The following is a 112,614-nucleotide window of genomic DNA, read 5'->3' as shown; positions in this document are numbered from 1 at the left end:
TCCCAACCTTATTGTTAATAATTAAGTGTAAGTTTGTTATCATTGAAACATCAATTAATTAATTATAATTAATTAATTTGAGATTAAAGGCCAAAAATCTAACATTTTTGTCATGCGCTTTGTACTAAGCCTCGTATTTATTTATTTATCTAATGATTTATAATATTCATAAGATCCAATGTCTTATCTTGATAAGAGTATTAAATGCGACTCACTTTATAATTATTACAAATAATTTAAACTAATAAACTACAAATATTCAATCTCTCTTTATAAATCCGTTAATTAAGAAGATCATTATTTTACAACATGATCATATGCGTTTTAATCTAGAATGAATTACGAACACAAACTTATTAAATTCAAAGTTCTCGAAATTCAGGTTAAACTCAAAACTCCAAACATATTACTCCAAGCATAAACTTATTATGACTCCAAGGACTAAACAACTGACTTCATAACTCAACTCAGCCATAAAAACTACATAGAACACACAAACTACATAGAAAATTAGCCATAAAAAGCTTTCAAAGAAGGATTGTATCAGATTGTAATAGTTTATTACATGAGATCTGCAGAATCCATAGTAAATGTTCGAGTGAGTAAGCTTAATGAAGAAAAATCTTAAGGTTTTCAATGTCTAGACATTAGGACATGCGCTGCTGTTCATTCTTCATACAATTCTGATAGCTTTCAAGAAAAAAGACAGCATTTCTCCACACAAGCTTGGTTCAATATTGAACCTCAACACAAATACAAATCTCTGAACCAAAAGTAGTATAAAAATGATTGAATACTTGGAGTGCAGGAGCATTAAAATCGAATGAAAAATATGTTAGAAATCGTTGATCTCCACAATTGTATGATATTGTCCACTTTGAGCGTAAGCTCTCATAGCTTTGCTTTGGGCTTTTCCCCAAAAGGCTTCATCATACTAATAAAGATGTATTCCTTGCTCCCTAAATTAGCCAATATGAGACTCCCTCCCAACAATCCTCCACTCAAACAAAGTATACCATAGAACCTCCCCTGAGGCCTATATAGCCCTCAAACAGCCTCCCCTTAATTGAGGCTCGACTCCTTTGAAGCCCTCGAACAAAGTACACCCTTTGTTCGACACTTTAGTCACTTTTGACTACACCTTCGAGGCTCACAATTCTTTGTTCAACATTTGAGGATTCTATTGATATGACTAAGTTTAGGGCATGACTCTGATACCATGTTAGGAATCACGAATCTCCACAATGATACGATATTGTCCACTTTGAGTGTAAGCTCTAATAGCTTTACTTTGGGCTTTCCCCAAAAGGCCTATAGAGATGTATTCCTTACTTATAAACCCATGAGCATTCCCTAAATTAGCCCTAGTAGGACTCCCTTCCCCGGAATCCTCAACAAAAGTAGGTAAAAAGTACATAATAAGGAAGCAATTGCAGATCAGAGAGAAGTACATAAAGTGAAATTACCTTAACGTAGTCTGTCATGTTGGTTGGAAAAAAAATGAAAGCGGAGAAATCTCAAACCTCGGTCGGTCATTGACGTGAATCCCGTGTTCTTCGCTTCCAGATTTAGAATCTGACGAAATTGAAACAGCTTGACATGTCTATTCTAAAAATTGGCCTTTCTGATTTAGAAAATCTGAATTTGCTTTTCAAACATGAGCCCACCAAAGATGTACTCAACGAATCCATTTTATCCAATATGTTTTAAAACACAGATGAATCCAAGGAACATAACCTACAGGTCTTTCCATCCCTGCCTCCTACAGGGATATCAAGTAATCTAAAGCTACCGTTGACAAATCGTTGACAAGACTAACAATCTGTATGTACACCAATGACTAACATTTTCCTTTATAAATCCAGTGCATACGATATACAATTACCAGTCACATTGGGCGACTCCATCCTACGAGGAGTATCAGGGGCAGTTACCAGTTTCTGCAGCAAAATCCGAACATTCCCTTTGCAAGTATGCTAGCACGAACCACCGTGTGGGGCAGGGAGTGAGAGAAAGAAGGGCCAAATTAATTATCGTCAACTTTCTGCTTCTTCCAACGGTATGCAGCTTCGAGGATCTTGAGATTTGTAGTTTGAGTTTCTTCAGGGAACAAGTAATCTATGTATTCCTCGAAACTGCCAAAGAAAAGAATTTAACATGAGCAAACAAAAATATCTCAAAAGGAATTAACAAAAGGCCATCTCAAATGCATAGTAAATTTGCTATAGTAACACTACCGCACCGTGCACGGGCAGCAAATTTCTTTTAGATGGACGGATGAATAAAGAATGAGATGAAGCAATTTTAATCTTTTTCGTTTTTCCAACCGTTCAGTGTATTGCAGGAGATAACAGAAATGGTAAAAACAGTTCTACACCCTCAAATTTAAACAGTATAAAGAATCTAATTTGACAACAAGTCAACTGGATAACAATTGATCCATGACATAAATATTTAGTCACATACCCGGCCGGACCGTCCTCACTAGCAATTTGACGCCTCTTCTTAAGCTTCTTTGGAAGCTTGGATTGCACTAAGCTGACATCACCAAGTTCGCCGAAACTCGTCTCCATATTCAACCATTCCTCAAGGAGCATAGCTCTCTCCTCTTTTAACTCTGGCGCGGAATTTCTGTAGTAAGTAATAGCTTTTTCGAAGACCCCTGAAGCATGAAACTATGTTAGACTTCTATTATGATTGAGGGATGACATACCAAAACTAGTGATCTTGAAAAAATACGATAGAGAAGGGTTTCCTTACTTCTAGCCTGTTGAATACATTGTTGCTTCCGTGCACGAAGATATTCCTGCACTTTGTCTTCTGGTAATTCCGAAAGCTGGCTGTCATCCTCCATTGCTGATGCCTCATACTTGGCATAACTGATCCACACTTTCAAGTGTTTTGTTCTGTCTAGAAGTCTCTCATACAGCTCTCTCGTTCTTTCAAATTCATGCTCGGATATCTCAAAATCAATGTAGGCCTACATCGAACAATAAAATAAGACTCATTTCAACCTCTAACAATCAAGTCAATAAACAAGTACTTTTTGTTAGCAAGATGTAAAATAGAGGGAAAACATGCAGATAAGGAATAAATTTTTATCATATCCTTGTAATATTTTTAATCTAACTTAACAGCTCTTCACACATCAGGACACTGTTTCACAGGCATATACTCATTACATTTCTAGGATTATAGTGTTTAATATGTTCAAGTCCATATACCATAAGGTAATTCATGCGCCCATCCTGAAAGTTGAATTTGTTAAAATCCTTTTTTAAGTCTAGTTGGCAGGTAAAATAGGGTCCCTCATAATACAAACAGAAGAGAATTGCAAATTTTCAATTGCCCCAAGTTACTACACGATCGATCTGCACAAATTGATTCTATTTGCACATAACCTTGTGAAGAGAGAAATATTAGTAGAACCAACAAAACTAAGCTGAATAAACTATGCAAGAAAGATAAAGAGTCAAAACTGCTGAATGAAGAGGCAAAATAGATCCAAGAAGTCTGATATTCTAGACGAGTGAAAGCACTCGACAACCTAAAGGAATAATTGCTGAAGTACCTTCCACAATAACTCTGGCATATCCAGTGCAGGCTGTGCAATAGCGAGCTCAAATATAGACCTGGCACGCTCAGTTTCACACAGAGATCTCTCCAATTCTGCATACTTGCTCCATGCATAACAATTTTCAGGTGACCACACCAAATACTTCTCATATAGTTTACGGCATCTATCTATATTTCCCAGCTGCAGCTCTATCTCTATATACTTTTTGAATATCTGTTATAAAATAAAGTAATAAAATGAACCTTCCAACAAATGAGATAATATTTCAGAAAAATAAAAGAGAAAATAAATCTACACATTACCTTATCTTTAGGAGCCCTCCCAATTGCATTCCCTAGTATTTGTCGGGCACCATTAAGGTTCAACTGTCGTATTTCAAACTGTGCAGCCAATAGCCATATCTTTGCAAATGAAAACTTCGCATGAGGAATCAAATTTAGACACTCCCTGCCAAAATTAATACTGAATGAAATAACTTTTCTGTATATTGCACATTGAACTTTTTGACGAGTAACACAATGTACGTTCAAATGCTTAGAACATTGCAAGGAATAACATAAAGCAAAAGGAAACTTTATCGTTTTGAAAATGATAAGATTCAGCATATCTTGGAAAGGAATGTGAATTTTAGATCATAGACAGCAAAAGGAAACTTTATCGTTTTAAAAAATTTCCCGCCTTAATACAAGTCATCAAGAATTACCGTGAACATGGGTGGATTCGAACTGCTATTACAAGCAAAAGTTGAAAAATAACAGAGATTTTAAATTTATATTCCATATGCAGATATTACTAGTCAAAGACTTTAAAAGACAAACGCAATCATACAGGCTTAGATGAAATGAATAAAATTTAAAATCAATTACAAGTTATAGCAATTTATTATAATCAAATAGTTATAGCAATATATTACAGTTTCAGATATCCTACGGTACCAGAAAACAACTATAGATGATAACATCAACTTAGAGATTCTCTTTCCTTCATTCTCAACGAGTGTTCCACTTCGTAAATAAACATCATCTTAGAATTTTCATAAATTGACGCCACAAAAATTCGACATACCTATACACATCACGGGTACGCTCGACATCTGCAGCATCCAGTTCTTCATATAGTGCATAATTGATCCTAAATTGGATAGAAACAAACAGTTAGCAAATATTTGTAAAATATGTGTGCTCAAAACCAAATTGGAGAAGATAAACATAGAATGCCTTTCATGACGTCCTTACCATAAATAAATATAACGCTGCCAGTACCGTTTCTCTTCAGCTGGAGGAACATTGGATATTGCTCTTTCATACACTTCCCTGATCCTCTCCTTGTTCCCTGCAGTCTCCTCCAATCTTATATAATCAAACCAAGAATCATAATTTAGGGGGTTCTTCCTCACTTCCTCTTCATATTGAAACCTCCTCTTCCCCACTATAGCATCTTCTATTCCTTCCTTATCCCCGTATTGCTTCTCAAATGCCACAAACTTCCTGTAGAGATCCTCAGCCCTACCTTTGGGGATATGATCTAGGGAAAATTTATATATACATCGTGCCCGTTCCGTTTCCTTACACCTCTCCTCAAATTCACCAAAAGCAACAAACAGTTGCTCTGCCTCTTCATCATCAGCTAATTTCTCAACGGCTCTCTCATAAACATTTCTTGCTTTTCCAATTTCCCCATTTTTCATCTCGAATTTGGCAAATCGTATCCATGCCCCAACTTTGGGGTGGCACTGAACAAAGCGCTCAAATATGCCTCGGGCACGTTCAACCTCATTGTACCTCAACTCAAACTTGATGTATGAGAGCCAACCTTGCTGGTCCGGCATCCAGCCCATCCATCTCTCAAAAACCTGCCTTGCACCAGCAACATTACCCAACATTTCCTCCATATGAATGTACTTGTACCATAGTTGGTCCACTCTAGGCAAGAGGGTAACTGCTCGATCCCAGACATTCCTTGCATGATTGATAAATTTATTCTTCATCTCAACCTCTGCATACTTGAGCCAAAGGGTATGGTTTCGATAATCGACCTCAAGGGCACGCTCCCAAACCGAACGAGCCCGATTGAAGTCCTTCTGAGACTCTTCCCACTGAGCATACTTGATCCAAACACTAACGTTCCACCTGACACGGCGTATAAGGTCTTCAAACTCCTTCCGCTTGCGAAGACGATAATCAGCTAGTTCAGTCGGATCTGTAATTTTCTGCTTGGGTGGTCTAATTTCTGCCTCCTGCCGTTCCCGAGCCTCGCGAAGTATCTGCTCTGCAGTTATCTGAATTGGAGCAGGAGTCTTGTTCTTCACCCTAGTGGGTCGTGGCAACTTCACCTCTGCATCCTTTCGAGTGAGGTAGCCCAGGGTTGGATCCGCGTCTTTGGATGAAGACATTATGTCTCCTACAGAGAAGGTGCCTTCTTCCCTGCAAAAATACATAAATAAAGAAAAAAAGTTATAGCAACAACAACAGAAAAGTGGATCATCCAATTTTCAAATACAAAGAGAAAATCCAAGAAACAGAATCCAAATGTACGTTAAAATTTGTGGTCAATGATAGAGGGAGTGTGAAAATTTCCAAGCATACCATCTTGGCTATTCAAACGAAACACAAAACTGTTACCACTGCAATTACCCCTAAAAGGCTCAATCCTAAATTCTCAACGGCTTCTTTTTTAAAATATGGATACGAACAGGACTCGTTTCTATCCTATTTTGGTCCCAACTTTCATGATTACTTCAATTTAGTGCCTCAACCAATTGATTTATTTGTCTCTAAAACTTAATTGAGTGTAAGCAGGTATATCTTCCAACCAGGGGCTTCCAAATTGTCTTAATTTTCTACTCCATGTGTGAAGAGAATAAAGCAACAACACAAACAGAAATTAAAATAAAACAAAACCTTGGGGATCTGGAGAATGAGCAGCAGCGGCGCGATCTCACCAACGACACGGTTTAGAGGCTGAAGAAAAAAAAAAAAAACAGAAACCGTTGCTCGTGGGTCTAGGCTAGGCGCCCTTGCTCGTGGCCGTACTCGCCACTGCTCGTGGGTAACCAACACCGTGCCGCGATGCCTTGATTGCAGAACAGAACACACGCGTCTGAGGATGGGTGACGCCGGAGAAAAGCTGCTCGAGTCCACCGCTACTGCGCGTAGGTAGCAAGTCGCCCGAAGGCTTCGTGGGTCGCCACACGCTGGAGGTCGTAGCGGGGGTTTCGCGCCGACCGTCGACTGTAATGGGGGAGGGTAAACGGCGAAGGATGAAAGATTGAGATGTATACGAGGGTTTCCTTCGTCTTTAATTTCTTTTCATTTTAATTTTGGAAACTCTAAATTATGTAATGAATCAATTTTTATCAAATTATATCTTAAATTATATCTTAATCTTAATTAGAGATATCCAGTAATGATAAGTTTTCACTTTTTAATATAATATTTATAAAAAATTGTAAAAGAATCTTAATAAAATATTTCATATATATATATATATATATATATATATATATATATATATATATATATATATATATATATTTTTTTTTTTTTTGAAATCAAATTTTAATATTATTTCGTAGTTTATCTACAATAATTAAATATTATAATTAGAGTTTTAAAATTAACGAACTTATTTTATTTTAATATATTTATTAATATGTGTTGACAATATATTTATATTAAACTGGTGGTGGATAGAAAATGTTCCCTACTTATGTATTTTGAAAAAACGACGCAACAAAAGACTAATTTATATGAACCAAGAGACATCAATCATACAATATGCTCCAATTAAGATGTGAAGAAAATATTGTTGAAATTATCAAAAGATATTTCAATTCATGCCACGTTGAAGAAGAATGAAGTTTCATGTTATAAATTTTGGGTGGATTACAATTTAGATTTATTGTATTTCATTAATGTATTTTAAGACATTTAATTTATTTTAGGTTCCATTAAGTATGAATGTTAGAACTCTTTGAATGCCTATATAAAGTCATGTATGTTGTATTTGTAGGAAGATTTGAAAAATATAGTAAAAGAAGCATTTGTGCTCCTTTTTAGCCAATGGTTAAGTTTCTTTTCAAATCTATATAGTTTAGGTTGCATGTAGAATCATTCAAGCTTGACATGATCGATCTTGCTTGTGGAATGATTCGAATCTCAATCAAGTGTTCTTGCCTTAGATATTTGATCAACAAGAATCATTCAAGCTAGACATGATCGATCTTGCTTGTGGAGTGATTCGAATCTCTAACAATATTCTTGTCTTGAGACATTCGATCAACAAGGTATTCCGAATCTTATCCCCTTGTAGTGATTACCACATATCAAGAATTCCCTCTCCAGTCGTCTCCACAGGCCCCGCTACATCTCTACTAGCTTCAAATGGAGTGGGAATGACGGAGGAAGTAGGAAGAAATTTATCCTCATCACCTCAACCGGACAAATAAGTGAAAATTAAATTGAAGATATCAAATTTAATGAAATTAAAATTTGACCGTTGAAATTAGTGTTTGAGGTCAAGATCTTTCTTTTTCAAATTAGAATCCGAAAAATAAATAAGTTTGCTGATGAACACAAAAATAATTTAAAGCTTAAATTAATTCTAAAATAACTTAAATTTTGAAATAGGGCATTACAGACTCCCGCCTTAAAACAAAACTTCGTCCTTGAATGTCGTTGGTGATATGAACCAATAAATCTCAATCACGTAACGTGAACTTCCAAAAAATATTGAAAAAAAAATATATTCAAATTACCACAAAATAAATTTAAATTACCATGTCACATCAAAATTAGACTTTATTAGATGGTTATAAGTTTTGGGCGAACTATATAGTTATGGTGTTTTATTAATGTATTTTAAGACTTTTTATTTACTGTAGGTTACATGTATATAGCGACTAATTATGGTCGTAAAATATGAATATTACAACTCTTAAAATGTCTGGAAGAAGGTCAGAATTTTGTTTTTATAAAGTAGGGTACTTATGTCTTCTTTTAGAACACGTGCTAATTGTAATTCGATATAATTTAAATTGCATACTTAGAATCATTAAGCTTGACATGATCTATCTTGTTTGTGGAGTGACGTGAATCTCAAACGAGATAATCTGGATCTTATTTTTTCTTTATGATTACGTTGTTTTTACGTTTTTTATATTTTAAATCTAAATATTTTATTTCACAATAAATTGTTGAATTAAATTCCCGAAATCAATTTCATTTGAAAATTTTAGCATTTGCGATCTTAGCTTGATGCTTAAATAGCGTTTTTTTTATAGATTTTTTATAACGTTTTTTTTTTTTTTTAGGTTATGACATATGACTTTATTAAAAGTATATACATTTTTATAGCGTTTTTTTTAATAACTATAATAAAGTAGAAAAGTATAGTTTACATACGTCGTTATTATGAAAACATTTGACTGAGTTCTTTTAATTAAATTAAAAATACCACGTTATTTTTAACTTTTGAAACGCTATAAAATTTACAGCTTTAATATTTTAATAAAGTTATTTAATCATTCATAATTGCTATAATGATCGTTGACACTTTTCATAACATTTATTGTAACAACCTACCTTTCCCGCTCTTACATGCATATCTTAATAATAATTATTAAGTACGAAAAAAATTATTTAATTAAATAAAAAAACGTTGTTACGGGCTTAATGTTCACACATGCTCATTTTTTACGTCAACAAAATACATATAAACAACCACTCCGAGCAATACTAATCTGAACACTTCAAATTAAATATATTTTTCTCTCTTTATATTTAATATATATAAATATATTTTTTCCTTTATTTTTAATATATTAAATAAAAATGTGAACATTTCAAACCAAATTTCAATTAAATTGAATATTTTAATATTATTACGAGCAAACAAGAGACCTTATGGACTTACAAATTATGGTTGCACTTTTATATAGTACGAGACAAATTGTATCTATTGATATGATCATTATAAGCAAACGATCTTTCACGAGTTGTTTGTAATTATAGCTGGATCAAAAGTTTGTTTTACCCTTATAACTATATATTTCGTCCCTTTATGTATTACTGACTCTCTAATGAATAATTTGTTTATAGTCTAATCATAAACTAAGTTTCTCTCGGGTAAGTAAGACGGTGGGTCTCATTATTAAAGTCTAAAAAAAAACACTTAAGAAAACAACTCATCTACTTACCTTATATGGGAACGAGATAATTTCAACCAATGAAATTACATTCCCAACGGTCAAATCCCTAAAATGGTAGACATATTGAATTAGCTACAAAAACCATTCACAAGCCTTCACATACAATAGTACATAACTCACTCATGGTCAAAAATTGAGTCGCATATGATCATCATGTGAAATATTAATTTTCTTAATTAACAAAATTATAAAAGATATTATATATTTTGTGATATAGTCTTATACAAACTCATTATTTAAGATACCCCAACTGGCATATCTTCACGGGATGATTTGGATTAAATTATTTGTAACAATGAAATTAGTAGCGTTACTAGGATAAGACACCAAACCTTATCCATTTTGCTGTAGATTCGTTAGTACTATGTTTCATAAATACTAATAAACTTTACAAAATAACATTAAAAAATTTAAAAATAGATATTAGCAGTGTTACTAGGATAAGACACCCAACCTTATCCAGTTTGCTATACATCCGTTAGTAATATGTTTCATAAATACTAATAAACTTTAAAAAATAACATTAAAAAATTTGAAAATAATAATTACATCTGGACAATAATTTTTAAAAAATTTTAAATTTAATGATATTTTTAAAAAAATTATAAAAATTTTAATCCAAAGCTATTTTAAACTTTTTTTAAAGAATATTTTTGATATATATATATATATATATATATTATTTATTATTTTTATTAATTTAGGATAATTGTATCGTGTAAAAGACCTGAAAACACGATCCATGAAAACTGAATGTTTAGTTCGGTACAATTTTGGTCTTGATTTGGACACAGGCAACTCATGTAATGAAACTAAACCAAAGATCAAATAAATTGATGAAGGGGGAAACTACCTTTTCTTACTCCCATAATTCATCTCCCTACTTTGCTCCACCTTTTCTTCGCTGACGAATCGCCAGAATCTGAATCCGGCATACATCACAATGGCTCCGATTCTGTCGGAAAATGGCGTCGAAGGAGACGACGAGAGGGAGGAGGAGGAGGAGGAGGAGGAAGAAGAAGAGGAAGAAGAAGAAATGGCGGACGATGAGGAGGAGGAGCCGAGGCTCAAGTATCAGAGAATGGGAGGAAGCGTGCCATCTTTGCTGGCTAGTGATGCCGCCTCGTGCCTTGCTGTTGCGGAGAGGATGATCGCGCTTGGGACTCACGCCGGCACCGTTCATATTCTTGACTTTCTCGGGAATCAGGTTGGCTTCTTTTGTTTGAATCTGTGCTGAAATGTGTTTCTTCTTCTTCTTCTTCTTATTTTCTTTTTGGAAATTGGTTGTGCAATTGGCTCCAGTTCTTGTAAAATTTGAGATTATGATAGCTCTTTCGAAGTATTTGAATCTGCCTCAATTTCCCGCTATCGGATTAGTTGCTGATTTGCAGACCTGAGCTGCGGGTTTTCCATGTATCCTATTCCTATCTATATGCGTTGCTTCCCAAATAACGTTAATCAGACTGCACTTTGTGGTAGTGAACAAAATCTATCGATGGTCAAACTATGACATCTTGTGGTTTACTAGTTCCATGATTTTACTTTTCATTAGGTATTAGCGTGGAACGTTTTCATCGATAACCGTCGGTTTTTTTGCTACACATGCTAATCCTGTGATGTGTGTACTCGATTTTGTTTTTCCAGGTTAAGGAATTTCGTGCTCATACTGCCATAGTCAACGATCTCAGCTTTGATACAGAAGGTGAATATGTAGGCAGTTGTTCGGATGATGGTTCGGTTGTAATAAATAGTCTGTTCACTGATGAGAGAATGAGGTTTGAGTATCATCGCCCGACGAAGGCAATTGCATTGGACCCAGATTATGCAAAGAAAACTTCTAGGAGATTTGCAGCAGGTGGTCTAGCGGGCCATTTGTATCTTAATTCAAAGAAATGGCTAGGATATAAAGATCAGGTTCTTAACATTTTATTTGCCACACTAGTTGAGAAATATTCCTTGTATCAGACGACTAGTTTCTCATTGCTAAGTTCGCTTGCATTTGTAGGTCTTGCATTCTGGTGAGGGTCCAATACACGCAGTAAAATGGAGAACAAGCCTTATTGCTTGGGCAAATGATGCTGGCGTAAAGGTGTATGATGCTGCAAATGATCAGCGAATTACTTTCATTGAAAGACCAAGAGGAAGCCCACGTCCAGAACTTTTGCTCCCTCAGCTAGTTTGGCAGGTTAGTTAAAATTTCATGATGTTCTTGACATACTGTACTGTACCAAGAAAGTATCTGAATTGGATGCTACTGCAGCTGCTTGAGGACTCTAGTTGCTACTGACCCCAATTTGTTTTTTTGTAAGAAAAAAATTGTAGTTAAAAACCCAAAAAATATAAGAGGGAGATCGTGACATCCTTCAGAAAATAAAGAAAAAGATTTAGAAGAAAGCTCGCCCATTAGTTTACATACGTATCAATATATATGAACGAACGCATAAAATCTCAATGATTATGTCATTAAGGCTTGTAGGAAAAGAAAAAAGGCTCACATCTAGAAGCCAAAATAACTACACTATGTGCAATCTCCTCCTCATCTCCACACTTATTTTCAAAAGTTGTGTATTCCTCTCAAGCCATGTCTCAAACAGAAACAATAGCCACAGTGGTATGCTGAAGGGCCCTTTTGTAATTAAATTTTGGTCTTTTGAATTTCCAGTGTGAGCAGAGATTTTAATGTGTCTAAAGAACTTCTTGTTCTTGAACACTGATGGAACTTTTTCAAATATCAAGAAGAAGTTTGTTTCTTTTATACAAAAAAAAAAGAAAAAAAAAGAAAAAATCTTGGTACCAAATTTAAAGCTTAGTGTTAGTCAATTATTTGATCCATGAACTTTTCAAATATCAAGAACTTTTCATATAACTATTTATTTTTCTTTTCTTTAAAAAAGTTGCATTTAGTTCACTATGGCTAGAAAAATGATACGTTCTCTCCACTATTCATTTTCTAGGAATAAAATATGTAATTTTTGTTTTCTTTTCTTGAAATAAAATACCTCTGTTAGTGAGAATAAAAAGAAAAAATTATGTATTATTATTATTATTTTTTTACTGTGGCTACATTTTTTTTCTGGCTTTCTTTAGGAAACTTGGCTAGAAAGTAGGCAATTTTTTATTTTTATTTTTTTAAGATAAGGAGCCCTCTTTTGATAGGATTTTTTGATGCTATTATATATTTGACAATTGCTTGGTGTGAATCCACTCCTATTTTTCATGATCATAGTTTATATTCTCTTTTATCCAATTGGAGAGGCCTTTTGTAACTCCTTGGGAGAGTGGACTTTTTCCTCTTTCTTCTGTAATTTCATACCATCTATGAAATTGTTTCTTATTAAAAAAAAAAAAAAAAAAAAAAAAAAAAAAAAAAAAAAAAAAGAAGAAAGAAAGAAAGAAAGAAAGAAAAAGGAAAAAGAATACTTGGATGATTGTATTTTGATTGTGAACTAACCTACGTATTTAAAAAACAGGCCATTAAGCCTTTTTCTATAGAATCCAGATTAGTAACATTTTCAGTAACTATTTTTTCTTATTGTATTTTCTCTATGTTCATTTAGGATGATACTCAGTTGGTCATTGGCTGGGGAACATCTGTGAAGATTGCATCAATTCGAACAAGCCAGAATAAAACAGCCAATGGAACACAAAATAGTCGGCACGTTCCAATGTCTAGCATAAACCGGGTTGATGTAGTGGCGTCTTTTCAAACTAACTACTTAGTCACAGGAATTGCTCCATTTGGGGATGTCCTGGTTGTTCTGGCTTATATTCCCGAGGAAGAAGGTGAAAAAAGTTTTAGTATAACTGCTCCATCCCGGCAGGTATGTTCACAACATATATCCAGCCTTGCACGAGATTTTTTATGCGTGTTTTAATTTTCTTTTTGTACAGGTTCTTAGCGACTTTTACATGTTCAAATTAGTTCAAATTTTACGTGTACCACAAACTGAGAGCTTAGTAGATAAATTATATTATGCATGGATCAGAGCTTTTGTAATCAGAACCAATTCTATTTGATTAGTTCCTTGTCAGTTGCTTAGTGGCTTAGCTTGTCAAATATCATGAGAAATCATAGACCTTTTTCACTTTAAATGAATGATTATATTATTTTGTTGACACTTATCAGTTCCTGATTTAATTATTTAAGGTCGTGAATATGCTGTTTCTTCTGTCTAAGTGTGTATGCGAATGAATGGCATGTGTAATGGGAGTATAAACGGGTTTTGATTTTTTTTTAACAAGAAACGAAAATTTTCATTGATTAAATGAAAAAGAGACTGATAAGATACAAACTCCACAAACTCCCGAAAACAGTAAGTGACAATAAATAAAGTTACAACAAAAAGAAGAAAACATTCCGACTAGGACAAAACTTATAAAGAGAAATCTACAAACTTAGAAATAGAACACCAAGAAAAAGCCTTGATATGGGCCGAACCAAAATGATCTATCCAAGGGAGGAGCTTGATATGAAAGAACCTTTGATTTCTTTCTAACTATAACTCTGAAAATCTTGTAAAATAAAAGTATCAAAATATTTGGATAGAGAACACCTAGAAGAAAGCTTTCAGACTTGAACATTCAATGAGCTCAAGCCACTGAAGATGATTGATGTCAAAGATTCTAAAGATCCTTTCCAACCAAAAAAGATGTATTATTTATTGTTCTCAGAACACACCGTGGAATTGAAGAATTCAATCAATTACTACAAAAATTCTTAGCAAGTTGACCAAAAGACTTTGGGATCCAACAAACATGTTTTTGCCGAAGATCTAAGAAGGATATTTTTGTCAAGATCTTAGATTTTTTTATTAATCAAAGATATATCTTACTGACTTACTTCAAGGGAAAGAATTACTTGGTCGTAGGACAACAGAAACTCCTGGATAAAAAATTGTAAGTTGCAGAAGATCAACTTGTGGTTATTGTTCGTTAGTTGAAGGAAATTTAGTTACTTGACGTAGTAAAAAACAAATGTAGTAGCCCGTAGTGTTGAAACAAAGCTAGAGCCATAGCACATGAAATTTGTGAATGTATATGGATTAACAGGATTCTTGAAGAATTGAAATTTTCTCAAAAAGCTCCTATATTGTGATAACAAGGTCGTCATCGTCATTGCTCATAATTCACATCTACATGATAGGACAAAACATATTGACGTTGACAAGCATTTCATAAAAGAGAAAACTGATATGGGTGTAATATGTCTATCTTATCTTCCTACAACAGAACATACGATTGATATGCTAACTAAAGGTTTTCCAAAAAAATACTTCATAAACTTATCAACAAGTTGGCTATGAAAGATATCTACAAACAGCCTGAGGGGGAGTGTTGGATTTCAATGTTGATTGTCTATTATGTTTATATTCTTTATTTATATTTGTAACATTTATTTCCTTATTGGTTGACGATGTTTCTTCTATATAAGAGTACCTTGTATTCGTTTTAGATGTTTAAGGAGAAATACAATAATATTATTCTTCTCTAAATTCAACTGTTTCTTATGTAAAAGCATGGCAACCTGCTCTGTATTTTATGATTGTATGGCGCTTGCTCATTTTTCTTCATGAAGGTGCTCGTTACTCCCTTTGATGTGTTATTGCTATCTTACTCTTGTAAATCACTTTCAAGTAGGGAAATGCCCAAAGACCAGAAATTCGTGTCGTAACATGGAACAATGATGAATTATCTAATGATACCCTACCTGTACATGGTTTTGAGCATTACAAGGCAAAGGACTATTCCCTTGCACATGCTCCTTTCACAGGTTAATTTATATCTATGGAAGAATATTATTTTTTTAGCACAAGGTAAATTGCATTAAATGTTCAAATACTTCTTTATGTCAGTGTAGGCAGCAGCTATGCTGGTGGTCAGTGGGCTTCTGGTGTTGAACCTATGTACTATATTGTATCCCCAAAAGACATAGTTATTGGGAAACCCAGGTCGGTTTTTTAATCTGTGTTGTTTCATAACTCTAGACTTCTCATTTTATTGTTGTACCTGCTACTCTTAATTGGTAATCACTGGAGGAAGACCTCTAGTATTATCTATGGTAAGCTCGTGAGTGGATCTGTTTCTTTTGATGTTATTGTTTTTTTTTCTTCACATGCTCAATTTTTACACCTCACATTTTATTTTTATCATTCTTATGGAACTATTGTTTAGACATTTCCTTGTTGTAAGGTTATCTTTTTGTATGCCCTTGTATTTTTTATTTCTTCTTTATGAAAACGTGGTTTCTTATTGAATTGTTCAGACCTTTTGGGATGGAAAGCCATATTTCATTCAGAAGAATGAATGGAAGAACAAGAACAGTAGCATAATGAACATACAGCCACACCAAACACTGGGGTGACTTCAAAGAAATTATTTAATAATAAATTACAAAGAAATAAATGAAAGTTTCTCGGGTAGTAATACTGGCACAAGGAGTGGTATTGAATGTAGCCACAATTTGCACCTTATCCCAAGACCTTCCAACTTAAAAAATTCAATTTTATTGTTTACTTTTATAAATAACGGAGCTTTCATTGAGAATAAATAAACGAATACAAGAGCATATAAAAAAAAGAGCTCCTAAAAAAGGGGGGCAAACTACAAAAAGGGTCTCAAATCAAGAGAAATAAGACCTAACAAATAATTACAAAAGTGCTTAGTATAGAAGTCCATAAGAAAACATAGAATCTTACAAAAGACCAAACTTCACTCAGAGATCTCTCAAACCTTCGAAAAATTCTATTGTCCCTCTCGCCCCAAAGACCTCACAAAATAGTACACACCCTAGCTTGCATAAAAACTCTCTATTATTAGGGAAGGGAGGATGAAGAAATTCCTTGATCATCTCTCTTCAACTCTTATGTCTGGCTAACTCTAGACGAAACACTCAAAATCTGGGTTCTGGACTGCATATGCAAAATCACAACCTCAAAGGTATGATTATTCCTCGGTTGCCCTGTTGTAGATGCAACACAATGACCACATCAAGTTAGGCACCCTCCTCGGCACCTTGTCCAAGGTGTTAAACCTTTCGTGAAGGGCTTGCATTACAAAAAACTTAACCTTAGGAATTTTTATCTTTCACGACGAGGCATATTCATCTTCTACAACGAGGGATAGCCTGAATTGCTAAAGGGAGAAGGATTAACTAAACAAAGAAAACAAGACCTACACGAGAATCCTTCGGACGAACTAGGGTTCCGATAAACTCCCAACAATGTTCATCCTTTTTCCATTGGATGAAGCATGTTGGAGACCTAAAGAATGAGAGTACACAAACCGAGACAACACAGCTGCTACCAAATTGTTCCTATCGAGGATAAATGGAATAGACGAAGAAGAACAACCTACAGAGCAGAAAGATTTATCCTCCAACCATTTATCCTCAAAGGGTGTCCCTCTCATCCCTAACTAAATTATGAATAAACAAGGGAAGAAAAGAAATTCCTCAATGTTGCCTCTCCAATAGATTTTGAAGTGCCTTTAAATCCATTCGAGCTCCATTCTAAAGGGGATGACTTGGATTTGCTCGATAATCCAACCTCGTGATGAAACTGGCCTTGTTTCTGGCTCTACCAATCCATAATCCCCCAAAGTCCACTCACTTTGTAAGCACCTCCCAATTGACTGTGTACTCCCTTTTCCTTCCAAAACTTCCTCCCAAAGGAAATTTCTCATGAGCTTCTCTAGAGGTTTCTAGATTTTCTCATCACCACCAGAATTTTGGAAAGAGAAAAATAGTAGGTAGGAATCCCACTCAAGATGGGTGGATGAGAGTGAGTCTGCCTCCTTTTGAGAAGAAGCTCCTTTTCTAGGACGATAATCTCTTTTGAATCTTATTTACCATGGGGACCCAAAGCATTCTACTCTTTGGACGATGTCTTAAAGGAAGACCGAAGTAAGAAGGGAATGTTCCAACCTCACACCCAACCATAGAAACCAAATGCTTAGCTTACCAGGATCACAATTTAAAGCCAAGAGCTAGAATTTATCCTTGTTAATCTTTAGCCTAGAATTGACATCAAAGAAAGCTAGGAAGTTATTGCCAGAGCAAAAAAAAGATGGTATTATCTGCATACTTTTTGCAAATGGAAGACGAGACAGGAGCAAGTTATCGGTGCCAACATTGAAGCCTTCAAAGACATTATGCTCCATCCCATTGAGATGATTCTACTTAAAGACATCCACAACAAGTAAGAATAGAATAGCGTGAGATGGGCACCCTGTTTAAGACCTCTTGAGGCATGAAATCTACCTCTCGGTCTACCATCAACAAGGTTTGAGAATTTTATTGATCTAATACAACTCCAAATCCACGATTACCATTTATATTAAAACCATTCCTAGCAAGGATTCTATCCAGGAAGTTTCAATCCACATGGTCATACAATTTTTCGAAGGTCAATCTTGTAGAAAACCTAGAAAACCCCCTTTTTTTCGAGTTCTATAGTCATCAATAGTTTCATCAGCAACGGAGCTTGGTCTAAGATTGTCTACCTGCATTGTATATACCCCACGACTTACAGTGGTAAAAGAAGCACTTTCCTCATATTAGGTATGCACCCTTTCTTTTTTGCTTGGTAAGAAAATATATCATAGCAAATTAGGTAAAATGTAAATCCTCCTATTTTTCTCCAATCAAATATTCTGTGAATAGTGAAAGAACCAACTTGGTGTAAAACTCTTCTTTAGTCCATTCAAATACCATGATGGAAGTTAACCCTTTGCAAACATACCAAGGGGGGAAAGAGGTCACCCATCAATCAAAGAAAGACAAGATTGTTATAATGTATGGCTGTATGTAATGTTGTCCTTTATTGTAATTGTCCTTTTAGTTTAGGTCCTCCTATATACCTATATATACCTATATATACCTATATATATATATGTATGTATGTATGTAACTCTTTAATCTAAAATACAACTAAGTATTTTTTTTACTATTGAGCACATGGTATCAGAGCAACCTCTAGGGGTTTTAGAGTATGTTTTTTTTCTTTTGGCTGTTAGGATGTTAACCCTTTGCAACATACCAAGGAGGGAAAGAGGTCTCCCATCAATCTAGGTATTGTGCTTTTGTAAGAGGAAATTTAGTGCTATGGAAGAGTAAGAAGCAGAATGCAATTTTATGTTCAAGTGCTGAGTCATAATATAGAGCTATGACACGATTTGTGTGTGAAATAATGTGGATACATCAACTTTTAACTGAGATAGGCTTCAATATTATCGTGTCAGCTAAATTATGGTGTGTAATCAAACGACACTTCACGTTGCATCCAACCCAGCGTTTCATGAGTGACTAAACATGTTCAAGTGGATTGTTATTTCATTCTTGAGAAAAACAAGGGTTGAAGTCCACTGGAAAGACTGTAGAACAATTGAGAGATATCCTCAACAAACATTTGAACATCAAGAATAAACTATCTTTACAACAAGCTGGGCATGAAAGACATATTTGCTCCAACTTGAGGGGGAGTGATATAATTGATGTTATTATGTATAGTTGTCCTTCATTGCAATTGTACATTCCTTTAGTTTAGGTTTTTCTAGTATACCTATATATGACTCTAATCTAAGATACTATTAAGTAGTTTTCCAATGCTAAGCAGAAAGACAACCACAGTGGGAACATTTCTTTCCCATGTAGAATTCAAGCACGAATGAGAACACCAAGATTGAAGGGAAGTGTTGTCATTCCATCGATTCTCCCAAAAGCAAGTTTGATTACTATCTCCAAGTGAATATTTTATGAAATCAAGGAAACTTGGAGGACACACCGTACATGGTTTCTAGTTGTTGTCATTGAACATCACAATTGTGTCTCAACCCATGGCAGGGAACCTGTATTTTCTAACAAGAATTTGATGCAGGAGTATATGACGTTCTCAGGTAAAAGGCCATAATCATTTGGATTAAATTACAGGTTTCTTTCTAACGACTCCACTCCCAATCCACAACTCTCCCATCCCCAGACACGTATCTCCACTTTCATAAATTCAGTCCTCTCATATCAGGCCTCATCCACAATTTCTATAAGAAATACCTCAGCTTTTTTCTAAAATGTCTCTGCTGTGGACGAATGCAGTCAAAGCCTTACTCTTAGGATTGTGGATAGAAAGAAATTTACGGTATGGAACTTTGAAGAGAAGCATAGTTCTTGGGTTAATTGTTTTGAGTCAGCTCATCTCAAAGTCTCTCTTTGGTGTTCTCTCACAAATTCATCGGCAGTTTTTCTTTGCAGTATATTAATATAAATTAGAATGCTTTAATTCATTAGTTTTAATTTCTGTTCTTTACTTGCTCACCTCATTTGTAATTTGTATCCTTTGAGGATTAGTCTTTTTTCATTCATTCAATGATTTTTTTTTCAAAAAAGAAAAAGGACTGGGCCAAAATGAATAAAAAATGAAGAGGAATTTCTCTCAACACATAGGAAAATTCTATCTACTTCTGAGGTTCGCACATTTTCATCTTTAAGATAATGTGCATGTTTTCATGTCTTTATCTTTCTTAGGGATGCTGAAGATCACATCTCTTGGCTTCTTGAACACGGTTGGCATGAAAAAGCTTTGGAAGCAGTTGAATCTGGTCAAGGAAAAAGTGAGCTCCTTGACGAGGTACCTTCCTTTGGCCCATTCATTTCTCCTCCCTGCTTAACCCTTCCTTTACTTTAAATTGACGCTTGATACTTAGACGCATGATTCATGAATACATGTCATTAGTTTGTTTTCTTTAAAGAACTTCTGAGCTCTCCCTATCATATGAGGACTGCATCTGCATTTCAAATTTTGCATACTTGGCTTAGTTTCTATTGGATGCTTGCATCCTGTCTTGGTAACAAATGGATTAGGCCCCAATAATCCTCTACCCCATACCTTTAGATTGAGGCCTTTTGTATGGCAACTCCTCATACTAGGCTTAGGGACTCCCCCCCATCCCTAAGGCCCTTAGGTTGTCTATCTTCTTTGATGATTTTTATATTTATCCGTTTCTCACAAAAAAGAAAAAGATTGCTTGCCCCATGTAATTTCCCTGGTGTTCCAAGTTTTCTTGAAGCCTTCAAACGTCCCAATAGAATTATATTTTTTGTTAGTATCCTGGAATTCTTACCGAACAGTATTATATTTTTTTGTGATTTGTCTTGCACATTTTATCTAATTAATGAAATTTCTTTTGCACATGAAATAAGCTGTAAATATTCAGGTTGAATTGCTTGATTGCTCTGGGGATTCATAATCCCAGAGCAATTAGTATTTCAAGTCATTTTTGTATGAAGGTAATGGAGTGTAATACTATTTTATCAAAGAAAAATTCTGCTTCCTTCTTTAAAAGAAAATGAAGTATAATACATTTTTGTTGCTTATGTATTTAGGTGGGATCCAGATATCTGGATCACTTGATTGTGGAAAGAAAATATGCTGAAGCTGCCTCGCTGTGTCCCAAATTGTTGCGAGGCTCTGTTTCTGCTTGGGAGAGGTAATTAGTTGATTTCCTTGTATACTATCCTCCATGCACTAGCATAACTTCAGAAACCGGGTTTTCGCAGATGGGTTTTTCACTTTGCTCATTTGTGTCAACTTCCTGTATTGGCTCCATATATACCAACAGAAAACCCCAGATTGCGTGATACTGCTTATGAGGTTAGTCTGGAAGAAAATTTCTCTGATACTTTTTTTTTCTCTTTTAAGAGAGATTTATTTATTACCAACTTGAAAACTTGACATTTTTTTCCGTTGCAGATGGCTCTCGTTGCTCTTGCTTCAAGTCCATTGTTTCACAAGGATCTATTAACAACTATTAAGTCTTGGCCACCAGTGATTTATTCTGCCCTGCCCGTTATCGCAGCCATAGAACCTCAGTTCAATACTTCTTCAATGACTGATGCTCTTAAAGAAGTAAATATTTTTTTTTCTGTTATTTTTTAATTAACTCGAAGTGTGTTTTGTTGTAAGCTCATTTCTTTCCTGCATCAGGCATTAGCTGAGCTGTACGTCATAGATGGGCAGTATGAGAAAGCTTTTTTGCTGTATGCTGATGTAAGTTTTAGATTTGTGCTCTCTCCACTGTTAACTGGTTCTAGAACTCTTCTACTGTTTCCCTTTTTAATACATATTTAATTATTTTACCCTTATTTTCAGCTGCTGAAGCCAGATATATTTGACTTTATTGAGAAATACAATCTGCATGAGGCGATTCGTGAGAAGGTATGAGAATTCGAAATTAGGCGACCTTATAGTTCTCTTGTTTCTTTCTTCCAAGAGTAAAATTATGTTTGTGTGGTAATTGTGTTATAAAATGTCACTTTGGCAGTAACACATGTTGGATGGTAGAGTCTTCTAACCATCGTCAGTTGACCTAGTAGTGGTTGAGGTTAGTGAAAAAAGTAAGAGGTTAGGAGGAAATAGGTTCAAACCATGGATGCCACTTGTCTAGGATATATATCTTCTGAGCTTTGTTGACAACCAAATACACTCCTATAGTAGGACAATAATATACTAGGATTAGGCAATTGTCCATGAGATTAGTTGAGCTGTGCTTAACCTGGTAGAGACATTCACAAATATATAATAATAATTATATATAAAAAAAAAAAAAAACAAAGGAACTTCCGACTAAAAGTCGGATGGAATTGTTCTATGAACATTTTTTTTGATAATGTTGCATTTCTTTATCACTTTTGATCCCTCAATTAGATTCACCAATTTTTACATTAGATGCAAACGATGGAACTCTAAAGGCTGATATTATATGGTTTTTCAATTTCTTTTGTTTAAAAATTATGCATCTGTATTTTTTGGTTATAACTTTGTGTAAACATGCCTCCTATTTCAACAATTACAGTATGAGCTTATTTAATTGTAGGATTTTTTTTGTAACTTCCTTTGTATGTGGATTTCATCTCCTTTTTTGTAATATGAAATGGTCTCTTTACCGAAAAATTTGGAAACAATTTTACTTCAAGAGTTTGGCTATGGAGTCTTGTAATTCGTTTTAGACTTTAGTTTTTTTGTCCTTGGTAATTTGTTCGTACTCTTATGTAAAATGAAAAGTTCTATGTTTAGAGAGAACAATTTTACAGTCCGTCGAGTGGGCAAACTATTATGTTATTTTCATGTTTAAATGTATGACGACCTTTCTTCTTTTTCCCATCTTTTTGTAGGTTGTCCAACTCATGATGCTAGATTGCAAGCGTGCAGTTCCCTTGTTTATCCAATACAAGGAATTAATTCCTCCAAATGAAGTTGTTTCACAGCTTTTCAAAGCCGTTGATAAGTGTGATTTCAGATATTTCATGCACCTGTATCTGCATTCCTTATTTGAAGTAAATCCACATGCTGGAAAGGATTTCCATGACATTCAGGTACAAACTACTGAAGATTAGTTATCCTTTAGTGATTCGATTTTTGTGTTTTTACGCATACAGATGATAAATATCTTCGCCTTAATGTGCGATGTGACAAGATTGCATCATTGGAGTAAAGCGAGAGATATAAGTAAAATTAAATCTCGCAATAATTTGAAAAAAAAAACATACCGTATAATGTCAGACTTCAAACATGGATGTTTATGTGGTAAAAGTTCGCCTTATCAAGGGCTATGTAGTCCTCGATTGCCATTAAGACATTATAACCAGGAAAAGAGAATAAATAATCCAGTCAATATAAAAAAAAGACTACTGTGATATCATTATCATTATTATTCTTTTGACAAAGTATACTTTTCATTGGATGAAGAAAAGATTACACTGCTAAGGGAGACATATAACGAAAACATTCCCACCACTCTTAACAGCCAACCCAATCTTAATTAAAAAAGCTCCCAATTATATTGGTAAGATTAATAGAATAACAAAAATTGATTTGTCAAAGAACACCATAAAAGAAGCATAATTTTTAGAACAACCATCAATTGGCCTAATCAAACACTTCTTTCTTTTTAAAAAAGATTCTTTGGTTTCTTTCGAACCACAGCTTTGACTGCATTTCTTCAACTTCATTCACAAGTTGAGTTATATTCTCCTATTAACTTCTATCAAACACTCAAATCAAATTAAAAGTCTAGAAAAGTTTCTCCCAAGTCAAGTCGACAAGTGTTACACACCATTGTCCCGCTTTTCTCATGATGATATCTAGACCACTTCAGATTGAAAGGCCTTTAGTTTTGTTATTTTGAAGTTTGTTCTCTTTTGTATGCTCTTCTATATTCTCTTTGTTTTCTTATTCGTTCTATCTTGGGAGCTTGTATCCTTTAATAATTTCAATGAAAAATTATTTCTTGTTCCAAAAAAAAAAAAAAAAAAAAAAAAAAAAAAAAAAAAAGCTTACAACTGTAGGGACAATGAAAGAATAACCGAGATTAATCCTCATCTACCACCAACACAAGTCTATACGTGTTAAGCACCATTGTAGGGTATTTTTATCGAATTTTCGTCACTGTGTGTGTGTGTTTTGGATAAGAAACAGAGGTTAAATTAGCAAAAGCTAGTTATACAAAAATTGGATATGAGATATCTCCACGGACAACTTTAGCTACTATGTTAATTTTACCTAAGTGAGCTAACCAAATGAAACTTTTCTGGTCTTCCAGCTAGCCTTTAACCAAGATTTGTTGATTCTAATATGATGAAAGTTTTCTTTCACCAAGAACTTGACTGAAAACTTGCCTGAAGAATTCAATTAGATTCTTCCATCATTATTAGATTCAATGTAAGTGTAGATTTTTTTTTTTAAAAAAAAAGAAATAGAAGAAGATAGACCTTTTGGCTTCTCTCTGTTTTGAAGGGGGAAAAATATCAACAAAAAAATGAGAGGGGGCAATGAAAGGAAAAAAAAAAAAAATCGTGGTCTGATAACTGGACTAGATTTCCTCTGATTGAAGGGGAAATTGGCAAGAAAGAGAAATTTTGATTGGAGAGAAAAAATAGCCAGTAGCAATTTGATTTGAGAGATACCGAAAAAAAAAAATATTGAACAATCTTTTTGGTTTAGGTGACATGTACAGTCCCAGTTTCTGAGTGGGATGTGTAATGTAATGGTAGCTAGTTTATGTGGTGTCCTTGCAATGACTCTCTTCGCCATAGTTTCACAATGTTGATAAACGAAAGAAATATGCAATGGAAAGCACCATATTGAAGGCACATGACACCATTGCACAAGGCAAGAAGAAGGGTGTGCGCTTCACCTTGTCTTGCATCAAGAAGCACCTCGATAACATTGCTAGGTTTTTTCCCTTCAAATTATTCTTTATCTGCATAAATACTAAACCCAGTTGCTAAATGAAATTCACTGGTGGGTTTATCAAGAATGGTTAAGCTTGACCTGGAGTACGATAGTGAACAGAGATTTACGACTCATTTTGTTCATAGCCAAAATTAGTGGTTTCTATGTAGTTAGAGCTTTCTTGTTCCTATTTTAATAATTTGGTTCCTATTTACCCTCCAATAATTTTGTAGGTGGAGCTTTATGCTGACTATGATATAAAGATGCTGCTTCCATTTCTTCGTAGTAGTCAACATTATACACTTGAGAAGGTCAGAATCTGTTGCTGTTTATAATGGTTATTCTTTATGTGTTTATAACTTTGTGAACATAATCTCAGGCATACGATATTTGCGTTAAAAAAAATCTTTTGAGGGAGCAAGTCTTCATTCTTGGAAGAATGGGAAACGCAAAACAAGCCCTTGCTGTCATCATTGATAAATTAGGAGATATAGAAGAGGTACTTTCATTATTTTTCTGACTGCAGGCTGCTTTGCTTTCTGATAGACACTTCACATAGAAACTTTGTTTTAACCATGAACAGGCAGTAGAGTTTGTTAGCATGCAGCATGATGATGAACTTTGGGAAGAATTAATAAAGCTATGCCTTCACAAGGCGGAAATGGTATCGATGAATGCTCTTTGCTTGATGACTAATTTTCCGTGCACATTTATTTTAAATGATTTGTCCTCCATTATTGACAGGTTGGCATGTTGTTGGAGCACACAGTTGGCAATCTAGATCCTCTTTATATTGTGAACATGGTTCCCAATGGAATAGAGATACCTCGGTTAGTGTCAATTTCTGTTATCATTCGTTTTCAACATTTATCGTGTTTATATCAGTTGTCTATTGCATGTGGCATGTATCCCTGTAAAATATACTGTGCCTTCCGTTCACTTGTATAATTTTGTTTACTTAATTTTTAATGTTGTCCTACCTAGAATTACATTAGTGGTATTTTTCTAGGAGGTAGGGAGTGATGACCTAAGCCCACTGCTAGCAGATATTGTCCTCTTTAGGCTTTCTCTTATGGGCTTCCCCTCAAGGTTTTAAAACGCGTATGTTAGAGAGAAGTTTCAGAGATGCTTTGTTTCCTTCTCCAATGGGATCTCACAATCCACCAATCCACCCCCTTTGGGGGCCCAGCGTTCTCGTTGGTACACCCTTCGATGCCTGGCTTTGAAACCATTTGTAACGGCCCAAACCCACCATATTGTCCTTTTTGGGCTTTCCCTTTCGGGCTTTCCCTCAAGGTTTTTAAAACGCGTCTGGTAGGGAGAGGTTTCCACACCTTTTTAAAGAATGCTTCGTTCTCCTCCCCAACCAATGTGAGATCTCACGTTGGGGACTTATTTATTTATTTTTAAGTTCTGGTCTATCACAGTGCTTCTTAGACCTATTTGATAGGATTCTGTAGTTGCTCCACCTTTCTTATATTCTTAATTTTAGGAACTCTTTGTATTTCCTGATTTGGTCTTGGTCACATCTTTTTATACCCGAAATCCTCAACTATATTAAACCACTCCAAATATTTCAGTCCTTGGAATCATTGCTCATTGAGCTGCCCTCCCTTCCCCCCAGAATGTATATATACACATGCATATATATATATATATATATATATATATATATATATATATATATATATATATATATATTTATTACTTTTCTTTAATATTACTTCTTTTTTCCTATAATAAAGAATTTATTATGGATTCTTATTTGAGATGAAAGGTTGTGCATAAAAGATGATATGAACCAAGAGACATCAATCATACAATATGCTTCAATGAAGATGTGAAGAAAATATTGTTGAAATCATCAAAAGATATTTCAATTCATGCCACATTGAAGAAGAATGAAGTTTGATTGTTGTCTCTTGGTTCATATTGTAACCCACCCAAAATTTACAAGAATCAAACTTCATTCTTCTTCAATGTAGCATGAATTGAAACATCTTTTGATAATTTTGACAACCTTTTCTTCACATCTTCATTGAAGTATATTGTATGATTGATGTCTCTTGGTTCATATCAAAGGATCACACTCATAGATATTGGGTTTTTATCTGTTATTACTCAAAAAGTAATAAAAACTACCACTTAGGATTCAGTTCTCAACATTTGTATTAAATCAGCTAAAGATCTCATATGTTGTCTATCGATAGTGTCTATTGGTTTTGTATATCTTTATTGATAAAATTCCAGTGTATCCAGCTAATATTTTGAATCGTGTCTATGCTCTCCTTGTATATGATCTCTGTTTTAAGTTGGCAGAGCTGTTTATTAGTTGATTGTTGAGACACTATAACTGGTTTATTACCCTTGTTGGCCGATGTATTTTCGGAGATTTTCTCACAAAACTTTCAAGTGTTGGACGTGTAGCAACGAGTAATGAAAATAAGCATACAACTATAAGTCTTGTTATCAGATTGTAGGTTGTGCCTGAATTAAACAAATTAAACATATGTAGAATTAATTATAATTGTTCATTTGGATGTACATAGTGTCTGAAATCTTTCCTTTATTCTATTGCAGCCTTCGGGATCGGCTAGTTAAAATCATTACCGATTACCGAACGGAAACCAGCCTCAGACATGGATGCAATGATATTTTGAAGGTATTTTCATGCTAGACAAATTTAGTTGCTTCACTAGAACTGAACCTTGTGCTGGCAAATAGTAATGTGTGATTTTTGACAGGCTGACACTGTGAATCTATTGGTTAAGTACTACAAGGAGGCTAGACATGGAGTTTACTTGAGCAATGAAGAAGATGAAATACGTGGAAAAAGGAATGAAAATAAGGTTTCTCAGTCAATTCAGAAATCTTTGAGTGTTAGAATGATGGAGGTTAAGTCGAAAACTCGGGGAGGCGCTCGATGCTGCATATGTTTTAATCCTTTTTCAATACAAAACATATCTGTTATTGTGTTCTTTTGCTGTCATGCGTACCATGAGACTTGTCTCATAGAATCTACTTCCAATCTTGATGCTAAAAAAGGGACGGGAGAGACTCCGCATGATTCGGTATCTGACTTCGATTACGATAACGGAGAAATAGAGGACGATGATGAGGACGAGGCAGATATGGGCGGTCCTAGAATGCGTTGTATCTTATGTACTACTGCTTCTTCCAAGAGTTGATACCCTTTGTTTACTTTTCTTCCTCTTTGTTGGGCTTCTTTGAATGCGTTTTTTCGCATACAGCATGTACAGGCTATCATCTCTTGCTTGCTTGCATTGCTATATATATTTTTCTTTATCAAAGTTTGTATAATTAAGGTTGGAAGATTTTGTTTGATGGCTGGAGCGATTTTTATTCGATACAAAGGTCGAAGTTATGTTCGGGTTTGTAATGGAGTTGTATGAATATACTTAGTTGAGTTGGGTTACGTGATTTACGGGCTGAGGGTGATTGACATTTGTATATTTCCTTTCTCAATATGAGATCTGTAACTTCTTGTAATGTCAATAACACTTGAATCATATTTGTTATGACATCAAAATTTTCTATTTTTTTCTATTTTTTTGAACAACTTTGATTGAGATGGAAGGATATATAAGGACAATATTAAGTGGGAGAAATTCAATCTAATCCTATCTCAAAGAACCTTCTTACAAATTGCATTATTCCACAAAAATTCTACTATTTTCGATCCAGCATGGAGCCAGAATTTCGATCCAGTATGGAGCCAATGGTTCTAAAGATCGAAGGTGGCAAGATCTAGTCTCTTTTAACCCAATTAAGATTGGATGTACCCAAATTATCAATAGGCTCTCCAAGCATGTTGAAAATTTGGCCGAGAGTCGCTCCGACTAGAACACTTAGAGGAGCTATTGTGTTAACCACTTCCATTCCTCTCATTAGACCATATGTAGCACTCATAGCTATTGCTCTAACCCGATTATTTCCTAATAATTGCTGTATTTCACTAAGTCACATTAATTTCTTGAATGGCAGTATCTTGACCTTTAACTATCAAAGCATTCTAAATATTAGGCATTTTGCTCGGGGGAAAAGCTACATCTAGTATCGGACCAATAATTTGAGCAATACGTCCCAAATTGTTTTCTCAAGGGTAGAAAAAAGTAGTCAAGAAATTATTGATGGTTCCAAAAACTAGACTTAAAATGGATCTATAATTTTTTTTTGAAGTAATTTGGATATTGGAAGTTTGAGAACGGAAGTCTCGAACGTCAATGCCGATGTAGGCAACCAATCTTAGAATTTTCTTAAGAAGGTAGGAATCAGAATTTTCTTAAGAAGGTAGGAATCACTTGAAATTCAATATACCTTAAGTTATGTCTGATTTAAAGGAATATGGAAGAAATACGCAAAAAACTGTGAGTCAAGTACCTAAGTCGAACATTTTGTTCGGGAATTAGGTAACGTTAAAATTACCTACTAAATGAACTATTTTGATTTTTACATACCAATTTGTTGGTATTTGTAATCTCCTCACAAAACAAACTCTCAGTCCTTAGTAACCCACTAAAAGAAGTTAAAAGACCATGATTGGGAAGTTCTTTTCAAGAAGTTATGACCATAATTAACGAGCCATGATTGATCAGTTGTTCTTCAAATGTCTACTAACAAGAAATTATGACCATAGTTGACAAATAACTCTCGACTACTCTGCTCATCATAAGAAATTATGAAATTAAAATAATAAATAAAATGTTCAAAGAAATTATCAAAAGTACTATTTACGGTAACTACATGCTCCACTCTCACCTCATAAGTGTTGAGTTTTAAAACTCCAAACAGTCATTCCTCACTCGGGTTAGCATGTAACACATGAAATGAAGGTTGAACCGAATCTATCCAGATGAGCTCATTGTCACGCTCGACAAACCAACAGCTCCGGTGTCCGGCTTCAAGATTGAAAAAAAAAAAAAAAACAAAAGTTTCAGTTTAAAATATAACATTTTCCCGTTGTTTCATTTGATTTATGGAGGCCGAAGATTCAAATGACGAGAAAGCATGAGTTTAGGCTCCTCTATGAGGATCCTTAAAAACCAGGCCAAATTCACCGTTGCAAATGGCAGATTACAGAGTTCCATACATCAAATCAAACAATTATTGCGTCCCCATGGCTTCTTCTATCACGAATCTCTTCCCGTCATCTCTCAACTCTCGCACCCACGTTATGCCCACCAACTGTTCGACGAAATTCCCCTTAAAGATATCTCACAATACAACCATCTGCTCTTCGAGTACTCTCGCAACGATCATAATCGCGAAGCTTTGCATCTCTTTAAGGGCCTTCACTCGACGGGGTTAGCCGTCGATGGTTCAACTCTGTCCTGTGTTTTGAAGGTCTGCGGAGTCTTGTTTGATCAAGTTGTGGGAAGACAGGTGCACTCTCAATCTTTGAAATCTGGGTTTTTAGAGAATGTCAGCGTTGGGACTGCTCTTGTTGATATGTACATGAAAACGGATGATTTTGAAGGTGGGAGAGAAATCTTCGATGAAATGGGTAGCAAAAATGTTGTGTCATGGACTTCATTGCTGGCTGGATATGCACGCAATGGATTCAACGACTCAATCATTCATTTGATTAACCAAATGCAGATGGAGGGAGTAAAGCCAAACGACTTTACTTTTGCAACAATTCTTGGAGGTTTGGCTGATGAGAGTAAGATTGAGGTAGGAGTTCAAGTTCATGCCATGATAGTAAAAAATGGGTTTGAATTAAACACATCTGTATGCAATGCTTTGATATGTATGTATCTAAAATCTGAGATGGTTGGAGATGCTGAACTTGTTTTTGATAGTATGTTTGCTAGAGATTCAGTCACTTGGAATGTTATGATTGCTGGCTATACATCCATTGGGTATGATTTAGAAGGCTTTGAACTGTTTCATCGGATGAGGCTTGCAGGTGTTAAGCTCAGCCAAACTCTATTTTGCACAATTCTAAAGCTATGCTCTCGCCTGAGGGAGCTGAATTTCACCACACAGCTGCATTGTTTGGTGGTGAAAAATGGCTATGAATTTGATCAGAACGTCAGGACAGCACTCATGGTCACTTACAGCAAGTGCAGCAAAGTGGATGAAGCTTTCAAGTTGTTCTCCATGGCGGATGGAGCTCATAATGTTGTCACCTGGACGGCCATGATTGGTGGGTTTGTGCAGAACAACAACACCAAGGAAGCGGTTGATTTGTTTTGTCAAATGAACAGGGAAGGTGTAAGGCCAAACCATTTCACATACTCCACAGTCCTTTCAGGTAAGCCTTCTTCATTACTTTGCCAATTACATGCACAAATCATTAAATCTGATTATGAGAAAGTACCTTCAGTAGCTACTGCACTTTTAGATGCATATATTAACGAGGGATATGTCGTTGAGAGTGCTCGGGTATTCGATTCGATTACTGTAAAGGATATTGTTGCATGGTCTGCCATGTTATCTGGTTTAGCTCAAATAGGAGATTCTGAAAAGGCAATGGAATTATTCAATCAATTAGTGAAAGAGGGAGTGAAACCCAATGAGTACTCATTTTCTAGTGTCATCAATGCATGTTCTTCACCAACAGCAACAGCAGAACATGGGAAACAAGTTCATGCAACTTCAATCAAATCAGGAAAGAGCAATGCTTTATGTGTAAGCAGTGCATTGGTCACAATGTACTCAAAAAGAGGTAATATTGAGAGTGCAAATAAGGTGTTCATCAGACAAGAAGAGAAAGATACAGTTTCATGGAATTCCATGATCACTGGCTATGCTCAACATGGTGATGCCAAGAAAGCTCTTGAAGTGTTTCAAGTTATGCAAAACAAAGGATTATCAATGGATGATGTAACATTCATTGGAGTACTTACTGCTTGTACTCATGCAGGATTAGTGCAAGAAGGCGAAAAATACTTCGATATTATGATTAACGATTGTCATATCGATCCAACAATTGATCATTATTCGTGTATGGTCGATCTATACAGCCGATCTGGAATGTTCGAAAAAGCCATGAACATCATGAATGGAATGCCATTCCTGGCTAGTCCAACAATGTGGCGGACTGTGCTAGCGGCGTGTCGTATTCACCGTAATTTAGAGCTCGGAAAACTCGCTGCAGAGAAGCTCATTTCACTTCAACCGAATGACTCGGCAGCATACGTCCTGTTATCGAACATCCATGCCGTGGCTGGGAATTGGCAAGAGAGAGCCAAAGTGAGGAAACTAATGGATGAGAGGAAGGTTAAAAAGGAAGCTGGGTGCAGCTGGATTGAGGTAAAGAACAGGATTTACTCATTCTTGGCTGGGGATGTTTCACATCCATTTTCTGATATTGTTTATGCAAAGCTTGAAGAACTGAGTATTAAACTGAAAGATATGGGGTATCAGGCGGATACGAATTATGTTCTTCATGATGTGGAGGAAGAACACAAAGAAGCCATTCTGGGTCAACACAGTGAGAGATTGGCTATTGCTTACGGATTGATTGCTCTGCCGCCTGGATCTCCGATTCAGATTGTAAAGAATCTAAGGATTTGTGGGGATTGTCACAACGTAATTGAGTTAATATCGTTGATTGAAGAGAGGGCTCTGATTGTGAGAGATTCAAGCCGCTTCCACCATTTCAAAGGGGGAGTTTGCTCTTGTGGAGGTTATTGGTAACCCTCGTTCTAAACATACAATATGATTTAGTTTATATTGCCGCCATTTTTTTTTTTCCATATTTGTTTATTACTGTAATTCATTCTAGATTTTTAACTTGGTAATTTTTTTTTTTGGTAATTTTTACCTTAAAATTTTAATTATTAAATTACTACTTTTCGACTTTTCGTGTTATAATTAACTAATCTAATGGGTATAAAATTGAAATTTAAGCTTCTAAATTTCGAATTTTGAATTTAATAGATCCATAAATTTAAAAAATGTTAAAGATGTCAAAATTTATTAGACATTAAAAGAGTTTAAATGAATAAGAAATGAACTCTAAAGAAAAAAAAAAAAAAAAAAGAAAAAAGAGAGGTTAAAGTATGTAGAAAAAGATTATTTATGTAACACCCTATTTTCCTAATATAAATAGGGTTGTTGTGACAAATGCGTGCGCGCATTGTCTAAGCTTACCGCTTGTAGATATTGTATTTTTTGGGTTTCCTTTTAGGCTTCCCTTCAAGGTTTTACTCCTTGAAGGCCCAATGTCCTCGGTGGCACACCGTCCGATGTCTAGCTTGCATATCATTTATAATAACCTAAGCCCATGTTAGCAGATATTGTCATCTTTGAATTTTTCAGGCTTCCCCTAAAGATTGCACCCCTTGGGAACCCAAGGTCCTCGGTGGCACATCGCCCAATTTCTGGCTTTAATACTATTTGTAGGAGCCCAAGCCCACTGCTAGTAAATATTGTCCTCTTTAGGTTTTCTCTTTCGAGCTTCCCTCAAGGTTTTATCCCTCGGGAGCCCAACATCCTTGGTGGCACACCACCTGATGTCTGGCTCTAATACCATTTGTAACAGCCGAAACCCACCGCTAGCAGATATTGTTATGATGTTTGGCTTTGATACCATTTGTAATAGCCGAAGTCCACTGCTAGCCGATATTTCTCTTTGGACTTTTCCTTCCAGGCTTCCCCTCAAGGTTTTAAAACACGTGCATGACCCATTGGTCACGAGTCATCATACATCATACAATTCATCCAATCAAACCAACAGTAGAGCCATTTACATGGTTGTCTAAGCCGAAGTCACCAAATATTCCTAGAGCTGATTCGAATATGTTCCTCAGCATCCGATTCAACGTATGTGAACCCACAACATCAAATTAGAATAAACTAACGAGCTTAGCTTACCTAAAAGTATCAAACCATCCAAATTTTTAGCTCAAAATAATTTAAATTCAGCGAACACAGATCTTCTTGACCTTAAATACTCCCAATACATCATAAATAGCTCTAGGAGGGTCGAAAATGTAGGAAATGAGTTCAAACAATCTATAACCCAAGCCAGAAGAGCCACTTAACCCGAGCTAGAAGGGCTGCATTTTCTAGCTCGCATAGGTTGGATGGGCACTACGTGTCTCTTGGCCGTCCTACGACAACGGGTCTACCCGAGCCGAATGCAAATCCGACTTAACCCGCTGGCTTTTTCTTGACCCATTTTTTAAAATTGCATAATTTTTATGTGAATAAAATTGACATTATAGAGAGACTAAACATCTAATAATATGAGATTACATACACTTACAGAGGCTACAAATCAAATGTTGTATTCCACCAAATATCATTGCTACCATAAACAGCTCATGTATTTCATGTCTGCAGAATTAAACTTTAAGCCTTTGAGAAAAATGTTATTTGAATGAGATGTTAAGAACTATACAAACTTTAACCTTATAATCATATTTTCACATACATTATTCCTTCCTATAATGAACTCCACTGGGGCGATTCAAATGCTCTGATAGGCTCACTCGATCTTTTCCAGTATTTCCAACCGGGTTTTTCTCTTCCACCCTTTCATTGATGCAACGAGGTTAACCAAACCGATAACTTGGCTCTTACTATATTCCTGCAAAAACGGGAAAATTCTCTAAGCCACGAAAAAGGCATCAAGGATTTAAAGATCGATGTTTACAGAAATATGTCGTCACAATCGTGTCAGAAATGCAACACTATTTTCATTAACAATAAACATGTCATGCTATCAAAATATTTAGTTTTCAAAACTTCTGTATGTCGGGAATCACAAATCTCACGAATGGTATGATATCGTCCACTTTGAGCATAAGCTCTCGTGGATTTGCTTTGGGCTTCCCCGAAAGACCTCATACCAATGAAGATGTATTCCTTACTTATAAACCCATAATCATTCCCTTAATTAGCCAATGTGGGACTCCCTCCCAACAACCCTCCCCTCGAATAAAGTACACCATAGAGCCTCCACTAAGGCCTATGGAGCCCTCGAACAGTTTCCCCTTAATTGAGGCTTGATTCCTTTCTCTGGAGTCCTCGAACAAAGTACACCATTTATTCGACACTTGAGTCACTTTTAACTACAATTTCGAGACTCCCAATTTCTTTGTTTGACATGACTAAGTTAAGGGCATGACTCTGATACCATGTTAGGAATCACAGATCTCCACAATGATATGATATTGTCCACTTTGAGCAAAAGCTCTCATGGTTTTGTTTTCGGCTTCCCCAGAAGGCCTCATACTAACGAAGATATATTATTTACTTATAAACCCCACGATCATTCCCTTGATTAGCTAATGTGGGACTCCCTCCCAACAATCCTCAACACCGTATTCATATACAGATTCACATTAGCGATACATATGGATTAAGCTGCGAATCCAAAACTAACTCAATGGATAAAGTACCAATTACAATTACCATTCCAGAGGACAATGGTTCACGTTTGGGATGAGTGCTATGAACTAAACTCTTGATCGAGTTCAGTTCAAGGGAGGAAGTGTTGAGGTAGCAAATTGATCATTATGAACATGAGATAGTTAGCGTTGAGGTAGCAAATTTCTGTTAGTTAGTTTTCTGGTTATTAGTTGAGTTAGTTAGTTTTCTTGTTATTAGTTTCCATGTATTTTTCTATAAAAGGCTTGGACCCTATCAATAATAAATGATCATTCTTGCTACCTCAACACTCAGTGTAACCCTCTTCCACTAGACTCCATAAACCCTTGGCACGCAAGAGGTTTTCCATCAGTTCACTCCAATGGTTATAGTGACCATCAAACTGTGGAATCTTGGTGAGGGTTTTGTCGCTGCTCTTCTTTCTTGGATCACTTTCTTGGATTCTAACCGGCTTTCATACCAAATGTTAGCTTCAGAGACTTCGCAAATATACCAAAAATGATCATTTATTATTGATAGATCCAATGCTTTTATAGAAAAATACATGAAAACTAATAACAAGAAAACTAACTAACAAACTCAACTAATAACCAGAAAACTAACTAACAGAAATTTGCTACCTCAACGCTAACTACCTCATGTTCATAATGATCAATTTGCTACCTCAATACTTCAATCTCAACCCCGCAATTGTCGAACTTAACAAAAAAAATTAAGCTTCGTATTGATATTGATGTTGAACTAAAAAGCAACGATATTCCAATGGGCATCTTAAACTCTTTGCAAGCGATGAATATTCGAACTTTTCTCAGTTCAAGGTACGTATCTTACCGGGTGAGCTCGTGCCCAGTGTACATATTCGGTTTCTGGAAGATAGTACGCCTGTTCGATGATACGTCATTAGTATGTTAAATAACACACTTTAGATAAATAGTCAACCAAGTTTGCTCAAAATTTAAAGCTCAGGCTTACCTTAATGAAAGTCTCAACCATTTGTAACTTAGGCTTCACATTCTCAGAAACAAAATGTTGCAAGCCATTGATTAAAACCTGAAAATGAACAAAAATTACATTATTAAACAGCAAAACAGAGAAGAAGAGAAAGGAACCTATAAATAATGGCGTAAGCAAAGATGCAATCTGTAGCATAGCTCTTAGATACCTGAAGATCCAATGACATGAGCGCACGTCCTTCATTGGAACATCGCTTTACTCGTGATATACCTTCAATAAGTGTTTCTGCAACAATATCCAGACCATACTCCAAGAGGAGGTCTTGAACCTACCAATGTCAAACATATAAGGAGAGACTAATAATCAAGCTAAGGTTATACATCCCTTTAACCCAATCAGTACAGTAGAACGTCTTTCAATTAACCAGAGAACTTGAACTTCAATAAGAAAAATGATCTCATGGTTTACTACAGGGACAAAGAATCAAACCACAGAATCAATGAAATTCATGGGACGCCATGATTGTAAAAAAAGCCCGTGTCATCAAGCAGCCTGAGGCTCAAAAGGGTTTGGAACGAGCATGCAACCATGGAACCGATCCTTGTTTACCAACCACACATTGTCTAACCAAATCCAATTCTTTGCTTTTTCCCTTCATTCCTTTTAGGATCAGTCGCACTCTTACATAGGAACCCCTTTTTTACGTCCCCATGTCCCTTGATCTCACACTAAGCCAAGAAATTCAAAAACGATAAACTCGGAAACTCTTAGGGACTGTCGTATTTAATGTTTGTTCAATACCCTACCACTCAACAATCCAAGAGTGGAAAAAGGGTACTTTGAATTGATCTCATCCTTTAATAACTGACCAGATTCACCCCTTTGAATTAGCCGATCTTAACAAAAACATATTTTTTTTGGGGGCCAAAGCCCCATCGCAAGGTCTGAGACGACCCAGAAAGTCGGGTATAGACATGGTTTTGGTGAATGGTCATACACCTCCCGTATTGACCGTGGTAAAGACCAATCTAGGATGAAAGCATGTAAAAGGAGTTTTTGGACAAACAAGACCGAGACATCTGTCATGTGGCCATAGGCAACACACCTTGGACAAGCATGACCGTGACACATCGCATACCATTTTAATTTATTTTGCATTTAAATTTTACTGAAATTAAAGAAAACATATATACATAACTTCAGCAATTTAAAAGGAAGATATGTTTATCTTTTTAAATAATATTTTATAGAAATAAACAAATATAAAATTTAAATAATAAAGAATGAATATAGAATCGTGGGCTCAGATATATTGGGTGTTAAGAATATTCTTCCAAAGCATCTTAGTCAATGATCTATTACACTCGATCAAAGTTAAATACATTGCAGAGAACAAAAGGACCAACAAACCAGTAGCTATAAACATGATGAAAACAGCTATCAACAGAGAATTCATAACAAAAAACACAAAAATGAAAAAAAAAACTTAATCAATTCTGCCTAATTGAATACCTCCTTGCGAACTCCGCTATGAGCCAGCCTTGTTTTATAATGCTTGAATTCTCCCAATAACAAGTCGACGTACCTATTCATACAGTTTAATTAAACGCTGTATTAACAATAGTCACTAAGTTAATAAAACTTTAAGCTATGGGGCCTGAGCCTGTTCCAAAAGCACAGGCTCTCGTACCAAATCCAACGTATAAATCAGCCATCCTACAAGACTCGAAATGACAAGTGCTAAAATGTAAGGAACTAAATTGAAATTTTTAAACAAAACATATTCTTAAAAATATACTCCATTTTTGCACTAGGCGACCTATTTCACCTTTAAAGATCGTAAAACATGCGGATACAATGTGATTCGTCCATCATTTTAACAAAATCAGTTAATATTTAATAGGTTGAGATCGTTGAAATAAACTTAAAATGCCAAATGCAGTTAATTTGTTAGGAAAGTTAATTTGAAAAAGCGACCCAAAGCCTTTTTAGGGAATGATGGTAGGGGTTTATGAGCGTTTCTCTCACCCTATTATTAGTGTTAGAAAAGTTATAAATACCTAATCCTTTTCCTGTAAAGTCAGAGCAAAAAACAGAGAGCAAAGAAATACAGAGCAATAGAAAAGGGTTTTGATAAAATCAGTGTTCTTTGTCTGCTCGTCTCTTCTCTCTCGACATCTCCTTCATAAGTGTGTGTACAAATTAGTGAGTATTACTCTCATTTAAAGCTCTTTCACTTGATATAAAAGTAACAGGCCAACCTTAAACCATAGTTTGGGAAGTACATTTATATGAATGTCTATATATATATATGTATATATAAGATTAACATAGAAGACTAATGGCAAATAGATTGAGTATCTTTAGAGAACAAACCCATTATGCTCCAGTCCAAGCTCTTTTACTTCCCATTTTGCATTGGCTATCCGGTCAACATAACTGTAAAAGGAGCTTATCATCAAAAATCGTTGCAATGTTCGAAAATTGTAGGTACTGAATTCCATAAAATAATTTTACATTTTAGCCTGTGGAAAAGGAAGTAGCTGCTAATGACGTTGAACCATATAACGTTTAAAATATAATCAAGGCGAGCAAAAGTTTCAAATATGAGAAGGGAAATTACTACTATGTGTATACCTGTACGAACGACATTACGTCGTAATTTAATAATCTAGTTAGCTAGCTTTATCTTTTTCCTCTTAGACACAGGCTGCCTGCTTTGAATGACAAATAGGCAGGTCGTTAATTATTAGGCGGGTAGTTGTTAAGCTAGGTGACATATGATTGGAATGGTAATCTGCATAAGGCCTCGAGAGTTGCCCACTGCGAGTCACCATGGAGGAGCTTTTTTTGGAAATTGTTGGAACTTGGAGCAAAACTAGGCTGGATAAAGAAAATGCACCGAGTTCTTTGCCTAGTGTCACGGTCATGCTTGTCCAAGGCGTGTTGCCTATGGTTGCATGGCGGATATGTCCCAGTCTTGCTTGTCAAGGGCGTGTTGTCCATGGTTGCATGCCCGTTCCAAACCCCTTTTATATGCTTTCATCCTAGATAGGCCTTTACCATTTCACGTTGGGTCATTACAGGGTGTATGACCGTCCACCAAAACCATGTCTACACCCGCCAAGGCTAAAATGTCCCAAAATGTACTATAGGGGTATGACTAGTTGTCACATCTTCTTACCCTGAGTTGTATGCTATTTATGTCATGGTATTTCTTCATTTGCTTATAGTTATAACGTTGCTTTCTTCAATTCTTCAAATTGTTTTCAAATGTATTTCCTCCTTCACGTTTTCTAAACCTTCTCAGAACGTGACTCGAGGCTCGAACATATGCCAATGTTGTCCACGATGTCCGAATTTCTCACGGCTGACTTATTTGCTTGGTTAGAACAAGTGCGCACAATTGCTATCCCACTATCGCAAGAGTGCGATCGTGATACCTAGCATCACCAATGTGCTACAGATACTTCTATAGTAGGATACTGAAATGCTCGGCTTGGCAACCAGTTTGGATGATAACACAATGATGATCTCATTCTAGAACGCCCCCATCATACCCATAGCTGTCACAAACATTCCTTGTTGATTCTCCCTACAGCTAACAACGGTTTTCAACAGAAGTACTGTGCTATAAAACCTATCAGATGTTATTTTGGGGATGACACAGAAGTAGCATATATCAAAGGCCAATTGATTACGACTGTGGATGGCTTCGGGATACAACGCCTTGGCAACGAACAAGATTTATAACTTCGCCAGTAGATTGATTTCCTATCCATATTTTCTATCTAAAACGTTAAATGGTTTCAAATCACTTTGATTTTACCCATGTACTGCACCTTACTGCTACTACTTCAATACTATTAAGTGAACCACATGTTATACTAATGAGTAGAGAAATTCAACTAATTATAAAGGATTGAGCAGTGAACACTAATAAGTTTTTAGGCTTTGACTTCATTAAAAAGTTAACTTCCATTTTCTCAGTTTAAGCAAGATGTAATTGTAGAATAAAACCTGTTTTTGCAAATAATTGTGAAGTTCTTTCGAAGTTCTTTCGAATGTGCTACTTGTCACAATCGCACTTTTGATGGCAGCGGACTTGTGATTGTCTGACACTCACTTCCTAGCAACAAGTGAGTTAAGCCAATTCGTTCTTGCGTCGCCTACGGCCAATCGAAGTATGCTCGAGCCTGTGGCCCCGGTTCAAGAAGAAAGTTTTAGAACACGGGGGAAGAGAGAGATTTCGAAAGAGAGGTTTTGAAAGCAAGATTTGAGAAATTGAAATTGGTGTTATATATGCAAGCAAAAAGGCAACATCAACGGCTCACAGTATGTAACTATTGGTAGGGAAAAGTTGACAACTACTCATATCCCCCTATAGTACATTTTGAGGCATTTCATGTCTGGCAGGCCTAGACATGATTTTGCCGAAACGTCATACTCCCATAGAAATACAAAAGTAAAGCATTACAACATGGAAAAACATAAAGGGTTTGGCTTGGCATGGGCATGCGGCCATGGGCAACACGCCCTGGACGAGCATGACCGTGACATCCTCCCCCACCTAATGGAATTCACGAATCCTTTGTACAGGTCTTCCTACCTTCCTAACCCTGTCGGTCAGTATTGCCTCTACTTCTTTAATGTTTTTTGTTTTAAGATCGATGCTCCGTCTGGTAGTTGCATTTCGCTGATCGTCATTTGGATCGGGGTGATAGGACTTCAGGTTACTCACATGAATTACTGGGTGGATTTTCATCCATGTGGGTAATGCAACTTTGTAAGAAGTAGCCCCAATCTTTTTTAGAACTTCAACCGGCCCTTCATATTTTCGAACAAGTCTTTGGTCCTTTCGACTGCAGGATCTTATCTGTTCTGACCTCAACTTAATGAGGACTTGGTCTCCTACTCGAAACTGGAGGGGGCGACGCTTCTTGTCCGCCCACTTCTTCATGTGTTTGGAAGCTTTTTCCAAATACGCTCGGGCTATATTTGTTGTTTACTTCTATTCTTTGGTGAAGTTCTGAGCTTGAGGGTTCTTTCCTGCATAAGAGTGATCAATAATATTGGCAAGGACGGTTGTCGTCCACTTACAATTTCGAAGGGGCTCTTTCCGTACGAGCTCGTTTGACAATTGAAACAGAACTAAACGACATCCAGAAGTTGTACCCAGTTCTTCTGACGAGCGTCGACGAAGTGACATAAGTATTTCTCGAGCAAGCAGTTGAATCGTTTTGTCTGTCCATCAGTTTGGGGATGGTAGCTCAAGGAGATATTTAAATCGTTCCCAAGGAGGCGAATAGCTCAATCCAGAATGTGCCAATGAATCTACCATCCTTATCACGACAATGCTCGACGGAATGCCTCATAGCTTCATAATATGTGTGAAAAATAGTTGAGCTGTTAGTTCGGCCAAGCATATTTTAGGGGTGGGAATGAACGTTGCGTACTTCGAGAATTGGTCTATGATGACCAAGATGGCTTCATACTCACCGACTTTTGGGAGGTGTGTTATAAAGTCTAGAGACACACTTTCCCAAGACCTTGTTGGCACGGGTAGAGGTTCCAAGAGTCCCGAGAGATCTTGTTGGCACGGGTAGAGGTTCCAAGAGTCCTGAGAGACCTTGTTGGCACGGGTAGAGGTTCCAAGAGTCCTGAGACTTTGACTTTCTCGATTTTGTCTTGTTGGCAGATGAGGCACGTCTTGGTGTACTGCATTATGTCGTGACGCATATTTGACCAAAAATACCCCTTTTTGATTAAGGCATAAGTTCGTTGCCACCTACGGTGTCCGGTCCATAAAGTATTATGACATTCTTTGATGAACTTCTTCCTTAGTTCTCCTGTTCTTGGGACATATAATCTGTTTCCTTTTGTGTCTTCCCAGCTTTGGCTAGTTCAACGATGACTTTGGCCAGCGGGTCTTAGAGTAAATGTTCTTTTATGATGTCGCGCATCGATCTTACTTGAGTGAATATGGGCTAACATGCACAAAGCTGCATGGTCGCCCTTCCGACTCAGTGCGTTGGCTGCTCTTTCCTGTTTTGTGTTCAAATTTGAAGATGAATTCGACTAACGACTCTTGCCACCGAGCTTGTTTTGCCGTCAATTTCGGTTGATCAAAGAAGTGGCAAATGACATTGTTGTCCGTCTTCACCACGAAGTGCAATCCCAAGAGGTACTATCTCCAAACTCGTAGGCAATGTACAACAACTAGCATCTCTTTTTCGGAGACCGTATACCTCCTTTCTACATCATTGAGCTTTCGACTTTCATAAGCGATGGGGTGACCTTCTTGGATAAGGACACCGCCTAGGGAAAAGTCGGAAGCATCTGCTCTACTTCGAATGGCTTAGAAACATCCACCAGTCCGAGGACAAGACCCCTCGTCATGGTTGTCTTCAGATTTTTGAAGGCCATTTGACATTTAGTTGACCACGACCAAGGGTGGTCTTTCTTTAGAAGTTCTGTTAATGGGGCGGTTCGTCATGAAAACCCTTCTGTTAAAGATCATGTATTTGTTTAGATTGCTGTCAGTTAGTATCTAATTAAATCTCGTTAGGAGTTAGATTTAGTTTTTGATTTGATTTAGTTTTGATTTGATTTGATTTTGATTTGTTTACTGGTTTGTTACCAGATTTTCTCCCGATATTTTAGGTAGATTTTCTGAATATCTTTTGTATTCTCTGTATAAATATAGAGCATTCTTGCTCTCCAAAATTAAAAATCTTCTCATCAATTATTCAATCAATCCCTCTTTCACTAACAATTGGTATCAGAGCTATCTTCTTAAGGGATCTGTGAGATCAAAATGGGAGGAGAATCCAGTTTTTCCGCTGTTGCACCACCAGTTTTCGATGGAGACAATTATCAAATGTGGGCAGTTCGTATGGAGACTTATTTGGAGGCCTTGGATCTTTGGGAAGCAATAGAAGAGGATTACGAGGTTCCTCCGCTTCCAGCAAATCCTACTGTAGCACAAATCAAATTACATCAGGAAAAGAAGACAAGGAAATCAAAGGCGAAAGCTTGCCTATTTGCAGCTGTATCACAAATGATCTTCATGCGAATAATGTCCCTCAAAACAACAAAGGAAATCTGGGATTATCTCAAGGCCGAATATGAAGGAGAGAAGAGGATTCGTGGAATGAAAGCCCTAAATTTGATTAGGGATTTCGAGTTGCAGAAGATGAAGGAGTCAGAGTCGGTGAAAGAGTACTCTGACAGACTTCTCATAATTGCCAACAAGGTGAGATTGCTTGGTTCTGTTTTAAATGATTCAAGGATCGTTGAAAAGCTGCTAGTCACTATTCTAGAGAAGTTTGAAGCCACCATTACTACTCTGGAGAACACCAAAGACTTGTCAGAGATTTCTCTTACAGAGCTCTTGAATGCTTTACAAGCACAAGAGCAAAGGAGGTCTATGAGGCAAGAAGGGGTGATTGAAGGTGCCTTACGTGTTAAGCATCAAGACAGCAGCAGGTATAAAAACAATAAAAATTTCAAAAATCAATTGACGTATGGAGATTCATCTGCCAATTATCAGAAGACAAAAGGAGGAGGTTTCAAAAAATCCTATCCACCTTGCCGCCATTGTGAGAAGAAAGGTCATCCACCATACAAGTGTTGGAGAAGACCTGACGCCTTCTGCTCCAAATGCAATCAACTTGGACATGAAGCTGTGATCTGCAAAGCCAAAGATCTGGTGAAAGAAGTAGATGATCAAGAAGAAGAAGAAGAAGAAGATCAATTGTGTATGGTCACTTCTTCCTCAAGCAAAGAATCAAGCGAGAGCTGGTTGATTGACAGTGGGTGCACAAATCACATGACATATGACAAGGAGTCTTTTGAGGAATTAAGAGACACCGAAGAAGATAAGAGAGTGAGGATTGGCAATGGTGAACACTTGGAAGTCAAGGGTAAAGGCACAGTAGCTATAACAAGTTATGAAGGTACAAAATTTATTCCAGATGTTTTATTTGTGCCTAAAATTGATCAAAATATCTTAAGTATTGGTCAGTTACTTGATAAAGGCTATAAAGTGTTGTTTGAGAATAAGCAGTGCTTGATCAAAGATGCTAGTGGCAAAGACTTGTTCAATGTCAAAATGGAAGGAAAAAGCTTTGCTCTAAATCCGACGGCCTTTATATCCAGAGTTAGTGCCACTGAGATTTGGCATAAAAGACTTAGACACTTTCATCATCGAGGTTTGCTTCAGATTCAATCAAAGAAGCTGGTAGAAGAACTCACTGACATTGATGAGGACATGTCTCCTTGCCGTACTTGTAATTTTGGGAAGCAACATAGGCAACCCTTTCCTAAACAGGCATGGAGAGGCTCGAAAAAGCTGCAACTGGTTCATACTAAGCTTTGTAGTCCTCAGCGAACACCATCATTAAATGGTAATCTTTATTACATTGCTTTTATTAATGAACTAACAAGAATGTGTTGGATATTCTTGCTGAAGCAAAAGTCAGAAGTTCCGAGTGTATTTTGAAAATTCAAAACCAAAGTTGAGAATGAAGGTGCATGCTTGATTCAGACTATAAGATCAGATAATAGCAAGGAGTACACTTCAGAAACTTTTAACAGGTTTTGTGAAGAGGCTGGAATTGAACATCAATTGACAGCACCATACACTCATCAACAGAATGACCTCAGTGAAAGGAGGAATAGATTCATAATGGAGATGATGAGATGCATGCTTCATGAGAAGGATCTTCCAAAACGTTTTTGGGGAAAAGCAGCAAACACTGTTGTGTGCTTGCAAAATCGAATTTCAACAAAAGATGTGAAGGATCTGACACCATTTGAAGTTTGGTATGGTTACAAACGTTCTTTAAAGTTCCTTAGAGTATTTAGGTGTCTTTGCTTCACTCACATTCCACAGGTCAAGCGTGATAAGCTTGACAAAAAGTCAGAAGTTGGCATCTTTGTTGGGTATAGCACTATATCCAAAGCTTATAAAGTTTTTCAACCACACACTAGTCCTGTTATTGTGAGCCGAGATGTTCATTTTGCTGGAAATGAGCAATGGAATTGGGAAGAACTCGCGAAGGTGAATCAGATTTCTAATGCACCAAACAATTTCTTTGGTAGCATGTTAGAAGCGTCTGAAGATGAACGACTAGAAGAGTCTGAAGATGAACGACAAGATGCTTCGGTTGATGATGCACCTGTCAGAGGAGGAGCTTTCAGTGATCAAGAAAAACAAAACTTGGGAGTTGGTTGATCGACCTCTAAACAGAAAGATAATTAGAGTAAGATGGGTGTTCAGAAAAAAGCTTGGAGTTCACGGCATCTAAACAAGGAGGAGTGTTAAAGATCATGTATTTGTTTAGATTGCTGTCAGTTAGTATCTAATTAAATCTCGGTAGGAGTTAGATTTAGTTTTTGATTTGATTTAGTTTTGATTTGTTTACTGGTTTGTTACCAGATTTTCTCCCGATATTTTAGGTAGATTTTCTGAATATCTTTTGTATTCTCTTTATAAATATGGAGCATTCTTGCTCTCCAAAATTAAAAATCTTCTCATCAATTATTCAATCAATCTCTCTTTCACTAACACCTTCGACGAACCGCCTCTAATAGTTTGCCAATCCCAGGAAGGATCGTACATCGGATACTGAAGTTGGAGCTTTCCACTCTTGGATAGCTTTTATCTTGTCGCTATCTATACTAATCTGTCCACAATTAATGACATGTCCAAGGAAGTAGATGCATGTTTGTGTGAAGGCATTTTTTTCTTTCTTGACATATAACTGATTCTGCCGCAGCTTGTCGAACACTAGCTTTAGGTGCATCTTGTGCTCTTCTAGGGTTGTGTTGTATACGAGTATGTCGTCGAGGTATACTACGACGAATTGATCCAAGTATTCGTGGAAAACCTGGTTCATTAATGGCAAAACGTAGCTAAGGCGTTTGTTAGACCAAAGGGCATTACTAGGAATTCGAAAGCCCCGTATCTTGTTACACATGTCGTCCTGGGCTTATCCCCTACTACGACGAATTGATCCAAGTATTCGTGGAAAACCTGGTTCATTAATGGCAAAACGTAGCTAAGGCGTTTGTTAGACCAAAGGGCATTACTAGGAATTCGAAAGCCCCGTATCTTGTTACACATGTCGTCCTGGGCTTATCCCCTTCGGCGATACGTACTTGGTAGTACCCTGATCGTAAGTCCAGCTTCGTGAAGTATTTGGCCCCGTGAAGCTGGTCAAACAAGTTGGATATTCTCGGTAGTGGGTATTTGTTGCAACAATCACCTTGTTTAAGGCTTTATAGCCTATGCATAGACATAACGTCCCATCCTTCTTATTTTGAAATAGTACGGAGGCTCCGTAGGGTGCCTTTGCAGGGCGGATGAATCCTGCCGCCAACAAGTTTAGTTGTTTCCTCAATTCAGCTAGCTCAGGGGGAGCCATCCGATATGCATTCTTTGATGGGGGTTTAGCCCCAGGGAGGAGTTCAATTTCGTGATCGATGCCTCGCCGAAGTGGTAATGTTTATGGTAAGCTCTCTGGCATTATGTCGGCATAGCTAGCTAGAACATCCTTGATTTCTCTTGGAATAGTCTCATCAGTGGTCACGTCTTCCATTAGAGGTGTAGCCATAAATGTGGGTTTCTCTCGTGCGAGTCCTCTTTTCAATTGTATGGCAGAGATCATTCTAAGGTTACCTGGTTTCTTGATGCTTGCAGGTACTACTGTGGGGTGGTTGTGATTGGTAATCACCAAGCATTTCGTCAGTGGCATTGGGATGACTTTGTGTTTTAGGAGGAAGTCCATCCCAAGTACTATGTCGAAGTCGTCCATACGAACCACGACAAGGTCCATTTCTCTTGACCAGGCCCCTAATTTCAAGGGAACTCTTTTGGAGACTCCCACGATAGGCAAGGCCTTGGAGTTGATAGCTTTCATTTTTCCGGGGTCCTTTTCTATGATGAGTCCCAGGCCTTCAGGCTTCTTGGTTGACAATTAAGTTGTGGGTCGTGCCTGAGTCTATCAAGGTGCTCTTGCTTGGTCGCGAGTTTATCGTTGCGTCTATGAACATAAGCCCTTTCTCTATTATCTCTTTCGGGTCGACCTTCCGTTGAAGGGCTGACAAGAATTTGAGCGCACCCATCCGGGGGTTGTCTTGGTCTTCCTTCTTGTCTTGTGTAGTCTCGACTCCTGTGTCGTTGCTCTCTTGAATGGACACTTGGAGTACACTGAGAGAGGCTCGATGAGGACAGTTTGTGAGGGCCTTTACACAACAGGCACTGTAAAGGCGTAGTCGGGTAGTTCTTTTGAGGGTAGGGTCCTCGAGATGTCCCCGCTTGGTTATTCTGAGGAGGTCTATTTGTCCCTCCATTTGATCTGTCGTTACTTCCATTTGACCTACTGGGCCTTTATTTCGATGACCCTGCGGCTTATATGGTATCCCCCAGTGTTTAAGTTGTGTTATTTTTCTTTGGAAACTAGCTTCACTTCCAAAGTTTAGGAGTCTTTCAACGCTGGCGATTACGATGGCTAGGTCTTGAACCTTTTTCTCGTATATCTTTGTCTTGGCCCATGGTTGCAACCCATTTATGAAGATGAATATCTTGTCTTTCTCTGACATGTCTCTGATATCCAGCATTGAGAACTGCTTGACATATTCCCTTATGCCTCAAGTTGCTGTAGCTTTTCCATTGCTATGTATTCTACATTTTCGAAGAAGAATTGGGAGCCCTCAACTTTCACTTGAGGTCTACCCACGAGTCGATGGTGTATAATCCATTTTCAATGTCTTATACCTTCGAACGTCACCAAAGCTTTGTATTGTCTGTGAGATGCATTGTGGCTACTATAACTTTTATGTCTTCGGTACAGGCTCTTGTGGCTTTGAAGTATTGTTCGACATCAAAGATAAAGTTCTCAAACTCTTTGGTGTCTCGGTTCCCTTTGAAGGGTCTGGGATCTGGAAATTTCAGTTTGTTGGGTCCGGTATGAGTTTGCCCTGAAGTGACTCCACGACTTTCATGGTCACCCCAATTTGGGTGTTCATCTTGGCCATCTTTCCTTTGATGACATCGATCGTTGTTCTGAATTCGTCAGCTAATTCATTAAACAACTTCATCATGGTATTTTATAGCTCGTCGAACTCTTCGCCACGTCCCTACTTGTGCGCGACAGAGCTATCCGGGCTACCAGCAGGTCTTGAGCGGCTCGTAGGAGTAACTCTTTCTTCGAGCGAGTCCACTCGAAACATTAGTTCTTTGATTGACAACCCATCCAGGCGGTTGCCCATTGCGTCAATTTCTTCGACCTTTTCATTCAATTTTGTCACTCGTGCCTCCAAGAAGCGGACGGTGTCAGGGAATTCTTTGAGAAATAACATTTCCTCCTCTATCAAAGTAAGCCAATCGGCTTGTGATTTGGTGTCGACTTTGTCGTTGACATGGTTTCAATCTTTAATATGTCACGGAGAAAACAAGGTTCTGATACCATTTGTCACAATCGCACTTTTGATGGCAGCGGACTTGCGATTGTGCGACACTCACTTCCCAACAACAAGTGAGTTAAGCCAATTCGTTCTTGCGTCGCCTACGACCAAGCGAGATATGCTCGAGCTTCTGGCCCCGATTCAAGAATAAAGTTTTAGAAAATGGTGACAGAGAGAGATTTCGAAAGAGAGGTTTTGAAAGCAAGATTTGAGAAATTGAAATTAGTGTTATATATGCAAGCAAAAAGGCAACAACATTTCACAGTATATAACTATGGGGAGGGAGAAGTTGACAACTAGTCAAATCCCCCTATAATACATTTTGAGGCATTTCATGTCTAGCAGACCTAAACATGATTTTGTCGAAACGTCACTCCCTTATAAATACAAAAGTAGAGCATTACAACATGGAAAAGCATAAAAGGTTTGACTTGGCATGGGCATGCGACCATGAGCAACATGCCCTAGACGAGCATGATCGTAACACTACTGGTACACATCATATTTTGTTCTAGATTCAAGTATGCTTACATTCCTTTTCCTTCTAGGGTTGGCCAGCATTAACAAGATATCAAATTGATTTTCAATATTGGAAAGTAAGATCAGCAGACATTTTGTCAGAATGATTCTCACTCAGCTTGTATTTAATGTTGATTGTGTGCACCCACATATCTTTGATTCACATAACATGCGCAATGTCACGGTCATGCTCGTCCAAGACGTGTTGCCCATGGCCGCATGCCCATGACAAGCCAAACCATTTATGTCCTTTCATGTTCTAGTGTTTTACTTATGTATTTCTAGGAAGTATGACGTTTCGGAAAAATCATGTCTAGGCCTGCCAGACATAAAATGCCTCAAAATGTACTATGGGGGGATATGACTAGTTGTCAACTTCTCCTTACCAATAGTTATATACTATGAGCCGTTGTTGTTACTCTCTTGCTTGCATATATAACGTTTCTTTCAAAATCTCTCTTTCGAAAATCTCTCTCTGCCCTCGTTTTCTAAAACCTTCTTCTTAAACCGAGGCTAGAGGCTCGAGCATACGTCGCTTGGCTGTAGGCGACATAAGAACGAATTAGCTTAGCTCACTTGTTGTTGGAAAGTGAGTGCCGCACAATCGCAAGTCCGCTGCCATCAAGAGTGCGATTGTGACAAGGGGTATCAGAGCTTTGTTAGCTCCGTGATATAGCAAAAATCGAAACAATGTCGACGACAAAGTCGACAACCAAATCACAAGCCGACCGGCTTACTTTAATAGAGGAGCAAATGCTGTTCCTCAAAGAAGTCCCTGACACCATCCGCTTCCTAGAAGCACGAGGTACGAAATTGAATGGAAAAGTCGTAGAAATTGACGCAATGGGCAACCACCTGGATGAGTTGCCAATCATAGAACTAATGTTTCGAGTGGCCTCGCTCGAAGAAAGAGTTGCTCCTACAAGCAGCTCAAGACCTGCTGGTAGCCCTGATAGCTCTGTCGCGCACAAGGAGGGACGTGGCGAAGAGTTCGACGAGCTACAAAATACCATGATGAAGTTCGTTTAATGAATTAGCTGACGAATTCAGAACAACGATCAATGCCATCAAAGGAAAGATGACCGAGATGAACACCCGAATTGGGGTGACCATGAAAACCGTGGAGAATGTCACGGTTGGGCAAACTCATACAAGATCTAACAAACTGAAGTTTCCAGACCCTAGACCCTTCAAAGGGAACTGGGACGCCAAAGAGTTGGAGAACTTCATCTTTGATGTCGAACAGTACTTCAAAGCCACAACGGCTTGTACCGACGACATAAAAGTGACAGTAGCCTTAATGCATCTCATAGACGATGCAAAACTTTGGTGGCGTACGAAGGTGCAAGACATCGAGAATGAATTGTGCATCATCGACTCGTGGGAAGACCTCAAGAGAGAGTTGAGACATCAATTCTTCCCCGAAAACGTAGAATATATAGAAGGGAAAAATTAATAACCCTAAAACAAACTGGAAACATAAGCGACTATGTCAGAGAGTTCTCGACCTTGATGCTAGATATCAGGGGCATGTTAGAGAAAGACAAGGTATTTCTCTTTGTAAATGGGTTACAACCGTGGGCCAAAACTAAAATACACGAGAACAAGGTTCAAGACCTAGCTACCGCAATCGCCAGCATCGAGAGACTCCTAGAGTTTGGGAACGAAGCGAGTTTCCAAAGAAGAGCAACATAGGCCCCAAACACTGGGGGCAAAACATATAAGCTGCCAGGTCATCGAAATGAAGGCCCTAATAGGCCAAATGGAAGTAACGACAGACCAAGTGGGTGGACAGATAGACCTCCTCAGAATAACCAAGTGGGGACTCTTGAGAACCTTACCCTCAAAAGAACTACCCAACGACACCTTTACAATGCCTGTTGTGTAAAGGCTCCCACAAACTGTCCTACTGTCCTCATCGGGCCTCTCTCAGTGCACTACAAGTGTCCATTCAAGAGAGCAACGACACGAGTCGAGACTACGCCAGACAGGAGGGAAGATCAAGACAACCCCTGAATGTGTACGCTTAAATTCTTGTTAGTCCTCCAACGAAAGGTCGACCCAAAGGAGATAATAGAGAAAGGGCTCATGTTCGTAGATGCAACAATAAACTCCCGACCGAGCAAGAGCACCTTGATAGACCCAGGTGCGACCCACAACTTCATCGCCGACCAGGAAGCACGAAGATTGGGACTCACCATAGAAAAGGACCCCGGAAAAATGAAAGCTGTCAACCTCGAGGCCTTGCCTATTGTGAGAGTCTCCAATAGAGTCCCCTTTAAATTAGGGGCTTGGTCAGGAGAGATGGACCTTGTCGTAGTTCGCATGGACGACTTCAACGTGGTACTTGGGATGGACTTCCTCCTAAAACACAAAGTTATCCCAATGCCACTGGTGAAATGCTTGGTGATCACCGACCACAACCCCATAGTACTACCTGCAAGCATCAAGCAACAAGGTAATCTTAGAATGATCTCGGCCATACAATTGAAAAGAGGACTCACACGAGAGGAACCTACATTTATGGCCATACCCTTGATGGAAGAAATGACCACTGAGGAAACTATTCCAATCGAAATCGAGGATGTACTAGACAGTTATTTTGACATAATGCCAGAGAGCTTACCACAAACGTTACCATCCCGTCGAGGCATCGATCACAAAATTGAACTCCTCTCCGGGGTTAAAACCCCTAGCGATGAACGCATACCGGATAGCTCCCCCTAAGCTAGCCGAATTGAGGAAACAACTAGATGAGTTGTTGGCGGTAGGATTCATCCGCCCGGCAAAGGCACCTTACGGAGCCCCCGTACTGTTTCAGAAAAAGAAGGATGGGGCGTTGCGTCTGTGCATAGATTATAGAGCCTTAAACAAGGTGACGATACACAACAAATACCCACTGCCGATAATATCCGACTTATTTGACCAACTTCACGGGGAAAAATACTTCACGAAGTTGGACTTACGATCAGGATACTACTAAGTACGTATCGCCGAAGGGGACGAGCCCAAGACGATGTGTGTAAGAAGATATGGAGCCTTGAGTTCCTGGTAATGCCCTTTCGCTTGACAAATGCCCCAGCTACGTTTTTCACGTTAATGAACCAGGTTTTCCATGAATACTTGGATCAGTTCGTCGTAGTATACCTCGACGACATAGTTGTATACAGCACAACCCTAGAGGAATACAAGGTGCACTTGAAGCTAGTGTTTGACAAGCTGCGGCAGAATCAGTTGTGCGTCAAGAAAGAAAAATGTGCCTTCGCAAAAACATGTATAACTTCCTTGGACATGTCATCAGTTGTGGACAGATCGGTATGGATAGCGATAAGATAAAAGCTATCAAAGAATGGAAAATCCCTACTTCCGTATCCGATGTGCAATTCTTCCTAAGATTGGCAAACTATTATAGGCGGTTCGTCGGAAGGTTTTCATGACGAGCCGCCCCATTAACAGAACTCCTGAAGAAAGACCACCCTTGGTCGTGGTCAAATAAATGTCAAATGACCTTTGAAGATCTGAAGGCAACTATGACAAGGGGTCCTGCCCTCGAATTAGTAGATGTTACTAAACCATTTGAAATAGAGACAGATACTTCTGACTTTGCCCTAGGCGGTGTCCTTAGTCAAGAAGGTCACCCCATCGCTTAGAAAAATCGAAAGCTCAATGATGCTGAAAAGAGGTACACTGTCTCCGAAAAAGAAATGCTGGCTGTGGTCCATTGCCTACGAGTTTGGAGACAGTACCTCGTGGGATCACAATTCGTAGTGAAGACGGATAACAGCGCCATTTGCCACTTCTTCGACCAACCGAAATTGACGGCAAAACAAGCCCGATGGCAGGAGTCGTTGGCTGAATTCGACTTCAAATTTGAACACAAGGCAAGAAAGAGTTACCAAGTAGCCGACACACTAAGTCGGAAAGGCGAACATGGGGCCCTGTGCATGTTAGCCCATATTCACTCAAGTAAGATCGATAGATCGATGCGCGACATCATAGAAGAACATTTACTCCAAGACCCGTCGGCCAAAGCCATCGTTGAACTAGCTAAAGTTGGGAAGACACGACAGTTTTGGGTCAAGGGAAACCTTCTAATGACAAAAGGAAATAGATTATATGTCGCAAGAACCGGAGAACTAAGGAAGAAGCTCATCCAAGAATGTCATGATACTTTATGGGCCGGACACCCTAGGTGGCAACGAACTTATGCCTTAATAAAAAAGGGGTATTTTTGACCAAATATGCGTGGCGACATAATGCAGTACACCAAGACGTGCCTCACCTGCCAACAGGACAAAGTCGAGAAAGCCAAAGTCTCGAGACTCTTGGAATCTCTACCCGTGCCAACAAGGCCTTGGAAAGGTGAGTGTCTCTAGAGTTTATAACACACCTCCCAAGAGTCGGTGAGTATGAAGCTATCTTGGTCATCATAGACCGATTCTCGAAGTACGCAACGTTCGTTCCCACCCCTAAAATATGCTCGGCCGAACTAACAGCCCAACTATTTTTGAAACACATTGTAAAGCTATGGGGCATTCCGTCGAGCATCGTCATCGATAGGAATGGTATATTCATTGGCACATTCTGGACTGAGCTACTCACCTTCTTAGGAGCTACCATCCCCAAACCAATGGACAGACAGAATGGTTCAACTGCCTGCTCGAGGAATACTTACGTCACTTCGTTGACGCTCGTCAAAAGAACTGGGTACCGCTTCTGGATGTCGCTCAGTTCTGTTTCAATTGTCAAACGAGTTCGTCTACGGGAAAGAGCCCCTTCGAAATTGTAAGTGGACGACAACTAGCCTTGCCCCATATTATTGATCATCCTTGTGCAGGAAAGAACCCTCAAGCACAGAACTTTACTAGAGAATGGAAGCAGACAACAGATACAGCCCGAGCGTATTTGGAAAAAGCTTCCAAACACATGATGAAGTGGGCGGATAAGAAGCGTCGCCTCCTTCAGTTTCGAGCAGGAGACCAAGTCCTCATCAAGCTGAGGCCAGAATAGATTAGATTTCCCAGTCGAAAGAACCAAAGACTTGTTCGAAAATATGAAGGTCCGGTTGAAGTTCTAAAAAAGATTGGGGCTACTTCTTACAGGGTTGCGGTACCCACATGGATGAAAATCCACCCAGCAGTAATTCATGTGAATAACCTAAAGCCCTATCACCCCAATCTAAATGACGATCAACGAAATGCAACCACCGGACCGAACATTGATCTGAAAACAAGACATCAAAGAAGTAGAGACAATCTTGGCCGATAGGGTTAGGAAGGTAGGAAGACCTATACGGAGGATTCGCGAATTCCTTGTCAAATGGAAGAACCTCCCTATGGAAGAAACCAGCTGGGAACGCGCCGAAGATCTGGACTCCGCCGCAACCCACATCACTATGTTTGAAAATAGTCGGTTGACAGGGGCGTCAACCAATTTGGTAGGAGAAGATGTCATGGTCATGCTCGTCCAGGGCGTGTTGCCCATGGCCGCATGCCCATGCCAACCCAAACCCTTTATGTTTTTTCATATTGTAATGCTTTACTTTTGTATTCCTAAGGGAGTATGACACCTCGGCAAAATCATGCCTAGGCCTGTCAGACATGAAATGCCTCAAAATGTACTATAGGGGACATGGGGATATGACTAGTGGTCAACTTCTCCCTATTAATAGTTATATAATGTGAATCGTTGTTGTTGCCTTTTTGCTTGCATATATAACACTAATTTCAATTTCTCAAATTTTCCTTTCAAAACCTCCCTTCCCAAATCTCTCTCTGCCCCCGTTTTCTAAAACTTTATTTTTGAACCGGGGCCGGAGGTTCGAGCATACGTTGCTTGGCCGTAGGCGACATAAGAACGAATTGGCTTAACTCGCTTATTGCTGGGAAGCGAGTGCCGCACAATCGCAAGTCCGTTGCCATCAAAAGTGCGATTGTGACAACTGGCACTCGTTCCTTTCTCCCATCGATGTGGGACCTTCATCAAATCCACCCCCCTTCGGGGCCCAACGTCCTTACTGGCACACCACCTCGTATCTACCCCCCTTTCGAGGAATAGCCTCCTCGCTGACACATCACCCAGCGCCTGGCTCTGATACCATTTGTAACGGCCCAGGCCCACCGCAACCAGATATTGTCTTCTTTGGGCTTTCCCTTTCAGGCTTCCCCTTAAGGTTTTTAAAACACGTCTGCTAGGGAAAGATTTTTACACCCTTATAAAGAGTGTTTCGTTCTGGGATTTCCCAGAAAAGAACCCCGAACATCTAAAGCTCGAACAAACTAAACAATGTCCATTTAAATCTTCTTACCCATTGACATGAAGAAGCAGTCTTGCAGTGTTCTTATGAATATGCTCAATGAGATATGGAACGGCATCCAACTGATCAAAAGTAGATAAATTTAGTGTAAATTGACAGCCTATAAAAAAAGAATAAACAAGAAATTCCAACACATAAAAATAGAAAAAGACTGTCAAAACCATTTATATACTATAAACATGAAAATAATAGAAATTCACTGAGCTATCACAATATCAATAAGCAGGGAAAAAACCATTTGTATGAATAAAAGTTGCTGAATTAGGAATAATTTTAATAAGGTATTTAGTATGAAATACATAAGACATCCAGTCCACGATCTATAAAACAACCATTATCACTGAACAGTTTGTATTTATCTTGGATTCTTGGTTATAATATAGACCTCCAAAGCCACTATATGAGCCATGACAATAAACCCACCCGCACACATTGATGTATGACAGAAAGAACGAGCACAGAAGTAGATCGAAGAGAAACTCGGTTGAGAAAAAAACGAATAATGAAGCTAGTACTTCTATAATACTCATATGGACAACAATAAATTAATGATAAATTAATGCATTAGTTCAAGTCATGCAAATAAAGAAGCTCTGTAATCAGTATTAGGCTGCACCAAGGATGAAATATTATGATCCATGACATACTAAGAATGAAAAAATGTAACGGCCCAGATCCACCACTAGCAGATATTATCGTCTTTAGGCTTTCCCTTTTGGGCTTCCCCTCAAGACTTTAAAACGCGTCTACTAGGGGAAGGTTTCCGTACCCTTATAAATGGTGGTTTGTTCTCCTCCCCAACCAATGTGGAACATCACAATCCACCCCCCTTCGAGGCCTAGCGTCCTCGCTGGCACTCTTTCCTTCCTCCAGTCGATGTGGGACCGCCTCCAAATCCACCCCCTTGGAGGCCCAGCGTCCTTACTGGCACACCGCCTTGTGTCTACCCCTTTCGGGGAACAGCGAGAAGGCTGGCACATCGTCTGATGTCTGGCTCTGATACCATTTGTAACGGCCCAGATCCACCGCTAGCAGGTATTGTATTGGGCCTTCCCTTTCGGGCTTCCCCTCAAGGCTTTAAAACGCGTCTGCTAGGGGAAGGTTTCCACACCCTTATAAATGGTGGTTTGTTCTCCTCCCCAACCAATGTGGGTCATCAAAAAAAAAAAAACTGAATAAGAACTGAATATTACCAGATGTACGTAAAAGTCTTCAATTACGGCCACGTTAGTTTGCAGGAGCATGGACTGAATATGAGCTTTAGACCTATGCATTATTCTTGCCACAAGGGATAATGAGTCAGCACCTGCACACCTTTCCTGCAGTTAAATGAACACAGTTCAGGGGAAAATCATTGAACCCAAACTGCCAAAAAAAGCAGAAGTACCAACTGAAAGCTTACAAAGACTTTGAAGAATTGAGCGAACAAACATACAAAAATAGTTTCCTTGTGAAATCATGAAATAAATTTCACACATCCCGAGTCCACAAGGTTCAATAAGAGAAGAAAATTTGCAAGACACTGATGAAGGAAGATTGTGTGAAAATCCTAGTGAATTGAAATTAAGAGCCTATTTGGGCATATAAACCCCTAATTCATAAGCACTAAAACACACAAATTTAACAAGTTTCTTGGCCCAGATTTGAACACTCCACAAGATAGGATGATCGATCCTATTTGAATGTTCTTGGCATGCAACTTAACACGAGTTGCAAATTTCAAAAGGAGCACCGTTCAGGCTAACTTTAGATGGAGCATAAGTGTTATCATCATATAACACGAGAGAATGAGAAGATGTAGGGTCTTCGAACGAATGAACGACTCCTTTAGTGAAGACGATATCAATATAGTTGTTGTAGTTAGTTGATTTTCTTTGTTATTTCAATCCATAAATATATTCATCAGAATTTAATACATCCAAAATACCACACTTGCTAGTTGCTTCACAATTACATGGCTCAAAATTCCAAAATTGCAACTAAAACCAAAATTGATACTTATTTCTCACAAATCAAAATAAAATGCAACAGAGAGAGAAAAGAAAAGAAATGGAGATTTATATATAAGCATTTCTAAAGTTGTAGCCTTGTATAGAAACTAGCACCTTGAGACCAAGAGATGTTCCATGAAAGTAACCTAAGCTACTGCCAGGAGGGCTTGGGGTAACTTCATTAAAAGCAAACGTCGAATTTGAAGCTGATGGGGAAGACGAATGGGGTCTTATCCACTGATCACAATCCTGTGCAGCTCGTGACAAAGCTGTCTTCAACTTATCTGTATCCAGGAAGACAAGTCATAATTCAAGAAAGCAAATTAGCGTCATTAAGTTTCTGATATAATAAACTTTGAGAATAGACAATATAGAGTTAGAAGAGCGAGTACAATTGAGAGAGTCCGGAAACCCTTTTCCACCAGAAGTAGTGTTAAGCTGGCCAAAAGTCTCGTATACAAAATAGAAGAACACTTCAAACAACTGGCACATTCCCTGCTTAAATTGATCCAATTAGAAATAATTTGGGCAGTTTAAAGGTGAATGATATTTAACAAGCTAACCATTAAATAATGGATACCTTGAAAAACTCAACATTCACTATCTCTAGTTTCTGCATAAGCCTTGCATACTTGTCCATGGACCTGGAATTCGGAAGATAAAAAGAACAATCCAAAATTTTAAAAAAATAAAGATTGTTTCTCATGCTTCCCATTATCACTACAGATTCTTCACCTTAAAAGGCATAGAGATGATCCTGTTTGTGCTGTAATTTCATCATTATTATGGTTAGAAGAGTGGTTTAGTGAAAGTCTCGGTTTCAAAATTCTGCTTGGGAGTTGACTATCTTCATCAATAAAGTCGGCTAAAAGATCTTCATTTTCATCTTCAGGAACAGTATTAGCACCATTTGAAAGTTTGTCTGTATACTTCATTGGAGAGGAATTACTCCTATCAAAACCTTCACCTGCACTTCCATCCAGTTCTCCATTTGGTATGCCTTCCTTACATGTATGCATTTGTTTAAGTAAAAATGGATTTCCATTTTTGAGCCACCGCAAAAAACCACTTCTATCCATGCCTGTACTGACTGAACTTGTTGATTTGTCTGAACGTGGGACCTTGCCCTTAGATGAGTTACCATCAGAGTGAACAAATAAAGGTGCTCCATCACCAACCAGTCCAGCAAAACTAACAACTTCAACTGTATCTGGTGGCAGTGTAAGCCAATTCTCTTTTTCCATAACCATCTTTAGAGCCTAAAAACATGAAGAGCAAAATCAATCACGAAGTACTAGTGAATTTTCACATTCAAACTTAGAAATTGCTTAGTTTAACCAAGTAGTAGAAGCATGGCTGAGACAGTTTAGACTCGAGACATGAGAATTTATAATAACTTCAACTGAATTTTGAAGAGTTTCTAATTGTCGCAATAACTCTAGTTTCGTAAGCCGAAGAGAAATTTGTGGAGAAATTAATGTCAAAACTACAAAACCAATAGGAATGGCAAGAACAGAGAGAAATGTTAAGCAAGAAAACCAGCAGTTACTTTCTATATTAATCACTTATGAAGAGATAATTGAAATATTCATTGCTTTGTTGAAGTTAGCTGGCACAGGAAAAATTACTGAGATTTAAGAATGGGGCAGCGTTTAGATTCCATGGGCCTGCATGTATAAACAAATCTGAACCATGGCAAAATTGAGCAAGAAGGTCAACTTACGTGCATACTCTGCTTATGGAAAGCCACATAATAGTTTTCACAAACAATCTTCAACTTTTGCCTAAATTCAACTGCTTCAACTCCACAGAAGGCTTCTCCAGCCAATATGAAGACGTTGAGATCTTCGTAGTTTTTCAAAAATTGATGAATGCTCGTTGAACAAACAGCAGCAGAAGAAAGCAGTACTGAGACACGGCTAGTAGATAGTTGCCAAAGGTTCTTACGGCTTCTTTGTAGGGTTTGGGAAACAAAATTTATAGCATCTTTTCTCAGATGGTACCAGGGAGAACCACTGGTTGATGCTGTGCTGCTATCTGTCGGGGACCCTCTACTGAGATCACCCCCATCAGAATTTGTAATCACTGCAGTCCCCATTGAAGAGACATTGATCGTTGATTCAGGTGTATCTCCTAAATTAATGTCAGAATTATCTTCTTGTTGCTTCATGTTAGGAGTTTGGTCAATTGAGTCCTGAATCAAAAACATGCTTTATAAGATAAAAAAACTTAAGCGCCCAACAGAAAAGCCTCCTAATCAGGGAAAGCGGGCAACATAAAATCTGCTTCTAACTACTAGCACTTCAAACAAAAAAGTAGTACCAATAAAGAAATCAACAATAGCATCCTGAAAATAACTCACTAGGCCAACCCCCATGGAGTTAATTCCCTTATTATTTACATGACCCTTGTTGATCACTATTCCCTTGAAGAACTACGCATAAAAATTAAAAAAAAAATCACCAGACATTTTGGTGTGTTTTCCACAATGACTCGACCAAGGATTTCAGAAATAAGAATCTTCACAGATGATTACTTATGATTTAATCATACCTTTTTCTACATTCCATTTCTATTTGTCTGACTTTCAGTTATTATCATTATTTATTTTTTCTGAATAAGAAACAAAACTTTTCATTCATAATTGAAAAATTACAAGAAAGTTGAAACATCCATCCAAATGGTTCAGACTACAAAGAGAAGCTAAAAATATAAAAAGAAAAGAATCTTGCCAATTGGCTGATTCAATGTGACATGTTCTAATCCACCTAGACAATGGAGATGCACGTGTTAATCCACTCTCCACCTTTACCCAAAACCTTTTGACTTGAAGACTCATGTAAATCTCAATAAATGAGACCCTATAATATATTGAGTTCTGTAGTAAATAGAGATTATGCATTGTCTATTATTCTAGTAATTTCTTCTATTATGAGACTCTAAAATATGCATAGGCCATTCAGGAAATCTCAAGTAACCAAGAGGTAGAGTTGGCCACTGAAACCAAAAAGCTGTCCTGCAAAAATTAGCCCTACAAGATATGTATGCAAAACCATATGATTCAACTGGAACAAATAAGAAATAGTAAATATCTAATAGACCTTGGTATCCAGTTGGAAGCTAAAGATCTGATAATATGAGCACATCAAGGTAAATAAGACAGCTAGTGTTTTTAATAAACACAGCCTAAACTTTGATTCAGGAATCCGAAAGCATAGGTCGCTGTATGTAAGCCTGTAAATTGAATAAAATAAGTTAAAAGATTTTATTTGACACACTGAATGCGAGACTCAGCAATTTCACGAACTTTACCTACTATTTTGTATATGTACATCCTGATCCTGCAAAGATAGAATACTCATCATTGAATATTTCTTCAATTACTAACCAAGGAAATGATGTAGAATAAAATCAGAAGATTAGAAGAAAGCTCAATTTGATCTTTTTGTTCCAACTTGCTGTTTTATCAGTACGTTAACATAGTCTTCGAATCCATTTAGTTCAACGTATGTATTCAATTTTATGTATGTCAATGACTTAAAGTAGAAATGTACGACGTGAGAAAAAGCAACCTCAAATACAGCAGTTGTGTTTTAAACTAAATGCTATCTACAAAAAAAATTATAAAAAACTTTCCACATAGCTTTGTGCGTTAATTTGTATTCCACTTATATTTCAATGGAAATAAACTTCAGATGGTATAAATCTGCAAAGTAGGAAGCAATTTTGAACTCTCCATATAAACCGGTTCCTCAATTTGAATTACTCGAGCACACCTCTTGCACAATGTCTTTCAAGGCAGAATGGGTTTCTGATATTACTTCCTGCATAAAAAAGCTTTGTATCTTTTCAGCAAGGCCAGAGACATCTCCTATTAGCGCATAGGCATCAACCACCTGTTCATAATGACAAAAGCCGGATCATGTTAAACAAAACTTCATTAGAGAGAGAAATAAGTTCCATGATTAAAGCACTTGCAACGGTTCTACAATTACAAAGAGTGAACATATCCCCCAACCCCCTATCTTCTTCCAAAAGGAACTCTCTCTCCCATCTGCCACAACACATTTAACAAACCAGGAGAGAAAAGGAAGGAGAAAGAAGCCCAACCCAATTTATCTGCTTCCCACTTAGCTCACAAGCCCATGCTTACCAGGCTCAGCATTTGAACAATAAACACTATGAACAGTACTATTCTCATTGCCTAATTTTCCCCGACGTCTTTTCCTTTATTGGAGCAAAAATGGTAAAGATTTCAGAAATAAATAAATGAATAAATGTGGATGGAAAAGTCCAACATCGAAAAGTCCATCCACAGCCCTTTAGGATATATAATACAGGACCCTAGTCCAAATAAAATGTGAATGGACTTCACAATGCTCAAGGTTAAATAGTAGAAACATGAATTGCGCGTCAAGAATGAACAATTCTGGAAAGGAAGAAGAAAAAAAACTAAGTTCTATCACAAGAAAATAATCCTCACGGTTAAATAAGCCTCTTTCTTGAACTCCTGACAGACTTCTATCAAAAGTGAATCCAACTTTTGTAGCGTTCTTCCAAGCCAAGTCTACAACATTTTGTAAAAGAGATGTGTAAATCATCATAAATCATTCATCCTTTAAAACGTTTACCATGAGAGAAAATATACAGAATTTTTGCATCTATAATGCTCAGTATCATTGAAAATACTCACCTCAATGCCACAGCTCATCTCTCGAATTACTGAAAGCTCTGAAAAACTATCCAATAGCTGCAAATACTCAGATAAGACCTGAAAAGCCTGTATAGCAGGCATGTTCGGCAGCACAGCTAGAAAAGTTAATGAGCAGACATCATTACTCCCTCTGACATGTTCATTAGTCCAGTACTCTGAGCTCAGCTATAAAAAGCTTAACAAGAAGCAAATTATGAAACCCACCTTGGAATAATTTCCCTCTTCAACAAGGATCTCGAGCATCGATTGCATGTCCACAGCATGACGAAGCTCACTCAAAATTGGAAGCATATCCTATTTGCATTACTTTGTCAATGAAAAGTTTATTACTTGAAAAGAAAGGATGGAAAAATTAAAAAAACAAAAACAAAAAAAACTAAATAAAGCTGGAAGCATATACTACTTAGCATACCAATGGATATTTTATTATGATGTAAACGATTCCGTGAGTCATTATTCTTGTTTAACATTCTGTGGTTGTAAGTTTTGTATGTACATTTTCTTTACAGAAACCAGTGAAATGCATTACGAGTTGACAACTTGGGCCGGGGGCAGAGGCTTCATTAATGGAATAGAAGATCATTCCAAGGTTCCTCCAAAATTTGAATTGTGCCTTTAATGAGGAATATTGCTTGGAGTCATCTGGAATTTGAAGGGTCATGAATCCATTTAGTTTTTGAAGCATTCAGAAATCATCAGCTCAAGAGTGCATATTTCTCTACCTTTCAGAATGATGGAATCAACAAAAAGAGTTAGTAAATGTTCTTTGGAAATTGAAGGATTTTATGTTGTCTCTGCTAATAGTGTCAGCAGTATCGATAAGGAGTTTGTTCCTTTAAATCAAAAATTGGACCAACGGTTACTTGAGAAGTCATGTGATGAAGGGATTCTCACGCTTTTCGAAAAAGGTTTCTGTATGCTATTTTCGTCCGCACAGCAGATTATTGCAGCCTGGTGGGAGTAGGCTTTGTTGCTTTGGCTTATTGGCTGGTCAAAATCTTCATAGACATTATGTTTGACTTTTTTTGGGGGCTCTTGTAATATTTGGACATCTTTGCTTTGTGGTTTGGTTTTCTTCACATCTTTAAAGTTTGAATCCTTGAACATTTTTCTATCATTTCACCAATCAATAAAAAGTTTTTATCTTGCGAAAAAAAAAGAAAAAAAAAGAAAGAAATTAGGAGCCGAGCAGAAGGAACCTTCCAAGAAACTACAAAAGGAGAGTCTTCCAAACATTAATGATCTTGAGTTGGCTATACTTATAAAATAACTCTTATGGTAAGAACACCACCAAGAAGCATGTACACTACTAGCAAAAGAATCTTAGGAGGACAACTAATATTAAAAGATCATTTTTGGCTTCTTTCCCTCCATTAGTGCCAACTAATGGCTTTAACTGTGCAATTCCAGAGAATCATAGATTTTCCTTTGAAGTACATTACCCCTAAAGTCTCAGCAGTCACTGGTCAGCCTTTTGTTGAAAACAGGTCTCTATGCCCAGTTGAGTCCGGATGAAAAGACCAACCACCATAAGTAAAAGGAACGAAGAATGAAAATGTGATCAATAGTGACTTCATTTTATTACAAAAGCTGCACACCTAGGAAGATAAAGCCCAGAAGGGGAATTTTCTTTCAAGTTTGTCTGGTACAGGGGGGCCTTTAGATAAGCTTGAGATTTAGTGAGGTGACTGAAGGTGGATTGGCTTAAAGAGAGCCTGAAGGGTCAAATTTCCAAATAATTTGATCTAGCCCGACATATAGCTCTTCATCTAATTTTTCTGTAAAAGCAGCCCAGCTAGCACTCTCTGTTAAAAAGTCTCCTCATAATCCAAAATCTCACATCTGAAGATCACCCCTCTTGCACGCTGGAATTGACGCTATGGAAGAAAGGATGAAAAGTTCTAGTTTTTTTTTTTTTTAGATAAAAAATAAACCAAACTTTCATTAAGAAAAAATAAATAATACACGAGTACACGAAAAGGAAAAGCCTACAAAAAGGAGTAAAAACTTGAAAAAAAAAAAAAAAAAAAAAAAGTCTCCAATCAAGTACTTGAAACCTAGAGGATAATTACAAAATAACTTCAGTACCAAAGTCTAGAGATAAAATGTAATCTAACAAGGGACTAAACATCAATAAAAGATCTCTCCAACCCTCTAAAGATTCTATTATTGATCTCTCTCCAAAGGCCCCCCCAAAAACGGAACTTCTAGGTAAAGTTGTGAGAAAGGTAACGTTTCAGCTCAGGCACCTTCCCAAGACAGGCATGACCTGTTTGTAGCTTAAAAATTCAGAAAACTCAGAAAGCCTACCCAATTTTTATCGATATCCACTCAAGGTCTACCCCAAGCCAATCCTTTTATAGGTTTATTAACCCATCCGTAGAGACCAGTGCCATAAATTGCGACTCACTATCCTCAATAGGTTATTATGTTGAACATGGATAAACTATCTTTGTAAAAAAATGTAAGGCATTAGTGAGAAGTTATAGCATCTATATTAGTGTGTAATTCTGTAAGAATCTTAGTAACAGCAACCCATTAGTGGAATGCCCCCTTCTTGTAATTTTACATTAAACAAGTATTGGGTTCTCATCCCTATCTATTTACATTTGACTCTAGCGACTGAAATATTATTGAGTGTTTACTCACAAACCTCTCTAACCCTCTGAAGGACAACAAACATAATTGATCAAAATATGTGATAATTGGACAGGAAAAAGGAACAATGAGAAGAAGGCAACAAAATACCAAAAATGTTGATAAATATCTCTGTATTCTCATCCACATGAGAAGAAATAAAAAGGCTGGATTTCAGCAAATTGGAAATTTTCTTGTAGTATAAAAAATGTACCAGAAGTGCTTGTTTCTTCTTGGAGTTAGAGTTTACTATGAGATCTCTAGAGACTGCAAGCATTGACGAATTTAGGTGTCTCTTCCCATTCTACAAACATATGAATTAATGTTATACCAGAACGTACCTAGCCGGAAAACTGTTAATAGTGCAGGATAATAAAATGTGAGTAAATAGACTGTTTATTTGTTTGACGAATATAACATGCTAATTAAGACCGACTTACTCTGCAGATGACGTTCGCAATTTTCAAGTCTTTTTCCAACTCCCTGAACAAATGCATCCCCTTCACTGGTCAAAAGTAAAAACCGGCATCCCATTTAACTAGCATTCAATTCCAAAATTAAATTTTTCACCATCTAGATAGCTCTTAAGATAAATGAAGCAAACAAGAAAACAGACTTCCAGTATCAAACAGCATTTTGGAAACACCATCACAATAACAAAAGGTGAACTACATCAATTGGAGACCATTACGCAAAAAGAAAAATAATTCTGATTCAATTTTGGAAAAGGAAAATGGTCAGTAAAAGCATTAATGAAACCTGAGTTTTCCTTGGGAGCAAGCAGAAAATATGGTGGTAGGACGAATATATCATCATTAGAACAACTATACAGACAAGAATTTTCATCTTCAATGACTGCGTTAACTTGAAGAATGTCTAACGAATTTGAAGTCTTATAGGTCTAAATTCCTCTTAATAGGCATTAAGACGGAAGAAAAATCAATTGGAGTGACATTCCCGAATTGAAGGAAAAAAATCTTCCCTCTTTAGGATCAGTAATTTCAATTGAAGCAGGAATGAAACCATGTAAGTTCCCCACTTATAGCATCAAAAGTGCTCATATTCTAATAATGAAGAGGATTATATAACCCAGATAACCTTTGGTGAATTCTAGATTGTTGTGCTTGCTAAAGTTCCATCTTTCAAGCTTCAAAGGCATCTATTGGAGCAGAAGGCTGGATGAAAGATTTTAAAATATCCAAATAGGATTTAAGACGGCACTTCAAAGGTTGAGTCTTACACTAATCTTTCAAGTCAAGCTTCTCAATTTTCATGATTAAATCTCTCTAACATATTCCAAAAAGTGAGTCGGCCACACTTCAAAAACTCACAAGGGATACTAATCATCTTCCTAACACCAGAAATTGGCAGCACAATACAATGAATAACTGTTTATGAAGAAAACCAACGTTTCTAAATTCTGGTAGTTCCAAACTCATCTCTATCTTGCTTGGAAAAAATCTGACAAGTGGGCAAAGCTTCATTTTAACCAATAATTCCTCAAACCATCAAAGATGAGAAAATGAAAGAGAGATAACAGTCTTAAAATCCTTATCTTCCACAAAAGAAATATATATATGTGTGTGTTTATATATATGTTTTCGAACCAAATGCAATAACTCTTGTAGATCTCCTTAATGGTGTGTGTTAGGCAAAATAGAGTTAAAACATATTTTTCCTTTCTTGACTTCTTTGTGGAGCAAAAAATTCAATGTTTTCAAAGATCGGGTGAGGAGTTTTGGATGGTGGAAAGTTTAACGCTTCTTTACGGGCGTCACCAAGCCTTTGTAATTATGAGTTCGGCCTTCTTTTGGCTTGGAGTTATTGTAGAAGTTAGGGACAGACACCTTTTTCTTTTTATGTCCACAGATCACTTCATCAGGCCTTTTATCAGTTTATATACTCGCCCTTTAGAAGAAAGGATTTGATTCTGTAGTGCAATCCACCCAAGCTCGTTGGTAGGTGAGGCTTTAGCAAAATCAGAAGAAAAAAAAAAGGCACGAAGGGACCAAGGGAGAAAATCCGGAATAGTATTTTGCTTCTCTAGATTATTAGTTAAGTCTTCTTCTAACTATTCATTATAAGTCAAAATCTTTTTTTTCTTCTGCAGTAGGTTTTGTTTGTCACCCTTCCGTGGGAAAAAAGAAACAAGATGAGATTATATTATAAGAGAGGATTTACATAATTTAAAGATGAGGCCTTATTATATAAAATAAAAAAACAGAAGAAAATATGAAGAGAAAAGAATTCTACAATGTAGAATAAAAGGCGTCAACGAAATCCTGAACACATTATACAAAAGATAAATACTGAAATGTTATCCCAAATCATGACCACGTGCATGAACCTTCCATGTAGAATGAAGGTAATAGCTAGTTCCCTAGAATTGAGCCTCACAAACATGCAAGAACAAAATTAACAAATAAAAGAAAACACAGAACAGAAGGGGGAAAAAATAAATAAATAAATAATTTTTGGCTGTTTTTTCTTTTTTTTTCTTTTTAGAATAAACAAGCATAATTTTTCCATTGATAGGATGAAAAATTACAACAAAAGTTACAACAACTAACATTTGAAGACTATATCTTAAACAATACAGATACACCCAAATCCAATAAAAAAAGAATTCAAACAACACATATAACCCCAACGATTAGAATAAAAACCACCCAAAAAAAACCGAAGAGTACAACCTCAAGGAACTTGGGAATCAAAAGCAGGCTGAACTACCAAATGAATGTACTTAAACAATAAATTTGTCAGTAAAAATAGTAATCGACTTCATATAGAGAAGACTAAATTAAAGAATGATGTGAGAGCAGCTACTTCAATATTACCAAAGATAAACATCAACCCTCCAACCAAGCCAAATACAAGAACAAGACTAAAACTATGCCCCTTGGAGAAGGGGAGGAGGGAGCAAAAGGAAAAAGAAAGCCGTACCCATCACTTCATGATGCTCCATCAAATGGCGAGACAAACGTTCAGCCACTTTATCAAGTTGAGCCAATCTCTTGGTAGCCTTTCAAGAAATTTTGTTAAGAATTATTCAGTGAGAAGACATGAAAGTCGTGTTGGATTATGAAGTTGGATAATAGGACCATTACTATGATCAGACCAATCAGATATGTATAAATTACTAAGATAGTTAAAGAAGAATTAAATCAATAGATGACTGCAGTTATATAGGGAATTAGTTAAGATAGAAATTAGGAATTAGTTTAGATACCCAGTCTGCAATATATTGGGAATTAGTTTAGATGGTAATTAGGAAAGAACGAAAAAAGATAAAAACTCAAAACGACAAGGTGTAAACAATGAGGATGCAGAAGAACAGTAATGATGTGAGATACCAAAAATTCCTAATAAATACAATAAAATAGTCGAGGATACATGTTTCCAATGGGAACAAAAATATACAATACAATCAGAAAGAAGCCTAAAAAATGTAAGAGAATAAAACAATGAATAACAACTAACGAAGAAATAAAAACTACAGCCAATGACTGTATAAAGAGATCCCATTCCAGCTAAAACATCAGACGTCTTATGGAGAGAAGTATAACGAAAGAGCTTGAACCTCAGATTTGCAGCTTTTCCCCATAATAATAAAGCCAAGAATAGATATTTCTGATGATACACATCTTGCATTTGATTGAGGTAGTTCCAAATGATCAAAATCTTTAAAAGGATTATTACTCTATAGCATGCCCTTCAATACCTTTCAACTGGGGACCTCATAAGAGTCCATCGAGTGAAAATAAAATTTCCGTCAATACACCCTAGTTCATCTTAAGAAGAAAACCGAGATCACAATTCTTTCCAAAGATGTTTCCGTTTTCTACCATATTCATTTGTTGTCCAACAAAATTTCTTAACCTGAAAAAGAATTTGAGAGTGAGAGTCCGCCCCCCCACCCAATGCTCTCTCCTCTCTCCCCCTCTTTTCAGTTCAAGTCTCCTTCCATCGCCAGAGTGAACTTCACTTTCATATTCATATGATTTAAGTGTTCGCGCCTATTTACTATAATGGAATCAAGGAGTTGTTGTGTTCGTAATTTTTTTTTTTTCGGTATTTGGTTTGAAGATGGCAAGTTCTTTATCGAGGATTTGAATTAAGAGAGTGCTTCCTCAATTTGAATCTCATATTCGTTGGTTTGAATGTTCTCTGGTCAAGCTTCTTCATCTTCTCATGCATTTTTTCGCATTTTAATCAATATATAGACGAGACTGGGACGTCTTGTTTAGCCAAGTCGAGTTATCTCCATAACATGTTTATACATTGTGTCATTTGGCCTTCTTTTGCTGGAAGAAAACTTCTGCCTGTTTTTCTGATCAAGCCAAGAAAAGTTGGCTTATCTTCTGGAAAATGTTGAGAGACTGCCGAAATGTGGGAAAAACTTGATAGATGCTTCATTTTGACCTCAAACTCTCTTGGTTTGTCCTTCCTCCAAACCAAAATTGATCCATGTTAAGCTGTTATCATTAAGTTACGCAAAGATGGTTCAGTTAAAGAAGGGTATGCCTCAATTCAACCATCAATTTTGAGACGTAGGGTCTTTTGATTTTGGTTTCTGATTGAAAAGATAAGAAAATGATGTCTTGTCAATGAATTTTATGTGTAGAAGAAATAGCCTTGATTATAAGAATATTGGTGTAATGCCATTAAATAAGGAAATTAGTTAGCCAACTTTTATATTTTTCTGAATTGTTACCTATTCTCTAGAAAATTAGTTAGTTTTTCTCTATTATAGAAGGTCTATGTACTTCACTAACGTAGATGAGAAAATAAGAGGAAGATGTCTTAACTTGCAGCATGGTATCAAAGTATTTAATTTCTCAAAAATCTGATAGAACCAAATCCTACCTGAATCGATAAAATCTTCATAGTTGTAAATCCTATGACCAAATTTCATTCGGAGCTTTCATAATTGTTGTAACCGTGACCAAGCAAATCATGAAGAAAGAAAAAGGGAAAAAAAACTAACTCTACAAATCATAACAGCAAGTCACCTTGTTTTTTGCCCCCCCTATCGTCACCTTTTCATCACTTTCGTGCCTCCCACCTAGGTTACAAGCTAGCCACCCATAGCGCCAGCTTGTTCACCGCATCCAGCCCAAATAGGAAGGCCCTTGTCAATCCAGCCCAGCAAAGAAGACCCAGCAAGATTGTTTGTTTAGTGGAGGATCCTGCCCCTTGTTCACCGCATCCAGCCTAGCAAGGATTTTGGATCCGCAGCCCCAGCAAGCTTTATCTAATGTTTTTGTTCAGTTGAGGGTCTGCAGGTTCTCAAATGCAGAGCCCACAAGGATGCCACGAGTTTCCGTTTTTCTAGGTTGTTCACCGCAAGGATTTGGATCCAGCCCACTAAAAGCTCCCATCAACCCACACTTGGATAAAGCTTTGTTTGCTTTGCTCCTAAAGAGCTTCCAGGCCAGTTTCATCTCTCTGCTTAAAACTCCATGTCCAAAGAATCACATCATCAGCAGAGGAGGAAGATCCTACAACCCAAAAGAAAGGTGACCTTTAACCCATCTGATTATCATACCGACTCAACAAAAATAAAATAAAATAAAAATAAAAAACAAACTTCCTCAAATAGTCTCAAATTGTGCAGACATACCATAAGGAAGAGAAAACTTCGACATCTCATTGGACAGGATCAAGACCAGCGAAGACGAATCCAGAATTTACTACATAGGACGAGCAAGACTCCATGATAATGTCATGGCTCTAGGATTCTCTAGAACCATCCATCAGTGGTACATATATGTTTTTACAGACAAGTCATATTGGATTTCATTCATCGCACGACACCAAAGCTCGAGATGCTACTCACATCTATGAAATCAAGATCATGACTGGAGCCATGAAGCAAGAGACAAAACTATCACAGAATATACCAATATCTTGCAAACATTATGGCAGAAACTCGATTATTATTGGGTATTCAAGATGAATTGCACTACAAATGTCATAATCCTAAACAAATTTGTTGAAGCAAATAGTGTCTAGGAATTTTAGCAAGTCTCAATAACGAGTTTGACCAATCATTGGAAAAGAGGAAACATGATCCCTAGAAGAAACAGTTACCTTTATTCAAACAAAAGAGAGCCGATGGAGATTTATGTTTGACAAGCAACCCCAGTTTAAATGCATCGGTTTTTCTAATAGAGAGAAAGAAACCATGAAAGAAACAACCAAAGAAAGAATAACAAAGACAACTTATGGTGTACTCCCCGTGAGAAAGCACGCCATATGAAGGAGAGTTGAAAGTTGAATGGAAAGCCTCCCAACCGTGAGAAATCAAGGAGGCCCGCGTCGTGGTTGGGAAAACAAGGGAGAGATGTCTAAAGCATGGGCTTACAACACAATGGAGTCCAACTTAGAACATAAGCCACCAATTGTGGATAATAGTGGTTTAATAATGAAGAAATTGAGAGATTGAAGATGTTCTTAGACTCCCTCAACAAGTCAGGTTAACTCTTGGATTATATACTCCAATGCAACTGATCACATGACCTCTTGCTCACAATGTTTTAAAACGTACAAACCATGTCTGAGTAATCGAAAAATTACAGTGTCAAATGGAACCAGTGTCACTGTTGCAGGAATAAGCGACGTATTCATCTTTCAAACCCTTACACTAAAACACGTCCTACATGTTTCAAAACTATCTAATAGTCTCATTTCCATACAAAAGCTTACTCATGACTACACTGTAGTGTTATGTTCTCCTCATCGTGTTGTGTTTTCAGGACCAGGTCTTGCGATGAACGATTGAACTTGCTAAGGAATTGAATGGCCTATTCTACTTCCAATTTTGAGAGAACAATAAGTTGTGCACCTAATTTAGTTCATACAATATAGCCATCAAGTTTCAATGCCTTGACAATCTCAAGTAAGTCTTCCTTCACCTCTTCATTCACCTTTTCAATAAATCCCTTAGAGATAAGACAGGCTAACTCTTCGATTATGTACTCCAGTGCAACTGATTCCATGACCTCTTACTCACAATGTCTTAAAATCTATAAACCATGTCTGAGTAATCGAAAAATTACAGTAGCAAATGGAACCAGTGCCATCATTGCAGGAATAAGCGACGTATTCATCTTTCAAATCCTTACACTAAAACACGTCCTACATGTTCCAAAACTATCTAACAGTCTCATTTCCATGCCAAAGCTTACCCATGACTACCACTGTAGTGTTATTTTCTCCTCGTCGTGTTGTGATTTCAAGACCAGGTCTTGCAATGGACGATTCAACTTGTTAGGGAATTGAATGGCCTGTACTACTTCCAATTACTTGAGAGAAGAATAAGTCGTGCACCTGAATTAGTTCATGCAATAAAGTCATCAAGTTCCAGTTCCTTGACAATCTCAGATAACTCTTCATTCACCTTTTGGATAAACCTTTTAGAGATAAGTCAGGCTAACTCTTGGATTATATATGCCGGTGCAACTGATCACATGACCTCTCACTCATAATGTTTTAAAACGTATAAACCATGCCTATGTAATCGAAAAAATTACAATGGCAAATGGTACCCATGCCATCATTGCAGGAATAAGCGACATATTCATCTTTCAAACACTCACACTAAAGCCTATGACTGCAACTGTAGTGTTATTTTCTCCTCTTCATGTTGTGTTTTCAGGACCAGGTATTGCGATGGACGATTGAACTTGCCAAGGAACAGAATGGCCTATACTACTTGCAAGTACTTGAGAGAACAATATGTCATGCACCTGTGTCATTTCTTAGTTCATGCAATAAAGATGTGATTTAGTTACATCATTTTCGCATGGATCGTCCCTCATTTAGAGTCTTGAAAATTATGTTTTCAAATTTGTTTCAAGGATTTCAAGTTTCTGATTTTCATTGTGATACATGTGAATTTGTCAAACATACACGTGTATCTTTTCACATTGGTCAAAATAAAAATTCTACTCCTTTTCATTTGATTCATAGTGATATATGGAGATCCTCAACTGTTTCAAATATTTCCAATGCTTGTTGGTTTCTCATGTTAATTGACGATTGCCAGGGTTACATGGCTATTCTTTCGCAAACAAAAATTTAATGCTAGTACTACTATTCCTACCTTCGACTCAATTATTTGAACCCAATTTGGAGTCAAAATCAAAATATTTCAAACTAATAAAGCTAGAGATTACTTCTATCAAACCTTAACCTAGTGCTTTCAATCAACATTATTCATGACTCTACATGTGTTATTATGCTACAACAAAATAGAGTGACCGAGAGGAAAAATGGACACCTTTTAAACACTATCTGAGTCTTACTTCTTCACGAAAACACGAAAACATGTCGAAGACTAACAAGGAAGAGGTAAGTCCTTGCTACAACTCACGTGATTAATCGTCTCCTAATATCGCCTGAATAATCTACACTCAATAGAAGTCCTCGACTCACTTCATCCTCACTTTTGAACATTAAAGAGCCTCCCAACCTGCATATTTGGGCAAATCTTTGTTCATGTACACAAAACTCAAATACATAACACTTAAAGAGGCAAGCTCAATTCGAGAGAAATAAAATGTGTCTTTTTAAGGTATTCTTCGACCACAAACGGGTACAAATGTTACAACCCTACTGCTAGAAAGTCTTACACCTCAATTGATGTTCACCGAGCATAATTTGTTCTTCTCTAAGGCCTTCATTCAGGAGGAGAATGTAGTGATCGAGAGAAATAAAATGTGTCTTTTTAAGGTATTCTTCAACCACAAACGGGTACAAATGTTACAACCCTACCGCTAGAAAGTCTTACACCTCAATTGATGTTCACCGACCATAATTTGTTCTTCTCTAAGGCCTTCATTCAGGAGGAGCATGTAGTGATTGAAGAGAGACCATGGGAAATAGTTGAACCGCTGGACACAATAAATAACTAGCACATAGGATCAATTATTGAGTTCACTTCTACTACCAGTTCCAATCATGAGACCACACCTACTATTGGTTCCAATCATGAGTCCACAACAACTGGTTCCAATCACAGGCCCACTCCTACTGTCGTAATGTCATCGATTGAACCATCAATTCAACCTCCACTGTCAGATCCATTGTTCTCTCAGGTATATGCTAGAAAGAAAGCCATTTCAGAAATGATACAAGTCCAAACATCCGACTCGACTCGACTCAAAATGCAGATGCAACATAGGTACGAATAGATGATAAACTTCTAACTCTCTAAAAACCCACTAGAGAATGCACAAAACAACCCTTCCTTATACCGTTTACCATTGTTAGTCTAAATTCAATTATTATACCTAACACAATTTACGAAGATTTATTCAAAAGAAAATGGCACGGTGCTATTGAAGAAGAAATGTATGCTCTAGATAAGAATACCACGTGGGAATACACAAATATTTCTTAAATTAAGGATAGGAATTACACAAATATTCCTTCAATTAAGATCATTTTTCGGCATTGAAGTAACATACTCACCTCAAGACATTTTCATATCATAAAATAAATATTTAATGGATTTATTGATGGAAACATGGACAAGCAGATGTAAACTTGCAACAATGCCAAAGGATTCACATCAAAACTTGGGAGAGTCATAAGAATAACCTACTGTGAACAAAGAGATGTATCATAGACTAGTGGGGAGGCTTATCTATCTAACTAACATTCGACCCGACATAGCATCCTCAATAAGTGTAATTAGCTAATTTATGCATGATCCACAGGAATCTCACCTTCAAGCAACCTATAAGGTGTTACATTACCTGAAAAGAACTTCAAGAAAAGGAATTTTGTTCAAACGGAATAATTTCCTTGTAATGGAAGCTTACATCAACGTTGACTATGCTAGACCAATAGTGGACAGAAGATCTACTAAGGGGTATTGTACTTTTATCAGAGGTAATGTGGTAACATGGAGGAGCAAAAAGCAAAAAGTGGTAGCTTGATCATTTGATGAATCAAAGCTTGGAGCTATTGCACAAACGTTGTGTAAGCTCTTTGATTGAAGATAATCCTTAATAACTTACCGATTGAGAGAGAAGACCTGATAAAGTTGTGCTGCGACAACAAATCAGTCATCAATATTGTTCATAATCCTATCGAACATGATAGGACAAAGTAGGTAGACATCAATCCACATTTTATTAAGGAGAAGCTGGGATAGTATGCATGAGGTCTGTGCCCTTATGGCTTCAACAAAAAGATGTGCTAACAAAAGAACTTCACCGGACAATGTTTCATGATATTGTTGTAAATTGTCATAAGATTAGATTACATTTGATTTGGTTTTTGGATTAGATTTGATTTGGTTTTTGGATTTGAATTAGAATTAGATTCGATTGGGTTATTTGAATTAGATTTAGTCTCAGTCAGAGATTTGATTTGTAATGCTATATAATGAGAGAGTTCTCCCTCCATTCCAGATATCACTTGACAACAAGTGGGATTCGGGAGTTGGGAGAGTTTTGGGTGTCACATTGTATTTGTTGGGTGACACATTGGTGAGAGACTTTGTAGTGTGATAGTGAGGCATTCACTTGTAACACTTGGGTTTTTTAGTGATTGATTGCTACCCGTGGATGTAGGGGAACTTCTTCTCTCCGAACCACGTAAATATCTTGGTGTCTCTTTGTGTGATTCTGTTCACTGGTGTTGTGAGTACATTCGTTCCACTTCCGGCGCACAACAGATATAGTATCTGAGAATGGAGGATATTTCTTCCCTAGGGGAGTGTTGAAGAAGTAGCCTTATAATGTCATTAAATAAGGTTATTAGTTAATCAACTTTTCTATATTTTTTATTGTTACCTATTCTCTAGAGAAGTAGTTAGTTCTCTATTTTAAAAGGCTTATGTACTTCACTCATGTAGATGAGAAAATACGAGCAAGATACCTTAATGCAACAATAAGCTCTTGGTAGTTTCAAAGATTCTTTTTGCTCACATTTCATGGAAGGACATTTGTAGCACTTAAAAGACTCATTTTCATACTAATTCCTTCATCAACCCTTGATGCATGATAAGGCGTGTTGGACATGGATGAACGGCTTTCTACATAAATCTATAATGGAAAATGGAGATTTATACGTAATTTTTATTTGAAGACCAAATTTTGTCTAGAGAAAAGCATTCTCACCCTAAATTAATTACCAGCTAGGTGGTTGAATTTTTTGGAGTACTGAAGTAGCATTTATATCATAATCCCTCATAAAATTAAGCTGTGACAGTACCACCACAGCTTTATTAGTGAATTACTCATATATCTAGAACGAAGAAACCTAGTTGCAGGTACAATTAGAACAAATGATATATGGCTTATATGAAATGAGGCAGATACCACGTACACTTGTAGGGTTATATTGAGTAACTAAAAAACTACCTGTTTCTCGAAATATTCCAGATCACTTTCTTCTGAGGGAACATGCTCTAATATATGCCTAACCGGATCAAAGTCCTGCAGTAAGAATTAAGAATTAAGAATTAATTCAACACTCTTTACCGCCCGTTAAAATATAGGCGGCACAAGTAGATGAAAGAATCTTACAAAGCTCCAAGTGCAAATCAGAATGCAGCAAAAGATAGAAAGTCAAAGAATAATATATATTTAAATTTTCACTCATGTATAAACAAGAGAATTTCACAATTAAATTACAAGTTTAGTCCTTGAACTTTGAGGCTTGGTTCTAATGTGTCCATAAACTTTCAACTATGTGTCTAATAGGTCTGTTATATATTGGACATTTTGATCTATTAGATATAAATTTAAATTTTATGTCCAATAACATTCTAAGCTTTTTAATATTGGGTTTAACAGGCCTATGAATTTTTTAAAATGATACAAAACTACTGACACAAAATGAAATTTCATAGTCACAATGGACACAAAAAAAGATAAAGAACACCAAATTGTAGATATAGGGTCCCATTGGACAAATTTTGAGGTGCCTATTGACAAGGACCTATTAGACATTTTCTGAAATATCTTAAAGTTCATGGACTAATTTATAATTTAATATAAAATATGTAAGGTGAATTAATAAGAGACTTTAGGATTTAAAAAATGTAATACGGTATTACAAGAATCGAGCCTGTAAACGAATGATCCAAGTAAATGATAGTAACAATAGTAAGTAGCACCTCTTCATAGAAAACATCCTCTAGTTCCTCTACTTCTTGCCCATGAATTCTACTGCCATATATTGAGCTCAGTTCTTCCGAGCTAGATGAGAGACCAAATCTCTGGTGAGGAGGCAATACTGCAAGTGCACGGGCAACAGCTGCCGCAGCCACAGCACGTGCTGGAACCTGTCAATAAGGTGACAAACAAATGATTGAACTCCCAGCTAATCATTTCTTTCAGACAAACAAAAATGCAAAAAGATATTTGCTTCTCTTTTAATGAGAAACAAAATTTATAGCGACAGATGAAAAAGAAGAAAAATGTTCAAGGATACAAACTTTGAAAGGAAGTGAAAAATGAAAAGAAAAAAATAAAAGATACGAAAAAACACCAAAAGCAAGGGAGGAAATAGGATTTGAAAAAATAGATTTGAAGCCAAGACTTTTATGCTGCCATTGACTGATTGAACAACTGCTTCTAACCTAACCTCACCAAATAGTATGGGAAAGAAAATTCTTATTACCCAAAAGGTGAATTAATAACCAGATTCTTACATGAAAGGCTCTCCAAACTCTTTACCTACTTCATAAATGCAATGCCTCGAAGACCTTTCATCTTCCCAAAATTTTCTACATTCTTTCAAAATCCAAGCTTCCTTATCAGCCAACCGAGTGAATACACATTTGAAGATTCTAATGTGGCAAGATTTCATATACTTCAAGCTCACACTTATTTAGAAAAGAGGAGAATTTCACTTTTCCAAATAGAACTTTTTTTTAGTGAGGCATACAAAAATAAAGCTCACAAAAAGGAGCTAACCTGCTCAAAAGGGCTCCAATCAAGTACAATAAGACTAAGAGTGTAATTACAAAAAGGTTTTATCACTAAAGCCCAAAGAGAAATATAGAATATGACCAAAGACCGAACATTCCTGAAGGCCTCTCCCGATCCCTAACAATTCTACAATTTCTCTTGCTCTTAAAACTCCACAAAATAGCACACACCCCAAACTACCACAAAAAAAAAAAGCCCTTTCTCGCAAAAAGGTGAATGGAGAAGGAGATCATCAATCATCTCTCTGCAACTCTGAAAGCTAGTAAAACAAAAACCGAACACCTCATCAAAGTGACTCCAAGCAGCACTTGCAAAAGCAGATATCCAAAGAAGATAATCAAGGCCATTTACTGCTCTCTTGCAGAAAATACATCAGAATGAACTCCTACACAAGATCCTATGCAAAGATGTTAACTCTTCCATGAAAAACCAATTAAACAAAGAACTTGACCTTCTAGAAATCTTAACCTTCCACACAAAGGCAAAAATGGAAAGGCTCAAAGGGGAACTGACCAAACACCAAAGGAAAGAATTACAATAAAAGCCTTTGGACAGACTAGGACTCTAAAACTGAACATCCCTCCTACCGAGGCTAAGGTGAAAATCCCCCATCAAGGGTACAAAGCCAGCACATTTGTCATTTCTTATTGATTAATGAACGACAAAAACATAAAGAATGAGAAAGAATCGAAGTTTTCGAATGTTACTTCAATAAGAACAATTGTTATAACCTGGGAATATAAGGAGTAAAGGGGTCTATTTACCAACCATTTATCCTCTCAAAAGTTAGTATTGTTGAATGAATGACCTTAATTATATTTATGTGTATCCTAACCTTAATTATAACCATATTGTTATCTAATATCTAGGAGTTTTATTTTTATGCATTGTTACTTATTATTTAGGTATTGATATTGTTACCTAATATCTAGGTAGTTATATCGTTACTAATATCTAGGTACTTTTTTTTATTATAAAAGGCACATGTATCTCTTTGAAAATTAAGAGGAAATGTAAAATAATTTATACTTGCAACATGGTGTCACAGTCATTCTATTATGAGAGGTGTGATTAATCAGTGTAGCCCTCATAGTTACCTATCTTCCACCTTAACCAAATTTATTTGGAGCATTTATAGCTTCAATCTTCCCCCTTGACCAAATTTGAGCCTTCATAGCCACCGATCTTCCACCTTGACCAAATTTGAGCCTTCATAGCTACTGATCTTCCACTTGACCGACCAAATTTATTTGGAGCATTTATAGCTTCAATCTTCCCCCTTGACCAAATTTGAGCCTTCATAGCCACCGATCTTCCACCTTGACCAAATTTGAGCCTTCATAGCTACTGATCTTCCACTTGACCGACCAAATTTAGTCAGAGCTTTCATAGCTACCAATCTTCCACCTTGACCAAATTTATTCAAAATCTATATAGCTACTACTGAAGTCGTGCCTTGACATTGAAGACATGTTGTCGAAGTCATGTGATTAGTATTGCACATAATCTTATCCAATCTAAGCTGGGAATTGATGATATCTGTTCATGGATGATTCCGCAGCTTAAGGGGAAGTGTTGAAGCAATGACCTTAATTATCTTTACGTAAAGCATAGCCTTAATTATATTCAAACTATTACCTAATATCTAAAGATTAAGTTAGATTTATTTTTATGTATTGTTACCTATTGGTAGTTATATTATTAACTAATATCTAGGTAGTTATATTGTTACAAGTATCTAGGTATTTAATTAAACTTTCTTTATCACAAAAGGAACACCTCTCTGAAAATTAAGAAGAAATGTGAGCAAGATAACTTATACTTGCAATCGGTATCTCTCCCATCATTCGCTACACTAAGAAGAAACTAAGAAAAGAAATGAAGTTTAGCCAAAATATCTCCCTACGGGTTGTTGGAAGTGCTTTTAACCCCACCAACAGTCTATTTAAAAGGATGAAGACCATGCTTGTTGCAGTAGCCTTGTGTCATAAGGTGTCAAAATCATGATGGAATCACCAAGGTCATTTAGCCATAAGAGTTTTATTCCTCACCCTTACATTACTCAAGCCTAACCCACCTAGAACCAGTGGCTTAGACACCGCCTCCCACCTCAACGGATGAGAACATTTTCCCTCCTCAGTTTTTGAAATACAAGTTTATGGGTGATTCAATTTTTTCCTTCCCGTTCTTGTGAGAAATATGATAAATCCTCTTGCGATATTTTTTTGTGAAATGTACATTTTTAGCTTCTCCATGGAGTACTTTGCACGGTTCCTTTTGTAATACACAACATTATTCCATTAATTTAGATGGGAAGTCTTGTGTTGTTAATCCTTCAAAATAAGCTTGGGACTCCTCACCCTTAAGGCCTTTTGACTGGTTCATCTTCAACTTTTTTATGAATATATGTCTGATAGTATATACGTAAATATCAGAGCTTATTACTCCTTTTATCCTTTATTGTAATTTTAGGGCTTCCGCCTATATATATTGAACTCTAAGGTATAGAATGAGTCACGAGTTCTCTCATATTTCGGTCTTACATTACCATGGTATCAGAGCTCTAGATCTTCTCCTAGGGAAATTAAAGTTTTGTTACCAATAAGGGTTTTATGAACTTTTTGGGCCCTTTGTTTTTCATCTTAGGTGTTTTGTGAGCGTGTTTCCCATTTGCACCTAAACCTACCATCATCGTTGTTGCCACCGCCAGTGTTTGTCGGTTGTTGTTGTTGTTGTTGCTGCTGCATATTTGGTCTTTCTTTCCCCATTTATTGCCATCATCATGCCACCGAGGAAGTCCATCTTTCGATTTGAAGAAACCCATAATTTAACAAGCAACATAGTCGCACATTGGCCACACGCACCACAAGAAGTTGCTGCCCAGCGTCCCATGAGCCAACGCACTGTTGTATGAATTCATCCTGAGTTTTGATTTTGAGCGTGTTTGTATCTTTAGGTTCGACAAAGCACACTTGGTTGTCAGGATATTTGGACAATTAGTTTTTTTATTTTTTTTTCGTATTGTTTCAGGTATGTTATTTGCGGTTCAGTTCTGTTTTCAGAGATTTTTGGCAATTCAAATCCATTTTTAGAGATTTTCAGAGATTTTTAGAATGCTTTGTTGGCTCTTACCACTTTTGACTTGTTTATAAGGGTATCTTGGTCCCAATCAGCTCGGGTTCAAAGTTGTTTCGTAAAAGAAGTAGAGTTCTTTTATTGAAAACTCCAATAAGATCAGATTTTCAAAATGTCTGATTCATGATTTTGATTACATTTTTTGTTATATATTCATCATTGATCTATGGCTGACCTAAAGGTCGCAATGGTAGCTAATGTGGTTAAACCAAGGACTACTTCCATCCATTATTCATCTAAGAAGCCATTTGTGAATTCGACAGTACTAGAAATCATCTAAAGCATCCCCTTCATCATCCACACTTACTTATTACAATCATTGCTGATTCAAGTAGCATGAATTGTTGTACTTTTCCTCATCTACCAAATGGATCATTGACTCTGGTATTACTGATCATATGACGAGTAATCCCAATTTATTTTCCAACATTTTGTCATCTACATCCCTTGAGAATGTTACCATAGTAGATGAATCAAAATCTTCTGTTCTTGGATCTATCACCATCCGTCAACCTCACTCCATCTCTTTCTTTGTCATTTGTCTTCATGTACCTCAATTTTATTTTAATTTAATATTTATTAGTATGCTCACTCGTGACCTTAATTGTTGCGACTCATTTGATCGTGACTATTGCTTGTTTCAAGATCTTGCAACAAAGAAGATTGATGGAAAAGGCCATGAATCTGGAGGACTTCAAAGTCTTCAAACCATTGAAAGGGGATAGATCTCCCCATAAATTTTTCATAACCTTTGATAATAGAGCAATGAGTACCTAACAACACACCAAGCTACAGCCTTAGAACCTACAGCTGAGAAACCAACGAAAAACGACCCACCATAAATTATCAAAACTCAAAACAGAAAACAAAAGAGAAGAAAGAATCCTTAAAAACTCTCAAACATAACTATACGTCCCAAACATAACTTATCCACCTACTACCAAAACCATTTGATGTGCAAACAACCTTGAGAAAATCTCACCAGATTATCTGCTTTCTCAAGATCTGTTTCAAAACCCCACCCCTTTGCCTTTTTCTTCCCCCAGTTTTCCAAAACCTCATTTGCAATGAGAATATAATCCACAATTTGTCGAACTCCGGTAAAGGATTTCGAAAGCAACATACTCTAAACATTGTCCTTTCCCCCAATAATTTCGAGTCTCATTCACCAAGCTAATAGCTCTAAAATCCTTGACCTGCACCACCTCTTCCTTCCTTCCAATCAAGCGAATGAAGTTCTCTTTAGGCTCACAATTTAAAAAAAAAAAAATGTTACAAAACAAACTACTTCCTCTAAATAGCTTTTCATAGTGATTTCTATAACTTATATTCGAAACTAATTATTCCAAATTGGGAATGTATTTTTCAATCCCCTTTGGCCAGGGGTTTGAGAGGGAGGTACCCCATCTCTTACCCTCCCTTTTGTACCCAGCTCTTCTGGATTCGTGAAATTATCTGTCTCTAATCCCAAAAAGTACACATCTCAATTATGCTTCCTATTTTAAGTGTAAAAGCCTACGTACTCTGCAACCCAATTCATCAAAGTTCATAGATAAACTATTGATCATCCCCGCGACCAATCCAATGCCATTGATTAGTCAAGTTAGAATACTGTGTAGCTAAATGATACTTCAATTGAATTTAAAAGCACTCCTCAGAACTAGTAACCATCAACTTATACTAATACAACTACACAACAGCTAGCTAAAATCATCCAAAACAACGCCAATAGTGCCATCAGTTACCTCCGGACGATCCGAAGTGGTATGAAGAAGTCCAAGCGATCTAGCCGACCTCACCGAGCTCAAAATCTTCTCCCCAACCTTGGACAAGTCCATTCCACCTCCTTGCAGCAGAAAAAACGGAACAAAGAAGAGAAACCTGGAAGTCTCGAATCCTTCGCTCAAATCACCATCGAACGCCAAAGGGTTTCCGAGAACACTGCCAAATGGAAACAGATTTGGCTGCATTTCACATCAGGTTCATAAGTTCATGCCGCCTTGTGTCGCACATTTGATGCGACAACACTCCCCCGAAATCCGATCTGTTGAATCTACAGAGATCGGGCTGCAATTTATCTGCTTCGTATGTGTTAGTCGATCCAACAAGGTTCGAAAAGTGCAAGGGAGGAAGATGGTGTAAATTTTTCAGTTAATTTGTTGTCTTATCTGCTGTTTGGTAGACTTTAGGTAAGTCCCGAATCTTGACTGATTTCAGCGGCGAGAGTCGGCGACGGCATTGGCAACCATTAAGCCAAAGCTCAATATCTAACATGGCACTCCAATATTCAATCCAGCACATACTAAGTCAAATGTAGTTCTATTGCTTACCATTATTGGGAGTGAATCTAAAGTGGGTTAATTTAGTAGAAGATAATGGGTTTATAAGTAAGAAATACTAAACGTCTGTTCAGAAATCACAAAGCAAAGTCATAAGAGGTTATGCTCAAAGTGGTCAATATTGTACCAAGAGAGTAGTGATTCCTAACATGGTAAGTCATGCTCTAAACTTAATCACGCAATAGATTGGTAGATTGGTAAATCCTCAAATGTTGAATAAAGGACTCCAAAAGAAAAGGAGTCGAGGAGGTGTTGGATGATGAAAGTCCCACATCGGCTTATTAACTGTTCGAAATCTACCCGTTATTAAAAAAGAAAGTAAATAAAAATAAAAACATTTACTTTTTCTTTTTTCAACTTATCTTTTTAATACTAAAAAAATCTTAATTCATTTCGTACAAAAATAGTTAAATTTCATTAGCAAAGAGTAGAAGTTAGAATTGAATCACTTGTAGGTCGAAGGCGTAGAGGTAAGAATTCAAGCCATTTAACTTCGATGATGGAACCGCTTATAAGTTTGATTACGAATCAACCTCGATTGCTTCTAACGTGCAAATTCTAAACAAAATAATTACATATTAATTTTCTGTGCACAAGGTAATAGACGAGTCAAGGATTTAGTTTAAAATAGACGAGTTAAGGACTTATATTGAACATGGCCATCATCAAGTTGGGAACTTGGATTGGATAGAGCGGCTTTGTGATTCTCAAAAAGGACAATTCTCATGTTGTACTCAGGATGGAATCCTTATTTGAACCCAAGATCATCCTTATGTCCTTGGTCAAATGCTTAGTCATTACGAGAACCAACCTCACTTTCGTCCAAACAAGCATTAAACAATCTAGGGAGCGGAGATGATATCATCACTCCAACTTAAGCGGAGTCTAGCCCATAACAAGCCCTCCTTCGTGACCCACCCGGTAATGGAAGGGGAGAGTTCACTTGAACCAATGCTCACAGAGACACAAGAATTATAGGAAAGATACTGCGATGACCTATCGAAGCATTACCTCCACATAGAGGTATAGACCATGAGATCGAGCTACTATCAGGTGCAAGACCACCGGCCAAGAATGCGTATCTAATGGCCCCACCATTTTATACTGTTTGCTACATTTCTTACCCTTCCAAAGTCGCTTTTTACCTTATTGAGGCCATTTAAGGTTACTAAGACTCATATTTACTCAAATTAAATATTCTTGAAATAAAAAAATTGGGGTAATCAATATGTTTAACTAAGCTAAGTTTAATCATATGTCCTAAGAGTGTGATACGGGTATGTAAAGGTATGATGTAAGATGATGCAAGCCTCGTGGCCCCTATATGCACCATAATGTTATGTTATGTTATGTATGCTATGCGATGATGTATGATGTCATGTTATGTATGTATGTGATGTCTACCATACTATGATATGAATGAAATGAAAAATGATGTAAGTCATTCTAACAACCCTAGTTTTCTACTGGCCTAGAGTCGCCACTATATACATGACGTAACTTCTTTATGCGAAAATATTCATTTAAAACGACTTTATAAAACAATGACATGGACTTACTTATAGGTTTATGAAAAGGTCTTAAAACAACACAGGGAAAAATATTCAACATATATTAAAATAAAGCCAGGAAAATATTAAAAAGAGTAATGTCTAGAATATATGGAAATAAATGCAACTATCCTATGCAAATTTCATGGTCTTTGATATGATGTTGTCGTTAATCATACAAGGGTGTCTTGCCTTTACTTAAAATACTAAAGTAGCACATGACTTTAATATTTTAAGAAATATTTGGTAAGTGACCTTACTCTTGGGGTCAAGGAATGCAAACACGTGGAATCATGAATAGGGATCTATCATTTAAAACCAAAGTCTCTTAAGTGGCCTCTAGTCCGCACAAATTGGATGTGTAGTACTTCTCTACATGATTCACGCGTGCGAGCATGGGCCCACCAAGCAAGCTCGCACGCCCCTATACCTACTAGTCGGGCTAGTTGACTGTAGTCGCACACCCGGAGGTACATGGATCATCGTGCATCATGTCAAGCATGATGGTCATCTCATCATCATATTTTATGCGTCCATGCTCATCACAAAAGGAGAAATATCCTGATAAATGTGAACATGTAGTATGCATGAGGTCCTATATTTTTCATCTTAATTATTCATGCAGCATAATCTCACACATTCTTCACATATTACCCTAGATAACTTGCATGCATAAACTTTTACACATTCATCATTCATAACATTACTAGTTGTGCATCAAAAAACTCGTCATTGTCGTACATATTGTAGCATGTCACATCAGTGTGGAACATGTCATATCATACATACATATCATCGTAATACGAGATATCACCATAATGTATCATATCGACATACATCTCATGTCATCATAATATATTACATCATCATAACATATCATAGCATCATAGCATATAACATCATCATAACACATCATATCAAAACACATGACACGTACAGGGGCCACTGAGGACGTGTCATCATACATAAGAAAGTCTTCTGACCGAGCCAATAGTAGGGCCACTTACTTTGTTGCCCTAGGTCGAAGCTACTACGACCTCTTGATGCTAGCTTAACACTGTTCTTTGAAATTAAATTCTATATAAAGAGTCCCACAAAATTACAATTCTAGTGTGAGAATTTGCTCACCAAATTTTGCATAAAATAATTTAAACTTACTCTAAATAATTTCAACTGAGCTAAACTTAATTTGGCATAAAATCATTCAGACTTTGATTCCAAATAATTTAAACGAGCTAAAATGCGGTTGATATGAAATCGTTACAAGGGAAGTACGATTCAGATTACATTGTTGATCGAATATTTCAAGGCAAGAACACTTGTTTGAGATTCGAATTACTCCACAAACAAGATTGATCATGTCGAACTTGGAAGATTCTACATGCAATGTAAACTACATACAATTGCAAAGAAACTTAGCTATTGGCTAAAGAAAAGCACAAAAGCTCCTTTAGCTATATTTTCAAGTCTACTTACAAATACAACATACATCACTTTATATAGCCTCAAAGTGAAAACTCTCAAAGGCATTCGTAACATTAATACTTTATGGTCATAATTAACTATTATAAAAAGTCTTAAAATATATTAATGAAATACAACAACTCTACATTGTAATCTACAAATCCACCCAAAATTTATAACAATGAAGTTTCATTCTTCTTCAATGTGGCAAGAATTGAAATATCTTTTGATAATTTGAACAACATTTTTAACACCTTCATTGAAGTATATTGTATGATTGATGTCTCTTAGCTCATATCACTCTCCACTTCTTCAAGAGGATTCATCATCGAATCTATTTGTGAAACTTTGCTGCACAAATAAGTTATGAAAATACAAAGGAACTCACGACACTCTCTCACGTGTATATACTCAAGAAATTTTAGGCCACTCTATTTGCACTCATTTACACAAATGAAGCTCTCATTCTCACCTCTCAAAATTTTCAATAGAGACAAGATTAGATTTTAAACTCTTGGTAATTAAAAACTAAAAATATAAAAATAAATAAAAATCAAATTGAGAAGAAACGCAAAGGAAACATATATCCGATCTTGAGCCTGAAGCTCTGATACCAAATGATATGAAATCACATCAAGAGAAGTAAGATTCAGATTACCTTGTTTATCGAATATCTCAAGACAAGAACACTTGTTTGAGATTTGAATCACTCCACAAGCAAGATCGATCATGTCTAGCTCGAATGATTCTTGTTGATCAAATATCTCAAGGCAAGAACATTTGTTTGAGATTCGAATAACTCCACGAGCAAGATTGATCATGTTGAGCTTGAACATTTCTCTCCATGGTGTCTAACGACGTGTGAGCACGTTTAGCCCAACAAAGTCAAGCCTGGAAAGTACATATACGAGCCCGCCTGGTAGGTCAATGTGTGCGTGCGTGGGGAAGTATCACACATTCAACCCTGCCCAGACTGGAAAGAGCTCAAGGTCATGTTATGTTGTTTTAAAAGATAGGTCCCATCATGTATGTGTGTGTTTGCATTACTTGATCCCAACTTTATTTCTTAAAATACTCAAGTCATGTGCTACTCTTAGGTAAAGACAAGTCACCCTTGTATAGATGATTGAGCATGAAGACCATGGATCCAGTGTTAGGGTAGTTGCATTTCATCTTATTTACTAGTCTTAGCTTAGATTGGGGCAATGTGTTGTTTTCTAGTTTTTTTTTTACATTCGTTTATATTGTTTCTTATATGTTTTTGAATTGATTTAATGATTTTATTTTTAACGTGTAAGTCCATGACATCATTTATGAACTATTTAAAATGAATTTTTTCGCATAGAAAGGTCACGTCATAATATGGTAGCGACTCTATTTCAGTAGAAAAATAGGGTCATTACAGTACCACCACTAGGTAGTTTTTGAATCGTATTATCTAGAGGCTTTGCCTTAATTTGAGAATGTTTCACAAGTATCTCGTATACAATCGTGCATGTGGAGCTAGAGTTAACTCTTCAAAATCTAGATAACTTATTCGAGGGTATGTTCCTATTATCATGTTGTATGGCTCTTCTTTTATCAAGACTGAGATAGAGTAGGCCATGATTTGACCCTACTACGGTTGCTTCGGACTCCAAGGTTCTCTAGTCTATCATGAGAATTTCAAAATCCCAAGGATGGTTAGAACATAGTCATATTTCTAATAGCCATGAACTTAGACCTTTCTTTGAAATTCAAATTGTTATCTCTTGAGCAATCCTTCACCGAGAATGTCCATCACCTCTCATAATTGGTATAATGCGTCCATAGCGCTCCGGGAAGTTCATAACCTAAACTTAGTGTCTGAAGTTTGCAACTAAAACTTTGCAGCCATGACCTCCATAGCTCCTCGCTCAAGGTTATGAATCTTATTTCTTGAAATTCCAACTTTTCCAAGCTCCCGGAGGGTAATGATCTGATAGTGGGGTGTTTAATTCCTATGGTGATCGCAATTGGATGAGTGAACTGTTTTGTCTGGGCCTACTGGATGATTTGCACGGAGGCATTCCTGATTTCCAAAGTTACGGTTGCAGATTGAGATGTTGAACACAACTCTCTGTGGGAAACACTTGCACACTTTATTAAAACCAATCGAGAAGAGAGTACAAGACACTTTGTAGAAACCACTACTTTGTGTTGCTTGGTATTTCTTGGGATGATGAACTAAGTAGGGTGGGGAGGTATTATAGTGATAGTCAATCTATTCCTAAAATTTTTCAATGTTTTTCCTAAAATACCTAAATCATTTTCCTAACTTTATTCCTAAAATCCCTAAATCATTTCTTACCTTTATTCCTAAAATCCTAAATCATAAATATAATTACTCATACAATGGTTGGACTTAACCTTATTGGGCTAGTGATGATATTTTAACAGCAGTAGTTATCATTCGTTGCACCATGTTGAGCAAACAGCGAAAACTCTCATGTTTGCCAGTATTCAACCCTTTTGTAAACCAGTCTGCCACTTGATCATCTGTCTTGATCTGTTGCATCTCGATTTCTTTCTTCAGGACTTTCTCTCTAATGAAATGGTAATGTACCTCTACATGCTTTGTTCTAGCATGAAACACCAGATTTTCTGCTAGGCGAATCGCAGATTGGTTGCCGCAATAAAGTGATATTGGATAGTCAATTCTATGGTGTAAATCTTCCATCAAGAGTTTCAACCACGTACTTTCCTGAGCTGCTCCAGCTGCTGCTCTATACTCTGCTTCTGTAGTTGACAACGATACTGTTGGTTGTCTTTTGCTACACCAAGAAATTGTTCCCGAACCCAACTTGAAGACATACCCAGTGGTTGATCTTCGAGTATTGTGGTCTCCTGCATAATCAGCATCACAGTATTCAACTAGCTTGCAGTCTTTGCTTCTTTTGTACAGAAGACCATAGTTGATTGTACCTTTGACATATCTCAAGATCTGTCGAGCCGCATCCAGATGAGGCTTCTTTGGATTTTGCATGTACCGACTCATGACTCCAACTGCATAAGAAATATCAGGCCGAGTTAAAGTTAGGTAATAAGACTTCCTACCAATTGTCGGTATGTCGTTTCATCGTTCAACTTTTTGCCTTCATGTGCACAGATCTTGGCATTTGTCTCTATCGGTGTTGAAACTTGTTTGCATTCTAACATGCTGAACATCTGAAGCATATCTCTTGTATACTTTTGTTGGCAAAGAAACAATCCTTCATCTGTGCGATCAACTTCTAGGCCCAAAAAGTGTTTAAGCTCTCCTAGCTCTTTCATTTGGAAACGTACTGATAAATTTTCTCTTGTTTGATGAATTTCTCTTTCTTCATCTCCGATGATAATCAAATCGTCCACGTAGACCAACACAATTGCCAATTTTCCTTCTCTTTCTTTGATAAACAAGCTTGAGTCTGCATGTGCAACTGAATAACCACTTTGGGTAAGAAATTCAGCAATCTTACCATACCAAGCTCTTGGTGCTTGCTTCAACCCATAAAGAGTTTTTCTAAGCTTGCATACGTGATTAGGATTAGTTGCACTCTCAAATCCTTTTGGTTGGTTCATGTAGATCTTCCTGTCTAACTCTCCGTGCAAGAAAGCATTCTTCACGTCCAACTGCCACAGTTTCCAATCTTTACTTGCTGCGAGTGCTAGCAGAACTCGTACGGTAGTGATCTTTGCCACTGGACTGAATGTTTCATCATAGTCTAGTCCATATTGTTGAGAAAACCCTTGAGCTACAAGTCGAGCCTTGTACCTCTCGATTGATCCATCCAGTCGACGCTTTGTTTTGTAGACCCACTTGCAAGAGATGGGTTTGACATCTCCTAGTTTTGGTACTAGTTCCCAAGTTTGATTATGTTCCAGGGCTATAATTTCTTAACTCCGTCTTCTACAATAGCTGCATTGGCGTACTTAAGATTGAGCTTTTGGATTCTTTTTGATCGCCTAAGTTGTTGATGTGACGTTTCCTTTTCAACAGATTCGTTTGATTGAATCATTTCTTCCTCATCAACATCAATGTCACTGGAGTCTTCAGATACATCAACATTTGGCTGAGTGTGTGTAATTTGCTCCCCCATCTTCTGTTGTAGAATTTCTTCGATGTTATTTGGATCTGGTAGAACTTTCTTCTCCGGGGACCACCATGTAGATGCTTCATCGAAAACTACATCTCTTGATGTATAGCATTTTCCACTTGTTGGATCACAGCACTTCCACCATTTTCTTTGATTGTCATATCCGACAAATATGCACTTGACTGCTTTCTTGTCAAACTTGCTACGTAGATGGTCAGGCACAAATACATAGCAAACACAACCAAATACTCGGAAGTAGCTAATTGTAGGTTTCATGTCCCATAGTATCTCAAATGGTAGACAAACCCTAGCCTTGGTTGGGGAAGCTTGTTGATCACATGGGCAGCCGTTCGCATAGCTTCAGCCCGAAATCTTCCTGGAACATTATTTGAATGTAACATGCTTCGACAGATTTCTGCAAGATGTCGATTCTTTCTTTCTGCTACACCATTTTGTTGTGGCGTGTTGGCACACGTAAACTGACGTCGTATCCCACACTCGTGTAAATATTGATCAAACTCATTTGACGTGTATTCTCCACCATTGTCTGAACGTAGACAACAGATCTTCTCTCCTATTTCTCCTTCGATCATCATCTTGAATTCTTGAAATTTTGAAAACGTGTCAGACTTTTCTTTCATAAAGAAAATCCACACATATCTTGAGTAATCGTTAATGAACGTCACCATATACCGCATTCCGCTGATCGATGCTTGTTTGACTGGACCAAACAAATCAGAGTGAATTAACTCTAATGGTTTCTTTGCTTTGAAACTTGACTCTTTGTATGGTAATTGATGAGCTTTACCATATTGGCATCCAGCACACACAACGTCTGTTTTGACTTCAAGTTGAGGTAGACCTTTGAGCATGGATTTTTCCATAATCAACTTCAACTTGTGGTAGCCAACATGTCCCAATCTTGCATGCCAAAGATCTGTTGTCTCATTCTTCCGTGTTTTGTCAACATAGGTAGACTCTGCAGATAGAATGTAAACGGAATCCACTCTTCGTCCTTCTATTGTCGGCTTTCCTGTTATCTTAATATCTTCATAGACTTTCACATCTTCTGGCCTAAACAAGACATAGTTTCCTGATGTTGTTAGTTGTGATACTAACAACAAATTCTTCTTTATTCCTGGTACATGATAGACATTATGTAGTGACACTACATCAGATTTATTGACAGGCATGATTGTCGTATTGCCGATTTGAGCAATTGACAACTGTGTGTTATTTGCTGTGCGTACCATACAACTTCCTTTGTACTCTTTCTTGTCTTGCAATTTCCTCTGATCGCTAGTCATGTGGTTTGAGCATCCTGAATCAACGATCCAATCATTCTCATAATCAATATAGTCTCCCATCATCACCATGAGTGCTTGCTCATCTTCTTCTATGGCATACAATACCTCTGCATCCCATTCCTCCTCCGTCTCCATGTTGGAGGATGCCCCATTGCTCTCGACAGATTTTTTCTTGGACCAAAAATCTCTGGACATGTGGCCTTCTTCCCGCAATTGTAGCAAATGCACTCAAATCTTTTCCCTTGAGAGTTATAGTTATCGTTCTTCTGAGCTCTCCCTGGTTGTACAGTTCTTTGGTGACTTCTTCTTTTGTCCCCATTGTATTCGCGTTTTGTAGACGGCCTATTATTGCTCCGGCTTTCACTTGTGTAGAGTGCTTCTTCTTCACCCTTCAATGTGACGCCTCCTATTTGTTTAGCCATGGCTTCTTGGCTGGCTAACAAATTTTCGAACTCTACAAGTGATGGTTGAGTGGGCCATCCTTGTACAGCAATAATAAGTCTTCTATATTCTGGTCGCGATCCGTGGATTATAATCCTCTTCATTCGAGATTCTACAATGGCGGACTTCGGGTCTAGTTCAGTAATCTCTCGATAGATTGACTTGACCTTGTGAAAGTACTAAGCAATCGTCATGTCACGTTGTGAAATTGACAACAACTCATTCTCCAGAAGTTGTAGCCTCGTATCATTCTTCTTTGAGAACAATATCATGAATGTGTCTCATGCTTCTTTCGGTGTCTTGTCATCCCAAATATGCTCTAAGATTTGTTCTCCAATTGTGGTCTTTAAGGAAAACATTGCTTTGCCTGCTTTGATTCTCCATTTGCGTAAGGCGCCGTTAGAATCATCCTCTGGCGGCGTAGTTTCGCACCCGCCAACGATCTCCCAAAGATCATGTCCTTGTAAATAGGACACCATGCATGTTGCCCACGTGTTGTAGTTGTTGTTGTTGAGTTTCTTGATTCCTCCAACGATTTGGAAATCACCCATCGTGTTGGCTATACCTCAGTAATACCAAACAAGCTCTTTCGACACAAGACTTGCAGAGTCACAGACTACTCACGACACAAAAGAAACTCACTACTAATCTCAAGAAATCGTTTCTGATGTGGAAGATCAGATAGAGCTGCAACCACAGAGCATACTAAGAATTCCAAGAGATCAGATAACCTACATTAACTTCGCTCTGATACTAGATTGTTGAACACAACTCTCTGTGGGAAACACTCGCACACTTTATTAAGACCAATCGAGAAGAGAGTACAAATAACTTTGTAGAAACCACTACTTTGTGTTGCTTGGTATTTCTTGGGATGATGAACTAAGTAGGGTGGGGAGGTATTTATACTAGATGGTAGTCAATCTATTCCTAAAATTTCTCAATGTTTTTCCTAAAATACCTAAATCATTTTCCTAACTTTATTCCTAAAATCCCTCAATCATTTCTTACCTTTATTCCTAAAATCCTAAATCATAAATATAATTACTCATACAATGGTTGGGCTTAACCTTATTGGGCTAGTGATGATATTTTAACATGAGACACATGTATCTCCTAGTCTAGTACCTGGTCTTAAGGTATCTCGTGCCCAATTTTATGGGTTGGACATCTCCCTCTCGGCGATGTTAATTTTCTATCTTCCTAAAACCAGTCTATTATATCGCGGTTCTTTTCAGCCTAACCATATCTACACATTATAACTCAAATCCAACTTAGCCTTATAGTTACCGTTCGCTCTTTAGTGCCCTATGACATTATCATAACTAAACATCTCAGCTCGTAACCTAAATCATACAATAAGTTTATACAGGTCTTACAACATTTCATATACCAATTTCCAGGTTTAGACAACCGGTTGCAGAGAGGTGTGCCATTGAGCTAAGTCACAGATGTGTATAAATATATGCCTAGACAAGTCTACTGGACCTAAAACCTGACCACTCTAATAGTAATCTTCACGACTTGATTAGTGAAACTTTGAATCTGGAATCATGACTATCAAAGATAAAAACAAATAAAATATAATATAATAGTAGAATGCGGTAAAATTTAACACAATTTAAAAGGAACAACACAACAAAATTAAAAACAAATCCAAATCTAATATAAGACGATGTTGTTCAAGTTTATTGCAAACGGGGAATAGGCTTGAGACATAATTATAAACAAAAATACAACGAACAAAAGTCCCACGTCTTTGGATGACCCCACTTAGTGATTACAAAGCTCTTGAACGCTCCGTCACCTCAACAAGCAGTCAACAAATATATATAAAAAATGAGGAAAATGGTGGGTATAAAAATACTCACTAGCAACTTACTTGTAGGCTCCCATCACATCCAATTCCTAGTAAGTTACCATGAGCTAATCTCTAGGCTCTAGGAAGTTCAGGCTTAATTCTACAGTTATCTAAGCTTCTAGAAAAGCGTTGGAGTTTTGAGTAGCTCTCTTACATGTCACCGACCCCGTCGATCCCTGGAAGCCATTCACTGGGTTCTAGTGCATCAGATCTTTCGGACAACATATTTCATCATAAGGTGAACCAACCTTCTATTCTCATACTTAGTAAGCTTTCATAACTATTGCAGTAAATGATCGATATTCTGGATTCAGGTGCAACCTCATCAAATATGATTCGACTATATGACATCATTTCTGGTGAACATCATTTGTGTAAGGTTAGTTGGCAACCCTTAACATAGTACCATAACATCATTGAATTTGGGGGAGCAACTCTACGTGTCAACTAATTACTAAGTCTAGCCGTGTGGTTTCACATCCCACTCTCAAGATGGATTTATGGCGGCATGACTTTGTTGAAAAGGTCTGGGGCTATTTCCACACTCACTAGGGGATACCTGCGTAGTCCTAAGTCCCATCTAGACCTTTGATCGCTGTTTGTCAAGTATAGAATGCTCGATCTACTAGAAATAGACTCACTTAGGTCATGTGAAAACCACTCTAACTCTAGCGCCCTAATCTTAACAACAAGGAGAAAACGTTCATTAATCACTTCGAGCACATATCACAACATACATTCGTCCATTCTAGCACATCGAAAAACATTAAAATTGACATGCATCATAAAATCTCTTCCTATGGGCATTTTTGTAATTGTTCATAACATTTACTGTACACTTGTCCAAAAATGTCCATTTAGAATTCTATTCATGCATATTCTAATCACCTTAGGTAAGATATACTAGCATGTCTTAGCGATACCTACAAGTATTACTTGAGAAAAGCCCTATTAGCTACTTATTTGGGTGAAGCGTGCCTTTTTGAGCTTGTTTTTCATGTATTAAAAGTTTCAAATTTTCAAAAAGTTCTCTAGTAGTTATAATTCAAGTCAAAATAAGGCTAGTATTGAAATTGTGGTAAAAAAAATAGATTAATGAGAGTCGAATTGGGTGGAAATACCTAGCTCACGTACCACCACGCGCATTGAACGACTATCCAACCCGCATGACGCATGTTCATTCCTTGGTTGCATATGAATTTTTTGTAATTGACCTCATGGTGTTACGTGGTGTCTTTCTTTACCGACGCGCGCCTTGTCCTTTGCTTGATGTGTGTCATGTTTAGTGTGTGATGCGTGTGCTCTCAACGCTTGATGCATGTCTTCCCTCTCTCAGTGTTTTGCATCGATGTTTCTTTTCCTTTTTTTTTTTTCTTCAATGGTATCTTTTTCTACCAAACTCTATTCAACTCGACTTTCCAACAAAAGAAAATAAAACTCTAGGAGAGAAATAACTTTATCCAAACTAGGCTCGAAATTGGAAAACTTACCATTTTTTAGGCTAATCGAAATTATGACCTTTATTATGATTCAACTTCAACTTCCTTCACGGAAGTTGTGTGAAATCCATCCGAGAGCAATATATTAAAATCTCATAACCTAATTCGAAATAAATCACTCAGATCTGAAGGACAACCGAAAACAAAAGTTTGAAATTCTTCCCTCTCGATTTTCCTCGTTTCTTGCCAGATTTAAATGATCCAAATGTCTAGATTAAATTTTCTCGACCTTCTGAACATCTTTTGTGAATGAAGTTTTGCCAAAATCGAACTCTAGATGATCGAAAATATCTTTAAACTTCCAAAAGTGTTTCAAAAGTTTCATTAACCCACCAAACTTTTTAAGAAAAATCCAAAAGCCCTCTTCAATTAATATTTTCAAAATATTCATTAATACCCGACCGAGGTGCACATTTACTTTGAGCATAAGTATTCATTACTTAGTTTTTTATTTCTTAAAAGATCTCATACCAATGGAGATAGTGTCTCCTAGCTTATATATCTACGACTTTCTCCATAGTTAGATAATGTGAGACTCGAACAGTTTTCAACAATCCTTCCCTCAAACAAAGTACATCATGGAACCATGAAACAAAATACATCATTTATTCGATACTTGATGTTGGGTTTTAGGTCCTAAAACTCATAGTTTGTAAACAAAAACATATTCTATTTGCAATAAAGTTATTATTGATGTTTATTCAGCAAAGATTGTTATGGAATAAAGTGAATTTTACGATTATTAAGCTAAATCCAATAAACTAAAAACACTCTCACTATAGTCGTAACGACCCGACTTATCATATAAGTAGCAGTCTGGGCCGTTACGATAAATAATGTGATTTATTTGGAAAAGAATGAAAACCATGCAAAACAATAAAAGTGTGGGTACCCCTTTGACAATTTTAAAAAACAATGCTTTAACAATTTTAAAAAACAATGCTTTAACAATTTCAAAACAAAGTAGGAAATTTAAAATAAAAAGGAAATGTGGTGTGACCTCTAGGGGTCCACAACATAGTTTAAATTAATAACAAAAGTGCAGAACGTCTCTCTCACAAAATGAGACTACAAAAAAAAACATAAAAATTCTTGAATCGCCCCGTGACTGATTTTGGCGTTGAACGTCTCCTACTCATCACCTCCGTGCCACAGCTTCACCTGAAAAATCATTTTAAAAATAGGATGAGCATAAAAATACTCAGTAAGGAATGCGATCAACCAAAACACGCAGCAGGTGATTATTGCCACCACAACATCAACGCCACCTTTACTCCTTAAAGTCGTTATTCCTAGTTGATTTCTAGTTAGTTACCCGAAACACACAACGTGCAACTATTACCACAAGGACCTCACCTCCTTATTTCCTCCAATTGACTATCAACCGCTGGTTACCCGAAAACACACAGCGTGTAACCCTTACGTGGATAGTCGTATTCTAGAATCACCCCAAAGGTGACTATTGGTGGCTAGTTACCCGAAACACACAACGTGTAACTATTACCACAAACCCCTTAACTGGGGCTACCTACGAGCATAATATGCCGGCAATAGACACCTATCTAGACTACACATCCTAACCATATTACACCACAATCAGATTACACAACAATCAAATTACACAACAATCAAATTACACACAATTACACACATCGATCAAATTACCCAAAGCGATCAGATTACACACAGCAATCAGATTACACACACAACGATCAGATTACCCTGGCAATTAGATTACACAGCACCTAGCCATAGGACAATTCTGTTCGACCCATTTTTCAAAAAAACAAAACGTTTAGTTTCAACAGGCGTGTCCCTTACCTAAGGAGCTGCTTTCTGGGCCTTTCCTAATCAACGACGGTCTGACTCCCCTCAAACTGAGCCTTCTTCCTACGAAGGCGTTGAACCTTTGTTGCGTTTAATCCTCTTAAGGTCGGTTCTGGCAACGACGATGACATTCTCTCGTTGCGGCAATGAGGGTGCTGGGCGGGCTTTTCTCATGTGGGAAGGGGCACGAAGCGGTATGGGAAACAATCGGCTGCAGGACTGTGAGCGTTGGGTGGCAGCGGCTTAAGGAAGAAAAGTGAAAAAGGGCGGCGGGCGGCGGCAGAAAGAAGAAAGAGCGGCGGCTAGCTAAGGGTTTGGCTCCCATGTTGAACCCTAGGGCTTATTTTTTATAACTCTTATTTTGTTATTGGGCCATGGGCCAAAAACGTGGGCCTTACAATATTCCCCCCAAAAAGAAACTTTCTTCCTCGAAAGCTTCACTTAGATACACATGACTTGCGCTACTTACTTTCCGCTCTGAAGAGCTCAGATACTTGCTCATCATTTCCACTTCTCGTTCCCAAGTGGCTTCTTCCAGCTGATGACTCCGCCATAATACCTTGACCAACGCGATCTCTCGATTATGTAGGGTTTTCACTTCTCTATCCACAATTTGCACTGGTTCTTCCTCATAGTTCAAACCCTTATCCAACTGTAGAGGTTTGAAATTTATCACATGCGATGGGTCAGATATGTATAGTCGCAACATTGATACATGAAACACATTGTGGACTCCTGACAGTACAGGTGGTAGGGCCAACCGGTAAGCTACTTGTCCCACTCGCTCCAAGATCTCAAATGGTCCAATGAAGCATGGGCTTAACTTTCCTTTGCGCCCGAACCTAAAAACGCCATTCGTGGGAGACAAAGGGAGCCACCTTAAGGAATACTTTGTCTCCCACCTCAAACTCCAAATCCCTTCGTCTCACATTGGCATAACTCTTTTGCCTGCTTTGAGCCGTACGCATTCTAGTCCTTATTTTCTGGATAGCCTCATTAATTTCTTGCACTAAGTTGGGGCCCAACAATTTGCGTTCTCCCACTTCATCCCAACACACTGGGATTGACACTTCTTCCCGTATAAGGCCTCAAAAGGTGCCATACCCAACGTCACTTGATAACTGTTGTTATAAGCGAACTCTATGAGATGCAAGTGTGTGTCCTAGCTACCAGCAAAGTCCAACATACAAGTCCGTAACATATTCTCCAGAATTTGGTTTAAGCATTCAGTTTGCCCATCCGTCTGTAGTGGAATGCTGTACTAAACTCTAGCCGTGTACCCAACGCTTTCTGAAGGCTTTTCCAAAACTTTGATGTGAAACGGGGATCCCTATCTAACACAATGGATACCGGTACCCCGTGCAATCTTGTTACTTCCTTCAAGTACAACTCAGCCCATTTATCCACGGAATAAGTAGACTTCCCTGGCAGGAAGTGAGCTGACTTTGTGAGCCTATCAACCACAACCCATATAACTGTGTAGCCCCTAGCCGTCCTCGGTAATCCCACGATAAAGTCCATGGCGATGTTCTCTCACTTCCATTCAGGTACGCTAAGTGGTTGTAATAGCCCCACCGACTTCTGCCTTGGGGCTTTGACTTGTTGACAAACCAGACACTTGCTCACGAACTCGGCCACATCACATTTCATATTCCGCCATCAATATAATGTCGTTTCAAATCCTGATACATCTTGGTACTACTAGGATGTAGGGCGAATGGCGAGTGGTGAGCCTGAGTTAGGATTTCTACCTTAAGTTCTTCTTCGTTTGGCACACACAATCGCCTGTGGTACAAGAGCCCCCCATCTGCTGTCAATGAAAACTCCTCTGTTTGATTGACATCTATCAAACGTCTTTTTCCAACCCAATCTAGATCACCATGTTGTTTATCAATAAGACGTGGCCTCAAGGTCGATTGTATCGTTAACTTGGCCAATTGAGCGGCGACCTCCCCCACGGCCTCTGCTACACCGGTGCATTCTAGATCCTGCTGGATCGCTTTTTGTGTGGTGATTAGAGCAGACGTGTGTGCTGATTTTCGGCTCAACGCATCAGCTACCACATTCACCTTTCCCGGGTGATAGAGTATCTCCACGTCATAGTCTTTAACCAACTCCAACCACCTACGTTGTCTCATGTTTAACTCTTTCTGAGTAAAGAAGTATTTAAGACTCTTGTGGTCACTGAAAATTTGGGTCTTTTTTCCATAAAGGTAGTGTCTCCAAATCTTTAGTGCAAATACCACTGCTGCAAGTTCTAGGTCGTGGGTGGGATAGTTTCGCTCATATTCTTTTAGTTGACGCGAAGTATAGGCGATAACCTTCCCATGTTGCATGAGGACACATCTTAACCCCTTTTTGAAGCATCACTGTATACTACCAAGCCTCCATCTCCTGACGACACAGTAAGCATTGGGGCTATTACTAACCTCTGTTTAAGTTCCTGGAAACTATCATCGCACTGATCATTCCAGGTGAACGACTTTCCTTTCTTCGTCAACTCAGTGAGGGGGGTGGCAATCTTGGAGAAATCCTGCACAAACCGTCGATAATATCCTGCTAGAACAAGGAAACTTCGTACCTCAGTCACTGTGGTTGGGCGAGGCCAATTCGTCACCGCTTCAATCTTTGTTGGGTCTACGGTGATTCCCATTCGTGAAACTACATGCCCAAGAAATCCCACATGTTCTGCCCAGAATTCACACTTGGAGAACTTTGCAAACAACTTGTTCATTCTCAGAGTGGTCATCACTTTCCGAAGATGTTCCTCGTGTTGTTCCCTAGTCTTGGAATACACAAGGATATCATCGATGAAGACGATCACGAAGTTGCCTAAGAATTCTCTGAACACTTTGTTTATCAACCCCATAAATGCTGCTAGAGCGTTGGTCAAGCCAAACGACATTACCCTAAACTCGTAATGTCCATACCTTGTGTGAAAGGCTGTCTTTGAGATATCACTCTCCTTAATCCTCAACTGATGGTAGCCTGACCGTAAGTCAATCTTTGAGAACACAACTGCTCCTTGCGACTGATTGAACAAGTTGTCGATCCAAGGTAAAGGATACTTGTTTTTAATTGTCACTTTGTTAAGTCCCCGATAGTCCATGCATAAGCACATAGAGCCGTCCTTCTTTTTCACAAATATCACTGGGGCTCCCACAAGGAGACACACTTGGTCGTATGAAGCCTTTGTTTAGTAGCTCTTGAAGCTGCAACTTTAGTTCTTTCAGTTCAGCAGGGGTCATTCTATACGGGGCTCTTGATATAGGGGTTGTTCCTAGCTCAAGTACAATTTCGAATTCCACCTCACGCTCCGAGGGTAGGCTTGGGAGATCTTCTGGGAACACGTCGAAGGATTCTCTCACTACTGGCACTGAGTTAATGCTCGCCTCGATTCGCTCTAATTCCACCACATGAGCTAATATCCTCCAAGCACCCTGGGATAACATCTTCCTTACCTTTAATGCTGATACTATCCTCGAGACCGTTCCCACCCTGGCCCCCTTGAACTTGAAGCTTGGCTGACCAGGAGGTCTGAACACAACCTCCTTGTTGAAGCAATCGATGGATGCATGTTTTTTAGCTAACCACTCCATCCCTAAGATGGCATCAAAATTGGCCATATCTAAGACTATCAGCGTCACATCCATCGTGTGGTTTGACACACACAACTAACAATCCTTTACCCTCTCGAAGGCTTCCATACTTACCCCTGTCGGGGTACCCACAGACAACCCGTACCCTAGTGGTTCAACTTCTACTCTTGCGTGTTTTACGAGATTAGTGGAGATAAAAGAGTGGGTTGACCCTGAATCAAATAAAACCCATGCGTAGTACCCAAGAATAAAGCGCGTACCTGTGATTGCAGTGTTGGAGTTTTCTGCCTCCTAGCGAGTGGTAGCATACATTCGACCCTGTTGCGGAGCTGGCCTCGGGTTTGAGGTCGGTTGGTTACCAAGGGGTCTATTGGTACTAGTTGCTCTCTCTTGGGTGCAATGCGCGACAACGTGGCCTTCTTGGTGACAGTTGAAACATACCCTATTCTTAAACCTGCATCGTCCTGGGTGACGTCTCCCACAGTTCATGCAACATGGTCTGTCATGTGGCGTGTTCTGTGGGCGAACCTTTGGTTGCCTGCGCTCTTGGTTTAAATTTATCTTGGCCTGGTGCTAAGGTACCTTTGAGGAGGTAGGTGACGTCTGCTCTCTCTTTCTCTTCTGGTCAACCGACGTGTTTAAGTGGGTTTGGGTGTCTTATGTTGAATATTCCCTATCGTCGAGCGTCTCGGCAAGTCTAAGTGCTGTTGCATAGTCAGGTGGAAGGTGAGCTGACACCGCCCCTCGGACATCGGGCCGCAAACCCATAACAAAACATTCTAATTTCAGCTCTTCTATTGAGACTATTATTGGGGCAAAACGGGACAGACGGGTGAACTTTAGTTCATACTACTGTACTGACCTGTTTTCCTGCTCTATGCTTAGGAATTCACGGCAATCAGATTACACACACAGCGATCAGATTACCCTTGACAATCAGATTACACAGCACCTAGCCATAGGACAATTCTGTTCGACCCATTTTCCAAAAAAACAAAATGTTTAGTTTCAATAAGCGTATCCCTTACCTAAGGAGCTGCTTTCTTGGCCTTTCCTAATCAACGATGGTCCGACTCCCCTCAAACTGAGCCTTCTTCCTACGTAGGCGTTGAACCTTTGGTGCGTTTAATCCTCTTGAGGTCGGTTCTGGCAACGACGATAGCGTTCCCTCGCGGCGGTGATGTGGGTGCTGGGCGGAGACATGTGAGTGGGGGCGTCCTATGCAATAAGTATTGCATAAGATCGGACTATGAAGAAAATTACTCACTTTATAATGTCGTTTACTGTTGAGACTGATTTTTTCATTCGATGACCTAGGTAACTCGATTTTAATCCTGAGCTAACCATGAACTCTTGTTTATTTGGAATTATCCTTAGATTTGCATGGGTGAGAGTGGCTCGAGTTCGCCGACTCAATAGGGCTCCCATTTTAGGGATAAGACTAGGTGAATGGCTGGGGACATGGGGTGCAAGATGGAATTCACCCCTACCCACTTTTAGGGAGTAGAGAGGTAGTTCCCTTACGTATTGACTCCAGGTCTTGAACAAGGGGCCCCACCCTCTCATTGGCTTGAGAATGATTCAGTTTACTGGTTGGACCAAACCAATTGTTCATTAGAGGATCAGTGGGACATAAGGAACAAGAAGTAACTTCAAGGGTAAAATAATAAATTGACCCAGTTCTAGTTACGAACAACCTGTGAATGATCGACTTAATAATCATGGTTATATCAAATGGACAAAAATATATCTATAGTGAGGGGAGTGTAACTACTAGGCTATAGTGGAGTGTCCTACTAGTTAACAAATGTTGGTTAATGAGTTTAGCCGGTTAATCTCGGATCGTTGGAGCCCATGATCTATAGATCCATTTGGTCCCCTACTAGCTCATATCGGACTAAACCATAGAACAGTGTGACGAGTGAGTTCGAAGTGTTCGGAATCGAATTAGGGAATATGCGCTAAATATATACGATATATTTAACCGCATTTTTATTTTATTTATAAATTAAACAAAAAGAGAAAATCGAAGATATTTAAATAAGATTTACATATTTTAATCAATATGGGTCAGAATTGATTGAGATTGACATTTGAATTAATTAATTAAATTGTTTAATTAATCATTTAATATTACTCTAATTTGAAATTAATTATTTAAATTAATTGTTGAATTAAAATGTAAAAAGTCAAAATGTTGATTTCACTCCATGTAAAAACCATGTTTGAGTTAGTGGAATATTGGGCGTCAATATATGGTTTAACTAAACTTGCATGTTTGCTAAATAAACCCCCACAAATTTGAGTGAAATTTTGAATGTCAAAATTTGGCAATCTCAAATTGGAAGAACATGCAAATATGACTCTATAAATAGAGTAATCAAGTACTGTAAAGTTCTTTTTGAAAAAAAAAAAAAAAAGTCTGATAAAGACCCTCACAAATTCTCTCTTCACATATACTAAATCCCTTCCAAGTTTAGTCTCTCACTTGATTTCACAATCCCGTTCTAAGGCTGGAGAATAGTAGGGAAGACATCAATGATGGTTCGAAACCGGTTTGTGATGAAAAAGAAATTTGAACTACAAAATGTCAAATACTCAGACTCCTTGAGTTTTAATACTTATGAACATAGTAATTAATTTACTATAATTGATGTACTTAGAGTGCCTAAGATCCAAATTGTCTCTGCATGTGTTATAATAACATCATCACTTGAGTCACTATGATGATGCTTATAACTTTTTTGGTTGAACACTCGAGGATTAGACACTTTTTAAAATCAAGATTAAAGAAAAAAAGAAATAATATAAATTGATGGTCATGGTCACATATTGGCCACGGTGCCACAAAAGTTTGGACCATCGCATTGGCGGGAAACGGCACGGCCAAAGATCGTCTCACGCGCCTTCTTCACTGCTCGTCTTGCCTCTGTTCATAGTGTTTTCCCCGCCATTTCCATACACCTTCGATTTCCATTCTCTCACATTCTCCTCGCCGTAATTATTAACGAAATCAGTAGACCTTCATAAGTTCTTCGATTCTACGCCCATCATCTTCTCGCCGTGTATTTTCTTGACATCAGGGTTTAGGGTTTCGACCTTCAATTCTCAAATGGGGAGCAAGATCAACGACGAACTCGTATCCACAGTACGGTCCATCGTTGGTCCCGACTTCTCCTATATGGATGTTATCAGAGCTCTTCACTTGGCCAAAAACGACGTCACCGCCGCCATTAATATAATCTACGATACCCCTAGTTTTGGAACGAGGGATAAATCGCATGTTCATGAGAATTGTGATGATGTTCATGTTAGTTGCGTCTCGAGTTCTGAGAGCAAGGCTGTTGCCTCTACGCCGAAGCGGGTTTGTGATGAAGGCGCAGATTTCCCGTCGCATGAGGAGGAAAGTTCTACTCGGAGTCCGTGTAATGTTGGGGTCAAGAACGCCGTTATGGAAACCTCCAGTCCGTGTTCGAGTTCGATTGGGAGTGAGTGGTGGCTCGTTGGCTGGGCTGAAGTGGCTGGGCTGTCTACGTCTAAGGGAAGGAAGGTGAAGCCTGGTGACGAAGTGGTGTTCACATTTCCTTCAAGAAATGGATGTAAAACGCCTTCATCGGCTAAGGTTTCCGGGAAGGGAAAGCTCATGGCCAATTGTTCGGAGATCGTGAGGTTTTCTACAAAAGATTCAGGGGAGGTAATTAACAAAAGATTGTTTTTTTAAATATATGGGATTTTCTTCAAGTGGTCTACAATTAGAAGGCCTTTTTTTTTTAGCTTTCCCTTGGCTTAGACAGATGTGTTGTTATCATTCAGTGCCTTTTCCTCATTTTGTTAATGATATTCTCCTGTTCTTATCGTATAAAAATTTATGGGATTTTGGCAGATTGGTCGAATACCCAATGAATGGGCTCGATGCCTTCTTCCATTAGTGAGTGATAAAAAGGTAAGGATAGAGGGTTGGTGTAAATCTGCTCCAGAAGTGCTGGCCTTAATGGATACAATTCTTTTATCTGTAAGGTAAGCTTACTAACATCATCAGTATAATACGCATGTGTCGATACCAATATGAGCTCTAATTCATATGTTGTCTTGATTTTATTGTTAATTTACTTTGTCTGATTGACCAATAGTATAACAATTGGCATAAAAACACGTTTCTTGTTTCCTATGAGGTAAAACTGCCTGTTTATGATGTGGAGCTTTGATTAGCTTATAAAACTATATGTCCTTGGAATGCAGTGTATACATTAACAGTTCTTTGCTTCGTAAGCACCAGCAAACCTCTCTCAAGGCAGCTAGCAGTGCAGCTGCAGAGTCAGTTATTCATCCTCTCCCAACTTTGTTTCGGCTTCTTGGTTTAACATCTTTCAAGAAGGTGAGATCTCTTGTTCGCTGCAACAATCACTTTTTTAGATTCATATGTTTTTCTGTGATTTTAAGAGCAAAGTTGATGTGGTAGTGGATAGACTTGTTTGTGTAATGTGGATGTGTTAAATTACATAAATCTATACATGACACTTTTAAATGATGTAATGTGAATGAAATCAGGCTGAGTTTACTCCAGAGGACTTGAGTGGAAGAAAACAACTGTTGGACTCAAAGGTCTGAGCAGAATAACTTTGTCATATGATTCATAGCTGATTATATAAGATAGGTTTGTACTCAAGACATTTTAAACGGCAGGTTAGTTATAGTCTGCCATCCTCACTAGCGCGTACCTTGAAGAGGTGTTCTCAAAATGATAATGGGACTGAAAATGAAGAGTCTATCTCAGATATCGATCTTGAGAATATTGTTGGCGCTGGGAACACTTCAGAGCTGGAGGTAGCAATACTTTTGTTAGAATATTGTGAATTAGTGGAGTGCAGTTCAGACTAGTAATTTTTTTGAAATATGTTGTCCATAGGAAATGGATCCACCTAGTGCTCTGCTATGTGAACTTCGGCCCTACCAAAAGCAGGCTCTTCATTGGATGATCCATCTGGAGAAAGGAAAGTGCATGGATGAGGCTGCAACAACCCTTCATCCATGTTGGGAAGCTTATCGTCTATTAGACAAGTATGCTGGATTTTTTTTTTTTTTTTTTTTTTTTAGTTTCATGAGCTATAGTTCTCGTTAGTTGTGTATGTCCTGACTGTGTACTCTCTTTTAAAGGAGGGAGCTTGTCATCTATTTAAATGCTTTTTCTGGTGAAGCAACGACAGAGTTCCCAAGCACTCTTCAAATTGCCAGAGGAGGGGTACACTCTTAAATAATTAGCCTTTGCTGTAGTTACATTCGTGCTTGTGTTATTGGTTCTATTTTTGTTCTTACTGACACATAGGTTGATAATTACTGATGAAAGATTCTGGCTGATGCCATGGGCCTTGGGAAGACCATCATGACCATATCCCTTCTTCTTGCCCATTCAGAAAGAGGTGGAGTATCCAATAGTCAGCTGACATGTTCCTCAGTTGAAGGAGATGATGGAAGTATGGACCAATCTTTGAATCCTTTGAAGAAGGCTAAAATTACAGGTTTTGAGAAGTTGCAGAAGAGGAACACCTTAGCAAGCGGCGGCAATCTGATTATTTGTCCCATGTCCCTTCTAGGACAATGGAAGGTATTTATTCCTCTCTATCATTCGGCTGACACAAATTGTTTAAACTCCATACATCAATTCGTTCCATGTATCATGTTTAGTAAGATGGTTAATTGTATTTGAGAATTCCTTTCAATGGTTCTTTGTTTTTTAGGCAGAGATTGAAGCTCATGTGCGACCTGGATCTCTGTCTCTGTATGTTCATTATGGGCAAACTAGATCCAAGGATGCTAGAGGGTTGGCACAAAATGATGTTGTAGTCACTACCTATGGGGTTTTAGCCTCGGAATTTTCTGCACAGGTAGTTGCAAACTTTGTTATATGTTGGTAATTTCTGAACTCACATTTACTGGGTTGTGTTTTTATTTATTTATTTATTTTTATATGTGCTTGTAGAATGCTGAAGAAGGTGGACTTTATTCAGTTAGGTGGTTCAGAGTGGTTCTTGACGAGGCTCACACTATTAAGTCCTCTAAAAGCCAAGTATCCCTTGCTGCTACTGCATTAGCTGCTGACCGTCGCTGGTGTCTTACTGGTACTCCTATCCAGGTAACATTTATGTGAAATTCTTTGCCGTTTGATCTCTGGAACAGTTCCTTTTGTTCTATTTTACTTTTTTGCTTTTCGTGTGTACCGGGGTGGGGGGGGGGGGGGGGGGGGGGGGTGGTAATTTTGAAACAAAATGTCTCTCTTTGGAATTTCTGTTTTAAGAGCATACTGTAAGAAACCTATGGAAATTATGAATTATTTTCTATCTTGTCTTTTAGGTCAAAGTTAGAACCATATTTATTAAAGTAATATTAATATTGCATGCTGTAAAAAGTATTTATTTCTAGCAGTGGAATCAACAACTAAAGCTTCTCATAGAGCTTACTTGATAGCTTGCATTAAACTGTCAACTTTGTACTGTTTGTTCGTGTCTAATACCTAGTATTTTGGAGTCTTGGGCTCAACTGCCTTCAAGACAGTGCTATGTTTTCATTCTGGGTAACTTCTTGTTGTGAATTATCAATGCTAATGTCACTTATGGTTGCCTTCCATTAAATATATTGTCACAGAACAACCTGGAGGATATCTTCAGTCTTCTTCGATTTTTGCGGATTGAACCTTGGGGAAATTGGGCATGGTCAGTTACTATTGCATGTTTTGTGCATTTCAAATATTTCCACTTGATTATGCTGTATTGAATTATTTTTCAGCATGCTTTCATGTAGCATATCTTTTTTTTTTTTTTGAATCATTCAAATTTCCTTTCTGATCCAGGTGGAATAAAATCATTCAAAAACCATTTGAGGAAGGTGATGAGAGAGGGCTAAAATTGGTCCAATCCATCTTAAAGCCTATCATGCTTAGGAGGACTAAATATAGTAAGGATCGAGAAGGCAGGTTTGTTGCTGACTGATACTTGTCATTTGATTTATGCAAATGCACATTTTGTTCATAAGTTGTGGGTGTTGCAGGCCAATTTTAGTGCTTCCTCCAGCTGATGTTCAGGTGATGTACTGTGAACTTACAGATGCTGAAAAAGATTTCTATGAGGCACTCTTCAAGAGATCCAAGGTAACTTATGGGTGCTTGCGCACAGACTTCATGCTTGTTTTGTTTTAGTTATTTCCGTGCGTAATATGTTATCCAAATAATAGGTGAAATTTGACCAATTTGTTGAGCAAGGACGTGTCCTTCACAATTATGCATCGATATTGGAGTTACTCTTACGTCTTCGCCAATGTTGTGATCATCCCTTTCTTGTGATGAGGTGCTTTCCCTTCCCCTCTCTGTTCTATATCATTTTTCTTTTCCATTCCTGCACTTGTGTTGTGATTGCAATGACGCTGAAGCGTCTGGAAGCAGAGAATTTTGTCGGCCACTTGAACAAACATTTTGTAAGTTGTTTCAATATATACGTACAATCAACTGAATTTCATTAAGATAAGAAATATAAAAACATCCACGGAGTAAAAAGGGATTTCCAGTTGGTCAACAAAACCCAAGATATTACACAATTTCTTAAATTTGAGAACCCAAAAGTACAAGAAAATGAAAACATCTTTGTCCATGTTCGACTCTTGTATTCCTCTCTACCATATGGTCAACAAAAGAGTCGTTCAAGCGTTAATCCTGAACACCTATGTGTGCTGGCTTAACTTCTGACTCTTGATGACCTCTAAAGCACCAGAGTTGGCTAAACTACATTGTACCCAATCCCGTTTAAATGGATCTGAGTTCTTTTAGGAGTCTTTTCAAATGGATTACTACATGCATGTCATGATTGGTTCAAGTGTAAACTATCGAAAAATTTAATTTTAACCTTAAAATTGCCATGAACTTCAATATTCACAAATAATGCGAACATGGTAAAAGCATAGTTAAAAATAAGGTTTAGAAACTCTCGTAGTGGAGTCCAAAAGCCACAACACGACCGTACTATCCTATGGTTAGAAATATACTAAAATGTGGAAAACTATCTATCAATGACTTTATTTCCATGACCTCCTCAGCAGACGTTGTCAATCGTGCATGGGCCCCTTACCTTTACTTGGAGAAATGTTAAATATAGACTTAGTAAGTGACTCCACTGTTGAGGTTGAAAAATGTGATACTATATGTGTCATGACTGGTGAGATCTAATTTTTATGTTGAGGTTGAAAAATGCATTCACATACCACATGTGTCATGATTGGTGAGATCTAATTTTTATGATTGTTCCTTGGGCTCTACTTTCTTTTCCGGACCTAATACATAGTACTTCTTTATACATGGTTTATGCATGAACCCACTAGGCAGACTCATTAACTTACCCCTTAGACATGATTATAGGTTGGTGCACTCTCATGCGGGCGAAAACCAAATGAAAAAAAAGGAAAGGAACACAAGGTGTACATGTTCGTACATAACGTGTCGGAGAAGTAATCCATGTCATATGACATACATGCATGAGACCCCATATTAAAAATCATGATTCAATGAGATAGTGCACATCATACTTCAATGTTTATCATGACATAAATCTCTTATAAGACATACATATATATTCATTGTATTTCATTCATGCTTATCATACATAGTATCATGGTGTCTCACTAGTTCATTCATATATTATAACATAAGCAATAAACGTAATTAGGGCCACATGGTACGTGTTATTCATATATCAAACAATTTCAGGTGCTCCAGCCGTAAATTTACTTCTAGTTTTAGACTCAACTTGGTGCTTCTAAGTACATCCTAGTGGATTGTCCTAGGTTCAGTTTAACTGGAATTTAGTTTCACTTATGATATTTCATTCATTTAGAAAATTGAGTTTAGAGTCCATTCATGGAGCCAACCTAACTTGACTATCCTAAAAGCAGTTCTAAATAGTGTTGCATATTATTAATTGTCCAAAACAGTATCTATATTGATCTTTTCTAGCCTTAATTGTGTTAGAAACGATGGAACAATCCAAAATAGTTTAAACAAGTCAACCAAGCTAATTGAAGCCAAATCGAGCCGTTAAAATCGTCGGGAGATTTTTTTTTTTTCTTTTTTCAATTTGACTACTCATTGACATGGCTTCCCAGTGTTGAAGGAGTCTTCGCTACTCATTGACAAAGTCAATATGGAAAGGAAATCACCCTAAAATTGTGAAGTTTTTCCTTTGGAAAATAGTGCATAAAGCTATTAATGAAAATTTTCAAAGAAATGCCTACATGACTCTATTTCCAAATTGGTACCCATTATGTAAGAAAGACAACAAATCACAAAGCCACTTATACGATGCACGTTCGATCAAAATTTCTGGACAATGATTCTCAATATCTTCAGATCATCTCACTTTTCTTAGGGAGGTAATAGATTTATGGGACATAGGCTTAATTTACCACCTGTTCACAAATGCAAAGGTCCTACTATGTATTCACGAATGCCAAAGTCCTACTATGGAAAAATCTCATAATGGCTTTCTATGGGAATCGGTGGAAAGAAAGAGATTAAAGAGTATTCATGGGAAAGACATTGACTTATACAAAACTCTTCGACAATGCTGTTTACCACACTATATCTTGGTGTAACTTGTCTAATATTTTTTCTTCCTATAGTCATACCTAATTGGAAAAGTCTTTTGTAAACATCATGGATAATACATCCCTTTTGTATATTTTAAACATCAACAAAATTCTCTAGTTAAAAACACAAAACTATAATGGACTTTTTCACTGCTGTTTAGTGAATAACATAATCACTAGCATCGTTTGAATGCAAATATATGGAGGGTTCAAGTGGTGAAAAATTAAATGGCTCTTTCTGAGAAAGTTGTAAACTGGTTCCTGGCCATGGCATACTTTCTAGTTGCCTATCATTTGAGAGAATGCTAATTGGTGGTTTTGGTTTTGGTTTGTGCAGTCGAGGTGATACCCAAGAATATTCTGATCTAAATAAGCTAGCAAAGCGTTTTCTTAAAGGCACTCCAAACACACAGGTAGGAGAAGGTAGAGATCTGCCTTCTCATGCTTATGTCCAAAAAGTTATGGAAGAGCTTCGAAGCGGTGAACATGGAGAATGTCCAATATGTCTTGAAGTATTTGAAGATGCAGTATTGACACCATGTGCTCACCGTATGTGCCGGGAGTGCCTTTTGACAAGTTGGAGAAGCTCTTGTTCTGGTTTGTGTCCAGTTTGTAGGTACGTATCTTATTTTAGTGTATATGCATTTATTTTTATTTTGGTTTTCTTTTGACTTGCATGTCTCCACTTCATACTCAAGTGTTAACCCTATGATTTCTCAACAGGAAAGCAATCAATAGACAGGATCTTGTAACCGCTCCAACTGAGAATCGTTTTCAGATTGATATTGAGAAAAATTGGGTGGAATCATCCAAAGTTGTGGCTCTGATGAATGAACTTGAAACTATTCGTTTGTCAGGGTCAAAGAGTATTTTATTCAGCCAGTGGACTGCCTTTCTTGATCTTTTACAAGTTCCTCTCTCACGGTATGTCATCTTAAAGTTTCTTTTATGATGAGCTGACACATGGCTGTAATTGGATTGCTTTTGATTGGTACATATTGAAAACACTACCAACAAAGAGTGTTAGATGGTGGAGCATCCTCCTTGTAAAGGATTACAAAATGGAATACCAATTACAATAAAAGGAGGAAATGGCTAAGATTTCTTGTTATTTTTACTTCAGTTTATCTGCTATTAACTCCATGCAAGTGTAAGCTTTCTGATATGTAATGAAAGAACTGTCTAACAAAGCTTGTAACAACATCCATACATTGCCATTGGATGTAAAAAGATGTGAATAATGACAGTAGTAATGATTACTGCATAATATTATGATCATTTTCTTTTGATTTGAAGTAGTTAGGTGTGGTTATGCGGGAGTCTGAACCTTAATTATGCTAATACTCTTGGAATGAGTTGTACTAATCACGGATCAAAGTCATCATCCAGTCATTACTTGTTTATCAAATTTCTTTATCACATTCTATGGTTTCTTGTATCATTCTTTAATTTCCTGCCTGTAAGGTTTTTGTAATTACATTTCTTTTCATCATAGGAGTAATATTCCTTTTCTCCGTTTGGATGGGACTTTAAGTCAACAGCAGAGAGAAAAAGTACTAAAAGAGTTTTCAGAGGATAATGGAATTCTGGTATGCGATTTTATTTCTGCAGTTTAGTGTGGGAAGCTGTTTAATGAATTTTTTTCGGGATTGGTTATGACTTTAGGTGTTGTTGATGTCACTTAAGGCTGGTGGAGTTGGAATAAATTTGACAGCTGCTTCAAATGCCTTCGTATTGGTATGTCTAATGGATCAAACCATATAAGCCGATTGCTTCTTGATAGATGTTTTATAATACAAAGTGCTTCTTGGTTACAGTTTTATGAGCAAGCCAAAGATTCTATGGACCTTTTGTGCTAGTTGTCATTAACTGATCTAGTTTGCCTAAATGCTTTTGGAAGTTATTAACGTTTCTTCCTGTTTGATTCAAAACAATTGGGGAGCCTGCT

General features: G+C 37.6%; 5 protein-coding genes across 11 annotated transcripts in view; 3 read left to right on the top strand and 2 right to left on the bottom strand.

Moving 5' to 3' along the window:
- Window positions 1-1,675: 1,675 nt before the first annotated feature.
- Window positions 1,676-6,888, bottom strand: LOC111782993 (uncharacterized). 3 transcript variants are annotated; one of them, XM_023663856.2, is made up of 8 exons: window positions 6,478-6,888; window positions 4,813-6,000; window positions 4,643-4,708; window positions 3,880-4,024; window positions 3,572-3,790; window positions 2,761-2,980; window positions 2,467-2,662; window positions 1,676-2,135 (listed from the first exon to the last, which is right to left on the bottom strand). In XM_023663856.2, the coding sequence occupies exons 2-8, from the start codon at window positions 5,967-5,969 to the stop codon at window positions 2,027-2,029; spliced, it is 2,112 nt and encodes a 703-aa protein (XP_023519624.2). In that variant the 5' UTR covers window positions 5,970-6,000; window positions 6,478-6,888; the 3' UTR covers window positions 1,676-2,026. The 3 variants fall into 3 exon arrangements, with proteins under 3 accessions (XP_023519624.2, XP_086976827.1, XP_086976826.1); XM_087120701.1 differs by having other exon boundaries at window positions 4,813-5,992; XM_087120700.1 differs by having other exon boundaries at window positions 6,565-6,888.
- Window positions 6,889-10,556: 3,668 nt separating this feature from the next.
- On the top strand, window positions 10,557-28,568 carry LOC111783052 (vacuolar protein sorting-associated protein 41 homolog). The gene is made up of 19 exons (XM_023663928.2): window positions 10,557-10,992; window positions 11,430-11,699; window positions 11,791-11,970; window positions 13,343-13,606; window positions 15,423-15,555; window positions 15,643-15,733; window positions 20,302-20,404; window positions 21,160-21,263; window positions 21,334-21,427; window positions 21,527-21,682; window positions 21,761-21,823; window positions 21,926-21,991; window positions 22,948-23,148; window positions 25,240-25,317; window positions 25,386-25,505; window positions 25,590-25,670; window positions 25,751-25,836; window positions 27,587-27,668; window positions 27,751-28,568. Exons 1-19 carry the CDS (start codon window positions 10,729-10,731, stop codon window positions 28,192-28,194), a joined length of 2,880 nt encoding a protein of 959 aa, XP_023519696.2. The 5' UTR covers window positions 10,557-10,728; the 3' UTR covers window positions 28,195-28,568.
- A 1,250-nt stretch (window positions 28,569-29,818) lies between these two features.
- On the top strand, window positions 29,819-32,780 carry LOC111782557 (Tetratricopeptide repeat (TPR)-like superfamily protein). Of its 3 annotated transcripts, none has more exons than XM_023663326.2 (2): window positions 29,819-31,283; window positions 31,593-32,780. In XM_023663326.2, the coding sequence occupies exons 1-2, from the start codon at window positions 30,035-30,037 to the stop codon at window positions 32,669-32,671; spliced, it is 2,328 nt and encodes a 775-aa protein (XP_023519094.2). In that variant the 5' UTR covers window positions 29,819-30,034; the 3' UTR covers window positions 32,672-32,780. The 3 variants fall into 3 exon arrangements, with proteins under 3 accessions (XP_023519094.2, XP_023519093.2, XP_023519095.2); XM_023663327.2 differs by having other exon boundaries at window positions 30,272-30,409; window positions 30,504-32,780; XM_023663325.2 differs by having other exon boundaries at window positions 29,819-32,780.
- Window positions 32,781-34,217: 1,437 nt separating this feature from the next.
- On the bottom strand, window positions 34,218-83,353 carry LOC111782818 (uncharacterized). 3 transcript variants are annotated; one of them, XM_023663627.2, is made up of 25 exons: window positions 82,807-83,350; window positions 77,110-77,277; window positions 76,352-76,426; window positions 67,917-67,995; window positions 65,414-65,478; window positions 65,188-65,277; window positions 62,541-62,630; window positions 62,316-62,402; window positions 62,106-62,189; window positions 61,399-61,518; window positions 60,935-60,963; window positions 60,724-60,856; window positions 59,346-59,816; window positions 58,358-58,881; window positions 58,203-58,266; window positions 58,015-58,117; window positions 57,737-57,906; window positions 56,825-56,950; window positions 55,623-55,693; window positions 38,702-38,764; window positions 37,838-37,910; window positions 36,534-36,653; window positions 36,344-36,421; window positions 36,203-36,253; window positions 34,218-34,568 (listed from the first exon to the last, which is right to left on the bottom strand). In XM_023663627.2, the coding sequence occupies exons 1-25, from the start codon at window positions 83,029-83,031 to the stop codon at window positions 34,467-34,469; spliced, it is 3,261 nt and encodes a 1,086-aa protein (XP_023519395.2). In that variant the 5' UTR covers window positions 83,032-83,350; the 3' UTR covers window positions 34,218-34,466. The 3 variants fall into 3 exon arrangements, 2 of the variants coding, with proteins under 2 accessions (XP_023519395.2, XP_023519396.2); XM_023663628.2 differs by lacking the exons at window positions 76,352-76,426; window positions 77,110-77,277; window positions 82,807-83,350 and adding exons at window positions 69,986-70,474; window positions 70,597-70,662; XR_015414703.1 differs by lacking the exons at window positions 34,218-34,568; window positions 36,203-36,253; window positions 36,344-36,421; window positions 55,623-55,693 and having other exon boundaries at window positions 36,641-36,653; window positions 82,807-83,353.
- Window positions 83,354-103,887: 20,534 nt separating this feature from the next.
- RAD5 (DNA/RNA helicase protein) overlaps window positions 103,888-112,614 on the top strand; it is a 10,521-nt gene continuing 1,794 nt past the window's right edge. Inside the window, exons 1-18 of the mRNA XM_023663210.2 lie at window positions 103,888-104,736; window positions 104,926-105,059; window positions 105,282-105,417; window positions 105,591-105,644; window positions 105,726-105,866; window positions 105,949-106,100; window positions 106,197-106,281; window positions 106,387-106,644; window positions 106,778-106,924; window positions 107,020-107,172; window positions 107,682-107,749; window positions 107,887-108,009; window positions 108,084-108,183; window positions 108,267-108,379; window positions 111,004-111,282; window positions 111,390-111,590; window positions 112,162-112,255; window positions 112,332-112,403. Of these exons, the coding sequence (XP_023518978.2) occupies window positions 104,155-104,736; window positions 104,926-105,059; window positions 105,282-105,417; window positions 105,591-105,644; window positions 105,726-105,866; window positions 105,949-106,100; window positions 106,197-106,281; window positions 106,387-106,644; window positions 106,778-106,924; window positions 107,020-107,172; window positions 107,682-107,749; window positions 107,887-108,009; window positions 108,084-108,183; window positions 108,267-108,379; window positions 111,004-111,282; window positions 111,390-111,590; window positions 112,162-112,255; window positions 112,332-112,403 (2,892 nt within the window). The 5' untranslated portion in view covers window positions 103,888-104,154. The remainder of the gene's footprint in view (window positions 104,737-104,925; window positions 105,060-105,281; window positions 105,418-105,590; window positions 105,645-105,725; window positions 105,867-105,948; window positions 106,101-106,196; window positions 106,282-106,386; window positions 106,645-106,777; window positions 106,925-107,019; window positions 107,173-107,681; window positions 107,750-107,886; window positions 108,010-108,083; window positions 108,184-108,266; window positions 108,380-111,003; window positions 111,283-111,389; window positions 111,591-112,161; window positions 112,256-112,331; window positions 112,404-112,614) is intronic.

This window comes from Cucurbita pepo, chromosome 20 (genome assembly GCF_057944985.1).
Source record: "Cucurbita pepo subsp. pepo isolate OVF chromosome 20, ASM5794498v1, whole genome shotgun sequence".
Lineage (NCBI taxonomy): Eukaryota > Viridiplantae > Streptophyta > Magnoliopsida > Cucurbitales > Cucurbitaceae > Cucurbita > Cucurbita pepo.
Note: the sequence above shows the minus strand (reverse complement) of the source record. Positions and strands in the feature narration are given on the sequence as shown.

Coding starts and splice junctions, on each gene's coding strand:
- LOC111782993 (XM_023663856.2), bottom strand. CDS start 5,969: ATGTCTTCATCCAAAGACGCGGATCCAACCCTGGGCTACCTCACTCGA. Junction 2,981..3,571: donor TGCCAGAGTTATTGTGGAAG/GTACTTCAGCAA, acceptor TGTTCGATGTAG/GCCTACATTGATTTTGAGAT. Junction 2,136..2,466: donor AGTGAGGACGGTCCGGCCGG/GTATGTGACTAA, acceptor TTTCTTTGGCAG/TTTCGAGGAATACATAGATT.
- LOC111783052 (XM_023663928.2), top strand. CDS start 10,729: ATGGCTCCGATTCTGTCGGAAAATGGCGTCGAAGGAGACGACGAGAGG. Junction 21,683..21,760: donor TGACTGATGCTCTTAAAGAA/GTAAATATTTTT, acceptor TTCCTGCATCAG/GCATTAGCTGAGCTGTACGT. Junction 25,837..27,586: donor AATGGAATAGAGATACCTCG/GTTAGTGTCAAT, acceptor ATTCTATTGCAG/CCTTCGGGATCGGCTAGTTA.
- LOC111782557 (XM_023663325.2), top strand. CDS start 30,035: ATGAGTTTAGGCTCCTCTATGAGGATCCTTAAAAACCAGGCCAAATTC.
- LOC111782818 (XM_023663627.2), bottom strand. CDS start 83,031: ATGCAGCCAAATCTGTTTCCATTTGGCAGTGTTCTCGGAAACCCTTTG. Junction 61,519..62,105: donor AGAAAGAGGCTTATTTAACC/GTGAGGATTATT, acceptor CATTATGAACAG/GTGGTTGATGCCTATGCGCT. Junction 57,907..58,014: donor GTTTCCGGACTCTCTCAATT/GTACTCGCTCTT, acceptor TCCTGGATACAG/ATAAGTTGAAGACAGCTTTG.